This window comes from Notamacropus eugenii, chromosome 2 (assembly GCF_028372415.1).
Source record: "Notamacropus eugenii isolate mMacEug1 chromosome 2, mMacEug1.pri_v2, whole genome shotgun sequence".
Classification (NCBI taxonomy): Eukaryota; Metazoa; Chordata; class Mammalia; order Diprotodontia; family Macropodidae; genus Notamacropus; species Notamacropus eugenii.
The window spans coordinates 175,560,570-175,697,853 of NC_092873.1; the positions used below are offsets into that span (position 1 = coordinate 175,560,570).

The following is a 137,284-nucleotide window of genomic DNA, read 5'->3' on the forward strand; positions in this document are numbered from 1 at the left end:
GAGGAAGGGAGGGAAGAAAGGCAGGGTACTTCTATCACTAACCTGATTCTGTACATGATATATTGAACTTGAAATCCAAATTATTTTTCTATAGGTAAATGACAAATAAAATAATATCCCTGTGAGGTCAGCACAATTTAGAAAAAGCAATACTTCTGAATTAACTAAAAATTTACATTTAGTTTTAAAAATAAGTGCTTCACACCAATTGTGTGACACTGGTAGTACACAAACTGTTATCATTATTTTACAGATGAGGAAACTGAGGCTGAGAAGAAGTGAGGGACTTGCCTAGAGTCACTTAGTTAATAAGAAACAAAAGTAGCATTTGAACACATTTCTTTTTTGATTCCAAATAGTGTTAATTCCATTATAACATGCTTCTTCTAATCCTTGGAACTTAAACATGAAAAAGGTGGGAGGGGGGAGGGGGATGTATTTAATTTGGTTGCTCCAAATAGCGTTCCTTCTTCCAAACCTTTCAGTTTCAGGGAAAAAAATGATTACTGTTGCTATATGAAAAACTCAAACTCAAAAACTGCTTGGGAAAAGACATGTTTTATATATATATATATATATATATATATATATATATATATATATATATATATATATATATATATATATATATATATATATATGTATATGTGTATGTATGTATGTATGGTAAGGGCATAGTTATTTCAGTATAACCAAGTTACAGAAGACTTCATAGATTTAGTGTGAATTATCAGATAGACAGTTGGGTAGAAAAAAGGGGTAGACCATTAAATCTTCTAAGTTTAACTAAAGGACACTACAAGGTAATAATATTTCCCTTGATTCCCGTCATTATTAATGGGAGGGATATATTTTTGTGTATGCACTGTATCTCCCCAATAGAATGTAAGATCTTAAAGTTAAGGGCTCTTTTCTTTTTGCCTTTCATCATTATATCCCAGTACCTTGCACATATTAAAAATTTAATAAATACTTATTGAGCTTAATTTATTGTGGAATGACAAACTGATGTAGATTATTTAGGGCAAATTTCATCTGACTAATTAGTGAGTAGGTGAATTAAATTTTTTAAAGGAACTTCATTGAAAACAAGTGTAGGAAATATGTTCAGGGAAAAATAATCTAAACCATATTTATTTATATTTATATGTTAAAGACCTTTATAACCTGACCCTTTTCTACATTTCCAGTCTTCTAACACTTTTTTCCCTTCATGAACTCAGCAATCCAATGACACTTCCTTCTTTGAAATCAGTTCCTGATTTGGTTAACTATTTTTTTGCCTAGAATTCTCTTCCTCTTCCTCTCTACCTTCTTAATTCTTTGGGTTCTTTTAAATTCCAGACATAATCCCACCTTCTGCAAAAAGCTTTTTCCAATCTTTCTTAATCTTTGCCTTTCCTCTGTGATTGTCTTCATTTTATCCCTTGTATATCTCGTTCATACAAAGTTATTTGCAAGTTGTCTCCTTCATTAGACTGTAAACTCCTTGAGAGCAGGAATTGGTTTCCTGCATCATTTTGTATCTAGCACTTAGAATAGTACCTGGAAAATATTAGGTACTTAATAAGTCCATTGACTGATGACTGACAAACAACAAGCTCCAAGTTACTAATAATGACTGAGGAAGAATATCAGGAATTCATTCAAAATTATTTCCTGAAGACAGAAAACCAATGAGCTAAAAAGTTGTTTTTAGTCCTTCCCTTACCACCATATCACCTCTTTAAAAAAAAAAAAAAGCAAGTAGAAAAAATGGTTTGGGGAACAAAAATAATGAATTTTCTATCCTTCAATAAACCAATGAAGAAGTATTCATTAAGTACATACTATGTGACAGGCACTGAGCTAAGTGCTAAGGACACAAAAACAAAATTTAAATAGTTCCTGTCCTTATAGAGCTTATATGTCATTAAAGGAGGTCATATGTCCAAACACACATATGTATGTAGATATGTATGTATGCGTGTATAGAGGTATATAGATCCTTTGAAGGTGGATCCAATGAAAGCTCATGTTTCTTTCATCAAGGGAATGATGTGAATAACTTTGAAGCAATTACAGGTGTTCCTTCCACACTGTGAGACCAGGTATTCCCGTGATCTGGAAAATCTGAGTAAAATTTTTGGCTCACCTTTCATACCATAGAAGTCTGAATTTTTTTCTTTTTCTTATATGAGGTGTTTATTAGTTTATTGTAAAATTGGGGTTAGGTATTTGGTCATAGGATGTGTGTCATCTGTGGCTTCCACAAAACTCCCCCAAAATTCCCATTTAATTTCTTATCCCAATTCACAATATGTTGAAACCAGAATGGGGAATGTCATAATGCAGAAGGAAAAACTGCAGATCAGCAAACCGATAGCCACCAGATGGGAATTTTTGGCCATAAGAGCACAGAAAATCATCACTTAAAGTATGGAGAAGTGGCTATCTGCTTTGGTGAAAGGATACACATGGATCAAAACAGTTCTTCTGAAGCACTAAAGCATAAGAAGATAGGAAGGCTATGTAGTAAGAGGGAGCAGTGAAAAGTGACCATTTCAGAGGTGAGCAATGCCTTAGGTTTATGAAATCTTGGGCACAGGCAGGAGGTGAATAATGAAGGGATCAAGAAGGAAGAATAAAAAGAAACTCAAGTAATTTGAAAGTTCATCACCGTGGATGCTGACATCACATAGGAAGATAATAGGAAATAGAGTGAATTAGAGGATTAGAAAGCATGACAGAGGAAGGAACAGGCATTCCTCTCCAAGGTTGCCTTCAATCCATTCCATAGATAATTGTCCACATTTATATACATTTTTCACCCATTAGAATGTAACCCTGAACTCCTAATTTGGAAAGTTAATTGATGTCCTCCTAAAGTGACATAAAGAGGGTCAGAGTTGAAACATACCTCCTGACTACTTGTCCAATACTCCTTCCACCAGAACACACTACTATGGAGAAAAAATAATGCAACAGAAATAGACCCTGGTATAATGTTGGGCATGTTAAGATTTCTGCATTATTCAAATGTATATCTCAACCTATGCTACTTTTTCACAACCTGGGAGGAAATTTTAAAGCAAACTGCTATGGCAGATGTTTTTTGTCCCACAGTAAACAATGACAAAAGTAATCCATAATATTTACCCCAGAATTAATTTCTAAACATCCCATAAAACTAAAATATGCCCTAAAATGAATCATGTATAATAAAATTTTAGTCCACATGTGAACAAGAAAATGATTACTGCTGCTCTAAAGCTATTCTAATTGTATATTTGATCAAACTATTCAACTCTGCTTAGAAACTATACACTATTAATTTCTATAATATTTAAAGGAAATTCCTTTGTAAGTTCTACTGCGTAACTTTCCCAGTCTCTTGATTTATGTTTTATGTAAATAAACTTTAGGAAGAATTTATATTATTTATTTTGAATAATAGATAGAAACACTGATATCAAGGAAGACCTACTCTTATCCATATCTGAAAAAGATTTCCCTGTACAGATCATATTCTTGATCATCTGCATGAAGATTTCCATTTAAGGAGAATTTCTGAGCCAGCTTACCCTCACAGATTTGGACTCAAGTTCTTTCACAATTCTAATGATCCCCCTCTGGAAAAGCTTCAGTTTTTCCAAAAATGTTGCACCAAGAATTATCACAATATTCTTGATATAGTCTGACCAGGGTAAAGAATATAAAGACAATCAGTATCTTCATTCCAGACACTATGCCTCTATTAAAGCAACATCTGATCATATTAGCTTTTTTTAGCTGCATTAGTCTCCCATACTTGGAGTACTCTCCTTCACCTTCACATCACAGAACTTGTTACTTTCTTCAGTAATCAAGTCAAGTACCAATCCATACATGAAACCTGATTCCCCACAATTGCTAGGGCCTTCCCTCTCTAATTAGAGCTTATTTTTGTTTCATATTTATTGCATGTATGTATATATAATATGTGTATGTGTATATACGTATATATACATATATATGCATTATGTATGTCTCCTCAAAACACCGTAAGCACGTTCAGATCAGGATTTCTCCATTTTTTGTCTTTGTATCCTCTGTGCTTAATACAGGTTAACAAATGCCTGTTGATTAATTGGACTCATACTGAGGTTGAATTCCACTAGCACCATTTTTTTCACATGAACTCCTGCTTATCCATGCCTATCCATGTTGAATTTGAAAAGCTGATTTTTTGAACCAGACTAGAGAATGTATTCTTATTAGTATTTTTATAATTAGCTCATAGAAGTGGGGTAGGGAAAGTATTATGAGTGGAAAGAAGAGAGCCTGGAGAAAAAAAATGTTCCATTAAAGTAAATTCAACAACACCTGGCTGGTGGATAGTTAATGAATTAATATGGTGAATGAAACACATTTTTTAAACATGGATAATATGACAATTTAGTATGCTTGCCTCTGCATATTTGTTTTAAAAAAAAGTTTTAAGATTTCTTTTATTTCAGAAGATGGTAAGAGGGAGAAAAATATATCATTTGCTATTAAAAAATAAATTTTAATATTCAAAAGTAGGTTAAACAAAAGCTGTTATAGATGAAATACTAATTTGCAAGAGAAAAGGGAAGAAAAATTCTAATTTGGAAAGAAAAATAATATTAGGGACATAAATGAAAGAGAAAATAAACTTAAATGTAAATAAATTAAACAATCAAATGAAACAAAATAAAATGATATATTAGATGAAAAAAACAAAGCTCACAATCTATTGCTTATGAGTGACACATCTAAAAAGCAAAAGCATGCATGGTACTAACAATGAGAGACTAGAAGAAAATTTTCATGTATCATGTGAACCTAAAAAGGATGCTATGAGATAATGCAACTATGACAATTCAGACATAGAGATAAGCAAAGAAATCACATTATGATTAAAAGAAAAATAGATAATAAAGTATTACAATATTAAACTCATATATTTCAAGTAGTATAGTGTCTAAATTCATAAATGAAAAATTGACTTAATTTCAAAAAGACATACTTAATAATACAGTAATAGTGAGACTCTAATGTTTCCCTCTCAGAATTTAACAAATCCAAAATGGAAGTTGGGAATGTAAACAAATTAGGGAAATTATAGCCAAAAAATGTTATGGGACCTCTGAATGGGGCCATTCAAGAATATACATATTTCAAAACACTACTTGGCACATTCACAAAAATTGATCCTAAACTAGGACACAGAGAAATTGCGAGTAAATGTAAAAATCAAATAGTAAATACATCCATACCATAGAACAATGAAAACAGCAATCAATTAGGAACACAAACGAAAGGCACAGACCTAAATGGAGACAAGTAAAATCACTAACAATTGAATCAAAGAACAGATCAAAGGAACAATTAATAATTATGTAAAAGACAAAAATGATGAGAAAATAGTTTACCAAATTTCTGAGATGCAGCTAAAGCAGTACTCAGGGGCACTTTATATCCCTAAAACATACATTAACAAAATAGGAAAAAAGAGAATTAATGAACTGAAAATGCACTTATAAATTAGAAACTCAAGAAATAAACAAGCCCAAAATAATACAAAAAAGAAACCTTGAAAATTAGAAGGGAAATGGATAAATTAGAAGCCAAAAATGCCTATGTAACAATTAACCAAAATAAATATGACCTTTTGGAAAAAATGATGAAATTGATAAATTATCAATCTGATCAAAAATAAGAGGGCAAAAATCAAACGAACAAAATAAAAAATTAACTAAGTGAACTCACAACAAAATCAGAAGACATTCAAAGAATTATCAAAATCTTCTATGTAGCTATATGCTACCTGAAAAAAACAGAGGTTTGCCATCAGAAATATCTATATCTAAAATATCTAGACTAATAGATGACCAAATAGAGATATCAACTAATCTACTCTTAGAAAAGGAAATAGAAATGGTTGTAAGGAATCACCAAATAAAATAATTTCCTGAACCTAATGAATTTATAGAATTCTATCAAACTTTTCAAGAATAATCAATACTTACACTACTCAAATTATTCTCAAAAACAGAGAAAGCATTCTATCAACCTCCATGATAAAAACATAACTTTAATACCAAAATTATGGAAGGTTAAAGCAGAAAACTATAACTAATACCATTAATCAATATTGAGTCAAAGGCTTTAAATGAAGTCCTTTCAAACTGACTAGAGAAATTCATCCAAGAAATCAGTGATTATGATCAAGTTAGATTTATGCCAGTGACATGGGGATAGTCCAATATAAGGAAAACACTCAATATAATGAAAAATTTAAAAAAAAAACTACAATCCAAAACCACATGATCATCTTGATATAGAAAAATCTTTGACAAAACATAATACCCATATATGTTTAAAAACCTACAAAGTAGGGACATTTTTAATATCATAAGTATCTATATAAAACCCAAGATATACATCCCATGGAAAAGGGATTTATCCAAATCTTTCCCAAAAAATAAGTAGTAAAGTAAGTTTCTCTCTCTCCTCATTTTTATTTGATATAGTTTTAGAAGTGCTAAAAGTAAGAAAAAGATGGGCAAAAAGGAGACCAAAACTGTCCTTATCCATGGGGAATTTGATAGTTTACAAAGAAAATCCTAAGGAATCTGCAAAAAAATAAACCTGATTATAACAAGGCTTAGTTGGCTTAGTTTCAGAAATATTATAGGTTACAAAATGCTCCCCATGGACAGTATTTCTATGTAATAACAACCAAATCCAAGAGACAATCATAGACGCATAAAATATATGAAACTCTACCAAAGCATAGTTAATATTTCTATAGATTATAGTGTTCCTTTAAAAATTAAGACCATAAGTAGCTAGACAAATATTCAGGGCTCAGGCTAGTCTATGCCAATATGATAAAAATGATGACCTACAAAAGTCAATTTAGGGATTCAGTACTATATCAATAGAATTGCCAAAGGGATGCTTCACAGAGCTTGATAAAATAATGACAAAAGTCATTTGGAGGAACTAAATACCTAGAATATCAAGGGAAATAATAAAATAAGGAAATAAATGAAAGGAGAAGAATACTTTCAGATCTAAATCTTTTGGTACTGGTTAAAAAATAGAAAAGTAGATCAATGGAACAAACAAGACAAAGTTGAATTTAAAAAATGATGGAACTCAATAGGCTGGTGTTTGATAACCTTCAAAACATAAATTACTTAAGAAAGAAATCCCTGTTTGATAATAGCTGCTGTGAAAACATCAAATCAATCTGGAAGAAATTAGGTTCAACCCAACATTTTATGCCATATTGTGCAACAAATTCAAAATGGATACATGACCTGAATGTTAAAGATCATACTATAAAAATATTTGAAGAGGAGCAGACCATGTACTTTTCATAGATATGTAGAGATCCGAATTCTTAATCAAAAGATAGAGGTAATTACAAAATATAAAGTAGATAATTCTGATTACAAGACATAGGAGAGTTTTTGTACAGAATTAATTCATTTAAGATAAGAAGAGAAGCAGTTGACTAAGGAAAATTCTTTCTAACAAATAACTCTTATGATGGTTTGATACCCTAGATATATAAACAATTAATAGAAATATCTAAGATCAAAAGCCATTCAGCAATAGACAAGTGGTCAAATGATATGAATAAATAATTCTCAAAAGAAATATCAAAAGTTATAATGAAAAAAAATTCTCCAAATTACTAATAACAAAAGAAATGCAAATCAAAATAACCCTGAGGTTTCATATCACATCTAACAAATTGGCAATGATAAAAGATGTGAAGAGTTATGTTGGAGGGACTATGGAAAGACAGGTACTTTAATGCTTTGTTGGTGAACTGTCAAGAACAGCCATTCTTGAAGCCAATTTAGAATTATGCAAATAAACTGGCTAAAGTGTCCATACCCTTTTACCCAGAGATTCCACCTCTGACAAAAAGAAATGCTCCATATACATCAATTTATTTACATTGTTGTTGTTCAGTTATTTCAGTTGTATCCAACTCTTTGTGATCCCATTTGAGGTTTTCTTGGCAAAGATACTGAAGTGGTTTACCATTTCCTACTCTAGTTCATTTTATGTATGAAGAATTTAGGTAAACAGGATTAAGTGACTTGACCAGGGTCACATAACTAGTAAGATTCTGAAGCTGAATTTGAACTCAGGAAGATGAGTCTTCTTGACTTCCATCAGAGTGCCACCTAACTGCCCCAAATTACTTATGGCATCCTTTTTTATGGTACCAAAGAACAGGAAACAACATATGCTCATGGACTGAGGAACGCACTGTTTGTTCAGGCCTAGTAATTTAAACTCATTGAGGGCACTAAGGGATTTTTTTCAACATTTCCTCACATATCTTGAGTTTCAGCTGAGTTAACTACTTCTTGTTTTCCTTTCTTAGTTTGAAGATCATTCTTCATAGAAAAAGAAGTAACATGAATTTGAGAATTTCTGTCTTTTCTCTGCTCCCAATAAATTATTATCACATGATCCATCTCAAGTAGAGATCCTATCCCTTCTTTGTCCTTTGTCTTATTTCCAACACAAGTTAAAAAAGAAAAAAATAGAAAACAATTCTTATGATTATTCTCAGTATTCATTGCAAATTCAGCTCATTCTGAGCTTCAGCATTCCTCACATTTTTTAAAGGACCAAGCCACTATGTTTTATACTTATTCTTAGCTACTTTGTCCTTGTTTCCATCCCCTGTAGAGGTCATTTTAAGAATTTGAGTTTGTCAATGAGAATTTTATGCGTTTACACAGGTCTGTTTAAACCACTCTCTAGCCTAAATAGGAATCAAGATCACTGAAGAAGGAATCAAAGGACCCAGGTTCAAACCCTGTTTCTGTTTCTTACTGCCTACATGACCTTGGACCAATCACTTTCTTTTTCTGGTCCTTACTATCCTCAAGAATGAAATGAAAAGGTTGGATTGCATTGTCTCTAAGGTTATTTCCAGCTCTAAATCTTAAAACATATGATGTCTTTTCTTCAACATGAGAATGATTTATGTTGACAGAATTTCACTTTTTAGAGCATTGTATTCACCCTGGAAAATTTACCACATAGAATCTTAGGCCAAAGAATTCTACACATCGTTTCTCTGATCTCTTTGAAGCTTATTCTCCATAAATCTCAGTTGCACATCAGACTATGTCACAGTTTTTCCTTCATGTCATTCCCAAGAGAGGCATCATGCTGTGGTGATTAGATAACTGGCCTTGCAATCAGAAAGATATTCATTCAGATCCTGTCCCTAGAACTTCCTGGTTATGTGACCCTGGCAAGTCACTCCAACTCTCAATGATCTAGGCAATTCTCTAAGACTATAAAATGCATGATAAGCACTGACATGAATTTGTGAGGCCCCAATGAAATCAGAGCTCAAGTACCTATCCTTATCTATCACGAACAGTAAAATGGAGTGGTCACTTTTTTCCCTTTTCTTGGTAACTGGTAGCACAATGAGTAGAGCACTGGTACTAGAGTCAGGAAGACCTGAGTCCAAATCCAGCCTCAGATACTGACTAGTGGTATGACCCAGTATAAATCACTTAACCTCTGTTTGACTCATTTTACACAACTGTAAAATAAGTATAATAATAAGTCCCTACCTTGAAGGGTTATTATGAGGATCAAATGAGAAAATATTCATAGGAAACACTTATCACAGTGCCTGGAACATAGTAGCCACTATGGAAATATTCATGCCTTGCCCTTCCAAAGGTTTCTACTATTTCTACTTTGGCAGACACCTCTTCCTTAGTCAAAATCACATACAAAATTAAGATTAATCCTCATCACTAGCTTCACCTTTGAGAGAATAGCATCATTAAGGAAAGTCATCAATTTATCAGCTGCTCTGTTTTTGGAAGCATTATCAAGCAAATGTCTGTGAAGTTGAAGCTGAATCCCTCCTTCCCATTAGTACTATATCATGTCTCAGTTTCATATCTGTTATCTTTTTCTTAAAGATTCATATCTCCTTTTTTGTTTGGTGGTTGGTCATATTTTCCCACAACTACCCCATTCTCCTGTCTCTCTCTTCCCTCCCTCCTTCCTTTACTGATCCTCACCTAATTTTTTTCACCCTTTTCTCCCTCAAATTCATGGATTTTCTCACATATTAATGGTGTAATTATGGAATTCCATCCATTTTCCCTTTTATTTAATCTGTCTCTTTTGAATAACATCCTCTCCATAATTATATTTTAGTCATGAGTTATAGCCCATCAGGGCTCAGTGGTTTTTGCAAAGTCAATTTTAACAACTTTGGTTAAGTTGTCTAGCAAGAGGCATAGCTTGGGATTCTTGTGACAGGAACAATCAATACAAATGCAATCAGGACAAGAGGCAGGAAAGGTACTCTGAGGATGGAGAAGAGGGTGGCAGCACTAGGGAGGAATAGCAAGTGTTGTTCAGCTTGCCATTTTAAAGAATTATTCACAGGATTTCCAGTTCCAGGAGCCAAGATGGCAGACTGATTGGTAATTGCTCCCCTTGCTGACCTTGATGAGTCCAGAGAATATCTCTTCAGTAAAAACCCTGGAACAGTGGAAGCAGCAGAAGGGGTAAACAGATTCTTAGCCCATGAGGCTAGAAAGATTGCTAAGGAGGGTTCCTCTTGCTGTGGCCAAAGGGACCAGTGCAGGATCAGAGCTATCCCAGACAGCCCCACCTCAACAAGCTGGGAGAAGATCCTGAGCCCCAGGGGTGTGAGGCCAGCAACTGCTAACACCAGGACCCCAGGCGTGCCTCAGTACCTCAGGGGAATCAGAAAGACACTAGGGCAGATGGGATCACCAACCATTGAGTTTGACTATGCTCCAGCTCAGCAGAGGAGACCTCTGGCATCCAGACCACCCCTCCCCAACACTTAATGAGCCAGCTCTGGGGTAACTGAGGGGAAACTCAAAAAGCCCTCACCCAGCCTCTGTTTTCCAATACCAGGCAGCTCAGCACTGAGGAAGCTACAGCATTTTAGCTTCTAGCTGAAAGAACCAAAGACTACAACTCATAAAGCCTCAAGTTTTAGGCACAACAACTGTAGGATATAGTTCCTTATGCCACAGACACAGACGTGTACTTTAAAAGTCAAGAAAAGGGTTATTATCATGAGTAAGAAGCAAAGCAGAAAAGAAAAACCATAGAATCTTTCTATGGAGACAAGGACCAAAACACAAATACCAAAGAGGTCAACACTGAGACTATATTTCATCTGAAACTTCAGAATGAAATATGAACTGATCTGAAGCACAAAGAACCCTCTTAGAAGAGCTCAGGAAGGATTTTAAAGCCCACATTAGAGAAATAGAAGAAAAACTGACCAACAACTTTAAAAATATGAGAAAAGGAGTAACAGAAGAATTTAAAAGGACAATTGGACAAATGGAAAAGGGAAAAAAAAAACCTAACTGGGAAAATTGGACAAATAGAAAAGGAAGGACAAAAACCAACTGGAGAGAATAACTTCTTAAAAGGAATAATTGGACAGATGGAAGAGGAGATACAAAAGTTAACTGAAGAAGACAATTTGATAAAAAATAGAATTGGGCAAGTAGACGCTAACAAATCTATGAGAAATCAAGAATTAGTGAAACAGAATCTAAAGAATGAAAAGATAGAGGAAAATGCACAATATCTCTTTAGAAAAACAACTGACCTGGAAAAATAGATCCAGGAGAGAACCTGATTATTGTTCTACCAGAAAGCCATGAGATAAAAAAAAAAGAGCCTGCCCAATATCATCCAAGAAATAATCAAAGAAAATTGCCCAGAAGTTCTAGACCCAGAGAGCAAAATAGGCATTGAAAGAATCCATCGTTCACCTCCTGAAAGGGATCCCAAACTAAAAGCACCAAGAATTGATGACAAATTCCAGAACTATCAAGTGAAGGAGAAAATATTGCAAGCAGGCAGAAAGAAACAATTCTAATATTGAGGAGCTCCAGTCAGGATCACACACGACCTTGCAGCTTCTACATTAAAAGATCAAAGGAATTGGAATATGATATTCCATAAGGCAAAGAAGCTGGGACTACAACCAAAGATTAATTACCCAGAAAAATTGAGTATAATATTTCAGTCAAGGAGATGGACATTCAATGAAATAAGGGATTTCCAGGCCATCCTGATGAAAAGGCCAGAACTCAATAGAAAATCTGATCTTCAAACACAGGTCTCAAGAGAGGCATAAAAAGGTAAACAGGGGAAAAAAACTTGTTACACAATATGAGCAAACTGTTTACATCCCTATAAGTGAAGTTGATACCTGTCAATCTTGAGAACTGTATATTTATTATGAAATGTAAAAGGGATATACATAGATAGAGGGAGTGGGTATAAATTAAATGATATGATGATAAAAAATATGATTCAAGGGTGCAAAGGAAACGTAATAGGAGATGTTAAAAGGAAATAGAGAAAAACAAATTCCAACACAGGAAGAGGCACAAAAATATATTACAGTAGAGGGAAAGAGAAGAGGGAGATGAGCATTGTTTGAGAGGTACTCTCATCTGATTGGATCCAAGGAGGGTACAACAAACTCAATTAAGCATAAAAACACAATTAGTTCTGTAGGCAATAGGAGGGGAAGGGAGAAAGAAAAGGGAGAGAAGGGTAAAAGGAGGGAAGAAGTAGTAAGGGAAAAGGAGATTAAAAGGGAGGGGGCTAAATGAAGGGAGGGAAGACTGAGGGAGGTAGTGCTCAAAAATTAAAGGGACAGGGAGAAGGGAGAACTAAAAGCAGAAACAAAGGGAAAAGGGATGGAGAGAAAGACACAGATAGTAATCATAAGTGTGAATGTGAATGGGATGAACTCTCCCGTAAAATGAGGCAGATAGCAGAATGGATTAAAAACCATAATCCAACAATATGTTGTTTACAAGAAACACATTTGAAATGGGGGCATATACACAAAGTAAAGGTAAAAGGTTAGTGCAGAATATTTTGTGCTTCAGCTGATGTAAAAAAAAGCAGGGGCAGTAATCCTAATCTCAAACAAAGCAAAAGCAGAAATAAATCTAATCAAAAGAGATAAGGAAGAAAACTATCCTACTAAAAGGCACCATAGACAACAAAGCAATATCATTACTAAACATATATGCTCCAAGTGGTATAGCATCCGGATTCTTAGAGAAGTTAAGGGAGTTACAGGAAGAAATAGACAGCAAAACTATACTAGTGGGGGACCTCAGCCTCCCCCTCCCTGCACTTGATAAATCTAACCTCAAAATAAACAAGAAAGAAGTTAAGGAGGTGAATAGAACTCTGGATAAGGTAGATATGATAAATCAAATTTCAATTCTGAAAATTGAATGGGGATAGAAAGGAATATACCTTTTTCTCAGAGATATATGACACATATACAAAAATTGACCATGAACTAAGGCATAAAAGCCTCACAATCCAGTGCAGAAAGGCAGAGATAGTCAATGCATCCTTCTCAGATCATAATGCAAGAATTATTCAGTTACCTTTGATAAGCATTTAAATCAGTTGGGTTGGAAGCCAAGAATTATTCTAGATTCCAGACTACCACTCTTAGTACTATGGAGTCCAACTCATCTGTGCCAGGCTAAGATCAAGTGTCCCTTCCCACTATTAGGCCAGCCTAGAGCTGATGCCCCACCAACTGCAACATCTACTTTTCCTAGGGAACCCCAACATGGTGGAGCCAGAGCCTAAGCCATTTCCTTTTCCTGAAACAGGATGCTCTTACTACTCCTACTCTCATAATCTATTACCTTCCCTTGCCACAGCTTCATTCCTTCCTTTTCCTTACAAGTATAGAAATTCTTTTAGCCCTCCCCTCATCCAAATGCTCTGTCTTGGTCAAATTTTCCTCTTATGGAAAATGTATGGTTGCCCTTACCCTAATTCTAGAAGTGTCTTGGTTCCACTGATTTATTACTCATACTTTTCCCATTTGGATATAGAAACCTAAAGCCAGTTTGTTACCGTCCCTGCTCTAAAATATTATTTTCTATAAATTACTATTGTTTTCTGCTGATATTTTTCTTCTGCATAATACTTGCTGAATCATCTCACTTGATAGATACTATATTTGAGCTAGTTTTTTCCCTCCTCCATTTTACATTTCAAATCTCATTCCATGAGACTTCTAAAACTCCATGCACATACATATAGGTGCATGTATAATATATACATGCCTGATATATGTGTACATGTTGTTGCTTGCCCTTTGTTTTCAAAGAAGACCATGACATTGTGGGGTGATGTCTTGACTCATGCATGAATTGGATTTAAGCAAGACAGAGTTACCCAAAGTTGTCAGACTCACTCTCTCTTCCAAAGTCATCAAAATCAAATGGCAAGACAAAAGGCAGGATGACTACAGCTAGATTTAGATGCAATGGATGACCTTGGCATCTTCAATGTCTGACCAACCTCTAAGCACTCCACAGTGCTTATTTTAGCTGCCTTCGTGGCTCATGGAACAGGTTATTTTCATCTACCCATTCTGACAGGAGAAGTCTTAACATGCTTGGGGGCATAGACTCCCCCTCAACTCACCAATGAATTTGAGGCCATACAGTTACCTTAAACTTGGTTTAGCCTGGCTGCAAAGATAGTTTACCAGGGTGTGGCCACTATGAATACTACACCTTCTTGGAGCCATAGGTGAGAGTTGAGTGCCAGATGGACACCAAAGGTGGATGAGCAGCCCTGAGGGTGAGGGTCAGAAAGCCCTCACACCAGAGATGTTGATCTTTCTTGAATACCCCATACACCAATATATGTGTATATGTAGTATATATGTATGTGTACATATATAGACATATGTATGTGTGTGCGTGTGTATAGACACATATGTTTGTATATGCATTTATACATACATAGAGACATATATATTGTCAGCTCTTGTTATATGAACTCCATCCCTACCTTAAGCTATAGCTCTGAAATTCAAATTCCTTTCTCATATCTATACCAGTCATTTTAAAAAATCATTAATTCACAAAATTTCAATTTGTTCTTACATTTATGTTACTCTTATTTGCCCTGTTAGTCTAGTTGCCCACAAGTACTTCTGCTTCTTATGGCCATTTTTTAAAGCCATACACAATCCTCTCTGCAGGATACACTCTAACCACATACACGGTCCCAACATGAATACATCAACTTAAATTCCCAAGGAGATCAAACAAATAGAGATCTGAAATGAAAATCAGAATATACCATATTTCTTTCAGAAGAACCAACCCAGATTTCTTGCAGGCCATGAGCTAGTGGACTAGTGCTTATTTTCATGGCTGATTAATAGTTCTGATTAATCCTTGAAGCAGGAAATCCAATATCCTTTAGGAAAACCCTAAAGATGCAGATGATTTTGAATTCAAGAAGGCCTATTCACAACATGAATCAATGGAGAAAGAAGGCAATGTTACTTGAGACAAAATTCTACCACTTCCTGAAAGTGCTCAGCAGAGATGGGGGTTGGGGAAGAGGATAACAGAGAATGTATTCAGAATACCAAATTGAAGTTTCATCACTCTAAAAGCCAGCTTTAACAACTCACATCCCAATGTGGAAATTTAAGGCTTCCTTTCTGTGAATTTTGACTGGTTTATTGCCATGAAAGGAACCTTCACCTCCCCTAGAGCTCTTACCTCTCGGATTGAATCTGCTTCCTGGAGACAGTGAGTGTTTACATCAGCAGCAAGGCTGCTGAAATTCAATCACAGCCAAATCAATGTGTGAAATGAGGATGATTTCAAAGGGATGAAAGTTCTGAAAAGCTGCAGAAATGTGGAAACTGCACTAATTTCTGCCACATGCATATTATCTAGAGATCAGGTGACTGCGATGGAACAGTTGAGGTCAATAAAAGCAACTTTACATTTTACACAAGGGAATTACTTAGTTTTCCAGTCATCCACAGGAACTGGAGAGAGTATGACTTAGCTTTCTATCTCTCCTGACTTTCTCAACTCCCTTTTTTAAAAAACTTACTAAGGCTTTATAGTCCAGCACTTGACACAGGACTTTGCAAATAATCAGTACTTAATAAATGTTATTTAATTTAATTGTATAGAGTAAGATATGGAATTGAAGGTGTGAAAAAATTGTCATTGCAATCTGGAACACCTTCAATTTAGTAAAATTCAATGTTGTTAATAGTCTACCTGCTTAGCTCTCCTTAGCAGTACCATAACTATCGATGGATATACCCTGTTACTTTAGATCTACTTAGAATTGGTGGGCGTAGTAATGCATTCCTTTTGTTCAACTTCAACCTGTGTAAGAGAACTAGAAAAGGGGGCATCAATGAGCTATATGATTAGATTGAGGAAGTAGCTTAGAGTCGCACAGAGTGGCATAGGCTTAGAGTCGAGAAAATATAATGTTGTCTTTACTTCTCAAAAGAACTGGGAAATAGGACATAAAGACTATAGCTAGAAAGATGGCAATTCCATGAGACTTGGTGAAAGCATAAATAGCTAAGAATGAAAGACTTAAGGATGCCGAGAGCTTGCACTTATAAGCTCATAATCTCTGAGGTTCTCTCTCTATGTCTCTCTCTCTGTGTGTCTCTTTCTGTCTCTCTCTTTCTCTCTGTCTCTCTCTCTCTTTCTCTCTCTCTCCCCCTCCCTCCTTCAAACTCAGCATGTGTGTCTGTGTGTGTCTAGATCAATTATACACACACACACACACACACACACACATACACACACACACACACGGTTGTGAACAGGGAGGTTTATGTGGCCTTGAATGAAGAAGGACCCACCTCAGCCCAGAGAAGAGCCTATAACATTGATATTTTTATAATAAACCAAACAAGAAGACAAAAAGAAGTTGTAGCTAATTAAATGAGTGACATGGGTTCTTCAGTGGGGTGGGGGGTCATTAGTGGAATTTGTTTCATCATGCACTACAAGGCAATAAGGAAGATTTTCTGGGCTATTTGGTCATGATGTCATCTACTGCTCATGATAAGCACAAGCAAAATTACTACCATGAAAATAACTGCTACTTATACACCAACAGCTGTTGCAAAGCATGAAGTTCCATGAATAACATGAAGATTCTTACCGAGCTAGTTGGCATATTATCTGAAACTTGGTAACCTCAATGCATAGAGGAGCTGAGGGAGAATGACCAAAGATTTATTGGAAATATGGCTCATGTCTAAGAAATTAAAAAGGTCAAAGACCTAAAGCCTACTCAGAATATTTCCATCTATAAAATCAAGAGATATGGGTATAGATGTAAATGATATTGACATAAGAAATATTTCTTCCAGAAGAGTAACAAAGTGCCAAACATGACAAGTATTGAATAAATCGCAAAGCAATGAAAATGCTTATATCTAATAGAAGAGAAAGGACTGGTAACTGATTTAAAAAACAAATCTCACATTTCTATTATACTAAAGCTTTGCAGAGTATTTTATATACATCATTTCACTAGCTCTTCACACTAACCCTTTCATGTAAGTACATGAAATATAATATAATCCTCATTTTATAGATCATGAAACTCAGTCTCAGAGAGGTTTATGAACACAGGTCTCCCCTGACTTGCTTCCCAGTTCTCTCTTCATTACACAGTGCTGTCTCTTATGTAATAAGGGAGTCATATATGAATCACCTTTCCATATACAGTCAGTTCACTGGTCACTGAAAAAGTCAAAATCTATTTCAAATGAGAGAAAAAGGTAAAGATCAGAAGGGGAAGATACTGTACAATTACAACAGCACTAAAATCGCCTATTCAGACAAGACAATTCTGGAAATTATAGGAAATGGAATGGATACTAATCTTGTTTATCACCATTTTCTGTAAAAGTTTAACAAGAATAAAAGCAGTTGGCAAAACAAGGAAGCCAAAAGAGCCCATAAACCATCTAAGCCAGGAAATATTTGATCCCTTTGCCAGTAGAGAGATATGGCAGTCAAGGGCAATACCAATTTAGAATACAAATTCGTATGTAAAACATTACAGAGAGAATGGTGAAAGATGGTAAGCAATGTCACCTTTTTAAACAGCAAAAAATATCATTGTAAGCAAAAAAAAAAAAACCTGCAAAAAAATTGGCACGAGACCCTAAAGAAATAGATACATAATATCAAAAGCATTCAATGGTAAAACTGGCAGGAATACAACAAATATATGGGAAATAGATGTGTCATCATTCCTATAAAAATCTATTTCTACCATTAATAACAATGTAATCCCCACATTTGGAGCTGGCCTTAATTACCCAAGGACTATATGAAGAAATTGAAATGGCACTTAAGGAAATGAGGTTGAGAAGAGTAGCTAGACCAGATTAAGTACACACCAAGGAAATTCATGGAGAAAACAATTCAATGCTCAGGTGCTAAGGGATCATTTTACCAGATAGCTTGGGGGGGGAGGGGGTATTGAAGATATTCAAAGAATTGTTGGGAAAACAGATAGTATTAATATACAAAAAATATTGAGAGAACATCAATAACTATTTTTCCATTTATCTAACTTTCTATTTCAACAAAATCTTTATGAGAATGATCTATATACATATTGAAGGTATCCTTGATGAAAATATTAAAAAGGAACAGATAGATTTTTATAAATAATTGTCTACAGTAAATCACATTTTTACATTCACACAATTGACTAAAAAGTACAAAAAAGATTCCACTGTTTTTTAATACTGGTAATATTTTATCCACCAGTATTTTTAAAATTTTGATTAAGTAGAACAAAATGCAATCAACTCCAACAAGAGTCTTTCATGAATAAGTTAAGCTTATGTAAAATTCCTTGATAAAGGAAACCACAGTGAGAACTCTATACAATGAAGATGATAGTACTAACATCAAATAAGTTATAAAATAGAGGAATACTTGCCAAAAGTTTTTATCACTATTATAGAGTATGTAGTACTTAGGGTCTAGATGGATATAGGATTATATACAGGTGGAAAAATCCATCTTCTGCTCAAATTCATGAATAATATTATGCTTACTAAATTAAGCCATAAGATCTTGAAGGACTTCTTCAGTAAGATCAATGACTACACAAATGATATCAGTTTAATAATACAGCAAAAACTAATAATATACACCTGAGTGGCTAGTCCATTAAGTTAGTACCTGGATACTTTCAAGTTATCAATGTTCTTCCTAAAATGTGGCACACAGAACAGAATAAAATGCTGAAGACATGGTCTGACTAAAAAAAAGGACAATAGTATTATTAACACATCCCTGGTCCTGAACATGATGCCTCTTTCAATGCAACTTATAATTGCATGAATTTTTTGGGTGCCATCACACTGATGAGCACCACTATGGGCACAGTCTACCAAGATTCCACCTACATCTTTTTTGTAAAGGAGCTCCAAACTACAATTGGCTTATCTTAGGCTAATTAAGCTACTTTAAGTTATGTATAATGCTTTATAGTTAACCTTATTAAATTTATTATTAGATTCATCCTAAAAGTATAGGCTTTCAAGATCTTTTTTAGGTACTGACTCTGCCATCCAATATGTTAGTTATCTATCCTAATTTTGATAAGCGTTCTATCAGAATCAATAACAATAATATTAAATAAGACTGGACAAATCCTTGGGGGCTTCTTCCAAAGTGGAATCTAATACAATTGAAAAAGCACTTACTAAGCACATACTGTGTACCAGGTTCTAGGGAACTATGAGCTAGGGTTACAAAGATAAAAAAATAGCCCCACTCCTCAAGGAACTTTCATTCTGTTGATCCCAGTAACTTCTCTTTGGATCTATCCATTCAAACTGACTCCAAGGTGTTGAGTGGATTAACAAGCATTTATGAAGTACCAAGTACTCCAAATACAAAGGCAAAAAAAATTGAACAGTCTTAGCCCCACATGGCTTATATTGTAACCATACTATCATCTATTTATCTTCATCACAAAAATAATGAGATTCTGTCAATCATTTTTGCTAAAATCTAGATAAAATACTACCAGTAGCATTCCAAATTACAAGTCTATTATCTTAGTGAAAAAAAAAAGAAGTTAGTCTGTCAGGATATGTTCTTTATGAAGCCAAATCACCTACTCATGATCATTACTTCCTTTTCTAGATGCTCACTAACCCTCCTTTAATAATACATTCCAGAATTTTTCTATGAATTGAAACTGAATTTACTAACTTATAATTTATAGATACTATTCTCTTTCACTTTTTAGTAGCAGAAAAACATGTGTCTTTCTAGTCTCCAGTAGCATCTTTTCCTTTTATCTGAGATCTTTTGAAACTCAATGACAATGGCTCAACAAGTCCATCTAAGTTCTTTCAGTACCCTGGGATATGGTTCTTCTGTAGCAACTAAAATGAACTCATGACTTGGATCTTTTATTCTCATGTTAGGTTTTGATTCTTATGCTAGATTTTAACATCCTATTAAATATGCTTTGTTCCATCCTGTCTAAGCGCAGAAATAACCTTTCCTTGACAGATAAAACTGGAGCAAAATACAAGTGGAACAGCTTCACCTTCATTCTCAATTAAGAATCAAACAGATATTAGCACCTATCATGCAACAGGCACTGTGTTAAGAACTGGGGATAGAAATAAAATTACAAAAAACGTCTACTGTCAGGGAACTTATATTCTATTAAGGGAGATAGCATACATATATAAGTATTTGTGGAATAATTACAAATTAAATAAATACAAGGTAGAAAGGAGGAGGTTCTAACAGTTGTGTGGAATCAGGTAAAGTACCATGTAAAAGGTCATGCTTGAGCTGCACCTTGAAGCAAAGAAAAATTCTAAGAGTCTCAGAGAGGCAAACAGGAAGTCCTTTCCCATAGTAGGGCATGACCTGGGCAAAGCAACAGTTATGGGAAATGGAGTACAGTGTCAAGAACAGAGAGGTCAATTTGGCTGGACCATCAAGCTTGGAAAAGAGAGCAATGTATAGTGATGAGTCTGGAAAGACAGGCTGGGGCTAGATTGTGAAAACTTTAAAAACCAAATAGATAAATTGATATTTCATTCTAGGGACAATACGAAGCTACTGGAATTAGTTGCATAGAGGAGTAATATGGGCAGATTTGTACTTAAGGAATAGCACTTTGGCAGCTGAGTGGAGGATGGACTGGAGAGGCTTCAGGCAGGGAGATGAACATTGCAACAGGAGAACATTGCAATAATCTAAGGGAGAAGTGATGAAATTAAGAAGTACTTCTCTGAATAATTCATTCGAGAGATTTTTTGGAGCTAGAAATGGTAGGATTTGGAAACTGATTGGATACATGAGCTGAGTTAGAGTGAGGAATCTAGGAGAATGCCACGGTTACCAATATAAGAGACGAGAGGTGCCATCAAAAGAAATAGGAAACTTTAGAAGAGGGGTGGACTGGATGGAAAATGCAGCGAATTCTCCTTTAGACATTGCGTTTATGTGTCTTGAGGATATTCAGTCTGATATGTCTAATAGAGCAAGAGTGATGTTGTACTTGAAAGTCAGGGGAGAGATATATAGATTTGTGAATCATCTTCATAGATATGATAATCAAAGCCATGAGAATTAGTGAAATTGTCAACAGAGTATATATATATATATGTGTGTGTGTGTCTGTGTGTGTGTGTATGTGTATATATGTATGTATGTATATTATATATAATATGTATATTATATAATATATATGTAGGTATGTATATGTGTTTGTGCATAGAGGGGGAGAGGAGGAGGGAGGATGGAGAGAGAGAGAGAGAGAGAGAGAGAGAGAGAGAGAGAGAGAGAGAGAGAGAGAGAGAGAGGTTCAGAATAGGAGACCAAGAGGAATAGAAGGCAGGTAAAAGACCCTGGATAGAATAAGCTCATAAAACCTCAGAGAAGAGAGAGTATCAAAAAGGAGAGCTTAGTCAACAATTTCAAAGGCTGCCAGAGAAGTCAGGGAGGAAAATGACTAAGGCTATAAGATTTGGTGATTTAAGAGATCTCTGGCAATTTTGGCGAGAGCAGTTTCAGTTGAGTGATGAGATCAGACAGCAAAGAGCTGACAAGTCAGAGGAGAGGATGTGGAGACAATGAATATAAACAGGTTTTTTTCTAGGAGTTTGAAAAGGTGGGAAGAGATAGAAGACAATAACTTGAAGAGATAGTAGGATCTAGTGAAGAATTTTAAAATATGGAAGAGATTTGAGATTGTTCTAAGGTTATGCAGAAAGAACAGGCATATGAGGAGAAAGGTTGAAAATTATGGGGAAGGGACTATTAAAGGGACAATCTGCTGCATAAAGTATAAGGAGAAGGGATGAAGGCCATATATAGAGGGGTTCAGGCCACCTCATTATATAAAATGAGAGGAAAGGAGAAGAAAACAATGATGTCAAAAAGTTTTAAGACGAAGGGATGATAAGATGCTTCTGTCAAATGGCCACAGTTTTCCAAGGAAAAAGGAAGGTTCTCAGTTGGCAAGAAGGAGAAAGGGAGATGTGGAAGTCTTGAGGAAAGAAAAGATTTGGAATAACTTGGAAGGGTGGATGTAGGGAATCAATTGCTATTGGTTCAATCATTTTTCTTCAGTTGTTTCTGATTCTTCATGAACTCATTTGGGGTTTTTGCAGAGATGCTCAAGTAGTTTGCCATTTCCTTCTCCACTCATTCTACAGATGAGAAAACTGAGGCAAACAGAATTGTGACTTGTCCAAGGTCATACAGCTAGTAAGTGTTTGAGGCCAGATTTGAGCTCAGGAAAATGTATTTTCCTGACTCCAGACCCAGCTCTTTATCCACTATGCCACCTAGCTGCCCCAGGGAATCAATTAGGGAGGAATAAAAACATTGTCTTGCAGTTGTCATGGCCTATGATCTATAAACCCATTCAGGTGAAGCAATGACCTGATTCCACATTTGATTCTCTTATAGCTTTAGAAATTCCTTTGCTGTTTTCCTTGACTTTTGTCACTAATGTCACTTTTTCTGAGTTTTAGAACTTTTACAGAATAAAATACTCCCTTCCAGAGTCCAATTATCTATCCCATCACATCATCTCAATGATACCTATGAGGTCAAATTTACCTTGTGGCTTTAGAATTTCTACTTCATCTTGTTTATTACACACTTTATACACTTAGATATAGGACATCTGAGGCCATGGATTTTATTGCTGCTCCTTTTTTGAACTGTCTATTATGATTACAATTCAAATAAATTACATAAAATAACTATAATAATTAGATTGATATTTGTGATGCTAACTGACCCCCTGAGATCCTAGGATTGGAGGAGGGGGTGCTCTATTTTTGTGCTTTTTTTCTCAGTCACTATGATCATTGATTAAATGCATAAGAAAACTGCCCTAAATGAATATACACCAAGTTTATTTCTCAAAAGAACAGTAATTCACAACCTAGTATGAGGTATAAGCTCAGGAAATGGAAGCCATTCAAGAAGCCTTTTCTGAGCCACAGTATGTACTTTAAGAAAAAATTTTACCATAAAATCTGTTTTATTTTAAAATTTATCTTTGATTAATATTTTAAGTCAGCTCTCAGATCCATGAGATGATGCAACTCCTCTCTAGAGCCAAATGCAATTTGATCAAAATTATATATTGGGTGAGATTTGGGTCAGCTCTAAGAGGTCTGTGTCTTCAATAAAAGGCTATTACATCAAAATCCAAATCAAAATAATTTTACTGTTACATTTAAGGTGGTCACATTTTGCTTGATGCACCTGTTTATTCCACTTATTAAATGTTACCTTCAGTTCAATTAGCTATTGCCATGGTAAGATGGGGGGAAAAACTTAGATAATGTATCAGGGTCTCTTCAAGTCTTTTGATTACACAGATACAGCTAAAAATTATATTCTAACATAGCTACACAAAACTATGTTATTTTCATTCTCTACCATTTTTCGTGCTACTTCTGGGTCTATATTTAAGTTGATCTATATTGACTGCTTTTTAAAATGGTTCCTAAACAGTTTGCTATTTTCAGTAATGACAATGGCCAATTTTACTGAAGGTTATATATGGATTGGATGAACCACGTAGAATATTTAGATTTTTTTCAGTTTCTCTGGATTTTTAGCCATTGTCTGAGGCAGAAGATATAGCCCATCAAATATCCCATCAAAAATTAATTTTATCATGTGTTTCTAACCTTCCCATTCATTTCTATTACTGTTAATAGAATTGCAAAAATTATCACAAAGTTCAAATTAATGTTACAAAGTTTATTGTAATAGATCTCTATATCAGAGTTTTGCAATCATTATTTTTCTCTTTTGAAACATTTTTTAACTACATTCATCACTCATCATCATTTTGAAAAAAAGTATTTCACCAAGGAACATTTATTGAGTTGTACTTTTGCCAATTTGATTTTTTTGGTTTAGAAATTGGCAAACTAAAGTCAACACAAGTATTTATATGCCAACTTTTATTTTTATTCATTACTTCTAAGGGGCCAAAATTTCACTCCCAAAACCTTGATTTATGAAAGAAAGTTCGACTTGACCTTACCAAAGTTCTTACTAATCAGCACTAGAAATTTTCATATGGTTTTCTTTCTTTGTAATGAGTTTTTCAGTAACCCTTGATAAAATACAAAATACCAAATGAAAATAAGCATATTCTTTCTCTTCTCTGTCTCTCTCTCTCTCTGTGTCTGTCTGTCTGTCTGTCTCTCATTAATTTGCCTGGGAATGATTTCAGCATCTTGGGTACATACCTTGTTTGCCCTCTGGCCCTTCTGGGAAAGCAGATTCCAGTTTCCAAGATGCAACCTTCAGCATCTCCTGTGATTACCATGGCAAAGAATTCATTGAAGCTCTCTTTGTGACAAACCTCATCCGTCCCTGACTTCCTACTCCTGTCTGGGAAAAATCCAACAGGCCTTTTGGCCTAGCTATTTCTTATTCTGTTTTCATTTTCCCATTTTAGCTGCTTTCATCTGTTGTTAATAATTCCCTGGGTCCCTTTCCATCTTTTTTGTTGTTCAGTTTGGATGGGGCGAAAGGGGGTTAACACTGTTTGGGTCTGTTTTGTTGCTTCTACCATGTTTATTCAAAAACATTACTAATTGGATGATTCATTGTGGCCCAGTTATTACATTTAGTATGATTTTATTGCAATACCACATTTTCCTTTCCGTCAGTTTCTCACCCATACCCAGCAGCCTCTGCATTCCATTAAAACTCACCATTCCAAAGTTCACTTGTTTCTGTTCTATCTTATTTTATTTTCATTTTCATCCTGATCCCCAACACAATAAGATTGTGATCACTATTTCCCAGATTCCTCTGTACCATTCTGTCCGCAATCAGACCTCATGCATCACACAATACCAAGGCCAGTATTGTTTCTTCTCCTTATTGGCCAGTGCACATATTGAATTAGAAAGCAATCCTGTATCAGAGCCACAAACATGTTGCCTGCCTTATCTATTCTACTTAATACAATCCAGTCTATTCATGGGAAATTCAATTCTGCTGGCCACTACTGGCCTCTTGGATGTTGGCACACTTTTTGTAAAGATTGAAGAGATTTCTTTATCAAGGTGTCCTTTCTAATTGTGCAAATTATACTGAGCAACTTATTCTATGAAATGTCTTCAAGTTGAATATGCGATGACCAAAACTTGTCAGTAAAATAGTCCATAATCTCAAAAGAAAGAAGTAGGATTGTTTTTTTTTATTTTAAACCACAGGCATATTTTTGATGATCTATGACTTGTTTTAGAGATTGATTTTACCCCTTTTTTGTAACCCCAGTACCTGAAACATAGCAAGATCTAAATTAAACCTTGTTGATTGACTAATTAATTCTAAAAGTTTCTGTTATTTAAAAATGAAAGGCAGTTTTCAAAATTTAAACTCTGAATCTCCACCAATCAAAGCCAACTTTTTTGTGTTCATCATGTGTTGAAAAGAACTATAAGACCGTAATTTGCATATATCAAAAGGACTTATTTTTAAAAGAATTTCTTCTAGAAATAAACTCCTCAGAATCTCATAACTACAAGGTCTCAAGATTTTGCAGCATCCCATAGAATTTCTCTAAGACCAAGGTGAGAAAAAAAAAACAAATGGAAAAACAGATCAGGAAAACTTCTACTTAAGTCTTTGTCTCTGTGACTGGTAAGTCACTCTAAAACCATTTCAAGCTTAAAAGTTAGGAGAAGAGACAATCATTACTGATTGCAGACTTTCAGGTCTCTGTTGAGAGAATCAGAAAATAAATGAAACTAAATAATTGGTCTGAAATTTAAGTTTTGGATTTTTTTTTCCAATCCATCCAACCATCAAGTTTATATATTCTGTTTACAAAATAACAAAACTTGGAAAGGAGGGGGAGTTTGGCAGAGAATGATCAATCTATTAAGTGGTGTGGAGAAAGGGATCATAGGATCATAGATTTCAAATTGAAAGAAAGCCTATGGGTCACCTCATCCAACCCATTCATTTTAAAGATCAGAAAAATGAGATTTCAATAGGTTGTCTGTTGTGTTAAACTCAAATTGAAATAAATTCTTGCATTAAGTCAATTTACTTAGAAAACTACAAATTATTGTTATCTATGTCATATTCTATATTAATTTATTTTGTTAGATATTTCTCAATTACATTTTTAAAAAGTTATTGATGTTTTTGTTACATCACATAATTATGCCATGTACTCCTCTCTCCCTTCCAGAGAGCCATTCCTTATGATACATAGTATTTTTTAGAGGGGAAGAAAGCCATCACCACTGAGCAATACAGTGGAAAAAGTCTAAAAATGTGTAATGTTTAATATCTGTGAACCTCTCACTCCCATGAAGTGGCAGGTTAAGAGTATCTTCTTATCTTTCTTCATTTGAATCCTGCTTGTTAAACTTCTAATTTTGGCATGTGTAGTTGGTCTTTCCATTTTCATTGTGGTCACCTTGTATATTGTTTCCTTGGTTCTGCTTACTTCTCTTGCATCAGGTCATATAGATCTTTATATGCTCCTCTGTATTCATCACATACATCATTTCTTATAGCATAGTAATATTCCATTATATTCATGTGCCACAATTTGTTTTTGCCATATACCAATTGATGGGAAAGTACTTAATTTCCAATTCTGAGCTATCACAGAAAATGCTTCTCTAAATATTTGGAGTTTATACTAACTTTTTTTTCAGTGGCTTCACTGTTTTTGTTGTTGTTGCTGCTGTCCAGTCATTCAGTCATGTTCAACTCTTTGTGACCCCATGGACCACAGCAATCCAGGACCTTCTATCCTCCACTATCTCTTGAAATCTATCCAAGTTTGTGTTCATTGTTTCCATAACACCATTATCCCTTTCATTCTCTACTATTCCCTTTTCCTTTTGCCTTCAATCTTTCCCCCAAACAGGGGCTTTTTCCAAAGAGTCCTGTCTTCTCATTATGTTGCCAAAGTATTTAAGCTTCAGCTTTAGTATCTGACTTTAAAGTGAATAGTTTTAATTAATTTATTTAAGCATTAATTGATTTAATCTTCTTGCTATTCATGAGACTCTCAAAAGTCTTCTCCAGCACCACAATTTGAAAGCATTGATTCTACGAGGTTCAGCTTTCCTTATAGTCCAACTCTTACAGCTATACATTGATACTGGAAAAACCCATAGACTTTTTTTGGCAAGGTGATGTCTGCTTTTTTTAGTCCAATTACATTTTTATCTAGTTCTGATCATCCAGGAGTGGCTCCACACATGGACTGCCAGGTCCATGTTTGACAACTCTGGATTAAGAGGTATGTCCAATGCCACATATTTAAATGATAAAACCAAGATTTTAAATCAGAACCTCTAATTCCAAATCTATCATTCTTTTTATTGTATCACAATGAGAGGAAGCACTTAAATCAGGTGCTTGATATCAAGTAAATTGATCAATAGGAAGTCTATTAACTGATTTTTTCTCTTTCAGATACCAGTATAACCACATAACCTAGAAAATTTAAGATTCTGAGTCAAAAAGTGAAAGAGAAATCATTTCAGATAATTCTAAATATTGAGGATACATAAATAATTACTTAAATTTACAAGATGAAACAATACACTCAAATTTTAGTGATTTGAAATGTATGATATTATCAACATTAGTAGAGAGAGGGCTTGTGCAAAGAACTTGAGAGTTGAAGAGATGTTCATCTATTGGGAAATGACTGAACAAATTACAGAATGGAATGGAATATTATTGTTCTATAACAACTAGCGAAAGAGATGGATTCAGAGCAAACAAGGAAGACTTGTATCAACTGATGCTGTGAAATGAGCAGAATCAGAAGTGTAATTTATACGATGGGAACTTTGTAAAGAAAAACAACTTGGAAAGATTTAAAATCTCTGAACAATGCAATGACCACACGCTACTCCAGAAGACTAATGATAAGGCATGTTATCTATCTCCTGAAAGAGAAGCAAGAGACCAGAAATATAGACTGTGAAATACATTTTTATATAAGGGCAATATATAAATTTGGTTTTGTTACTATGCTTGTTAACAAAAGAGTTTTGGGGAGACTGGGGGTAGAGGAGATCTAGTGATAGTGATGCCCCTACCCTCAGAAAAAGGAAACAGTCATTTAAGAATTTTAAAAGCACAACTGAACACAGAAAAGAGTTCAGTAGAAATGAATAGACAGGATAGATTTGAAACTAATGTATAGAAAGCATTATATACTTTTTTTGAATCTAGCTATTCATAATATTCACAATTTTATATATTATTTCTCTGTTATTTATATATGAAAATGTTTTGGGCTTTTTTTTAGTTTTTTGAATTCAAAATAACAAAAATATAAAAACTATTTCTAAAACAAAAAGCAGTGCTGTGCTTAGTCAGAACAACTGAGTTCTATTTCCTGTTCATTGACTGTACTGTGCATAATCATATCTCTAGGAATTTCATATTTCCCCTCTATGAAATGAGAGGGCTAGAATAAAATATCTATAAGATCCATTCTACATTTAAAATTTTTTTCCTGTGTCTACTTCCTGTCATCATTGACACCTGACAAAGTTCTCCATCCTCATCTCTGCTTCCTGGCTTCCTTGTTTTCTTTCAAGCTCCAGCTAAAATCTTACCTGCTGTAAGAAGTCTTTGCCAATTCCACTTAATGCTAGTAAGTTCTCTTTGTTGATTACCTCCAATTTATTCTATATAAACCTTGTTTGTACTTTGCCTCTCCCACTAAACTGTGAGCTCCACAAGAACGGAGATTTTTTTAAACTTTCTTTTTGTGTTTAGTACAATACTTGGCACATAGAAGGTACTTAATAAATGATTTTTGACTTGACTTGACAGTGAATGTAATTTGCTATACTCAATCCCTGATTAAAACATCAGACCACTAAATTTGTCATCAGAGCAGTCAATACTGCCACAATCTACTAATTTGCTTGGCTTCATCAAACTTTATTACGTTGCCTAATAGCTACACATCCCAGCAGCCTTTGAAAGTGAGTCTTTGTTATCAAGCACAGACTGAACAGCTCACAAGTCTACCTTGTGGCTTTCATCTTCTCCCATACAAGAAAAGTAAAGCAAATTTCACAGTGTATATATTTTGTTGAACAAAGTTGTTTTGAAAATGTTTCAGTGATGGCAAGAATATTTTTAAAGTCACCATGCATGCAAAATTAAGTTTTGATAGTTTGAGATTAGTTTTTAAACAAAATTGGCCAGATTTAAGACATACAAAATCTACACGCATCAATAAGGTTGTGGTTGCCTATATGACTAGTGACTCCCATTAGCATGGGGCTGATTGTAATGTCCTTAAACATTTTCTGGAGTCAGTACTGTGAGGTGAGATTCCTCTCCTCATCACTGGTACAAGAAGAGATCCTCAATATGGTCCTGCCCTTTTATAGGGCAAACTGTCAAAGATGGGAAGACCGACAATCCAGGATATCTGAACTGACAACTCCAATCACGTAAGCTTCTGATAAAAATAAGATAACCTATGGAGGCTGTTTACAAGTCAGGTTCCTGGCTGCTGATCCCTTATTTCCCTTGCATACTGAGGGATATTAAAGATAGCAGAATAACAGCAACAATAGTACCCTGCGTTTATACAGCATTTGAAGGTTTATGATGTTTTTTACACATATTATCCCTTTTGATCCCTTCAAGAAAGAACTGGATGCCAACTTATCGGATATGTCATAAAGAGGTTCCTTCATTACAGGTTGGAATAGATGACTGATGAGGCCCCTTCCAACTCTTAAATTCTTTGATCCTGTTATTTTGGAAAACTCTGAAAGGGACGTCGAATTATCATTCCCATTTTATAGATGTGGAAGTTGGGGCCAAAAGAGGCTTAAGTGACTAGTGCAAAGTCATTGAGCTAGTAAGTTTGGGAGGAGAGAAAGACTGAAATTTGGATATTCCTGAAACCCAGATCAGCATTATACCCATTATGTCATACTACCTCTAATAATAGTTGACGTTTATATGGAGCTTCAAGGATTGTAAAACACTCTACTTATATTATTACATTTCAGTCTCACAACAACTCTATGAGGTAGCTTCAGGTATTATTCACCTCATTTTACAGATGAAGCTCAATGAGATTGTCACTTACCCAAGTTTAGGCCTTCAGGTCCAGAAAATTATCTACCAGTGAGCCTGAAGAAGGTAATGGGTGGAAGCAAGATTCCCCTGAACAAAAACATGTCCTTGATACACATGCTATTACAAAAGATTCCTTTAAATTCATAAACTCCTTTTAAAAATGAAAGTATTTTGAGATAGCAAATGGACAAATTGATTTTGAGATACTGACAAATAGTTATTCCCAATTAAGGTGTGGATGTCCTTAATTAATACACTTCTACACTAAAACATAGCTAAAATCATTTCAATGAAGAAATTTTGGGGGTTTAATTGGTGTAAGGTTTAGAACATGAAGCTCATAGGACAAGAGCTGACTTAGTTAAGGTCCCTAAGTAAGTGACTTCAGCTATCCAATTCAATAACCCAACCTAATAAACCTTTGTAAAGGACCTACTCTGTGCCAGGCTGGGGATACAATTAATAAAAAAAATAGTCTTTGCCCTCAAGGAACTTACCATCCAACAGGGGAAGATAACACATAAAAGGAAACAAGAAGGGGTTGGGGGGGAGAAATAAGATACCTAGTAATCGTGCATTTGTTCCACAGAATGGAAATCAGACAGAGCAGCAGATGCAAGATGGGGTGAGTTGAAGAAAAGTCAGATTTTTTATCTCTATTAAGGTAGCTCTTAGGAGGAATATGGTACTCTACCTCTGGTCCTCCAATCAGAGGAGGGAGGAGGGTGCAGGAGGTGGTGTCAGTGAAGGCTTAAAATTATCAGCATGGTGGTAAGATTAGAGGTGATGAGTTTAGCCTGGGACAGACATCTTCCCTGGAATTAAAAGCAAGCAGAGCCATAGGTACAGAATAGAAGTAGAGCCTAGAGAACAAGACCAAGAGGTCAACTAGTGGGACAAAGAAATGGTGAAAAGGTACCCAAAACAAGCTTCATTTAACAAAGAAATTTGTCCTGGTGCCCTGGGGGAGACAACCAGTTACTGTAAGGAAGAAAATCAACTCAAATGCAATAGGCTATTGACTACTCAAGATGATCCTAGAGGAGCATGAGAAATATCTTCCCATATGGATGAATAAATCATCCAACCATCTATGTTGTTACTCAGTCTTTTCAATCATATTTCTGACTCTTCATGACCCCATTTGGGATTTTCTTGGCAAAGATCCGGGAGTGATTTGCCCTTTCCCTCTCCAGTTCATTTTACAGATGAGGAAACTAAGGAAAACAGGGTTAAGTGACTTGCCCAGAGTTACACAGCTAGTAATTATCAAAAGCTACCCAGGTAGCTTGAACTCAGGTCTTCCTGATGCCAGGCCCAGTGCTCTATCCACTTCACCACCTAGCTATGACTATGTCATAGAAACAAGTTCACAGGCTCCTCACAGTACTTCTGGGTAAAAACATCCACCTTAAAAACAGGAATCTCTTACCTTCTCTTCCCTCTATTTTACAAGTTCTTTAATGAAATGATATCCAGAAAGTACATGGTTATTTATGAGCCTTCTCTTAAGAAAATTTTGCATTTGCCTCAAAAATTCTGCGTACAAGGAATGATGTTGATATATTTAAATTAGTGAAAGAGAATTCATTAAAGTCCTCACTTGAACTAAATTCCAATTACTTTTCCCTTCTGTCATCACAATCATATGACAATTTCAGAAGTCTGCACCAAAGTTTGCAAACTTCAGGAATCTCAAATATTTTCAAGAGTGCACTCCTGGAGGAAGGGGTGCCAAATATTTCTTTAAGTCACCTCTCATTTCAAAATAATATGTCAGGCCCAAACTGCGACTACATAATAATAGTCAACTATAAAATTATTATTTTCATAGAATACTAACAAACATTTCACCAAGTAGCATGGCATGGTAGGGATAGAGTGATGGGTAGACCTGAGTTCAAACACTACCTAAAGATATCTACGAGCCTCAGAGCATAGGATTTTGAATCAGAGGACCTATGATCAAATCTCAAATCTGCTACTCTCTAAACGTGTAGCCTTGAAATGCTATTTCATCACTGTTGGCCTCAGTTTCCTCATTAACAAAATAAAATTACGTCTAAAAAACTTCTGTTTCCTCCTTCCAGCTCCCAGTGCTATGGTGCCATGGTATATCACTCCCCTCCCCAACTACCTAAGATGTTTCATAAATACTTGTTGGCTGGCTGACAAATTGTGACATTTATAATGGACATGAGGGACAGGCTAAAGTCACACAGTACACATGTAAAAAGAGCAGGCTTTCACATTGTCAACATATATGGAATTTAACCTCAAGCCTGTGACAGTACCTGGGCAAAGACAACCCTTCGGAGAGGCAACCACGTGTTTTATTATGCAAGGACTGATAAACAAGGTCACTGTCTCTATTGTAGAATATCTGTCCTGTCAGTCTGTTTCTCCACATATCATCTAGAGAGCCAAATCACTTGTGTGTAGGCTCAAAAGCCCTAGTCCCACTACTTGCAAGACACACACAGAACATTTTTGGTCTCAGTTCAATTAGCCCACACTTGTGGAAACCAGCCAGCACTGAAGAAATTCTGATCTGTCAGTGAAGTGTTGACAGTGATTCTCTCTCTCACCAGAAGCAGCCTTCAGGTGTCCATTTTATCTGATGCCCTGTCCGACCTGAGTCTTTAGGTATCCATTTCATGGTCAGGAACAAGAAGATATGGAATTGGAAAGAATTCCATAAATCCCAATAAAGTTGCGAGTAGGGTTCCCTCCCCCCTTTTAATGAAATGCATTCTTTCATTTCAAGACTATTTAATACTTCACAGCTACTTCTGTTCATTACTTTGGATGAAATGGATGATATGTATGACTCAGACTTTGGAGCCTACTCAAAGATGTTGTAACATTTATTTAAAGAAAGTAACTGGACAAAGTGGGAGACGAGATCCAGTTCTTCCTAAGTAAATTCAGACTGAGAAGCAAACTTCTATGCCAATTAGTATTGAAACAAGATGAATCTGACTACTTCTGTAATCAACCTCTCCAGTGAGATTATGCATTAGTGCCCTGAGGTATCTGACAAATACAGCTCCATGTGGAGAGGATATGTGGTCTAATGAATAGAGAGGTCTTGAAGTCAGGAAGGTTTGTTTTCAAGTCCATCTCTGACACATGTGAGTTGCATGATCCTGGATAAGACATTACTTCTCAGGAGTCCAGACACTTCTCTAAGACTATAAGCTAAAGAAAAGTCACTGATCTGCACCAGTGGAAGGAATTTCCATATCAACACTTCCTTATGTAATCACAGTTGCTGAACAACGTTGCTGAATAGTTTCTTCCATACCAATCTTCTATGATTTTTCCTGTGATTGAGAGCAATTTATTCCAGTGGTCATGAAGGCAACTTAAGCAGGCTCTGCTGAGCACTTAAAGTTTGGTTGGATATCAAAGACGCCAAGGTCATCCACTGCATCCTGGGATGTTGCCAGTCATCCTGACTTTTGTCTTGGTATTTTGATGACTCTGGAAGAGAAAATGAGGCTGAGAACTTTCTGCAACTCTGCGTCACTTAAATCCAATTCACACTCGGATCAAGACATCATCTCATAATGGCATTGCTACAGGAGGAACTCCCGCAATGATGAAAATAGTCACAAGATCAATAGGAGATTTAGATCTGGAAGGAACTTCTGAGGTCAGCAAGTCTGGCCTCCTCATTTTATAGATAAGCAAAAACTCAGAAGGGTTGAGTGACTTGCTCAAAGTCATACATCTAAAAAGTGTTTAAACCCTGAAAGTCAGGACTATCTGCCCACTAATGAACACTATTCTTCTTCTAAATCTAGTTCAGATCCTCTGCCCAAACAAGAACCATCATGCAAACTGAGACAACCCTTCATAAACCAAGGGCTTGAAATTATTGCTCTAGAGCATAAAATTCTGCTTTTATATATATACTCATGATGTACAAATACTTCCGGTAAATAGTAAACCTAATAGTAAGAGTAGGGCTACCTAATGATCTCTTTCGGGCATTGGGCAAGTGACTCATTTCCTGGTTCTTCTGTTGACCATTCTGAGCTATGAAATAACTTAGTCCTCTCTTTTTAGCTGCTGTAGCAACCATCCCTCTTGGAAAATATTCAGTAACTTCAACTCTAATGGATTTAAGAGTGTAAAGAAGGCACTGGAGCCAAATGGAAGGGGCAACAGAGAAGCTGGAAAAGGGCACAAAAATTGTTGTGAGCTTAACTAGGCTGGTCCTCGGACTAGTGCAAAATCTATTTATTGCCAGGTTTTTCCCCAAAGCTTTCTCCCTTGGATATACCTAACAGGGTTTGTGCTCAGCTGACATAGCCTTCAAGAACCTAGGATCACCTCCACATCACAGTGAGGCATCCATGTGGGACCTTTGTGAGGGCCTGAGCTTTATATTTCTAATCAAAAGCCTCCTACGTTTCCAGGATTCAGGCCAGCTGGCACAAAAACCCTTCCCTTTCTTTGTCTCTCTAGCGGGAGAAACCTAACTGCCTGCTCACACTTAATCAAAGGGCAAGAATTAGTTTGGCTTCTCTCACCCCTGTTCCCTCCCTGTCTGGATTAACATGAAGAAACTGCTGAGGCAGAAGAGAACAAGAGCTTTTTATCTCAATTTTCTTTTCTTCTGATTATGGCCTTGGGTCCTGTACTTCCCAATAAAATAGTGGATGGGCCACCAGCCATGAAAACAATGATAACAGTGGGCATTTATATGGCTTTAAGGTTAACAAATACATTCTGAATTTATGATGATGAAATGATAGCTCATTCATACTTTATAGATAAGGAAACTGAGGTTTAAGGAAGTTGTCACTTGCCCATGGTCACATACCCCATAAATGGCAGTGCAAAGACTTGAATGTAGGATTCCTTACTCGATTCTCTCCATTGTACCATATTGCCTCTGATGCCCTCCCATGCTAAGCCACTATCATCCTCCTCTCTCTCCTCTTTTCCCACCATTTCTAGAAATTAACAATAATACAGCCCCTGGTGTGGTGATGACCTCTCCAGAATGGATGGAAATCAAAACAATGCCAATAGCAGAAGCATATTTATTTCAAAATGCAGTCCTGTAGCTCCCAGCAAATTCTCTTTTGTTGTTGTTCAGTTGTTTTTCAATGATGTTCACCTCTTTGGGACCCCATTTGGGGTTTTCTTTAGTTTGCCATTTCCTTTTCCAGTTTATTTTATAAATGAGGAAACTGAGGCAAAGTGGGTAAAATGACTTGCCCAGGGTCACGTAGTTAAGTAAGTGTCTGAGGTTGGATTTGGTCTCAAGAGGATGAGTCTTCCTAACTTCAGGTCTGGCATTCTATCCACTGCACCCCCCAGCTGCCACTTTAGGAGATCTAGATACCTCCAAACCTTATAATTACATCTCAGGAACATTTCATTACAGGTGCCCCCATAACACTGCTTAAAGAAAATTCAATATCCATAAAAAAATAGAAGACCAAAACAGTAAGAAAACAATATTTAACCAAATATTTCAAAATCCATCAACTACAAACATTGAAGAAAAATACTAGTAAGGTGTTCAGAGATGGCATTTGAAACCAGGTTTTCCTGAATCCATTCTATTCACTCTACCACACTACCTTTCTCAATGTGCAATACAAACATAAGGAAAAATTAAATATCCATTGTATATTTCATTGTAACATGTTCAGAGCAAACTTATTATTATCATTTTTGTTGTTATGAATAATGAACATAATGGTTATATATGCTATAACATAGAATAATTTACAGTTTTACAGTCTACAATGTACTTTCCTCACAACTCCATGAGATAGTACGTTAGAGGATCATTCTCATTTTATAGGCCAATAAACAAGTTGAGAGGTCAGATAACTTGTCCAAGGTCACACAGTTAAAAAGTGGCAAAACATTTGATAGTTTCTTATGTTATCCTTGTGGGTACATAAAGATGGTCTTGACGTGTAGAAGGTTTCATTCCTCCCTGTACTGCACTCCTTTCCCCTCCCAGACTTTCTCTACAATAATCCCAAAACCTCACCAACAAGTTAGAATGGCAGTCTTAATCTGATAAGAAGAAATTAGATCAAGATCAACGTAATTCTTTGTTATTGTTGTCTAACTCTTCATGACACAATTTGGAGTTTTCTTGGCGAAAGTACAGGAGTGGTTTGCCACTTCCTTCTCCAGCTCATTTTACAGATGAGGAACCTAGGCAAACAGGATTAAGTGACTCGCCCAGGGTCATATAGCCAGTATGTGACTGAAGACAGATTTGAACTCAAGAGGATGAGTCTTTCTGACTCTAGGTCCCAACACTGTACCCACTGCACCACGTAGCTACCCAGTGATGTCCTACAGAAGTTTAAAAAACCAGTGGCACATGCAACCTATCAAGTAAACATGGATAGGCAAGGTTCAAGTGAAAGATATATGTGAGTTTTCATGGACTTCAAGTTCAAAAGGAGTCAATACAATAACATGGTAGGCAAAAAAAAAAAAATGCCAGCGTGATCTTAGCCTACATGAATAAAAGTATGATACCTGGTACCCAGTAGGCACTTAAGATGTGCTTATTGAATTGAAATAAATTATTATCCAAGAATAGGGAGGTAATAGTAGCCCTTCTGTGCTTGGACCTGGTATATCACCCAGGCAGTATTTACAGCCCTGAGAACAGCTGTGAATATGTTGGTGTAGTTTTGAATCACAAAGTATTAAAGATTGTCCATATGGAAGGCAGAAGAAAAACATTTATTCAGGCATCAGAAAACCACATCCATCATAGTAGCCAAGAAGTCAATACACATTAGCATTGATAGGGACAAAGGCATTCCCAAGTCTTTCCCCTTCTCTCCCTCCCCCTACCTCCTGGGGCCTTCGCTTAAGCAAATACTCATGAACCTTACTGTGCCTGTGTCCTCTCTCCTCCACCCCAACTGTTCTCACTAACTTCCTCCTGGTTCTGCTCCACCCATTCAGCAAGCCCCTCCTACCAAATGTGACTTAGACTTCCAGGTGACTTAAGGAGGTCACATGGGCCTATTAATGAATAGGGAAGGTCTTCCCATTTAAATTACCATTACACTTGGTCAGTCCAAGTCTAGAGCAATTTGTCCAGTTCTGATCTACTTGTTTTTGGAGAAATTGGAACATGTCCAGAGAAAGGAGACCAGAATGATAAGAAGAATGGAGAACATGTCCTGTCTATATTACTTAAAAAAACAATGGATGAATAAATTAGCTGGATTAACTTGGAAGAAGAATGAAGAGTTGCCTTCAAATGTTTGAAGGGTTGTGAGTTGAAGGATTAAATTATTCACAAGGGTAGAACCAGGAACAATAAGTTCCTAGACTCCATGGAGTTTCAAGAATAGAGTTTAGCTCATGATAAGCTAGAGCCATAGCAGGCACTAGATGACCTCAAAGGTCATATAGACCAACCCCCTCATTTTACAAATGAGGAAATGGGGCCCTGAGAAGTTAAATGACTTGTCCAAATTTACAAGCCTGTTGCTGTTGCTGTTCAGTCATTTAGTCATGTCTGACTCTTTGTGAACCTATGGACCATAGCATGCCAATACTGTCTATGGAGTTTTCTTAGAAGAGATGCTGGGTTGATTTGCCATTTCCTTTGCCATTAAGGCAGAGGTTAAGTGAGTTGTCCAAAGTCACACAACTAATGAGTGTCTGAGGTCACACTTGAACTCAGGTCTTCTTGACTCTAGGCTGAATGCTCTATCCACTGAATGCTCTATCCACTGAGCCACATGGCTGCGCCCAACTATGTTATAAAGGTGGCTAAAGTGGTATTCAAACCCAAGTTCTCTGACTTCAGATTCAGCACACTTTCCACTATACTACAATGCTTTTCCCACTATCAAAAGCTGTTCAAAATGGAAAAGACTACCTCAGGACGTATCAAGGAAACCTTCAAACAAATATTGAATGACCACTTGCCAGTTATTACCAAAGAATTTCATTGGTAGACTGAACCAAAGGACCTCTAAGCTCCCTTCCCAATGCTGAGATTCTCTGATTATGTGGGAAAGCTGGAACTAAGATATAAAATCTTTCATTGGGCATTCAAAACCCGTTATGACCTAGCCCCATCCTACCTTTTTAATCTTCTTTCACTTTATTCACCCTTATGTACTCTGTATTCCAGTGACACTGGTCTCATGGTTCTTCCTATAAGATACTGATTCGCTCAACACTGAATTTTCACTGGCTTTCCTCCATACTGAAATTCTCTTTCTCTTCATCTCCTCCTTGGCTTCCATCATCTAAAATTCTGCTCTCTTTAAGCAGCCTTTCCTAATCCCCCTTAATACTAGTGTCTTCTCTCTGAATATTTTTAATTTATCCTCTATATATCTTGTTTGTACATACATGGTTGTATATTGTCTCCTTCACTGGAAAGTGAGCTCCTTAAGATCTCAGAGAAATGATTACTAAATAACAAATTTTGGGAGAGATCTCTGACCTTTCCCAAAAATTTACTTCACTTGGACTACCTTATTTAAGTAGAGTTATTTTCCCATCCAACTAGAAAACCTTATCAAAAAAATTAATCTAAGGTGAATTCTAGCCCATTGTGTTTCACTCAGGCAGCTTTGGGGAGGTGAGTAGATCCTTTGTCTAGATAGCCTAAGGATGGGGGTAATTTGGAAGTGAATGACATGATCAAAGTCATGTCGCCCATCCCTCATTAGAATAGGTCCATCTTTCATTCTAATAAATTCTCTCTCACTACTTATTAACTAAGCACTAAATGAGTTCTATGAGGGGTCTTTGGCATTTGAGAGTGCCACCGACCCCTTTATTAATTATATGCTAGCATTATTAATAAAATGATTAATTACCCAAAATTATGTCTCTCAGACTTTTTATACATTACAGATCAAGGCACTGTTTGTTTCCCTTTTTTGAGTCTTCAGGACCTAGTATGGTATCCGGCACATAGTAGAACCATAATAAAAGCCTACTGACTGAATCAAATCCACATCTTGAGACTTCTAGTCTAATCTTTCTGATATGCCATTCTGCTTTCTGAATTGGTCATTTATTAAAATCAAAATTAGTAGTAGGAAAGGAATGCAAGATAGAGACAATTTATTTCAGGTGGTGTGAATGCTTTTACTTAAATTACAACTGAAGTCATGTGATGAAAAACTGGATTATTACCTAATTGAGTATATTCATTACTACTAGATCGTTCATGATTTTGTTACATTGTCACATTAAATGATGTTTGAATAACGATATAAAATTTTTGTTTTTATATGTTAGCAACCATTACAATTACCAAAACTTTACAATTACACTTAAACTTAAGTAAAGCGATTGCTGTAATTATAAATTGCAATTTTTCCTAATTGATCAGCATCTATGTTAATATAAATGTTACTTGCTATTTGACTACTACATTTTTTTTAACTATAAAAGAACATAGAAGAAATTGTACTATGGTATTCATTTAAGAAAATATAGCTTTCTTTAATGACTCAACAAAAAGTTTGGCTGAGAAGAGGAGGCTAGATATAGGAAGATAGTTTGAGGGGACAGTAGCCTCTAGTGAGGATCTTTGAAGTATAGGATACAATTGAGTGTGTTTATACACATCACGGATTTGATAGGGAAAGACAGAAAAATAGTGGGTGATTGGGAGGACATTAGTGCAATGTTTTGGAGATTGCAAAGAAAAAACGATGGGATCAAAAGTACGTGGAGAGGCACTAATGTTGACAAGGAGAAAGACTACTTTATTAGAGAATAGAATAGAAGGGGAGAAAATTGGGAATGACGTCAAGTGGTTGTGAGATGAAGAGGAGAGGAAAACAGGGAATTCAAGGTTCAGCAAAGTATGAAACAAAGTCTTTAGCTGTAAAGAGTAAGGTTAAGTGGAGGAGGACAGGGTGGGAGGTCTCAGAGAAGAGAAGGTTTGGAATAGCCCCAGAATTAAAAGTCACTGTAGTACTTTCTCAAAGACTGTATGTGAAATCAAAGTCATAAAGAGAAAATACCTTAGAAATATGTCCCCAGATGAAGATTATTTATCAAAACATTCATTAATTTAAATAGAAGCTTGATAATCTATCTACCAAGGCATACATAGGAAAGAATAGAACAGAATATTTTATGGGAATAAAGACACACCTAAATAACTGAGAAATAATAACTAATCCTGGAGAGACTGAGCCAATATGATAAAAAATGACTGTATTACCTTTAATTAATTATACTGCCATCTCAATCAAACTACCAAGGGACTATTTTACAGAGTTATTTTTTAAAATATAACAAAATTCATCTGGAAGAACAAAAGGTCAAAATTTCAGAGATGATGGGGGAAAGCAGCAAGTAAGGGAGACTAGCAGTACGGTATCACAAACAATACTAGAAAGAAGAAATCATCGAAAATGATCTAGTGTTGGCTGAGAAATAGAGTGGTAGATAAATGGAACAGACATGGTATACAACATTCAAAAGGAAACAAACACAGTAGCCTAGTGTTTGACAAACCAAAAATTCCAGCCAGTTTTTAACAAAAAATTTCTGGGAAAACCAGGAGAAAAAAGTCTGGCAGAACGTCAGTATAGATCACTATTCATACCATATGCCAGGTTAATATGACTTTGACAAAGAAGGTGATATTATATACAAAACAGAGAAGCAAAAAACAAGTTATCTTCTACTACTAAACAAGCAATAGAGAGGATCACAGAAGACTAAATTTGTGATTTTAATTAGGTAAAATTTTAGAGGTTTTGCACAATGCAAGTAAAATTAGAAGGTAAAAGTACCCAGCAGAAAAAAAAATTTGCACAAGATTATCTGATAAAGGTCTCATATCCAAACTATATAACAACAGTTTCAAATGAAAATAAGAGCCATTTCCCAATTGATAAATGGTCAAAGGATATGAATAAGAAGTTTTCAAAGGAAGAAATCCAAGCTATCAATAGCCATATTAAAAATGCTCCAAATCATTAACAATTAGAAAAATTACAGTAATTCTGAGGTTCCTGACGTGTAAAATTGACAAAGCTGACAAAAATGGAAAATGACAAATGTTGGAGGGACTGCAGGAAAAAAGGACATCAATGCACTATTGGTGAAAGTATGAATTGGCATGACCAGTCTGAAAAGTTATTTAGAATTATGCTCCAAAAGTTACTAAGCTGTGCATGTCTTTTGATCCTTATACCACTATTGGTTTATATCCTAAAGAGATAAAAGAAAGAGGAAAAATACCCATATATACCAACAAATTTTATAGCAATTCTCTTTTTAGCTGCAAAGACTTAGAAACTAAGATGTCCACCAATTAGGGAATAACTTGCCAAATTATGGTTTATGAATTTAATAAAATAATTTTGTGCCCAAATAAAGGATAAAAATAAGTGACCAAAAATCCTGGAAAGAAGTGTATAAATTCATTCACTGAAGTGTGCAGAAATAGAAGAACAAAATTATCACAACATTAAAAAGAGAAATGACTTTGAAAGACTTGACTCTGATAAACACACTGGACAACCATGATTTCAGAGAGATCAGACATATAATCTACTTGAAATGACAGGCTTGAGATGCAGAATGAGACATGTTGTCAGACATAGGCAACTCAAAAAGTTGCTTTGCTTGACTAATTTTGTTATAAGAGGATCTGGAGGAGGTCTTTTTTCAACAGAAGAGGGGGTGGTGAGAGGGAAAGAAAATAATTTTAGTTTAAAAAGTACAATTTATTTTAAAAATAGAAAATCAAAGAAAATCATGCTGAAGCTCATTTGTTCTTCACGTCTCATGGTTTCAAATGGCTAGTCTTTCATAGTTCAGTTGTCTATCTCCCCGAACTCTGGAATCATGCAAATAAATTAATTAGCCTGAAATTATTTAAGGACTGTGACTAAGGGCCATTTCTGTATTAGTTGTAAAAATTTCTGGGTAACTTTCTCCAGATCCCTCTTTTTCAAGGGTTCTTAACAGAGAGAGGGTTGAGATAAGGTAGGATAGATTTCAATGGTTCCATAAACTTGGAGAGAAAAAAAGTAGAACTTTATTTCAACATAATTGGTTTTCTTTGTAATCCTACATATTTTTATGTGGGAAGAATTTATAACTAAATAAGAGATGGAGAACATTACAAATGTAAAACATATAGTTTTGATTATATTAAATTTAGAAAGGTCTTTAAACAAGCAGAATCAATGTGACCACAATTAGAAGGAAAGCAGAAAACTTGGTTGGGGGAGAGAGGAAATTTATAGCCAGTTTCTCTGATAAAGGCCTAATTTCTCAAATATAAAGAGAATTGAGTCAAATTTAAAAGAATGCAAATCACTCATCAATTGGTAAATGGTTAAAAGATATGAACAAAAAATTTTCAGAAAAATCAAAGTTATCTATAGTCATATGAAAAAATGTTCTAGAATACTAGTGATTAGAGAAATACTGATTAAAAACAATTTTGAGTTACCACTCCACACCTACAGATTGACTAATATGACAGAAAAAAATAGCAAATGTTGGATGGGATGTGTGACAATTAGGACACTAGTGCACCATTTTTGGAGTTATGAATTAGTCCAACCATTCTTAAGAACAATTTGGAACTAGGACCAGAAGGCTATAAAACTATGCATACCAGAAATACCATTACTAGGTCTGCATTCCAAAGAGATTTAAAAAGAAAACAGAAAGGAAAAGCACTTCAATTTACAAAAATATTGATAGCAGTTCTTTTCGTAGTAGCAAAGAACTGGAAATTGAGAGGATGCTCATCAGTTGGGGAATGGCTGAAAAAAGTTGTGGTATATGATGTTAATGGAATACTACTGTGCTATAAGAAATGACAAGCAGGATGATTTCAGAAAAACCTAGAAAGACTTGCATGCACTGATGCAAAGTAAAGTGAGAAGAACCAGAATAACACTGTAGACAGTAAGAGCAATATTGTATAATGATCAACTATGAATGACTTAGTTATCCTCAGCAATATTCTGAGATAGTTCCTAAGGACTTAGGATGAAAAATGTTATCCACCTCCAAAAAAAGAACTGATATAGTCTGAATGAAAATTGAAGCATACTTTTAAAATCATCTTTATTTTGGTTTTTCTTTTCTTCTGTATTTTCTTTCACAACATAACTAATGGAAATATGTTTTATATGACCACACCTGTATAACCTATATAACTTATATAAAACCTATATTATAAATAAGGGAGGAGAGGAGGGAAAGAGAAAACTGGAATTCAAAATTTTTTTAAAAACTTAAAAATTTTACATATAATTGGAAAAAATGAATATTTTAAAAATAAAAAAATTATCCTAAGAAAGAGTCCATAATCTTCACCAGACTGACAAAAACATGACAAAAAATATTAAGAACCATGGTCTAGTCATTGGTGCTCTCTTCCTTTTCAAATTAGGTTTCATTGATCTGTGCAAATTTTATACCTCTCTGGCCTCCCCTGGGAGGTTCAAGATAAGAATAGGGGTTGGCCTGTGATTTCAGCTGTGCAGGGAACTTTCTCAGTGAGGAAATTCTCTATGCCAATAGAATAGTGGTTCTCCAAGTATGGTTCAAAGACCCCTGGAGATCTTCAACATCAAAATTACTTTCATGCTAATATTATGATGCTATTTTTCTATTTAAAAACTCCTCCCTTTTCCAAGTGTGTATCTGTGTGAGGCAGATTTTCTTCATATATTCAACCAAAACAACATACCACAACAGATTGAATGCAGAAGCAGATATGAGAATCCAGCTGTCTTCTATTAAGCCACAGATTAAAAAGATTTGCAAAAATATGTAAAAGAATTCCACTTTTCTCACAATTTTTTGTTTCCAAAAATAGTTATTTTCATTAAAATGTTTTATTTATGTGATATAATTGGTTTAATATTATTTTTAAATAAATTAATAAACATTTTCAAACTTTATCAGTTTTAGTTTCTAATTTGGTAAATATTGATAGATAATAATTCACATAAACTAAAACTCTTTGGGGTATTCAATAATTTTAAAAGTGTAAGTGGTGTCCTAAGACCAACCTTGGGAAACATTGCAATAGATGTTGGCACAATCTCTGCAATTTATAGTTTTTGAGAGCTGCCTAGAGTATCAAGAAATTAAGTGACACACTCAAAGAGGTAGGACTAGTACCCAGATCTTCCTGACTTTGAGACCAGATGTCTCTCTATCCATTACTCCACATTGCTTCACTACCAACCTTCTTGGAAAAACATTTCAACATCCAATGTTTCTATTTCCTTATTAGTTAGATAGCACAGTGTATACAATGCTGAGAATGGACAAATCTGATCTTAGAAACATACTAGCTGTGTGACCTGGGCAAGTGAATTAACTTTTGTCTACCTCAGTTTCCTCAACTGTAAAATTTGGACCCTAACACCTACATTTTGAGGTTGTTTTGAGGATTAAATAAGATTTTTGTAAAGTGGTTGGACAGTTTCAGGCATATGCCTGGAATTTAATAAATTCTTGTTGCCTTACTCACTCATTTTCTTTTCAGTCCTCTGCCATCTGACTTCACCTATCTTGTTACTAAAGCTAATCTCTCCAAGGTGATCAATGACCTCTTGATCAACAAATCCAATGACGTTTTTTTCAGTTCTTATCTTCCTTGACTTTATAGCCTTTCACAATGTTGACTTTTGATCCTTGACTTCAAAGTTCTTACACTTTTCTGGTTTTCCCTCTATTTGTCTAATCACTCTTCTTCCTTTGCATTACTGGAAAAGGATGTGAACTGGTATGAAACAAAAGTCAAGGATAACCAATGGAAAATCCACTAATCTATGAGTGCCCACACAGTGCTAAGAGATCTAGAACAAAGTCCCAGGTGTATTGGGTTCACATTCTATAGAAGATTTATGGGAGAAACTAGACAAGATAGGTCATGGATGAGTATCAATCTAAACTATTAGGGGAAGTGCCCACATCAATGACATTTCAGGTCCAACCTTCCATACTGACATATGTGCTTAATCATATTCTAGACTGTATTCTTTTTTAAACTTACACTTGTGCTTACCTCCCCCTTCCCCTTTGCTAGATTTTATGTTCCCTGGGACCAAGTACTGCATTATTTTTCATCTTTGTTTTCCTAGTGACTAACACAGTTCCTTACACATAATAACGTAGAATAAATGTTTGTTGAATTGAATTTGCTGAATTATTTGTGTTACGTACTTTTATCTTTTGCCTAAGGATACAAGCAGTAAAAGGAAAAGGACAAATAGTGGGGGAGTCTTATAAATGTGAAGACCCTTCTCATTCAAATATATATTGCATAATTCAGCAAGTTGTTATTCTCTGACTTTTGTTTTCCTTCCCAGTATTTCAGAACATCCCAACTTATCTTTATCTCTGTAGTTAGAGGGTATATTAATACTGCAATCAGAAGACTTGGGTTAAAGTCTTTCTTCTAATATATATTAATTCTGAAATCTTGAACATAGTTGCAGTGTCCCTTCCCCCTCCAGAAACTCCTTGAGACAATAAGCTGGAGAACACCTGATCTATATTGATAGAATGAATGTCCTTAAGTTGTAGTCCTCTACACAAAAAATAATAATAATTAATTAAAGAATCTGACCAAGTATGTATATGTCTGTACAATGTAATAAACCAAATATGTCCTTTTATAATGAAAACAGCCACAGAGAACATAGCTTGACATAATCCGACAACAACCTGTTCAGGTAATTGTACAAATATATTAGTAGCGTGGGGAAGGAGTGAATTTTCTAGACTGTTATAAAGCTACTTTAAATGGCTTGTTGAAATACAGTATTCATTGTAATATTTTATGTCCTTGAAGGAAAATAGCCATTTTAAAATTAAATAATCTTGTAATTAAGTTTGAAAGACAGGTAAGCTTTCAGAGCAAGTAGCTACTGGAGATTCAAGCAGGGTGGCTTGGTAATCAAAATCAAAAATTCACACTCAGAGAGAAAAAACATAAATTATATAGTGTTTCAGGAATTATCTGGAATACTTTAAGAGTTCCACTGACTTTGTTGGTACCCTGGCAATCCTACTTCTTGGGATGTCCTAACTGTGGTACACCAATAATGCTAGGAAATATGGTTGAGTGATAAGGAATAAAAATTAGATAAAGAAAAATAATTTCTAGAATACCAATAATAAATTTTAAATATGATATATGCCCAACAAAGATACACTGCATAGTTAATGTAGGCTTGTGGAAAGTCCGTGAAGTTACATGCTGATCCATTGATAGACCTGCTCTTTCATAGACAGAGGAGAACAACACTGATATTCTGTGAACAACACTGAGATATTCTGTGAAGAGACTCCTATAGTTTTGAAACAACATACAATCTTCCCATGAAATTAGAAGAAAGTAAAAATTAATCTGAACAAGACTAACTTATTTGGAAACAGAAACAATGCAAAGGCAAGAAAAGGAGTCTGGCCATCTAGAATTCCTAAATTATAACCTTTTATGTTTCATGTGATTAGACATAGGATTGTCCTGTACTTCACATTCCTTTCTTTAAAATCTGGCATTTAAAATGTACTACATATCATTACTATTATATATTACACTTTTCACATCATTTATAACAATAACAATAAATTTCTTAAAGTAGCAAACTTTGTACAGGGATGACTAATAAAACAAGCAAATATTTTAAAATATTCTTTCATGTCACGTTCATCAAGTTTCTGATGGTATCATAATAGATCTCCTTTGCAAAGTACAAATAGGAAAGAGATTCGCTATTAATGGAAAAGTACTAAATACGTTTTTTTTTACAGAAAACAGTGTGCTAATTACAATGAGTCCTAAAATATTACCATCCCTCCTTAAAGAGCTCCATGGTTCCTCAAAAGAAGTAGAACTAACTATCCACACGGGGAAAACCAAGTAGATGAGAAACACATTATCTAGATCATGACATGTAGTGTAGAAGCAATACATCTGACAAGTTTACTCACCTGGCAGACAGGTTAGAGTCAGAAAAAATACTTAGAGATCAAGTTAAACTTCCTCAGTTTACAGATGAGGACACTAAGAGTCAGAGAGTTTGAAAGACTTGCCTAAAGTTATAAAAGTAGAAATTGACAGAATTGGGATTTGATTACATGTCATATGACTTCAAATCCCACATTCACTCTTTCTACTGCATCACATCAACCACGCATCCAGAATCAGTGCTGCAGACAATAAACCAGGTCCTAAGTTGAACATGAAGAGATTTGACTGGCTTACATTTGGGAAAATGCAATATTTCCATTGACTAGCTGCTTGTTGTCACAAAACCCTATCTTGTTAATATCAAAATTCTCCCAATGATACCTTATGATTATAAATCACAAAATGCCAGGATATCAAAGGAACCACAATTTCAGTTGATGAAAAGGTTAATGTCGAGATAAATGACAGGTCTACTAAGTAGACTAAAAATTATTGTCATTGTTGACTTTCATGCAAAAATGGCCTTAAAATATAATCAAGAATATTATTAGACTAGAAAAGGAGGTGGACCATTCCGGTAGTAATAGTGAAGGATAATATTAGGTGGTATAATATCAGTTAAGCTCTGGATATGGAGTCAGAAAGACATGAGTTCAAAGACACTTGCTAACTGTGTGACCCTGGGCAAGTCACTTAACTTCTGTTTGCCTCAGTTTTTTTATCTCTAAAATGAAGATTATAATAGCACCCACCTCCCAGGGTTGTAAGGATCAAATGATATAGCATTTGTAAAACACTTTGCAAATCTTAAAGCACCATGTAAATGCTAACTATTATATTCAGCTAACTTAGAAAAAGATGTACAGTGTAATAAATATACCTCCTATGGAAGATTTATGAAAAGACATGGATAAAAATTCATATAATGAGGAGAAATAGAAGGGTTGCAATCTGCCCTGGTGGATGTAGTACTCACACTGAAGATATAAATCCACTTGATTATTGAAATATTCATATAAATAAATTTATGAAGATGTTAAGATTCTCTTCACAGCTAATTGATAAAATAGTATTACTGTTATATGATAGCTTCAAGAAACTGGGAATGAAGTGACTTCAAACTAAAACCTAATTAAGAGAAGGCTGTGGAAGGACATGATCACTGCTTCTAAATATTTGAAGGTTAAAAGATTAACTTAAAATATTGGAAATGTTCAACTTGACCCCAGAAAGCAATAGTTCCTCTGCATTACTTCTATCATGAATGCAGAAATTGGCATTTTTCTTGGAATTGCAAAGTATCCACAACCACATGAAAGAATGTTCCAAAAAAATACACATCAAAACAACCCTGACATTTCATCTTGCACCATGCAAATTGGCAGAGATGACAAAAGATGGCAACAGTCAGTATCAGAGGGGTTGAGTAATAAATTGTTGGTAGAGCTGTGGAATGGTACAACTATTTTGGAAAGCAATTTGAAATTCTTCAAATGAACCTGAAACTCCATTACTGAGCTTATACTGCAAGGAAGTCATTGATAAGAAGAAAGTCCCCATGTATGTTAAAATATTTATAGCTGCATTTTTTGTGATAACAAAAAATTGGAAATAAAGTAGATGCCCATTGATTGAACAATAGCTAAACAAACATCGGTACATGAATGTCATGGGATATTACTCTGCTGTAAGAAATGATGGATGTAATAAGAACAAAGAAGCATGGAAACATCTACATGAACTGATGCAGAGTGAAGTGAGGAGAGCCAGAAAAACAACATGCATAATGGCTACAACGATGAATTACACACATAAAAATAGAGTAAATTAACAAAAATTATAAAGAAGAAGCATGATTCAAATGAAGATGAGATATATATGAAGATGAGAAGATATATGAGACATTACCCCCAACCTTCCCTTTCATGATGATGGGAGTTCCACATGTATAGCACATTACATATATTTTGTGTTTTCTCAATAAATTGATCAACTGATATGTTTATTTTTTTCTTTTGTCTTGAAAAAATATTTTTCAAATGAGATTATTCTCAGGGAAGAGGAGGAAGAGATAATATTAAAAACTACGATGATATAAAAACAGAAGACATCAATCAAATATTTTTTTAAATATTATGATAATATGTTACCAAAATCTACATAAATCACATTTACAGAATAACCATAATTTACTTATTTAGCAATCATCTTAAAAAAAAGAAATTAGGTCAGTTTAGCATGATCTGTCCTTGACAAAACTTTTTGTAATTGCCACTTTCCTTGATAGATGATTCCCCAACTATCTCTTTCATGATTCATTTTACAGTTTTCCCAGGAATTTGAAGTTACATTCACTATAACCTATAGTTTGCAGACTTCATTGTGTCCCCTTTTGATGAAAATTAGGACATTTTCCTTTGTCCAATCTAGTCATTCCTCTGTTTTTCATATTCAAATATTCAGACAGTGGCTCAGCAATCACAACTTCCAAATTTTTCAGTACCAAAGGATGCAGTTCATCTGATCGAGGCTATTTTAATTCAAGGGCAGAGAGGTACTCGCCTTGCTCTTTACTTATCTTGGGCATCAAGTCCCTCTTAGCCATCTTTCTTAACATTTTCAGTGTAAAGGTCATTCACCTTTGAAGAGAAAACAGAAATAAAATAAAATGTGAGAATCATTTCTTTCTCTCTGTAATCAGTCGTAATCATCCCATTCACCCAAAGCAAAGTGACATCCTTATTCTGAATCCCCTTCTTTCCTCTAAAGAATGTCTCCTTTTTTAAGCCCTTTCCATTTTTCTTAGCTTACTTCTCCAATCTTAGCTTATTCTGAATTTTAGCATTCCTTACATTACTTTTACAGTACCATGCTTATATTTGTTTTCTGTTACCTAGCCTTACTTCTACTTTTTATACATTTCTTTTAAAAATCTATATTTATTAGTGAATTCTAGGTATATCCACTTTAGTCTCTGAATAGATATAATTATTCTTCCTTGTTGTAATTGCTTCCTTTTGGGTTTTCAGAATTTTGTTCTTCACAATGCCCACCCCCTCCTGAGCTAACATCCTTTAGTACATTTTAGTCTATGGAATCTCACCTATGTTTTCTCCCATCTATTTTCCAGAAATCTTGGGTATATATTAACCTATGGTCAGATTTTGTCTCCTCCATCAAACACCATAGGATGGAGTGATCACTTCCCTCTCAGTTTCCCAGTGGTATCATCCAAGCAACTAACTCCTCTGTGTTCTCAGAATAAGATTTCTCCCTGTAGTTTCCTCCCTCTTTTTAAGGATAAAATTATCACTATAATAAGTCAAGGTACTATGATATTGAGAGAGAGAGAAAGAGAGAGGGGGGAGGGAGAGAAAGAGGGAGAGAGGGAGAGGGAGAGGAGAGAGAGAGAGAGAGAGAGAGAGAGAGAGAGAGAGAGAGAGAGAGAGAGAGAGAGAGAGAGAGAAGAGAACAATCCTGCAGATATCTGGAGTTGACAGAATTGTTTTGTCATGCATACAAAGTGACTAAGAAACATTATTGCATGGGATACTTGGTCCTCTCATAATGTAGTGAGAGTAATAACACTTGCAAAGAGACCACCATGAATACAATTGCAAATTATGTGCCAACTTCTGCTGCAAAGAATAATGAGGCAGAGAAAGTCAATAGAGAACTCAAAAAAATCCCTCAAAATTAAATTGAGAGTCAGAGGGTTCAATGCAAAGGAGATCATAGGAGAAGATAGCCAGAAATGTTGGCAAATATGTTGAGGAATAAATGAGATACCAAAAGTTTATAGACAGTACAGAAGCTCATGCCTATAAATCATAAATATTTTATTCAAGAAGAGAACTGGGAAGCACTGGACATAGTGACTACCCAATAGTATTGCTAAAAAGTTGAAACGGATTTCATTTTTAGTGGACAGAAACAACTTATTGTGGATGCAGAAGCTATTTCCAAATCACCTGTCTTTATATAGCCTTACTGAAGTAAATATTAATATTAACACTACATTAGAAGATTAAGGCATATGACATACAATTAAAACAACTCAAAGTTGACCCATTTGTTTAAATAAGTTCTTCGTACTGAAAAATGGGAAATGGAAAATGACTGAAAGAATGGACATTTACATAGAAAAAACACATCTAGAAGGCAGAACTCATGCTTAGCTTTGAAAAACATTGGCGAGTCTAAGAAGCAAAGGGAAGAAGAACGTACCCACATCAATGAAAACAAAGGTATCTAAGAAAACATCAAAGTTAGTCAAATTATGCTTCAATCCTATATCTTCAATAATGTAAACACTACTGCTTTAAAGTAGAAATATATGTTAGGTAATTTGCCAAGATGTAAAACTGTCAATGTTAAGATTCCAAATTCATAGAAGTCTCAGGAATCTAGCCCAGAAGCCATTAGTGGGGTCTTGAAATAAGTATGTGATTTGCCTTGGCAGAGATGGCAAGAGATATAAATAAAGGTGTGGGTGCAGGTATGGAAAAATGCAAGGTATATTTATGAGACAGAGGACTGAATAAAACTGAAGATTCAAGTAAAGAATTTGTAGGTAGTAAAACTGAAAAGGTAAACTGGGGCTAGATTATGGAAGGCATTCAGTGCCAGTATCAAGAATTTGGAATTTATTATATAGCAGTGAAAAACCACATAAGGTTTTTTTTTGGTTTTTTTTTTTTACTTTTGAGAAGTTAAGTAATATGGAAGAAGTATTTTGAAAAGATTAATCTGGTACCTATGTATAAGATATTAAAGGGGGGAAAGCCTGGAAGCAGTTAGTAGATTGCTGCAGAAGCTCATTAACAAGTTGATAAAAGCATAAACTAGGATGGTGGCAGAAGAGATGAAAAGGAAGGAATCACTGAAAGAATAATTTCAAGCGAAGAATTAAAAGGGCTTGGCCACTGATTTATGTGACAGTGAAGAAAAAGAAGGATCCAAAGATGATTCCAAAAAATCTGTGAAAGACATAAAATGTGAAAAAAAGGTAGAGCACTGAATCTTATAGAATGGCCATGGCTCATGTTATGGGAAGAGAGAAAGACAAGTATGCAAATGAGACAAGAGACAGAAAGATATAAAGAATCCAGATAATGTCCTGTTACAGAAGCCAAAAGAGAAGTTAATTTCAAGGGCAGATTCAACTACAATGTCAAATTCCACAGAGAAGTCAAGGAGTAGGACACCTAGGAATAGAGCAATTGACTTCTTCGCAAGGAAGCCAATGATGTCTCTGCAGAATTAAATTATAATGTAACTTATAATGTAAGGACATAAAAATACTGTAGGCATTTAAGGAAAGAACTAGGGAGAAGGAAGAAAGAAAGAAAAGAGAAAGTAGCGACAACAAGGGTAGATTTCTCATTCTGGAAATTTAGCAGGGGAAGGAAGAAGAAGAATGATGGCCACAGAGGGAAATAGAATCAAGCAAGTGATATCAAACTTCATCTGGAAAAACAAGAGGTCCAGAATATCAAGGGGAATAATGAAAAGAAATGCAAGGGAAGGTGGCCTAGCACTACCAGATCTCAAACTGTGTTATAAAGCAGCAATTATCAAAACCACTTCTTTTGGCTAAGAAACAGAAGGGTAGACAAGTAGAATATTCCAAATGCTCAAGACACAGTAGGCAATGAATAAAGCAATCTACTACTGTTTGATAAACCCAAGGAACCCAGCTTCTGAGATAAGAACTCACTGTTCGACAAAAATTGCTGGGATAATTGGATAACAGTGTGGCGGAAACTAGGAATAGACACCGTACATAAGAATAAAGTCCAAATGGGCACACAATCTAGGTATAAAGATTGATACTACGGACAAATTGGTGGAGCAAGGAATAGTGTATTTATCAGTTTTATGGAGAAGGGAAGAATTTTTGACTAAAGAAGGGATAGAAAGCATTATGAAGTGCAAGATGGATAATTTTGATTACATTAAACTGAAAAGATTTGCACAACCAAATCCAATACAACCAAGATTCATAGGGATACAGAAAACGGAATTTTTGCAGCTAGTGTCTTGATAAAGGCCTCATTTCTAGTATATAGAGAGAAATGAGTCAAATGTACAAAACTACAAGTCATTTCCCAATTGAAATATGGTCAAAGGATATGAACAGGAAGTTTTCAGAGGAAGAAATTAAAGATATCTATAGTCACATGAAAAAATCTCTAAATCACTTTTGATTAGAGAGATGCAAATCAAAACAACTCTGAGGTCCCACATTATACCTATCAGATTGGCTAACATGACAGAACAGGAAGATGATAAATGTTAGAGAGGATGTGGGAGAGTTAGAATGCTAATTCATTGTTGGTGGAGCTGTGAACTTATCCAATCATTCTACAGGGCAGTTTGTAACTATGTCCAAAGGCCAAAAAAATATACATACCCTTTGACCCAGTAATACCACTTCTAGGACTGTATCTCCAAAAGATCATAAAAATGGGAAAGGGTCCCACATGTACAAAAATATTTATAGCAGCACTCTTTGTGGTGGCCAAAAACTAGAAATCAAGGGGATGCCTATCAATTGGGGAATGGCTGAATAAATTATGGTATATGGATGTAATGGAATACTATTGTGCTATAAGGAATGATGAACAGGAAGAGTTCAGAGAGGCCTGGAAAGACTTATATGAACTGATGCTGAGTGAAAGGAGCAGAACCAGGAGAATTTTGTGCACAGCAATGACCACAGTGTGTGAGAGTTTTTTCTGACAGACTTGGAACTTCATTGCAATGCAAAGACTTAAGAAAATTCCCAATGGTCTTTTAAGGCAAAATGCTTTCCACATCCAGAGAAAGAACTATGGAATTCAATCTCAAAATGTAGCAGATCATTTTCTTTTGTATTATGTTTTGGTTTGTCATATGACTTCTCCCATTCATTTTAATTTTTCTATACAGCACAACTATGGTGAAAATGTATTTAATAGGAAGGTATGTGTAGAACCTATATAAAATTTTATGCTATCTTGGGGAGGAAGAAGGGAAAGTAGGGGGGAAGGAGGGGAAAAAATCTAAGTTATGTGGTAGTGATTGTAGAACACTGAAAATAAATTAAATTTATATAAAAAAAGAATCAAGCAAGTGTTTTGTTTTCCAGCATGGACTAGATTTGTGCGTGTGAAGGAGGAATCAATGATGCTGGCTGAAGAGGGATCAAAGTCTCAGAAGTCACAGGAGAGATTGACTCTGAGGACACAGGTGGAGACACTGCAAATAATCCATCTGTATCAGGACAACTTAAAGTGAAGGATACACTCCCAACACAACTGAACATATCATTCTGATTTCTATTATCTATGCTAATGTTATAACTTTATCTTCAGGTAGAACTCATCTTCTGACTCCAGACATTTTTACTGACTGTCCCTCATGCATGGAATGCTCTCCCTCCTCATCTCTGCCTCACAACATCCCTGACATCCTCAGGAAAAATATCATCTTCTACAAGAAGCCTTGCCCAGTCCTCCTTAATTCCTTCCCTCTGAGTCTGTTTATCTATCTGTATATGTATGTGTATATATGTGTGCATGCACATATTTCTGTGTACATATATACATGTATGTGTGTATATATATACATGTATATATGTATATACATATATATATGTCCATGTTGTCTCTCCCTGCCTTCCCCCACATTGAACTGTGAGATCTCTGAGAGCAGGGACTGTGATTTGCCTTTCTTCTCCCCATCGCTTTCCACAATACCTGGAACACAGTAGATACTTAGGGGGCTGACTAACTGTACAAATAAATATTAGTCCCCAAAATGAGTACCACTAAGTTATCATCATTCCCTCTCACATATTAGACAATGAAACCTATATGGCTACAACTCACAAAATCAACATTTTCAAGAAGAATGTCACCTCAGATAGCAAGAACAGAAGAGAAATAAATAGCATGTGTGCTCCATTGGTATAACACAATGTCAAGAGAATGTAAAGAAGTTCCCCAGCACATTGGGCAGACCCTCTGTTTCAAGTTTATTGAAAGACAGGGACAAGAGCTATAAAAGATGGACAGACAGGAATCGATTACAATCTGTATGGGGTTGGAGGGAATACCACATCATGAGATTACAGATCCACTAGAATAAACTCACTCTGCTGATAAAATCAAAAGACCAGGATACATATGTGTATGTATGTATGTCTTTGGAATGTATATATATATATATGTAATTTGTGTGTATGGAATATGTATATGGGTATCCCCAAAGTCTTAGTGCATTTTAAGCTTTAGTAGTTTACATTAACATCACTTAATATAGTGATGTAATAATACACCTAAGTCCTGATTTGTACAAATAATGAATGCCCTAAATTAGTGACGTATTCAGATTCACACTATTCAAAGTTATAATTATTTAAGATATGGTAATTGATTCCAACCCAATGGAAATAGGAAATGCAAATTCAAATAATGGAACCACTTTCAGGGGATTCATTGTTTATACTAATTCTGACCTAGCTGTACGTAGATAGCTGGATGTGGTCATGTGAACTGAAGAGAAAGTCTAACAATTAAAACACAACTCTGGAAATCTAGAATTCTATTCTTACATTTGTCATTAACTGCCACATGACTCTGGGTATGTTGCTGAGCATTTGGAAGCTTTTTCATAGAAGAATAATGATTTCCTTCTTCTTGAAAAGAGGCTGTTATTGTCTTGGATGCCAGTTACTTTACACAGGCAAAAACATGCAAACAGTAGCTAAAATTCAGACAAATTCTAATTCAAATACTCATCAAGCCCAATTATGTCCAGATTGGGGGCTGGGGGGCAGGGGTCTAGTGGGAGGAATGATAACCTCTCCTGATAATCAATTGTACTATCTGTAACTACTGGGAAGATGAAAATAAAAGTGACTTATTTCGAATAGAAAGGAAGAAAAAGAACAAAGAAAACTTGTTCTCCCCTCCATGCCCAGAAGAGGCACTGCTTAGGTTTCTCTGACCACTAAGGGGAGAATCAATATTTACATTCATATTACTCAGCTAAGAAAAGAATTCACATACCTGAATAATAGATTCATTTCTTTTTTATGGGCATTGTCCATTAAGATACATAAAGATACATTCATTTTCAGTTGGAGATGAATGGCAATGGTGTTATAAATCCATTCCCAGTATCCATCTTTTCAAATGAATGTATCAAAAACATCATTGCAATGGTTTTATAATGAGAACTGAAGTCAAGTCTACACAAATAATGCCAACCAGAGTGCTGAAAAAATTTCAAATTAATTTAGGATGAGACAGAAGGCAACTTTATTATGTCTAATTTGAACAGAGAATGACTGAGCTATTTATTGGTCCCCTCCATGTCCACCAGATAAGACAGGCGTCTAGGAAGGAATCTTCCAAATTCTGATAGAGTGGCAGAGAAATAACAGCACTAGTAACAGTGTGTTCCAATGAATAACAAGGTGGGAACTGGACTAGAACAAGGTGTACATTAGACTCTATGCAGTCATAAGAATTGCTAGCATGTATACAGCTCTCTGAAGTTTGCAAAGCGTCCTCCATATGTTACTTAGGCAGCTAGGTCAGGAAGAACTGAATTCAAACCTAACCTCATATACTTATTAACTGGATGACCCTGGGAAAAATCATTTAAATTGTCTGCCAAAGTTTTCTCAACTGTAACCTGGGGGTAATAATTTATCTTACACGACTATTAAATGATATTGAAAAGTATTTGTAAAGCATTTAGCACAGTGCCTGGCATATAGTAGGTAGACACTTAATAAATGTTCATTCCCTTCTCTTTATTTCATTTAGTCCCCATAAGAATCCCATGAGGTAGCTATATCCCCATTCTTACAGATGTGGAAACTGAGACTAAGAGCCTTGCCCATGGATGCATAGCTAGAAAGTGTCCGAAGGCGTATTCAGATTCAGATCTTCCTGATTCAAGTCCAATATTCTATCTACTGTAGGTGATATAATGTAGATACATCACTGATCATGTAGGCAACTGATAAAGGGTGTTCCAAAAGTCTTATTGCACACTTAAGTTTTAATTGCTAGGCCTGCCCTGAGCACTTCACATTCCCTACTTCCAGCTTATCACACCCATCACTGCAACATGGCACCCTCATTATCACCACAGCATACTGAATCAATGCCCAGACCCCAATTTTGTAAATTTTATCACCACCACCCCCATAAGCCTCCAGAGATTAATATGATATTTGGGGACTCAAGGAAAATGCTGTATTAGCATTAGGGTCCAAACTGCTCTGATACCATATCATTAAATTTAAGCTTTAGTGACTTAAAACTGTACTAAGACTACTAAAAATCCCTGTATAATGTAGACACAGAGACAGAAAGCCAGAATGTACATTTCCACTTCTACATAATGATATAGGGGAGGTTTCCCTCTAAAGGTTTATTCAGGGTCAAATTTCAACCTACCAGTTGAAAAATCAAAATCATTCTATTCTCTAAATAGATATTGCTTGAAAATATAATTGGAGAAGTACTTGGTCAGATCAACTTCTGTTTTTCTTAAAGTACTTGCAAATTATCTCAGTTTATAAAGTTCTTCTCTGCCTCAAAAACCTTCAAGAAAAAAATGCAAATTGGACATCTCAAATATGCAAAATAGTTGTCACATAGAGGAACAATTTTGCTTTTACTTTTCTAAATGTTCAAGACTTTTATGAGTCATAAAAACAAATACATTAAGCACATGAAGACATCACAATACTATATAAATAACCCAAATAACTCACTCTTTTAAACAAATAAGTTTTAGTTTATGTCACATGAAAAACAGAAAAACTAAGGATAGAGGCTTAAGCACATACTTTGCTCTGACCCCCATATTAAATATTCAGCTCAAAGATGCCAGGTCTCCAGTACTCCAAAGCTACCTTCTCCACATAAGAAATGAAAACAGATTTCTGCAACGTTTTCCTAACTTGCTCCTCACCAAAACTGAAAATGTAATTAATATATTTTATTAAACAGGATTGTAATTTCTACATGCCATTTGGATTAGATTTTATTTAAATAACTTTATAAATGTACCAATTTCATATTAATCTAGGAGGATGGAAAATCATGCACATCTCCCCTCTCTCTGTAAAGAGATGGGGTGTTACAGGTGAAGAATGTTACTATCAGAGTCACTGGGTCACTGATTTAGTTTAACTTTTTCTTCATCACAAAAGGGCTTATCAGAAAATGTGGTCTAAAAACAAAATCAGCAGAACCAGGAGAACGTTGTACACAGTAACAGCTACAAGCTACAATGTGCGGTGACTAATTTGGATAGACTTATCTCTTTTTAGCAAGGCAAGGATAGAAGACAATTTCAGAGGACTCATGATGGAAAATACTGTCCACACTCAGAAAAAAAACTATGGAGTCTGAATGCAGGTTGAAGCATATTATTTGCTCTCTCTTTTTGTTTGTTTGTTTGTTTGTTTCATTTTTCTCATGGTTTCTTCCATTGGTTCTAATTGTTCTTTACAACATGGCTAATATGAAGTAGGTTCAATAGGCGGAGCCATGATGGCGGAGTAGAAAGACACACATATGCTGGCTCTCCCCACACAGCCCACAAAATACCTGTAGAGAAGGACTCTCAACAAATTTTGGAGCAGCAGAAGTGAAGAATAGAGTGGAGGAGCTTTCCAGCCCAGGGTGACCTGAAAGGCCAATGGGAAATGTCTATTGCATGGGATGTGGAGCAGAGACCAGCTCAGCCTTGGCCATGGGGCATGTGGCTCGAGAACAGTCCTCGAGGGGGAATCTCCAGTCGTAGTAGCAACAGTTTGCAGATCCTTCAACCCACAGGCTCCACAGGTCAGTGACAGGGTTTTTTCAGCTGGCCAAAAAGAGAGAAGGGTCTTCCCATAGCTCTGGCCTTAGGCAGCGGCCACAGAGGCCACATTGGGCAGGCAGCAGCAGTTCCCACAGCAGCCCCTACAGCAGCCTACATCCATTGCTGGATCAGAAAACCCCTGGGGGTACTGAGGAGCTGATTATTACCTCAGCCCTGTGTAGAGGCCATGAGGGAGCTGATCTTTATCTCACACTGAATGGCAGCCCTGCCCATGCAGCTTATCTGAATCTCAGCCCCCAGTGCTGGCTTGGCAGAACTGGAGGCCAGGTGACTGTGGAGAGGAAACTCTGCAAAGATTCTAGGCACAACAATCTCTCCCTGCTTCCAGACCAGTGTACATGCTTGATTGTGCCACCTTAGAGGAACTGAGATCTTACAGATCCCAGAGCATACCCTACACTTGACAAAGGACCCAAAATTCAAGTAACTGGTTGGGAAAATGCCCAAAAAAGGGAAAAAAAAATAAGACTATATAAGGTTACTTTCTTGCTAAACAGATAACTTCTCCCATCCCTTCGGATGAGGAAGAACAATGCTTACCATCAGGGAAAGACATAAAAGGCAAAGCTTCTGTATCCCAAACATCCAAAATAAATATTCAGTGGGCTCAGGCCATGGAAGAGCTCAAAAAAGGATTTTGAAAATCAAGTAAGAGAGGTGGAGGAAAAACTGGGAAGAGAAATGAGAGAGATGCAAGAGAAGCATGAAAAGTGGATCAACACCTTGCTAAAGGAGACCCAAAAAAATGCTGAAGAAAATAATACCTTTAAAAAAAGGCTAACTCAATTGGCAAAAGAGGTTCAAAAAGCCAATGAGGAGAAGAATGCTTTCAAAAGCAGAATTAGCCAAATGGAAAAGGAGGTTCAAAAGCTCACTGAAGAAAATAGTTCTTTCAAAATTAGAATGGACAATGGAGGCTAATGACTTTATGAGAAACCAAGAAATCACAAAACAAAACCAAAGTAATGAAAAAACAGAAGATAATGTGAAATATCTCATTGGAAAAACAATTGACTTGGAAAATAGATCCATTTAAAAATTATGGGACTAACTGAAAGCCATGATCAAAAAAAGAGCTTAGACATCATCTTTCATGAATTTATCAAGGAAAACTGCCCTGAGATTCTAGAACCAGAGGGCAAAATAAATATTGGAAGAATCCACCAATCACCTCCTGAAAGAGATCCAAAAAAAGAAACTCCTAGGAACATTGTGGCCAAATTCCAGAGTTCTCTGGTCAAGGAGAAAATATTGCAAGCAGCTAGAAAGAAACAATTCGAGTATTTTGGAAATACAATCAGGATAACACAAGATCTAGCAGCTTCTACATTAAGGGATCGAAGGGTGTGGAATAGGATATTCCAGTAGTCAAAGGAACTAGGACCAAAACCAAGAATCACCTACCCAGCAAAACTGAGTATAATACTTCAGGGGGAAAAAAAATGGTCTTTCAATGAAATAGAGGACTTTCAAGCATTCTTGATGAAAAGACCAGAGCAGAAAACAATATTTGACTTTCAAACACAAAAATCAAGAGAAATATGAAAAGGTAAACAGTAAAGAGAAATCATAAGGGACTTACTAAAGTTGAACTGTTTACATTCCTACATGGAAAGACAATATTTGTAACTCTTGAAACATTTTTTAGTATCTGGGTAGTTGGTGAGATTACATACACACACACACACACACACACACACAACACACAGAGAGACAGAGAGCACAGGGTGAATTGAATAGAATGGGATCATATCTTTAAAAAATGAAATTAAGGGGTGAGAGAGAAATATATTGGGAGGAGAAAGAGAGAAATGGAATGGGGCAAATTATCTCTCATAAAAGAGGCAAGTAAAAGACTTCAGTAGAGGGAAAAGGGGGGGAGGTGAGAGAAAAACATGAAGCTTACTCTCATCACATTTCACTAAAGGAAGGAATAAAATGCACACTCATTTTGCTATGAAAACCTATCTTACAATACAGGAAAGTAGGGGAGAAGGCAATAAGCAGGGTGGGTGGGGGGATGATGGAAAGAATGGCAGTGGGAGGAGGGAGTAATTAGAAGTCAACACTCTTGGGGAGGGACAGGACCAAAGGAGAGAATAGAAGAAATGGGGGGCAGGATAGGAAGGAGGGAAATATAGTTAGTCTTACACAATGCTACTATTATGGAAGTCATTTGCAAAACTACATAGATATGGCCTATATTGAATTGCTTGCCTTCCCAATGGGGATGGGTGGGGAGGGAGGGAAGAAGAGAAGCTGGAACTCAAGGTTTTAGGAACAACTCTTGAGTATTGTTCTTGCATACAACTAGGAAATAAGAAATACAGGTAATGGGGTATAGAAAGTTATCTTGCCCTACAGGAAAAAAGAGAAGATAGGGATAAGGAAAGGGAAGGATGTTAGAAGGGAGGGCAGATTGGTGATAGTTAGTGATTGGTAGAATTGGTGATAATTAGAATGCTTGGCGTTTTGGGGTGGGGGGAGGGGAGAAATGGGGAGAAAATTTGGAACTCAAAATTCTGTGGAAATGAATGTTGAAAACTTAAATAAATAAATTTATATACAAAAAAAAAGAAAATAGGTTCAATATGAATATATATGTAAAGCCTATATCAAATTACATGCCACCTTGGGGTGGGGAGGAGACGTATGAGGAGAAAATTTGGAACTCAAAATCTTATGGAAGTGAATGTTGAAAACTAAAAATAAATAAATAAATTTTAAACAATAAAAATTAAATCATATTTTTTTAAAAAAACTATAGGTCTTCTGATGGCAGAGCTGAGATGGTGGGAGTAGAGAAAGCACTCAGTTGAGCCTTCCCAGCATTCCCTTTCAAAGCAAGTTTAAAATAATACTTCAAATTGAATTCTGGAGTAGCAGAGCCAACAAAAGGTCAAAGTGACACATTCTTTCAGCCCAAGGCAGCTTAGGAGGTCAGAAGGAGAGATCTGTGACACAGGAGTGGAGGCTATCCCAGAGACTACATGGATGAAACATCAGTGCTGGGACTAGCTTGTGGTGATAGAAGAAACAGCAGTTTCAGGAGCTCCCAAGCCAAAAATGGTAAGGGGATCTGATAACTGGTCAGAAAGAGACTACAAGGGACACTAGTGCTAGCAGTGGATATACGACTAGAAGCTGTCTATTTGACAATTCCATTAACTATACCCTCTTCTGGGTCACAGTTCAAAGACAAAGAGGAACATTTTCAGTCAAATGGGAATGTAAGCCATTGAGGGGCAATTTTTTGACAACTCCATTGTTTATAATCACTTCTGGGTCATAGTGTAATGACAGGGAGGAGTATTTTCAGTTGAAAGTGAAAAAAAAAACCCAAGGGGCAGTAACACAGTTCCAAGGGATCAGAGGTTCTGAGGATCAATATTGATCATTCCCAAGGGAACAAGGACACTTCATGGGTAAGGATCAGGGTGCTGATCAGGAAAGCAGTAACCACACATCTCCCCAGATCACATCACCCTGGAAGCTCCAAAAACTTCCAAACCCCCAGAATTAGCTCTGAAAATAGTGCAAAAAAAGCCTGAAGTTTGAGACAGTGCCCCTCACACCCCCATACCAGGATCAGAACCCAATATCAACATAAAGTTCAAAATCAAGAAATAGGGTGGGAAATGGGAAGAAGAAGAAGAAGGAAGAAGAAGAAGAAGAAGAAGAAGAAGAAGAAAGAAGAGAAGAAAAACAAGGAGGAGAAGGAGGAGAACCACCTGCCCATAAAAAGTTACAAGAGTTACAAGGAAAATCAAGACAAACTCAAAAGAGGACAATTAAGTTAAAAAGTTACAAGCAAAGCCTCATAGAAAACACAAAAACTGGACACAAGCCCATCAAGAATTCCTGGAAGAGCTAAAAGAAATTTTCAAAATTAGATAGGAATGTAGAGGAAAAATTAGGAAAAGAAATGAAAGCAAAAGTAGGAAATCATGAAAAGACACCACTTGGTAAAAGAGACACACAAAACATTTTGAAAAAAATACCACCTTAAAAAATGGCCAAATGGAAAAAGAGATACAAAAGCTTACTGAAAAAAATTACTCAAAAATTAGAATTGGGAAAGTGGAAACTAATGATTCCATGAGACATCAAGACAAATTAAAAATATTTAAACCTTTCAGCTGTGTCTTTCTATAGAGTACAAAGAATTTTAAAAGAAAACACTATACAGGAAAAAACAGGCTACAGAGTCTTTTATGGTTAACCTAGTATAGTGTATAACTTTTAAGGTAAAACTGCAGTGAAGATAGTCTCTTATCTGGATTCAATGTAATGTATTCTTTTTTTTGCCTGTCAACTTATCATCCTATTTATCAATATTTCAAACTTCACATCAAACATATTATTCTAGCTCAGGTCAGCTTCATGCTAGCTATCTAAAATTTTGCCTGAGTGCTACTGAATAACACATCCAATGTCTTCTGTCTGGGTAGCAGAAACATAAAGCAAAGGAGTCTTTTGTACAAATAACAGAGATCTTTTAAATGACCACAAGTTAGCACTGTGACTGTGTCTGTCACATCTATAATCTTCAATCTGTAGGTGGTTTGGGGTTGACTTGAGTCTGAGCACTTCTTAGTTCTCCCCTACAGCCCATGTCACTGTCTGCACATGCCACTGCCCCATAAGTGAAAATGTGAATGTGGATGTTCTGGGTCAGTAAACATTCCCTTTGCCATGGTGCTTTTGAGATCAAGTGCCATGATTAACACACTGTCCTTAATGATGGGCAAAAGGACTGAGCCTTCCAAAATTGGCCTGGATTTTTGCCAGAAGGGAAAGAAAGGGGTCTTTGTTTATAGACATTTGAAGGGCGGGCATCAGCATGTTAACTGACACTTAACACCCCAAACCAGTGCCAAAACTGTTGGCGGCCCTCAACAACCCACCCTGAATTCAACTGTCCACTGCCTCAGAATAGACACCTCTGATTATAAAATTCATTCTTTCAACTTCCTCCGAGGAATTCCCAAAATAGCAGCTCTTAGAAGCAAACAGATTCTAATTCATTGACATATGCAGACCTTTTAATGTTTTTTTCTGAAGACGGTTCCATTTTTTTGTACCTACAAGATGATCTATGCATTTTTAATAATTACCTTGTATGTTACGTGATGCAATTCCTTCAGGCACTAAAAAAGAGAGGCCACAGAATTCATATTCAGATGCAATTGTTAGTTTTGCTGCAAAAGGCCCAAGCTAATTTATGTGGTGAATTTTTTATATAGCTTCCCCCCCTCCCCGGTTTTCCTTCCCTGCTGTCCTCACCCCCTTTCTTCTCCAGTACATTAAGAGATTCTGATATGCCTGCAGCAACATCCGCTGGAGGTAGCTGTCTGTAGTGATGCCAATGCAGGCTTCCCTACCGTGGAACTCAGCCATGTGTGCTGTCTCAGCAGTGCTCACTCACTTAGAATACCCTCTGGGATCTCTCTTCCATGAGGGCTAGATCTCATTGCATGCCTTCAATAACTTTTGTGGGCTCATTTTTGTTCCTTGTAGACAACCACCTATGTTATATAAATTCTACATGGAAAGTAAGCAATCTCTTATCTCTAGAGAACCTTTGGTTGAGCAGGTTACTGCCACAGCAATTGCAGAAACTTCATATTAGAAGTGTCCATGTGATGACTGCTTCAAGAACAAGATAAAACACTTTTCCATGACATAAAGCTCCTTTTGCTTCATTGCTAGTTACATTAGTTCACTAAGGATTCATGATTTCATCAGTACATCTGCAACTAAGGCAAATCTTTTTAAGCTACTATAGTCAGAACAATTCTTTACCTTTCTAGTAATGAACACTTCCAAACTTAGTGATTCCAGTTCTCAGATACCAGCTGTCCATCAGTTTGTTGTTCAGTTGGGTTCAACTCTTCGTGACCCTATTTGGGGTTTTCTTGGCAAAGATACTGGAGTGGTTGGCCATTTCCTTCTCCAGCTCACTTTACAGATGAGGAAACTGAGGCAAACAGGGTTGAATGATTTGCCCAGAGTCAAAAATTAGTAAGTGTGAAAAGTCAAATTTTAACTCAGGTCTTCCTGACACTAGGCCCAGTGCTCTATCCACTGTACCACCCAGCTGCCCCTACCTCAAACTTCAAGTAGGTTTTATAGAGTTATTATAAATTTTGAAAGTAGCATTGTATTTAATAAAGTTTTGTTTTTAATTTTAGATAAATGTTGAGGAGCAACCAAAATCATTGCATTAGTATCATTAGCCATTATTTGTAAAGACAAAAAAACAAATATTTCAGGTTCAATGAGTTTTTTAAAAAACTACTGTGTTAGAATATATTAATGAGGGTATCCATTTCTAGATTTTTGCTCCATTGGAAAGGTCACTCCAATCTCTGGCTGAAAAGCTGAAGCACAGAGGTAAAGTGTTAGCCAAGAAGACACTAAAGTCTTTTCTCAAGCTAAACTACCAAACACTCAAGCTCTACTACAGGGAGCACAATTCCAATGGGCTGGCCATGTTCTAATGCCAAGTGTATGTTTACCTACAAGACTGTTTTATGGAGAACTCACACAAGGCAGGTGCTCACATGGTGGTCAGAAGAAGTGATACAAAAGAACTGAAGAACTCTGGAATCGATTGTGAAACATGGGAGACACTGGCTCTGGACCACCCAACATAATATGCCCACATTAAAGAAGACACAGCACTCTATAAGTGAATCAGAATTGCAGTAGATCAAAAGAAATGTGAGATGCACGAATTTAGAGACATCTTCACTCCACATGTTTATATGAACTATTTGTGCCTGACCTGTGGTACAGTGTTCTGAGCTCACATTAGTCTGATCAGTCATAGTTGGACACACTCTTCCTTGACTCCAAAATAGTGATGTCATTTTGGTTTTCTTCAAGAATGAAGGACAACAACCACCACAGATTGAATTTGCTTTGGGTCCTTAATATTAGCACCATTATTAGTCGTGGAGTCTAAGAAGGGAGTAATTTGTAATCAGCTTGGAAAGATAGGTTGGAAACAGATTTTTTTATATAATAATAATAGAATCATAGGCTTTGGGTTATTATTATTATTTGGGTTATTATTATTATTGAGATTATTTGGCTCAAATAATCTTACAGGCCATAAGCTTCAACCTTTTCATTTCTAAGATTAGAGAAGCAAAGGCCAAGTGTCTTTTTTAAGTTCAAATCCAAGTTTCACCACTTGCTATCTGTGTGACCTTGGGCAAGTGACCTGGGGGTCAGTTTGCTCAAAAGTAAAACTAAGTGACTGAAGCAGATGACCTTTGAGACTCCTAGCTCTGGATTTATATCCTATGTTCTAATTTTAACTGAACAGTTCTAGTCTCAAAGCAGGAAAAAAAAATAAGAAGAGATGCTTGAAATATCCAAGTACAGTATTCTCTTTGCCACAGATAGTCTAGCCATCACAACTGTGAATGAAGTCCACATCATTTCTAAAAAACCTAAAAATGTTGTAGTGAAAACTGCTGGGTCATGGGGAGAGTTTCTACTTAAATCCAAGCATCTTCATAGTTAAATAACAAATTTCTGCAAAATATGACTGTGCCATAACATTTTAAGTGTTTTTCTGAGAAAAAATCCTTTTAATCCAGCAGATACTACTCTAACATAAATACAATAGATCACTGAGAACAATATACCTGTATCCTTAAGCACACACATAAACCTTAAAGCCTTTCAAGAGATACCAAAAGATTAAAGTTACTATGTATATAATGGTAAGCTGATATATGAAGTAAATTAGGGCATAACTTCAAAATAGTTTATTTCAGAAACATGAACAAAAATGTTGTCAAATTTATACTTAAGAAACTGAGTATTAGATATGTAGCACCAATGTGATATTCACAGCACTGATGGTGGCCATGAACATCCAGGCATAATTCTGAATTGCAAAATGCCACAGACTCTCCACACAGAAGACAGAACCAAAACATTTATTCAGACACCAGAAAGCCAAATCCCTCATAGTAACAAAAATCTATACACAGTAACAACGCAGGGAACAACACCATCCCCAAGTCTTCCCCCTGCTAGGCTTCCCACAAACCAGCTCCATTAGACAAATCACAAGCAGGCTCCCTTACACAAAATCACAAACAAGCCCTTTCACTCACACTAGCCAGCTTCCTGCTCACCTCTATCCTTCCCAGCTCTGACTGTTGTGTGAACAATTTCCTCTCAGTTCTGTTCTAGCTCTGCCTCCTTCTGCTCCACCCATTCAGCAAACTCCTCCCACCATAGGCTCCATGTAACTCAGACTTCATGGGACCCAGGCAGGTCACATGGGCCTGTTAATGAATGGGAAAGATCTTCCCACTTATATTACCATTACAACATATTAATCTTTTTGAACATAATAATGATCTGTAGTAATTGTGGGCAGCTAGGTGGTGCAATGGACAGAACACCAGCCCCAAGGAGACCTGAGTTCAAATCCAGCTTCAGACACTAGCTGTGTGACCCAGGGCAAATCACTTAATCCTGTTTGCCTCAGTTCCCTCATCTGTAAAATGAGCTGGAGAAGGAAATGACAAACTCTTCCAGTATCTTTCCAAAAAAAAACCCAAATGGGGTCACAAAGAGTTGGGCATGACTGAAGTTACTCAGCAACATAATAATCTTTGCTATATGAGACACAATCTCTCTGGACCTCTTGTTTCTCTAATCTTAAAAATTAAAGGATTGGCCTATAAGCTACCTTAAGTCTCTAAAAGTCTATGATTCTCTTATTCTCATAAAAAAAAAATCTGCCTTGAACCTGTCTTTCTGAGATGATTATAAATTACTCCCTTCTTGCATGGGGTGTTTCTACCAAACTGACCTATTTGCTCTTTTCCATGTGTGACATCCCATTTCCTACCTGCATGTCTTTGCACATTCCCTTCTCACCTCTGCCTCTTGGAAACCCTAATTCCTTTCTAGGCTCAACTAAAGCACCACCTCCTACCAGAACCCTTTCTTGATTTCATCAGTTACCATTGTTCCTCATCCCTCCAAAATTTACTTTGTATTTCTTTTACAAATATATTGTATTTATATACATGTATGTGTATGCATATATATGTGTGCATGTATTTATGTATATATACATATGTATATGTTTATATATACATATATATACACACATGTGTGTGTATCCCTTGCAAGAAAAAGTAAGTTCTTTGAGAGCATATGCTGTTTTGTTTTTGTTTTTGTCTCCCTGGCATAGTGCCTGGCACATGGTAAGTGTTTAATAAAAACTTCTTCTTGCTGTTATCTATTTTTAAAAATTCATTTTATTGCTGACTGTAATTTCCTAATGACAGGAAAAGCACACAACTTAAGTTTAATACATAAGAGGATAAGTACTACCTAAAACATCAGAAAAGCACCTGGATTTTTTAAACTATTTGTTATGAGCTTTCAAAAGTTGACCCTAAGCAATCTATCCCATTCACCTGAGAATTTGATTCAAAACCAGTTCAAAAGCAATTGCTGGAAAGAAGGCTAAAATAAATAAAATTATAAAGAAATTTGGAAATGAAAAATATCACATATGTATGTTATCTAGGTCAAACCATTTCTTCTTTCTGGGTCTCAACTTTTCCCCCAATTATCTCCATTTTGTAGAGGGGCCAGGATGGTCTTCATTCCTTTCCCAGTCTTCTTGCTGATTTCTAGACTTCAAAACCATGCCTCTGCTGCCATCTCTGAATGAAACTTCTCTTAGCATTTAAGGTCTCCTCATTCTGGAACATCTGATCATCCCTGCATTCCTATCAACCTGAAATAACCCTCTATAAGGCCCATTTTTTCTCCTAGTGGAGAATTTTTCCTGGGACCTTTATTTTGTGGAGAGACTCAAGCTTGCTCTCATTCTCCTCCCAGCCCTATTCCTGGCTCCTAGACTTGAGAAGCCCCACAATAATTAGCTCCTTGGGTTTTTTTCTCTTTAGTTTTGTTTTTTGTACTGGTTTTCTTCATTAGAACATAAGCTCCTTGAGGGCAGGGGCTGTTTTTCTTTTTGCTCATATTTATATCCCCAACACTAACCACAGTGTCTGGTATATAGCATTTACTTACTAAATGTTTGTTTCCCTCTTTCCTCTGTAAAATAAGTGAATAAGTAAAATAAGTACCAAACAGCTGCTAACATACCTCTCAGCTATTATTTGGCTTTTTATTCTTTTTAAACAAAATGTATAAATGTCCTCTCAAATGGCAAGAATTATAAACTCAATCCTATAAGAGTTCATTAATGATTCATATTCTTATATTTATGGGACTAAACCTTAGTTGACATCTTTCCACAAAACTATTGGCAGAAACAAGAATCATAGCTGGTCCACATTTTACCAAGAAGGTAATGGCAAATTTTTTAAGAGAAAAGTTCAAATTGCTTTGTACCTTTTCTCTAAAAAGCTATTGCTTCATGTTCTTTGTGCTCACAGCATCTCCTAGAAGTAATTGGACTGTAGGAATTATTATTCCTGTTTTACAATTATGGTAGAACATAGCCAAGTGTGCTGCAGCTTTGAAATGGTTATATTTTATACATACTCTCCCACTATGTTGCTTTTTTCCCCACTAAGTTCTCATCATTTAATCTTACCTCTCCTACATTCACCAAAACAAACTCATCACTAAACATGTCAGCTGTCTACATTTTGAACGCACATAGTTAAACTAAGGGGCTGAAGTACAATCTTCTTATTCAAGTGAACTCAAATAGGAAGGAGGTATCAGACATGATCTCAGTCAAGGCAGCAGGAAAAACAGATCTGACTAAAAGACATAAATACTGAAACATATATTCATCAAATGGCATTATATTCAAATGCTTAAAAGAAAATTTAAATGAGTTACAGGGAAAAATAGAAAGTAAAATTATAAAAGTACAGGACATATCCTTTTCAGAATTAAACAAATCTAACGAAAAAAAGAATGAGAAATAAAATGAGAACTTGTATAAAATTTTAGGAAAAAAATAGCTACCTTTGGTAATTACTAAATGAGAACAGAAAATAATACACATTTTACCCAACAGCATATGCACTTTCGGGGGAGCTAGGTAGCATAGTGGATAGAGTGTCTATCCTAGATCAGGAATACTCATCTTCCTGACTTCAAATCTGCCAGCTATGTAACCCTGGGAAAATCACTTAACCAGTTTGCCTCATTTTCCTCATCTGTAAAATGAGTTGGAGAAGAAAAAAAGGGCAAACCATTCCAGTACCTTAAACAAGAAAACTTCAAATGGGGTTACAAAGAATCGGGCACAACTGAAAACAGCAACAACAATATTTGAACTTTACAAAACCATTTTTATGTTGCAAAAATCTGACAAACAAAAGCAGAAATATTAAACATACACTTTATGGGTCACAGTGGAAAAAAATCAATAGAAGACTGCTAAATGAGCAAAAATTAATTGGAGGCTAAATGATTGTAAAGAGTGATTGAGGATGCCCATCAACTGGGGAAAGGCTAAATAAATTGTGGTATATGGTTGTGATAGAATACTACTGTACTGTAAGAAATGATAAGCTGATTGATTTTAGAAAAACATAGAAAGACTTGCATCACGAAAAGTGAAATGAGCAACACCAAGAGAACATTGCACAGAGCAACAATAGAGTTTGAAGAGTAATTGTGAACAGCAAAGTTGTTTTGAGGATTACAAATATTCAAATTAGTTACAAGGACCTAGGAAGGAAAATACTGCCCACCTCTAGAAAAAGAACTGATAAATAGAAGCATGTATAGTATGGTTCTCCATATATGTATAAATCTGTGTCAAACAGTGGCCTTTTCAAGGGATACAGTTCACAACCTAAAATGTAACAAAATAAATTAATTAATAAAAAGAAAGAAATAGTGAGTCAAAGGACAAATCACAGAAATAGCAGATGATTTCATTAAAGACAATGACAATAATAAGAAAACAGATCAACATTTTGGGCATCCAGCCTTTGCAGGTCTCAGGAAATTTTATTTCTCTGAATATGTTCATCAACAAAGAAGATGAAAAACAGATTTTTTTATGAACATACACCTAAAAAAATAATCCTAGAAAACAAACAAAAATATTAAATTCCAAGTGAACACTAAAGTAAAAAATTTGAAAATTAAAGAATAAATTAACAAAATTGAAAAAAGCTGTGAATTAATCAATAAAACTAGAATATAGGTTTTTTTAATGAAATAGATAAACCACTCATTTTATTTTTTACAATTATTGAATTTCTTAGAGGAAGCGATGGCATCAATCCTATTCACTCCTAACTCACCTTTAATCCTGGTGCCTTTTCAAGCTGGACATGACTCCAACCTGATACCCCCTTCCTGCAACTGCCAAGTTCATATCCAGAACTTCCATCTGAAGAAGAAGTCATGCCTGCCATGATCACTTAACCCAACTCTGCTCATGATTCTATGGACTTTTACACTTTGACTTATGGAAATAGCTTCCTCCATCACTGCTCTTAAGCTATGCTGTGTTCTTCTCCATTAGAATATAAGCTCTTTGAAGGTAAGGACATTTCTTTTCTTTTGCTTATATATGCATTCCCAGGGCCTATCACAGTCCCTGGCACATAATAAGACCATAATAAATACTTTAATCAAATATTTTCTTAAAAAATGAGAAAACCAAATTTTCGACACCAAAAGTGAGAATGGTAAATTCAGAAAGAATATATAAATAATGATACGTAAAGAATAAAGAAAATTAGTAGAAACTGCTTTGTCCAATTATATGCCAATAAAACCAACAATGTAAATTAAGTGGATTAATATTTACAAAAACATAAACTCCTCCTACTAACAGAACAAGAAATACAAAACTTATATAAACCAATCTCAGGTGAAAAGAAATTGAACATGCCATAAATAAATTCCCCCCCAAAAAAGACTCTAGGACAAGATGGATGTTTAAGTGTAGCTATCAGCCATTTAAAAAACAATCCAATATTATATAAGCTATTATTATAAAAGAAAAAGAAGAGGTCCTACTCATTTCCTTCTATGATACAAGTATGATCTCAATATTTAAACAAGGGAGAGTCAGATCAGACAAAGAAAAAAACATCTGTGATGAATATTAATACAAAAATTTTCAGCAAAATATTAGAGAAGAGATTATAGAAATGCATCACAAGGATTATACACTATGAATAGGAGACTGTATTTATAGGATATGTTTTAAAGGTTTGGTTTAAAATATTATTATATCTACCAACATAATAGAACATATTAATAAAAAGAATAACAAAAATCATTTCTACAGAAGAGGTTTCTATCAAGGTGCATTACCCATTCCTGTTCTTAAAAAAAAATAGGAATATATTGATCTTTTGCAATAAAAGTATTAAATTTAAGACCAAAAGCCAACTTTATATTTAACAGATGTCAGAGGACTTTCCAATAAGATCAGAGGAAAAGCAAGGCTATTCATAATCATCGTTAATATTTGCAAAGTTGGAAAAATGCTACCTTTAGTAATAAGAAAAAGGAAAACTAAAAAAAAAAACTGAAACAACAACTTAGCAAAATTTCAAAATATAAAATGAATCCACATAAATCATCAACATTTCTATGTATTACCAACAAAATGCAGCAGGAAAAGACAGAAAAAATGCCATTTAAAATAACTATAGAAGATACAAAATACTTGAGAGTCGATCTGCCACAGTCCACATAGGAATTAGATGAATATACTTACAAAGCACACAAATAAAGACAGATCTAAATAACTGAAGACATAGTCATTGATCATGAGAAGGCCAAACCAATTTACTAAAAATGGAAAATACTACCCAAACGAAGGCCAAAAATCTCATTGACAAGAATGAGAAAATTGGCAAAGAAGGGGTTCTAGCAGTACCAGATATACAACTTCACCACAAAATAGTAATCAGTACAACATTTTATAAAGGTTAAGAAAGAGAGATCAATCACTGAAAAAAAGATTGCATTGTAGAACATGCAAAAGTCAACATGGTAGTCTACTATTTCATAATCCCAAAGACCCCAGATACTAGGGTAGGAAATCACTTTTTCACAGAAACTACCAGGAAAGGTGAAAAGCAGTCTGGCAGAAATTAGATATAGAGCAAGGTCAGTTTTAAATGGATATGTGAACAGACAAACAAATTAGAGAAACAAGGAAGAAAATGTCTTTCTGATCTATAAATGGAGAAGAGTTTATGATCCAGTAAGGGACTGAGGATCTCAGAAGACATGGAAATGGACAGCTTTAATTATACAAAATTTACATTTTTTTCACACAAATAAAATTAATCATGCAACTAAAATTAGAAGGAAACAAGGTAAGTGGGCGGTGGGGGGGTGGGGGGAGTCTCTGTGACAAAGTTCTCTAATAAAAGATTCATTTCCAAGATACAGAGTGAGCTGGTTCAATTTTTTTTAAGAATGACAGCTGTTCCCCAATTGGTAAACAGTCAAAGGATATAAACAGGCAGTTAAAGGAATAAACTGAAGCTATGAATAATCACATGAAAAAATCCCCTAAATCACTAATAATTAAAGAAATGTACATTTTAAAAATTCTAAGGTTCTACTACCTTCATTCATCAGACTGGCAAAATTGACCAAAAGGAAATGACATTATTATTATTATTATTATTATTATTATTATTATTATTATTATTATTATTATTATCATCATTATTTTGAGAAAACAAGTACATTAAGGTACTATAGTTGGAAAGTATTTGGGAATTATGTCAAAAAAATAGTTTAGCACTATGCATACCTTTTGACCTAGCAATATCATTACTAGGACTATATCCAAAAGAGATCAAAGAAAGACAAAAAGGACCCATATGTACAAAAAGGTTTCAATATCTTTTTCTGTAGCAAAAAACAGCTGCAAAATAGATGTATCCATCCATTTGTGAACTTGCTAAAATAATTATGCTATATGAATGAAATGAAATACCAATGGATAAGAAATAACAAAGGGGAAAGTTTCAGAGAAACACAAAAAGACTTGTATGAATTGATTCAAAGTGAAGTGAGCAGAACAAGGAGAACAGTGCACACAATTATAACAATGTACATAGAAACTCTGAAAGACTTAAGCTGTATCAATGTAATGACCAACTACAATTCCAGAGGATCAGGGGAGAAACAGACTACCTACTTCCCAACACAGAAATGCTGGATTCAGGGTGCAGAATGATACATACATGTTTGGATGTGTTAAATGCAGAACTTTATTTTCCTTAATTATTCATATTTGTTGCAAAAAGTTTTTCTTTTTTTTAATGGGGAAACAAGAAAAAGGAAAAGATAAAACTTTGTTAATTGGAAAAAGTAAATTTTAAAAAATAAATCTTGTTAAATAAATATTCTTGTGGGATAGATAAATATGTAAATATTTAGATGTATGCAAAATTTATACAGAGTAGCTAGAAGGTAATCTCAGAAGGGAAGACGCAAGTAGATGATGGGACCAGAAAAAAATTTCCTGAAGAAGGTATATTTTCAGAGCTTAACATAATGCCTGGCACATAGTAGTCAGTTAATAAATGGTTATTGACCAAAGATAAAAATGAAAAGATTTGGCAGTAGACTAGATATTTGGGGTGAGAAAGAGGAGTTAAAAATATTGTGGGCTTTGGGTGACTGAGACACTGGTAGTGCCCTTGACACAAATAAGGAAATTCAATAGATGTTGGTGGGGGAAAGATGAATTCTGTTTTGGACATGATGAGTTTCTGGTGCCATGGGCTTCCAATTAGAAATACCCAAAAGACAGTTGGTGCTATGTGATTCTTCAGGAGACTAGGGGTATAAATAAGATCTGAGAATTGTCTGCACAGAAATCATAATTGGAACTATGGGAGCTGACCACATCACAAAGTAAGATACTACAGAGGAAAAAGAGAACAGGGTCCAGAACAGAGCGGGCCTAACATGAAGGAAGATTAATCAATGAAAAATGAAAAAGAGAAATCAGACACATAGGAGAACAAGAAGAGAATAGTCATAAAAATCTAAGGAAGGCAGAGTATCTAATAGGAGAGGGTGATCAACACTGTTAAACAGTGGTTAAAATATTGTTGAACACTGGAGAGAGGTCAAGGACAATGAGAATTGAAAATAAGTTTCATAATATTTTATAATTATGAGATCACTGGTAACTTTGGAGACAGCAGTGTCAGTTAAAAGATGAGGCCAGAAAATAGATTGCAAGAGGTTTAGAAGAAAGTGAGAGGAGAGAAAGGGGAGGTACCAGTTATAGATGGTTTTCTCAGAGTTTAGCCTAGATGTAGAATAATAACTTAGACAAGAGAATCAAGTGAAAGGTTCTTGAGGATTAGGAAGGCATGGGTGTGTTAATAAAATGGTAAGAAAGGAGCCAGTAGATAGGAAGAGACTGAAGAAAAAAGAGGAAATGGGGATGAACCTTGAAGTAATCCACAAGAGTGCAAAGAATGAGATCAATTGTGCATATAGTGCATGTTGACTTTAGCAAGAAGTTACATTACTCAATGTTTTATTACTTCTCATTTATATCAGCAGTACTCAACTGATAATAGCAATTACCTTCTAGATTTACTGGGCAGAAAAATGTTGCTTTTGGCCATTTAAATAAAGTCACTATAGTAGCATATTGCTGGCCTCAGCTTTCTTGGGAAAAAAAAGTTATTATAAAAAAGTTATTTAAAAAAGCAAGTTATTGCTTCCTAGAAATAGATGCTTGAGTTCTGTTTCCAATTGCTGACCGCCAATAGATAAAAGCTAAAGTGAACTGCAGCCATGTCATGTAAGCCTAGATTTGTCCCACCCTGAAAGTGCCCATTTACCCCACCCTAAGCCAGTTGGGATGGACCACCATGACTTGTGAAGCTAGCACTAGGCCTGAGCCCAGAAGCAAAAGAGAATGATTTCTGAGGTCCTAGGAACAAACTTGTATCCAGGAATTTGCCTCACCTGTATAGTATTCAACTACTGTTAGTACATGTGGAATTGTATTGTCATCAAATGACTTTTGAAACAATTTATGCCCTTGATCTTCCTATCTATATATCTCTTTCTGTATGTCTCTTTCTTTTGTCTACTTCTCTCTCTCTCTCTCTCTCTCTCTCTCTCTCTCTCTCTCTCTCTCTCTCACACACACACACACACACACACACACACACACACACACACACACACACACAAATTCTTCTATTTACCAGGAAAGTCTAAAAAATGTTGGGACATTCTCAGATCCAGGGGACACACTGCCCCATAGGATTATACTAATAATAGCATAATAAGAAAATTGCACAGCCATTTTAATACAAGAGAGACAAATTTCCAAAGTGATAAAGGAGACTCATAAGTTTTCATCTTTCTCTTTCTAATGAAGATGAAAATCATGTTAAACACCAAATACACTTGTCTAATTACATCAGGAAACATTGTTCTGTATTTGCTAATGAAATGTGATGGCATTGTATTCACTGGAAGCTAAACCAAAGTGAAGATATAAGATTCTAATAACAAAAATGCAGCTGGTGAAATGGTCATATGCTTTGAACTGCAGTAAAAATTAATAAAATTATGTAAATACAAAAAATAGTCACACAAAACATACAACTCTCATTTCAGACAAGCTACAGAATATAACTACCTCTTAAAGAAATTTCAAAAGAGAAGTTCAGTGTTAATTTCTGGCTCTTCTCAGGGAGAAGACTAATGCCAGAATATTTGCCTAAACAGCTAATGAATTTGTGAATGAGAGAAATTTAATGGTTCTTATTTGACCACACAAAAGCATAGAATACACCCACAAATCTTGTTGTGAGTTAGCAGGAAAGAAATCCTAAATGAATAAATAAAGGTATAATAAGTATGGCTTTTCCTACCCATATATTTTCAAAGTCTCAATTAAAGCACAATTGATATAGTCAAGATAAAAATCTCAATATCCTGGCTACGTAGCATCCTGTTATAATGCAGAAGTCAGGCCGCTAACAGCACAATAGGCACCATAACCTCTCCAAATTATAATGACAGAGATGTGTTGCACATCACTACGTACACAGAGAACAAGTTTGGACCTCCACGACTAAATCCATGATCTATCCAGGTGCTTAATAATGGCTTTTGACAGTATATGGTATTTAATCATTGCTTTCAATAAGCCTGGGACTGTAGTCATTTTTATTTTCTTACTTTAATCTCTTCATAGAATTTATATTTACTCAAGAAATGCAATACCTTCAAAATTAACCTCCAGAATATATGTTCTATCAAATTTCCTTATAATTTAAACACAAGGCTCATTATTAAAATTCATGTATAGCCTACTTCTACATTTTAATTATCACAATACATATTTTTATTCTATTTGACAGGAAGCAGGGCAGTGATAGGCTTTCTAACTTTTAACACTTAACAAAATCTTGGTCCAAAAGTGTATATGGCTGCAAAGCAAACAAGCAATTGTAAAACTCTGATTGCTGCATCTTTGAACTGTCTGAACAAATACCGTATTCTTCACTAATAGTAGTCAATGATGAATGTGCTTATTTGCAATGCACTTGCACAAGGAGTTATAAAGGGACGGGAGATAATGTAAAAGATCCCTTACTTGCTTTAGTATGCAGGAAAAAAATTACTGCTTTAGGTCTGAGAATATATAATGGACAGTATATCTTCCATTTGGTTCTGATTACTTTTTGTAATCTACTGGAAAGTTAATATAAGAGCAGAATCATATCCTTGGTACTTCCATGGGTGAATTCTCCCCTAAGGAAGGAAGAAAGAATTGTATCAGTTGCATAAGGCATGATTCTCCCCCGTTACCATTGGTACTAACACAGTGTCACGACACACATATATACCAAAAACTTTTCATTTTCAACCACTTTCAGGTTTCAATTGGTTTCAATGCTGAAGGACTTATTTAAACTATAAGAGTACATCTTTTCATTGGCTTTTTGAGATTTTATTTCGGAACCATGAAAAAATACTCCAACCACATAAGAGATGCACTGTAGCAAAATGGGGACAGTGCCGCAAATGCCCAAATTAAGTATCTAATAATAAATATTTCATACTCCTGTACATCTGTTCTATGTTTAGCACAGCATAGTACAGGATTTCAGCAAACCAGTGCAAACATAAGAACCACTATGTAGCAAAAGCTCTTGTCATTGTTTGTGATTGTCTAATGGTATAGGGTTCAATAATAAAGGGCAACTGACAGGCTGGGATAAGAAATGAATTTTCTTCTTCAAACTGACACATCAGGGCAGGGCTCCCTGCTGTAATGCAGAAAATCTTTTATGCAAAGAGAATATAGCAACTTCAAACACATGATTACTATTCAAAAGATTCTGATTGTGGGGGAGGGGTTGGTGCAATTTTTATTTTTTAATATTGATTCAAAATCTGAAAAAAAAGTCCAAACAAGGCTACAGTGATCATTCTATCTCTTCCACTTAGCAACTGTGGGACCTTAAGGAAATTATTTTTCTCTTCAATGCCTCCATTTCCCTGTCTTTGAAATGGGGATAAAAATAATAAATCATGATTTCATGCCTAGGATGGAATGACTGCACTGAGAATAAATAGTATTTTATTTGTAAAGAGCTTTCATCTCTTCAAAAGAAAGGTATTACCAAACTACAGGGTATTTTGTTGATATGGTTATTACCTTTCAAATACTTAGGAAAAAATGCTAAATATCCAAACTAAAATGAAGTCTTGCACAATGTCTTTAAGATTCAGTTAATGCTGGAAAGCTAGATGAATTCTAGCTATTGAAAGTATTTTCTCTTTGAAAGCAAAATTCAATGATAAAAAAAACTATAGGGTCAGATAGCACAAAACTTTTTGGAATTCATTCATTCCAAGAAAAGAAAAATTCTTCTTATGTTCAAGATGCCATTGTAGGTGCCAAAGGATATAGAGGTATGAAATACAGCTCCTGTCTCCAAGGAGCTTATCATTTAATTGGGGACAAAGAATACACACATGAAAAGTTAAATAACCATGCATTTCAGCACATAATTGATAAATTGTAACATCCCAAAAGTTATTATGTAAGTAGGCAAGGAAATGCTATGTGCATCCCCAGTGTATTATAAATTTCTCATAAAAGTTCCCTGTATAAATTCTCCTTGCTTAATATGTTTATTGAATTGAACATGAGTTAAACATTTTTCTCTCATTTTATTTTTTCTCAATTATATGTGAAAAAAATTTTTTGAATACTTTTCTAAAAGTTGAGTTCCAAATTCTCTTCCTCCCTTCCTCCCCTCTCCCACCTTGGGAAGGCAAGTAATTTGATATAGCTCATACATGCGCAGTCATGCAAAACATGTTTCCATGTTAGTCATATCACAAAAGAAAACACAGACCCAAAACACACACATACACATACACACACATACACACACACATACACACTCCATACAAAGGATAAAAGTATGCTTTGATCTGCATTCAGACTCCATCAGTTCTTCCCCTGGAGGTGTGTAGCATTTAATCAGCACATTGCTGAGAACAGATAATTCATTCACATGAACTGATCATTATGCAATATTGCTGTTATCATGTGCAAAGTTCCTTTCACTTCCTATCAGTTCATATAAGTCTTCCCAGGTTTTTCTGAAAGCATCATGCTCGTCATTTTTTTATAGCATAATAGTATTTCATCACAATCATATACCACAATATTGAACATAAGTTAATTCAGTTCAGTCAGTGCAGTCATTTTTTCAGTTGTGTCCAACTCTTTGTGAACCCATTTGGGATTTTCTTGGCAAATAAACAGACTATATAACTTATACTTCACATGTAGTACCACATTGAAAGTCCACTAGGTGGGGTAGTGACTATTAGCTTGCCACTACTGAAATGAGAAAGACTTGAGTTCAAATTTATCCTCAGAAACTTAACTAGTTATGTGATCCTGGACAAGTCACTTAGCCTTTCTTCAGTTTCAATTTCTTCATAAGTAAAACTGGGTTAATAATAGCGCCTACCTCCCAGGGTTTTTGTGACGATAAAATGAGTTATTTGTAAGGTTCCTGCAAATCTTAAAGTACATGTAAATGCTAACTATAGTCCTATAGAATCTAAATACAACATGTAAATGTGCTTCTATGGGAAAATTCCACCTTGGGACAACCAAAACACATGACCTCTCAAGCAGACTGGGAATGGGATGGCTTTTTGGCCTGGGGCAAGAATTCTAGCAAGGCTATTGTTCAAATAGAGGTGAAAGGTGAAGAAAGGGTCTATATAATTAGAAGACATGAAATGGAAGAGAAAACATAGATTTCATGGGATCATTGAGGTAGTTTCCTAGTCCCTTTGGGGGTTCCCAGAGATTAACATGCTCCAGTATCATAGCCCCTTATTCTTATTTGGGAATTCAGGTCTTGATGGAAAACAATCCAGTTTATGGAATTCTTAACAAAGTTCTGTGTGAGTTCCAAGAAACATAAAATTTCATAAATCCCATTAAAAACCATGAGAGTAGATACAAGAAATTTGCAATTAATGACATAATGGACCTGATTCTTCACCCCTTCCTCTTCTTACTCCTTTGCCTTCTTTTATTCTTGTTCCTTTGCTCTCCTAATGCTCAATAATCTTAAGACACAGCAACAGATAACACCTCTCTACAGTACTGGAGAGTGGAAGTCAAGAGACTTTGAGCCAGGTTTTAGAAGTGTCTGGTACCGAGAGCTGAGAGGTGAGGCACAGAAGGCTGTGGGGCTGCCACCTGAGCCCCATGGACAATAGCCTACAGAGCCAGAATGGGACAATAGTCACTGACTTTTCATTTGTGGGAACTGACTGAGAGGTACAGTCTCCCCTTCCGTCTCTCCTCCCCTACCCAAGTAAAGATGAAGTAGACTCCACAGTTTATTCTGTTCTGTAAAGTTACTTTTGCATTTGAGTAACTTTTCTCATCTAGAAAAATCTGAACAGTTTAGCTGCTGTTGATCTGTGCTCTGCCTTATTTATGAAGGGAAGAGGAGGAAGAATATACAGGAAGGAAGAATATTGGAGTACCGGTAATGCAGAAACACAGAATAGTCTAGGGTTCAAGCCCCTAACCCCTAAAAGTGCCAGGCTTTCTCCTGGCTAGGAGCTAAGGCAATTTGAGATATTTTAGATTAACTATTTTATTTTCTTATTGTTTTCTTATCTAATTATTTAAATAACTTCTAATCTTTAAAAATTTATTAATTTAAACACCAAATAAAATGAGCATTTCTATATACAAAGTAGAAGAATGTACATTAAATTGCTTCTCCTTTCATGTACATAATAAATTCAACATGCAACTGTCATGCTTTGTTTTTTATGGTCTTATGATAAACTTTTCAAAAAGCAAAATGAAATGAGCTGGGGAGTTTCCTTTTGTTGCTCTAAAAATAAGTGAGACCATTATCTTGCTGTCTGGGACAGGCCCATCCCTTAAAGACCTTGCATTCTACTGGAGAGGAATACAAGTAAGCACAAAAGTGTTTGTGTGTGTGTGTGTGTGTGTGTGTGTGTGTGTGTGTGTGTGTAACTTTAGTAGAAAGAGTGCTAACAACTTAGAAGGATCAGGAAAGGCTCTGTGGTAGGAAGTAGCAAGTGCATTGAGCCTCAAAGAAAATTAAGTATTGTAAGAAGCAGAAGTGAGGAAGGAGTGAATTGGAGCCCCAAAAGACAGCTTTGATTGGTGAGTGGGGAGAATACATTCAATTAGTCCACTCTAGTCAGCTCCTGACCACCAGAGTAGAACATGCTTCTCATCCCAGCCAGCCATCCAAACATACATGAATCATTCCATCACCACCTTCTTCACTTCCATTTCTTTCTCTGGACTCAGTATCAGGACTGTCAGAGTAAGGCATGTCAAGTGACTACTCTATGGATCAAATCACCTTCACTGTGTTTCCCCAAACACCCCTTTCCTTCATCCCGCTGTCCATATATGTGATTACTCCATGATGATGATGATAGCACTTTAAGGTCGGCAAATCACTTTACAAATATTATCTCACTTATCTCTCACAGTACCTTGGGAGTGGATCACTATTATTATCCTCATTTTACATGTGAAGAAACAGGCTAAGGGAGTTTAAGTTAAGCCCAGAGCCACATAACAAGCATGTGACTTAGAATTTTTTTGGACCATATGAAAGGCAGTATGGCCTCTATTTGTTTAAGAGATCTTTGAAAGGCAAAGCCATTGAAAAGGTTCACAAAAGGGTCTTCCTGATTTCAGGCCCAGCATTCTATTCACTATGTCACCTAACTGCTTTATATATAAGGCCATGGCAATGCAAGCTCCATGAGGAAAGGAGTTATCACTTCTGTATTTGTATCCCTAGTGCTTAGAACAATAACTGCCCCATAAAAAACATTTAACAAGTGTTTTTTTAAAAAATTCATTCATCCCAAAAGCATGGAGGTGGGAAATGTAGTGTCAAGGTTAGAGTTTCATTGGAACATAGAAGGCATTAAAGAGAATAACATCAAATAAATCTGGAAAAGGAAGGCTGAACCAGGTTGTAGAGGATTTTAAATACCAATGTGAGAAACTTATGTTTTATTTGAGAGGTAAAAGAAAGTGTCTGAAGATTTTTGAGCAGAAGAATAAGCAGATGTGTTCTAGGATGATTATTTTGACAGTAGGGCAAATGATGGATTGGAAAAAAAAAAGAAATTGAGCATTAAGAATCTACTTTGGAAGCTATTCCATAATCTCAGTGAGATTTTATAAAGGCCTAACCTAGGGTGGTAGCTGGATCAGTGCAGAGAAGAAGATAGCTGGACCCTTCTCTTGATAATTAATTAGATATGGTATACAAGTAAGAAGGAAGGGTTGATGATAAAATGGAAGATGAGAACCTACGTGATTCTTTGTGAATCCAAGACCTCCCCAAAAAAGAAAAAGGAAGTCGGGGAAAGAGGTTTATTTTAGGGGGACAAAAGTAAAGGGAGGAGGCTAATTAGTTCTGAACTGGGACATCCAACTAGCAGTTGTTGGACTTCCTGACAAGATGGCTCCCTGGAAAGGTAAGCTTCTCAGATTTCTACATACCTACTCCAGCAGAACCCTGAATTTTTCATCATGTGGAATAATGATCTATAAATCCAATGAAAAATAAATTAAATTACTTCTTCCACTCCAGAACAGTACAAAAAAAGTCAACTGAGTCCTTAAACCAACAAGAAATGGGCCATCCCTGGTTAGCGTTTCCAGCAAAAGTAAGGATGGTCTGGGACACTTGTAAACTGCAAGTCTTTGTGTCTAGAAGAAGCAAGAGTGAAGGGATTATCTAGAAAAGCTTCACTGTGGTCATACACACCAGAGTGAGGACCTTGAAAACCTTAGGAAGCAGAAGCAGGCAGTAACAAGCAGCAGTGCCAACCAGCAAGGTTACACAGCATTCAGACTTAAACAGTGCATATCTTGGATCTCTGAGATCCCTAAGACTATCCCTAGACATGAGGGGAGGCCCTGAACATCCAGCACCTTGTATTTCAAAGACACAGGGAAGTAACCCCAGAAGGTGGAGATCAGTGCAAGAACAGAACAGAACAGGAACAAGGGAAAGCAGGGTTGACTGATAGGGAAAAAAATGTGGGGAGAGGCATCAATCAGTATCAAAAATTATTGAAAATCTAAATCTATAACAACTTCAAGCAAAGACTCAAGGGAAAAATGCATTTTCTACAATATCTATATAAGTATCTAAAAGAAATTGAGCAAGTTTGCTTTCCAAATAAAAGAAAAGTTCTTGAGAAAAGAATTGGAAAGAGAATTAATAGCTTAGAAGAAAAAGTGGTGAACCTTACCAAGTAAGGGACTCCCTGAAAACTAAAACAGGACAAACAAAGATCAATTACTCCTTGAGAAAGAAAGAAATATTAGAACAAAATCAAAAGACTACAAACAAGAAGAAAATATAAGATATCTGATATAAAAAAATAATGTGTCTCTCAAGACTTACCTCAGGGTCTTTTGTATGACTGAGGAGATGAAATGACTCATTTTATCAGCAATTGCTAACCTTACCAATAAATTGAACATGCTTGGAACTTTGTGTCTCAGTTTGCCTTCATTTCAATCATGACATAACCTACAGATCAAGGAGACATCACTAAAGAACTGTTGGGCTCCCTGGAAAACATGATTTTAAAAAACTTTCAGTCTATTTCAAGAAATCAGTTCAATAAGCATTTATTAAGCATCTATGTGCCAGATACTACGTTAAGCCCTAGGGATACACATAAGAAAACTAAGACAACTGCTGCCCTCAAAGATCTTACAGTCTAATGGGGAAAGACAATAGACAGATTGATCTATTAGAGTTGGAGGCAAAGTAAAGATGGAGAGAATCCACCAATCACCTCCTAAAAGGAAAGGCCAGGTTGTGAAGGATCTTAAAGACCAAACAGAGACATTCATATTTTATCCTTGAAGTAATAGAAGTCACTGGGGTTTAATAAGGAGTAGACTACCATGGTCAGACGTGAACTTATGGAAAATCCTGGTGCTTTGACCCAGAAATACCAGTATTGGCCTGTACTCAAAAGAGGTCAAAGAAATAAAAAAAACGTCCTTTATGCACAAAAATATTCACAGTCACTCTTTTTTGTGGGGGTAAAAAACTGGAAACTGAGAATGTGACAGAATATTATGGTGCTGAAATTAGGAAGTAGATGATTTCAAAAAGACATGGAAAGACATATGAATGGATACAGAGTGAAATAAGCATAAACTGAAGTACATTTTACACTATAACATCGATATTATAAAAATGAATAATTTTGAGGATTGTTCTAAGCTAATGAAGAATGAAATTAACAGAACCACGAGAACAGTTTATACAACAGTGTTGTAGAAACAAACAACTTTAAAAGCTGAAAAAACCACCAACAATGGAAGGACCATTCATGATCCTGGAGGAATGATAATGAACACACCACCCATTATGGAGAAGTGACAAACATAGGCTGCAGAATGTGAAGTACATATTTTTATGTACAGTCATGAGGGAACCTTGTTTTGCTTGACTGAAAATTTTTAAGAGGTTTGTGAAGAGTTTTCTTTTTTCCCATTGGGGTGGGAAATGAGAAGACGAGAAAATATGTTTCTGTTAATTTCCTTTAAAAAGGTGAGGGGTGACCTCAGATGTGAATTATTGCACAAACTTTCAGATGAAGTCACTGTATTGTTTATTAGTTTTACTTAGCTGGCTTACTTTGTGACAAGAGACTGCTCATGAACCAGGAGTAATCCGTAATATAAAACCAAAATACATCAATAAAACTGGAAACTGTAGAAATGGGAAAAAATCACTCTAGCAGAATTTTTGCCTATATCATCAGTTCCTACTGAGGAGGATTAGAGGGAAGAGACTTGCAGCAGAGAAATCAATTAGGAGGCTACTGTAATAGCTGCTTGTTAAAGTTCAGTAAACAAAGGCACTTGACTTGTACCAAGGTGTTTGTAGTTCTATCAAATGTTCCTAATTCCAGAACAATTACATAATTTATGCCATTGTTTCAATCAAGAGTTTTTGTTGTTAAGACATTTCAATCATGTCTGACTCTTCTTGACCCCATCTAGGGTTTTCTTGGCAGATACCATAGCAGTTTTCCATTTCCTTCTTCAGCTCATCTTACAGATGAGTAAAATGAAGTAACCAAGCTTAAAAGACTTGCCCAGAGCCACACAATTAGATTTGAGGCCAGATTTGAATTCAGGAAGATGTCTTCCTCACTCCAGACCTGGTGCTCTATCCACTGTGCCCCTAGATTCCAATCAAATGTTCTACTTCTATAGAACTGGAAAATTTAGATTGTATGCTCAATGCTTCTGGACTCAACTACCAATATCAGAGACCCTAAAACAGTCATGAAGTGTGACATATTTCTTTTAAGCAATTGTACGTAACAGAAGTTCAATTTCTTATTCAATTTTATTTCTTGTTCTTTCTTGTGCCTTAAAATGTTTGTTTGTGACTGAAAAGTTAACAATTATATATACATATATATGTAATAGAAGTCCCAAAGCCAACTGGCATGTGACTCTCTCCTCACCCGTTGAGAGCAATGCTCTGAGCAGAGTCGATGGAAGTGGGAAAGATTTTGATTTGCTTGAGTCTCTGAGTTACATCAAGCATTTCTGGCTTCCAACTTCAAGAGAAAAGATGGAAGAAGTCAACCCCACTTTAGGCTGCTGAAGTAAAAGCCTCTGGGAACAAGCTGACATGAGGGGAACTGTCAGTCTCCATCATATTCCCCAGCTTGCTATACCAGAGACTTTGGGAACGTCCCCTTGGGTGAGACCTAGGACTCTCTTATTTGAGCTGCTACCTCTCTCTCAACAGGAGAATGCCTTCACTCTGTATTGTCTGGTAAATATCCTCATATGTATACTTACTTTGATTTTTGTTTTGCTATAAACTGGATAGCTTATTAGCTAATTCTTGTGTCTGTTTATTGTAGAACTGGTAATTGGTGAGAAAGAGAATCAAACTTTACACATAGACTTTGGGGTCCTGCTCTCTCCTCAATTTCTGAAACAATGAAAAGAAATTAGATTGAACTGGAAAAATCACATCCCCAAGCTCAATAGTATTTAAGTGATCAGACAGATATAATTCTAGTCTAGTACCCCTCCTCTCTGAGGAGAGCACAGTGGCCTCCACCCTTACCTCCTATTAGCCTACTAGCAAGAATTAAAGACTCCCTTGGAAAAAGGTTAAGGAAGGAGATGTGAGGGATGTCTATTCTCCCTCCATTTGAGCCATACAATAACACCATATGATACATGCTGAGGACAGCCCCTTGCTATGACAAATACATATAACTCCATAATTATGTAAATATGTATACACCCACATATATATAAACACACAAGTGTATTTATATATTTTTAAAAGCAAGATACCACTGTTCCCTTGGTATAAAGTATCCAAATTTCCTGTGCTTAAGAAAACATTCAACCCTTGTAAGGCTGATCTTCAAAAAGCAATCATTGTAAGGGCAACTGGAACTGTAAGCAACAATCTAGTTATATTACTAAAAAAATTCTAATTATTGCAATAGATGCAGAAATATTAGGACTTTACAAATCTTTCAACATTCAACTCTGCCTTTTGAGACATAAAAATTTTAAGTTTATGGATGTAAACAAATCAGTTCAGTCCTAAAACATTTGGTTTTTCTAGTTTCCTAGGTGCTATCTTCTTAGTGCACCTATGATACAGTTGGTATTTTGGAGTCCTTTGTGCTAAATAATGTATAGCCCCCTGTGAACTAGACAGGGAAAATCTGATTCAGTTGTTGGTAGAAAGTCTATGTCTTCATGTACCTGTATTTAGTTTTTACTTGTTTAATCTGTATCACATACTATACTGTTCCTGGGAGCTAAGTCCTTGGGGCCTGATTGTGAATTGATTCTGAATGCAAAATTCCAATTAAAGCTAAGCAACTGTACAACTCATTACAGTGAATACAATATTTGTTTATTTCTTAGGTAAAGCTTCCAAGGTTTTTGTTCCCCTTCTGCCTCTACCTTAGTTGATTTCACGATGTCCTGTAAGGCATCTCAGATTTCTATTTCATTTGCATTTGTCCCACCAACTCTAGACAGCAGGGCAATGATTTTCTGGGGCATTAAAAATAAGAAAAGATGGAAAATAATTTTTATAGGAGACTAAAAGGTATACAGAATAAGCTCTGGACTTGGAATCAAAAGATCTGGATTCAACACCCTGATTTACCATTTACTAGCCAGGCTTCATTTTTCTCATCTGCACAGTAAGAGATCTGAACTAGATATCTGAAATTCTGTGATTATATGTCATAAATGTATTAAGCCAAGAAATTAAACTCTCAAATATTTCTGGAGAATTGGTATTTTCAAAAGTTGTATTATACTATATTATATACTAGACATCCTTTATTAAGCCCCATTTTGATGCATTATTAAGGTAGGAAGATGACCCTGGGTTCTCCAAGGATATGCCAGCAAAACACAAGGCCTAAAAGGTCCTACTAAGGTAGAGAGGCTTCTGGAATGAGCTCAACAAAAGACTGCATGATTATTCATCCTCTGAGAACAACCTAGCTAAATCTATCACTGACTAGAAATAAAGATGGTCAATCAATCACCAATCAAAACACCAGAATATTACTAAACACCTATTACAGAACTTCACTGTACTCAATTCAATGTATGCTCCAAGAAAACAAAATGGCACCTCCCACTACCAGTTAACAAATGTCATTGAAAGATAAGGTTCATCAAAAAGAAACAGTGAAAATTATAAAGTGTATAATTGAGCACCAAACAGCATAAAGTTTAAGTGCTGAAAAGGGAAGACAGCGATCACTGTACAATGTGGTACTTGGGAAAAGAATTTAGAGGAGGTCATTCTTGGGTTGAGGTGTGAAAGACAGGTCTCATTTTAGTAATCAAAGAGGAAAGAGGATGAATAACGTAAAGAAGGCCAAGAGAAGGGGTCACAAGCTCCTCGAGCAACACTAAATATGAGTAATTAATTTTCTGTCTCCCTGGGAATCCCCATCTCCCTCCAGTATAGCACTTGTTATTTCTGTTCAATCATTTCAGTCATGTTCAACTCTTCATGACCCCATTTGGGGTTTTCTTAGCAAAGACACTAGACTGGCTGACATATTGTTCTCCAGCCCATTTTACAGATGAACCAAGTAAGGCAAACAGGGTTAAATGATTTGCCCAAGGTTACACAGTCAGTAAGTATCTGAAGCCAGATCTGAACTCAGGAGGATGAGTCTTCTTGACTCAAGCCCAGCATTCTATCCACTGCACCACCTAGCTGCCATTCCAATATAGCACAGTGTTTTGTATATTCTACGCATTTAATGATTGTCTATTGAATTAGGGTAAACCATTGGTCTGATGACTGGGGAAGAGGGTTTGTTTTGGGGAGTAGTGGGATATAAACTTATAGGTAGAGGGACTTGAAAATAAGTAGAATAATTTTCAATCATATTGGATCACAAATTTAGAACCAGAAGAGACCTAAAAAGACTTCTAGTTCAATTCTTTCATTTTATAGAGGAAAACATTGAGATCCACACAATCATATGATTTGCCCAAAATCTCACTTTTAGTAAATTAAAGAATTAGGATTTGAAACTAGATTCTGACTCCAAATCCAAGACTCTTTTCACTGTACCACATTGCCTCCCTACTTAGGCAGGGGAAGTAAGCCATACACATCTTCCATTGCTACTGAAACTCGGTGTGAAAAGATAGGAAAGACATTTCTGAGAGCTGAATATAAAAACACCAGTATCATCATGGTATAGTGAACAGTAGGCTAGTATTGGAATCTAAACCTAATATGTGCAAGTCAATTGACCTTTTAATGAACATAATTCTCTAAAACTATAAGGTACACATGAGTTATGGATCTGTTATGATAAAAGGGCTTCTCCACACTGAGGCAACCAAGGATCCAGACAAGAAAAAAATGCATGCAGAAATCTAATTCTTTGGGAATGTACCAAGTTTCTGACTATACTAAATCCAAGAAATCTAATGCAACTACAGAAAGTCACTTCCTTCACTCCAGCACTGCATAAAAAGTCAGACAGGAATGTGTGGGGAAAGTCACTTAATGTCCAAACAAACAAGTTCACCTTTCAAGTTCAACCATTGAAGGGCTAGAGGAGGATGTAGCTCTGTGTCTGGAAGCAGCAAGAGTGAAGGGTCCTCAGAGAAAGGTCCAGGCTTGGAATTTCAGAACCACTAGCGTGACACTGACCAGCACAGTGAGGGCAGAATAGCCCAGACCTATGATATCTGAGGTCCCTGACATTCAGTCCTCAGATGACATAAAGAGCCCTGAAGTGCCACTGCTCTGAACCTCTAATGATCAAACTATTCCACTAAGAATCTCATCAGGAGAAAATGTCTGACCCTGACACAAAGCTACAATGAAGAAGCTAAAGTTAGAGTAAATCAAAGAAATATCAAACAATATCAAAAATTATTTCAGAGGACTCACAGACCAGAGGTTTCTGGACATACTATGCCTGATACATTCATGCCTGAACAGAAGGCAGACCACCCAGCTCCATATTCCAGTAAAATCACAAATTTTGAATCAGATTATATAATATTCAAAAAATCCAACAAGAAACTACTGTAAATGACCTCTCCCAACTCAAATCTGTATAAGAAGTCATCCAGAAACCCATGTACAATACAAAAAATTATCCAGCACCAGTCTAAGGTGGCCACACAGTACAATCAGACTTTAGCAGAGACAACTATAAGGTTCTATGTCTGGAGACAGGTAGCACGAGCAGAAAGACTCTGAAGTCCCTAGACACTTGTCCTGAGGTACCAGAGACAATCCTGAAGATGCAATATTTTGAATATTAAAGGATCTAGTAGTGAGAATAAGGGGAGAAATACAGAGAGCAAGACCAGTAAAATCACCCACCCTGCCCAAAAAGCACAGCAGAAGATGAAATATGGCCCTGGCACAAAGGGCCAATTCAGAAACTTAGATTGGACAGAAAAATAAAACAAAGGAAATACCAGTATCACAAAAATTTTAATTAAGAGAACTCCAAAATAGATCAAGATAACTCCATAACAACTGCAAGCAGAAACTTGAAGAAAAAATGGACTTTCCACAACAATTGTATAAATACATAGAAAAATGAAGCAAGAATTTTTTTCAAATTAAATAAAAGTACTTGAGGAAAGAGTTGGAAAGAGAATAGCTTAGAAGAGAAAGTGGTAAGCCTTATCAAAGTAAAGGACTCCCTGAAAATTAGAGAAAGAGAAAAAGCAGACAATCAGTGACTCCATGAGAGGAAAATAATATTAAAACAAAAGCACAAGGATTAAAAGGAAAGAAGAAAATATAAAATACCTGATATTAAGAACAATTGACATGGAAAACACCTCAAGGAGAGATCATTTAAGAATCATTTGGTTCCCTGAAAACTCTGCTAAAAGAAAAAAACCTGGGCACTACATTTCAAGAAATCACAAATTTAAACTGCTCAGATTTACTAAGAGCCAGAGGGAAAAGATAGAAATAGAAAGAATTCTTGAATCACTTTCTAAAAAGGAACCTCAAAAGGAAAAGTCACAGGAATGTCATAGCCAAAATCCAGAGTTCTCACATCAAAGGAAAATACTACAAGCATTCAGAAAGAAGCAGATCCAGTACCAAGGGTCCAACCAAGTATCACACAAGACTTGGGAGCTTCTTCTGTAAATCAGAGATCTTGGAATACAATGTTCCAAAAGGGAAAAGAGAAAGGCTTACAACCAAAAATAACTTACCCTGCAAAGCCAAGTATAATCTTACAAGGAAAATGGATCTTTGACAAAACAGAGGACTTCACAAAGTTGACAGAAATCTAAAAAGGTAAATATAATCAAAGAATTAGAAGAAGCTGCATGATGATATGGTACAAATATTCTACTGGAGAGAGGAAAGGGGAACTTCAGAATCTCAATGTGTTTAAAGGATACTAAGAGAGTAAAATGAGAAAAGCACAGGAACTGAGAATAGATTGGTGTTATTCTGAGGGTTTGAAGAAGAGGAAAAAATAGGAAGGGAAAAAAGAAAAACTAGTGAAGAGGGGGCAGCTAGGTGGTGAGTGGATAGAGTGCTAGGAGAAAGCCAAGAAGTTTCATCTCAAATCTGGCCCCGGACATTTACTAGCTGTGTGACCCTGGGCAAGTCATTTAAGCCTGTTTTCCCCATTTCCTCATTTGTAAAATGAGCTGGAGAAGGAAATAGCAAATCACTCCAGTATCTTTGCCAAGAAAACCCCAAATAGGGTCACAAAGAATCAAATATGACTGAGGACAAATATACAACAACAGCGAAGAAGGAAGAATAGAATGAAGCTTGCTATTTCTCATAAATGAAGTATAAGAAAAGAATATGGAGGAAGGGACAGAAAAATAGGCATCAGATGAACTTCACTCATGTAAAATAGATATATATATATATAAACATATATAAACTATTGGAAAAATACAACACATTAAACAGGAAACAAAAAAGGAATGGACAAGGAGAAGAGAGAAAGTGGTTAAGAGAAAAGGTCATATATGAGTAAAAAAATAATAATAATAATCTTCCTGATCCTGAAGAGGGCAGTAGCAGGAGGAAAAAAGAAAAGAAAATGAAAATCTAAAGTAATGCCTTAGATTACCTCGTAGACAATTGGAGAGTGGCTAAAGAAGAAGGGATTTTAAAGAAAGAGCTAGAATCTAAGAGGGTGCCTATCAGTGAGGAGTGACTGAGCAAATGGTGGTATGTAAAAAGGGTAGATTTTTGTTACATCATTAGAAACTACAAAAGAGAAAATGTTAAAGAATCTTGGGTAGTATAAACTTATGCAGGGTGAAGTCAGTAGAATCAGGAAGAAATAGCATTCAAGGATTTAAGAACAAAGCAATGCAGTGACCAACTATGTCTCCAGAGGAACTAGTATGAAGGATGGTAACCTACCTCCTGGCAGAGAAGTGAGAGTCCAGATTCAGACAATTTTTTGGTCAAGGCCAGGATGTGGATTTGTTTTGTTTGACTATCCTCATTTATTACAAGTTCTTTTTTATTTCTTTCTCAGTTTTTAGTGAAGGAGGAGGGAAAACAAGAGTTAGCAATAATGATTATTCAGTCATGTCCAACCATACTGTCCATGGGGTTTTCTTGGCAAAAATACTGAAGTGGCTTGCATTCCTTCTTCAGTGGATTAAGGCAAGCAGAGGTTAAGTGACTTGCTCAGGGTCATAGAGCTAGTAAGTGTCTAGGATATTTAAACTTTGATCTTCCTGACTCTAGGCCTAGCACTCTATCCACTGAGCCACCTAGCTGCCTCAACAATGGTGAAGCCTTCCCAACCCCGCCCCCTACCTCCACCCTCAAAAGAGGACTGAAATATTGTAAGGGCCTTGAAATAAACAGAACATATGGAATTTAGTGTGTATATGTGGGCTTTTGTGTACACTTGATTGAAATATATATAGTGTATATACATGCAATCCATCCATATATATATATATATTTAAAGCAAGTACTATAAAATAGAACTTCATAGTTTCATAATGCCATTTTTTGTGTTTATGTTCAAAATAAGAGTATTAAAACACAAAAATAGACTAGAATGTTGGTTCTCAGAGTGTAGACAGAAACCAGAATCCACAAGACTATTTCAGGGAGTCTGTGAGGTCAAAACTATTTTTATAATAATACTAAGATGTTTTGATATCTAATGTAGTACATATAGCTAATGTAACATGTAGAAACAAGAGATCTTTGGGCTCCTGAATGATTTTCAAAAGCGTGAAGGGGTCTGGAAACCAAAAGGTTTAAGAAAGAGAACCAGATGATCATCTGACTAATACCTCCAATTCCAACAGTCTAGGAAGGAAAAGGGACTTTGGTGACAAAAAAGGAAACCAGGCCTTTAGTATAAGTCATCATTCCACAAATTTTGTGTTATTTTACTCACTTCTCCCCATTACAGACATCTTCCATTGATGGACCTTTCTCAGCATACCAGCTTGCTTTTCCTCGATAGGATGAAAGTCTGCCTAAATTTGGTTTTGTTGAGTTTTGTTTTGTTGTGAGAGGAATTATGGGGAGATCTAACAGTGTTAATAATAGAAGTACATGGGAATATTGCTTTAAAAACTTCAAGAACTGGTTTAGTTTATCCTAGTTCCAATCTAAATTATGTGAAGATTCACTTTAGCTATGACATAGCAGCCTGCCACTTTGGGCTTGTTACCACTACAATCTATCATAATGGAGCAAATCATAGTACTACAGAAAATCAGTCATTAGGAGAAAAAATGTACAGTTATCTCAAATTCGATTCGGAAGGCAAGGATCACTTTTCTTTTTAGAATGTGTGCTCTAATCACACTTCTACTGTCTTTGAAACGACAATTCATACGTTTGTCTCTCCTGAAATGGGAAGTAGGAAGGAGTGAGACTGGGGGCTGGGTGGAGAGAGAGGTGTGTCTAGATGACTAGGCTTGTTTCCCAACGCTTTGTAAAATGTGATTAGAAATTATGCTTCTAGACTTTAGAAATAGACAATTAATGGAATACTGCTTTGGAAAAACCAAAGCAGAGAAGGTTTGGTTTTTTGTTTTGTTTTGTTTTTGCTGCAGTTCATACAAAATTTAGGGTATCTGAAGAAGGTTTTCCACCAGTTGCGGTGTCTCTGCCTACAGCTCCTTGCTCCTTTTCTATTCATCTCTGTACCACCACCATACCACCACCCCGGCACTTTGTTCCTGAGATCCCTGGATGCATACTGCATCTGCACTGACCTACACCAACAATATCTTTACCTCCTGCTGCAACATGCTCAACCGCTGAATTGTGCCAACTGTCCAGAACGCGTGAATTATGCATCTCTTTGGAGAGATTTCTACAAAAGAAAAGCCAAGAAACTAGCCGGAGAAAGCGACTTTCTTCAGTTGCGTCTCTCGCCTAACACAAAAGCCGGACCATGTGCAGTGTGCCAGCTGGTATCGGGGAGAGGGAGAGATGAGAAAGGATGACGTTACGCGCTGCAGCAGGCCCCTCCGACAAAGCCCCGGGAGAAAGGAGCTCTGCCAGCCACCCACCCCTGTCGCTGCCACCACCGGCGCTCGGAGGCTTCCTGGGAGCCTGAGACAGTGCTCTGTCCCACCCAAAGCCACCCAGGTGTCTGTCTCCAGAAAATCCAGCCCACCCTGTCCTAAGACTTGGACGTGCTTCCCAGAGCCGTGCTCCTCTCTGCGCTGCCCAAGAGCCCCGGGCAGGCACGGGGAGGGACGCTCGTACCCCGCAGACCTGCCCGCGCTCTGCCACCAGACCTTACTGAAAAGCCTCCTCAGGTTCCAAAGCAACCCGGGAATGGGGATGAGGCAGGGAGAAGGCGGGCAGGCGCACACGCACAGACGCACTAGGTCGCTAGTTCTGGATGCTGGTGAAGATGCTCTCCCTGAAGCAAACTCTGGTCACAGGGGAGGAAAGAGAGGAAAAGGAAAGGAGAAAGGCACTGACACAAATGATTTTGGCCAGTAACCTGAAAAGAAAAGCGCATAGCTCTGGTCTCAATTTACTCATGTTACTCACTGGAACAAGGGTGCACCCAGTTCTCCGCGCGTAAAATTTCTATTAGTACAAAGTAATTTTCCAGCCCAATATAAAAGTTATTTCTTAAAAGACATATAGACAGTGGTACCTTGCTCAGATTCTCCCTCATTAAATTCCTTACATCTCCCCTTTATATTTATCACTTACTCCTTAGAATCATAACTATTTGTGTTATTTCCCCTCATTAGATTGTAAATTCCTCTATGAATAAGGACAACAAACAAAAAGCGTTTATACAGCGCTTTAAGCTTTGCAAAACGCTGAACGAGCATCTCATTTTATCTTCACGACATCCCAGGGTGGTAGGTGCTAGTACTCTGTCCATTTTGCAAATGAAGAAACTCAGCTGAGAAAGCTTTAGTGATTTGCCCAGAATAACCAACTAGTAAGTGTCTGAGACCGCATTTGAACTCAGGTCTTTCTTGACACCAGGGACAGCATTCTATGCATCATCTAGCTACCCCTAGAAATTGCCCCAACAATTCTGGAAAGCAATTTGGAATTATATTTGAAAAGTCCACAAGCACTTATAAAAGCTGATCATTTGCCAGAAGCTGTGCTAAGTCCTGGGAGTACAAACAGAAACAGTCCTTATGCTTAAGGAATTTACAATTTGTCATCCTATTTTTTGCGATCCCATTTGGAGTACTCTTGGCAAAGATACTTGAATGGTTTGCCATTTCCTTCTCCAACTCATTTTACACATGAGGAACAGGGTGAAGTGACTTGTCCAGAGTCACACAGCTAGTGTCTGAGACCATACTTGAACTCGGGTCTTCCTGATTCCAGGCCCAACTCTATCTACTTTGACACCAAGCTGCTTTTTTTCTCTAATAGAGAAAAACAATATATAAAAGGGAAAGAAGGAAAGTGACTAAAATATCTACATTCTTTGATCCAGAAATTCTACTCCTAGACACATTCAATTAAATGAACATTTATTAAGTGTCTACTGTGTTCCAGACACTGTGCTAAGTACTGGGGATAAAAGTGAGAAAAAGTCCCTGCTCTCCAGGAACTTACAATCTTGGGAAGAAAATACACAAAAGAAAACTAAAACAGGGGTGGAGAACGGGCCACCAATGTGTATGTTGCTCCTGGAGTTGAAATCAATATAGCTGCTGATGGAAAATGGACTTATCAGAAGTGTTGTGAGCTCTCCATAAAAAAAAAGCTTTGGGAGGAGTTTGATGCCCCACTCTCCAGTCCTCCAATTAGAGGAGAAAGTCAACTGGGTTTGAGTTCAGGTGTAGAATGTGACCTAAGTCATGCTTCATATACACCAAGGAGGTTAACGTTAGAAAGAAAAGTTCATTATATTACAACATATTTAGTGTTTTTTTATATAGTAGGAAAAAAATTGAAAACAAAGTAAAAGGTTATTAATTGGAGAATAGCTAAACAAATTGTAGTATGTAACAACAAGCACTCTGGCATAGCCAGGATGACCTGCTAGCACAAGTTCTTAGATCTGCTTTTCTAAAAGGAAAACAACTTTTGAGGGGTCAAGAATCTTCTTTAATCACATATACCAACAGAGAAATAAAGACCAACCAGGGCCTCTAACTATATGGCCATAAGCAATACATACATCACAGATCAGCAGACAGATCCAATTGTCTGACCATTACATAGATACATAGTTACCAGAGAGAGAAGCTCCAACATCTGGGTTTCTGAAGCTGGAGGGGGGGGTGCTCTTTAATGGCTATTCAAAGTCTCATCTGGCACACAAACCTTCTTCCAAAGAGTAAGCCCCCAAAGCAAAACCTCACCTCAGAGTACATATATTCCTCTCAGAGCCCAAGGGTACCATGAACCCCATGACCCAGTGCCTCCTTAACAATTAACAAAAGGAATGGCCCTTCCTACAAACAAGCCTCCCCTACTCAAACTTCCTCCAACGGGCTCCACCTGAGGTCCATCACAGGGCAAGGAAGACTTTTACATTACATATGTTAATAAAATTGCATATCACTGTACTGTTGAATAACTATGACGAATACAGAGACACATGAGAAGATTTATATGAACTGATTAAAAGTGAAATAAGCAGAAACAAGACTATTATACCCAAGGATTACAGAAGAACATGTTTGCTTTAAAGATACAATGATAGAGCTCAAGTTCAAAGAAGAGATGTAAGATAGACTACTGTAAGAGTGGAGCACTGTAATATAACTACAGACTTTTTCAGGAAGTTGATTAGTTTCCCTTTGTATGGTTAACTAAGTGTTAGATGTTTTAGAAAGGTTTCTTGCTTCAAGTATTGGTTGGTGTTAGGTCTCAGCATCCATACATGAGGAAACTGAGGCTTAGAAAGTTTGTCATTTGTCAAGGATACTCACCTACTAAGTGTCTCAGTCTGCATTTAAATCAGTCTTCCTGATTCCAGGGTCAGTATTCTATCCACTGTGCCATCTAGCTGCCACTAGAAATTGACCCATGCATTGTGGAAAGCAATTTGGAATTATGTTTTAAAATTCAATAAACATTTGTATAAGCTTATTGGGTGGCAGGAACTGTTTCTTTAAAAAGCTGTAAAGCTGAAAGGTACCTCAGAATTTGCCTAGTCCAAGTGTCGCATTTTATATATGATGAAACTGGAATCCAGGGAATTGAGATAAGTTGTCAAAGTCCACATAGGTAGTAAGCATCAGAGTCAAGAGCCAAACCCAAGTACTCAGACTCTGGGCAAGTCATTTAATCTCTCTGGGTCTCAGTTTCCTCACCTGTAAAATTAGTTCTGACTAGGTGATTTCTACTGGAAGATCCATTCAATCCTTAAAATTCTGCAATTCTGTAATTCTATGACCTTCGGTCAATATTTAATTGTCTAATTTTATAGTTGTCCACTATTCTTTTAGAAAGCAGAGACTTAGTTATGTGGGTTGTATAGTTATAAAATATCCTTTTAATGAGTTTTCATGACAATTTTTCATTAAACACATTTGTCATATATATGGTTGTATTGCTAATGTGTTGTTGCCTAATGGGAAGATCTTTCCCATCTATTAATAGGCCCATGTGACTTGTTTGAGTCACATGGAAGCCTGAGTCACATGAGTCTGTGGTGGGAGGAGCTTGCCAAATAGGTGGAGCAGGAAGGGTGAAGCAGGAGGAAGCTGAACACAGCAGTTAGAGCTGAGGGAGAGAGAGGAAGCAGACAGTGAGCTGTGAGTGTTTGTTTGTGAGAAGACCCTAGCAGGAGGAAGGCTTGGGGATTGTGGTGCCCCTTGCATTCTTGTTGTGTATAGATTTCTTTGTTGCTATGATGAATTTGGCTTCCTCCTGTGGGGATTTAGGTTTCTGGTATTTAAAAAAAATGTTTTGGTTCTGTGTTTCATATGGAGAGTCTGTTATATTTTGCTATTCAAAATTATGCTGGCATATTCATAGCCACCATAGGTGCTCCAATGGTTTGTATCTCTCTCCTTCATTCTTTTAGCCTCATAGTTTGTCATGAATCTAAAATTATCTTCATTGATAAGAGTTCTAAAACTTGCCAATGTTCTCTTTCTCTATAATACTCTTTTTGTTATATAAATTGTTTTAGCTCTCTTCACTTTGCATCAGTTCATCAACATCTTCCAGGTTTTCTCCAAATCTGTCAAAATTTCATCATTTCTTATGACTCAGATTTCATTATATTTGTATTCCACAATTTGTTTAGACATTCAAAAACAGAAAAACCCTTTAATTTTCAGTTGTCGACCATTAGAAAAAGAGCTGTTATTAATATTTTATACTTATAGATTTTTTTCCTGTTTCTTGAATTTCTTTGGAGAATAGGCCTACTAGTGGTATGAGTAAATCAAAAGGCATACTCAGTTTTTACATAGTTCCAAATCTCTTACTAGAATGACTAGAGCAAGGCACAGGTTCACCAACAAAATATAAGTTTATCTATTTTCCCACAGTCTCTCAAATATTTGTCATTTTCCACTTTTGCTATCTATCTCAGCCTTATAATTAGAGAGTGAAACATCAAAATTAGTTTAATTTGTCCTTCACTAATTATTAGTTATTTATAGTATTTTTTCACATTTATTTATTGGTAGTTTGGATTTCTTCCTTTGAAAACAACCTGTTTGCATCCCCTGATCATTTAACTATTGGGGAATGGCTCTTAGTCTTATAAATTTGAATCACTTCATTACTTATCTTGAATATGAAACATTTATCAGAGAAACTTGTTGCAAAGATTTATTTACCAGTTATCTGGTTGTTTTCTAATTTTATACATTAGATTTGTTTTGCAACAGCTTTTTAAATTTTATATAATAAAGATGTCTGTTGCATCTTTTTTGATTCTCTCTGTAATTTCTTCAGTCATGAACTTTCTACCTCTTCATAAATCTGAGAAGTAATTTCTTCCTTGCTCTTCTAGTTTATTTGTGATATAACATATATCTAGGTCATGTATCCATTTAGAATTCATTTTAAGTTGAGATGTTAGTGTAAGTCTAATTTCAGTGAGTCACCCTTTTGTCATAGTAAGTCTTTCCTTCCAGTTTACCAACCATGAGGCTTATATGCTTGCTTCTGTACATTGTATACCTAGCCAGTTGTACTTATTGATCTCTCTTATTAACCAGGACCAAAAAACTTTAATGATTACTGAAACCCCTTTTCTTCTCACTTTTTTTTACTATTATTCCTGCAGTTTTTTTTTATACCTTTAGTTTCTGTAGATGAATTTCATTATCATTTTTACAAGTCTACAAAATATTCTTTCAGGAATTTGATTGGTTTAGCACTAAATAAGTAAATTAATTTAGATAATATTGTGATTATTTGTTATATTACCTAAACCTTCTCATGAGAAATCAATATTTCACCAATTATTAAGATCTATATTTCTGCAAAGCATTTTACAGTTAGATTCATATAGTATCTGGGGGCAGATCTTGGTAGTTGAAATGTTAAATATTTTCTAGATTCTGTAGTTATTTTGAATGAAATTTCTCTTCCTCACTCTTCCAGTTGGGTTTTGTTGGTTATATGTAGGAATGTTGATTATTTATGTGAATTTATCATATCCTGAAACTCTGCTGAAGATATTATTTCAATTAACTTTTAGTTGACTCTCTAGGGTTCTCTAAGGAAATTGTCAAACCATTTGTAAAAACTAATCATTTTCCCCCTCTTTGCCTGTACTTTTTTCTTCTAGTTCTTTGTTTTGCCATTACTAAAGCTAGTAAGGTCATTTTTTGTAAAGGTGCTAAATACAGTTTAAAGGTGTATAAATTCCTTTATATTTCTATTCAGCAATTGCCAGAGATCTATCATCTTTTACTTGTTTCAAGTTCCATTTAACATTTTCACTTCTTTTAGTTTATCTTTTGATTAAACTTAATCTAGTCAAAAAAATACTACATTGAGGTCTTCTGCTATTATAGTTTTACCATCCAATTCAATTAAATTTTCTTTCCCTTTCCTTTTAGATGTGATGTTAAATGAAGTATTGATATTGCTTCATTCATTATCTATACTTTTAAATGTAATGTATTTCTCTCTTCGTCTTTTTTTCTTATTGATACTTACTTTAACCTTATCTGAAATCATGATTTCTACATCAATATTTTTAGTTCAACTGAAAAATAATAGATTTTTCTCTAGCCCCTTATTTTATCTCTTACAAATCTTTGTATTTCAAGTGTGTTTTTTATAAGCAACGTATTGTCAGATTCTACTTTCTAAGTCATTCTATCCTCTTCTGTTTAATGAATGAGTCCATCCTATTCTCATTCATAATTTTCTTTGTCAATTATGTATTTCCCTGGTCTTGTACTTTCGTTTCCTCTCTTTACTCCCATCTCCCTTTTAACAAACAACAAAGTAGTAAGATAAAAGTTTGCCTGATGATTGTCTTATAAATGAAACAACCTGTTTCTTCTCTTTTGCAGCCCTTCTTTTCTCTTTATGCTGCCCTTGATCCAGGATTTTATTCTCCTTTCTTTTCCTTTTAATCTTCCCTTCATGTCCTTCCTTCCAGCATCCAAGATTGTTATGTATGAATAAGTTTTTACTTGTCTTAGTCTTTCACTTAGACCTCCCTCTATACCCTTCCTTTGTTATTTTCCCCTCCTACTTACCTATTTCTAGACTGAAATTTCTCTATTTCTGGAGGGAGTGGTTAGCAATGAGTTGGAACCTTTTCAAGGCTACTCATGACAGGTGATAGATAAATTTTCAATGTGAGCATTTACACCTAAGAAACTGACAAATACTAAACATCAGAGTTTGATATATTGTCTTGTTAATTGTTTAGATTTAAGAAATTTATGGAAAAATATTAATGAAGTAAATTAAACTTAAATATGTATTGTGTGTATTTTTTCCAGAGAGCTTATTGTTAACATTTAACAGCACATCACTAGAAGTAGTAATTGTGTCCAATATTTCTATATCCAATTCAGATGAAAATATCGTCCATGGGATGCCTGTTTCTTCCCGAACCTTGCTCCATGACTATATACTCTTCCTCTTATGCACCTCTATTGTGCAATAATGATTTCTCCTTTTCCCTCCAGGATAGTCCCCTATCTCTCCCATTTTTGTTTTCTTCTAAAACCTATTCTCCTAAGACCTATTAAAACATAAAAAACTATCCACAGACTCTTTGTAATCTTAATACTTCTCAGTAGCCCTTAATAATATTAGAGTTCTGAGAGGATTTTTTTATCCCCCTATTCACATGCAAATAATTTATCCTCATACATTCCTCTTTAAATACACATATATGTGTGCTTCTCTATTTCTCTTGGCACATACCTTTCCATTTCAAAAGGTCTTCTCAACTTTGGCCTTTTCATTTAGAATATTTATAAATCCTGTATGTCATTAAAGATCTATTTTTTGCCTGTAGGATTACATTTAGTTTTTCCAGATAGGTTATATTTGCTTGTAAACCTTTATCTCTTGCCTTTTAGAATCATGTTCCAAGCTTTTCTCTCATTTTGAATAGTAGTAACTAAGTCTTCTTTTGTGTCTCTGTAGTACTTTGACATTCATTTTAGGTGTCTGTGGTCATTTTTCTTTAACTTGACATCTCTGATTTGACTATGATGTTCTTGAGTATTTTCATTTGGGGGGATTTCTTTCTGGAGGTAACTCATGAATTCTTTCTACTTTCACTTTGAGCTCTAGTTCCAAGATTCCTGGGCAATTTTCATCTAAAATTTCTTGAAATATGTTACCAGATTTCTATCTGATCAAAGTTTCCTGGTAGTCAGATTAGCCTTAGATTGTTTCTTCTTGACCTATTTCCCAAATCATTTATTTTTGACATTATATTTCTTAGAATTTCTTGCTTTTTTCAGTATTTTCAATTCTTATATTGTTATTGTCTTATAAAGTCATTGATTTTTGTTAGACTCTTCTAATTTTCAGGGCACTCAATTTTTGAGTGAAGCCTTCCACCACATGTTCTAAACTGTCAATTTTCCTTTTTATCCCATCTTCCCTTAGTTTTCTTTTCAGTATCTTTTGTTTTATTTTTCCTCTGGGTACTCTTTTAGTTCCTGTAGCCAAGGAATTTTTTTTCTTGAAGGCTTTAATTTCATTGGTTGTGAAATTGCTAGACACTTTGAGGTTTACTTCTTTAACATCTCTCCAAAGATGGAATACCTTGTGGGGAAAGTGTCTTGGAGAAGCCAAGCTATTTCCTCTTGATATCTGAAGTTTTCTTCCATTTGCTCATGGTGGGGCCTATGCATGGGTCCAGCCCCACAACTGAATGGTGTAGACAAGACCTTCCTATTCCTGTGTATACTGTACCAGACTTGGCCCTACTTCAAGGGACTCTGGAGGTGCTTAGGTGCGGGGCTATGCCTAGGACTTTCTTGTCAAAGGACTTCCAGACCCCCTTGCTTCAGGCTATATTTGGGGTCCTTTCCCCTACTACTGGACTCAGATGACACTCCTGTGCTGGCCTCTCATCACAGACTTCATGGAAATCAAAACTAGCTTTGGCCTAGGATCTTTCTTTCACAAGTAACCCCTGGACATGAGTGCCACCTGGACTTAACTGAAACTTCTTGAGGTTACTCTCTCTGTGTGGCTAGGACTGGGTTGAAGAGCTGTTGGCCAAAGCAGTGAGTGCCATGTTAAACACTTCCAGAATGCTTACTTGCATTGGTTACAACTCCCTTACTACTGGGGTGAGGGATGGGTACTCTCAAGATAAATCCGGGAGTTTGGGCATTGCCCTTAAGTCTCTTCATCCTGGACTGGCCTTGGCTTATTAATTAAAGAATCTCTGTAGAACTTTAGGATTTCCTCAACAGATTCCTGGTTGGGTGGGGGAATCTCTAAATGTTATTCTTTCTATGTCTTAATAGAGTATTTCATCTCTAAGACCTGATAAAGTGTTTTAGTGGGCTCTGTGATATTCATCATCTTAGCGCAATGCTAGATTGTCTAGCATCATTCTTTCTATAAATTCTCCCTCCATCATATTTTACTTCCATTCCCTTATCTCAACTTATGTGGTTACCACCTACTTCATATTCTCATTACCTATTGCTTAGACTATTACAATAGCCTCCCTTTTTGATCTCTTTGTCTCAAGTCTCTCCTATCACCAATTCATCCTCCTCACATTAGCCAAAATAATATTCCTAAAGCACAGGCCTGATAGACTTGTGCTTAAGATCCTACTCAAGAAATTCCAGTGTTTCCTTGTTATCTGTAGAGTCAAATACAAACTCTTTAACTTTGACTTTTAAAGCCCTTCAAAATCTGTCTCCAACCTACCTTTACAGACTTATTATATAGCACATATTATTCACATGTACATCCAAATTATTATTAAATATTACATATCATATTTTTCACACAATATATAGACCCAACAAACGATCCTCCTTTACACGTGACATTCCCTCTCATTAAACAATATTCCAATGGCTGGCTAACCAAAATGTTAAATGTTTTAGACAGAGTTCCTGCTTCAAGTATAAGCTGTACTTAGGATTACAAATTTGGAGTTAGAAGGAACATCAGAAGTCATCTCGTCTAATCTCTTCATTTAACAGATGAGAAAACTGAGCCCCAGAAAGGCCCAAGTCCACACAGAGTAAACACAAGATGCACAATTCTACCAAGGTTCTCTAATTATAGAAGCAATGATTTCTGACCTCTAAAATTCTGTGATTATCATGTTCTATTATTTTCCTTCCTTTATGCCTTAGCCATTCCAGGGAATGTACTCCATCCTTATCTTCACCTTTTAGCATCCCTAGTTTCCTTCAAAGCTTAGTTCAAGCACTATCTCCTACAAAAAGCCTATCCCAAGCTCCTTAACATCTGGAGTCCTGTATTTATTCTGTATATGTTTTCTACATTCTTTTATGTGTACATGTTTTCCATCCAAATTCCATCCTTGAGGGCATCATTTTTGTCTTCCTATTCCCACGGCCTACCACAATGCCTGTATCATAATTTATTCTTAATAAAAGCTTGCTGATCGATTGTTATCTGTAAAATCCACCTCCTTTTGTACTGTCTTTGATTAGGAAGTGTAAGAACTCATACTATCTTTCCTTCAAATCTTTCATGTGCTCAAAGACCATTTTGGTGCAACCAAAAGTTTCTCTATATTAAATATTATAAATCAATCTCTATATTAAATATTACAAATCAATATTTTTTCATGAATTAGCACTGCCAATTATACATGTGTTGAAGACAAACACAATAAGTCTGAAATGTTTCTTTTATTTTTCATGAAAAGTCACATAGTTCCCTGTACCAGTATTTTCATTAGTTATCAGAAATTTTCTTCCCTACGCTTCCATGTTTTAGTCCATACTTCCCAGGATATCAAACAACCTTGCTTTACAAAAAGAAAAAAGATATAAACATTTAGTAAGCATGTTTCTAGAAACATTATGTTAAAGGAAAAGTCACATCACAAAAGGAAATTCACTGGACTGGTTCCAAAAAAAACCTAAAGTAGATTTCAGGGTGCAGGAACATACCGTCTTTCAATAGCTGAGATATTTCAGAACACCTAACCATACAATATGCTACTGCAACTCACTGAAATATTGTTCAGCAAAGACTACAATATGCTATCTTTCAAAAATAACAAATAATATGGGTATTCTTTTAGCTGACATGGAAAATTAAAACTAACACCAAAATGCACACTCTCATGAATGATTAAGTTCATAGCACCTTTACAGCACAATATGATTAAAATGCCACTCTACTGAGAAAAGAGCTTGGTTCAGTCCCATCCAACTCTCCTATTAATAAGCTGTAGGATCTTGGGTGAGTCGCTATACCTCTCTGGGCCTGAGCGTACTCATCCAGAGTAAGGGGACCTATGATTGGTAAAATTGCCCTATCACAATTCTAAGAATATCATATCCATATTTTATTCCATAGCCTCCAATCTCTGACCCATATTTCCCTCATCTCTTTTACTGGTGTTGTCATCTCTGGAAAAACATCCCTGCCTCTCAAGTTGCCAGTTTCTAGGGAAATGAAGCCTGGACTCAATTTCATATAGCTTAACCCAAAATTTTCCAAGTCTGCTAGCCAATATCAATGTACTACCCTAACATCATTTCTACACCTGATTTCTAGTCATATTTTGGCTATTCATTGGCTTCCATGTAATCCTCATGAGGTAGAATAAACTCTCTCATGCTCAGTTTCCTCATCAATAAAATGGGGTTAGGATTAGGCAATCTTTAATTCAAACTTTAGAAGAAATTCCATTGTTAATTGTAAAATCAACTGGGGCATTCCAAACATGACATATTTCTTTTCTTTCTGGAACTGGAGAAAAGCAATATAGACATTTTCCCTAAGGATTGCATTGAGAATGGAGCCAGACATCTAGGATAATAACTAGAGGGGATTAGTAGGGTAAAATAAAGGTTTTTAAGAAAGGGAAATGACTTGGATATGTTTGTAGACAGCAGGGAAGGAACCAGTAAAAAGACTGAGATTGAAGATGAGTGGGAGAATGCCAATAGTAGGGCAAATATTGTGGAGATGTCCAGAAGGGATGGGATTGATGGTACATGTAAAGGAGTTGGTCTTGACAAGAAAAGGTACTTCATGATCAGAGACTTCATGATCAGAGCAAAGAACTAAAGGATGGTGGATGGTGACAAAAGGTTATGAGATACAGAAAATTGGAGAATAGGGAGTGTATGATGAACGACCTCAATTTTCTCAATAAAATCTGAGATACATTAATTGAAAAGATGAAGGAAAGTAATACTTACTCTATGGAAGGCTTGAGGAGAGAAGAGAATCTTGGGAAAAGACACTATGGGGATAAAGAATCCATTAGGGAGGAGTAAAAGAAATGTCTGACTGTAGGGAAGACCCAATTGAGATTAGATAGCACTAATTCATAGTGCACCCAATCAGCATTGTTATGTAACTTTCTCCACCTCTGATCACAGCATTTGTGTAGGAACAGAACAGGCAGATGATCGGAGTAATCCTGGGTTGGGTTTAGCAAGGCATGAGCAGGAGGAGGTAATGAAACTGGCCCAAAATATGGCAAACATCACCCATCCTGAATGCACAGCTTTTCTGTAATCCAATGTGGTTTTACATAGATGTCAAATAGAGTTTATTTTAATTCTTTGTTAACAGTCTGGAAGAAGAAGGTTTTAATTAAAGTCTGTGGAAGATTGTAAAGAGGAGTGTGAAAGCAAAAAGGAGAAATTAATTTTAAGAAAAAAATGGAATATGAGGGGCTTTCTCTCTCAACCCCATCTTTTTAAAGCTAATCCAAGTACAAAATGACAATTCAATTAGGTTAACCAATTTTGACAAATACTTATCAAGCAGCTACTGTGCAGAATACTCTGGGGAAGATTCAAAGTTTAGATGCTGCAAAGTCTTTACCCTCATGAAGTTCACATTCTAGTAAGGGGGACTGTCACATCACAAATAACTATAATATAACCTAAGTGTATTTAAAAGTATTTTACCCCCTTTAAGCTGAGAGGGTGTTCTGAAGCTCGTCTCTTCTTCGTATGTACATAAAAATCTAGTGTTCAGAGTAAACAAATCAGAATATCTTGTCTGGCTCCAAAAATGAATTAAAACAATCACCTGAGGAATCAAACATCATTACAACAAATATTACTACAATAAAAATCTGCGTGGCAAAAATTTCCCCTCCCACAACTCTAATTAATACTTATTTTAAGAAAACTCTGATAAAGTACATTTCAGGAAAGCAGGCATGAAGGAAGTTTGTTGAGTTCAGTCCCCTGGAGATTGAAACTATAGTCCTGGTAGGAGTCGGGGTAGGTGGGTGGGAAGGAAAACTGAGAGGGTAAGATAGGCAATAAATTAAATACTACTGAAATTTTTGTCTTAATGCAAGGAGGAACTGTAACTCCCAAGGGAAAGATGACTAAAATATAAATAGGTCCATGAAAGGTTTAGATAATTTCATGGATGATAGCTCCATAATTGGCTCTCAAAAGGAATCTAGGAATGTTTGAGACACATCCCTAATCTTTGAAGTACAACAACATGAAGGGCATTAGTCGGATTCCCTAGGGCCATTTGAAGAGACAAATTTGTGAACTCAGAGCTAGTTTGGGAGGAGACACTGGGAGGGAAAGGAAAATTCTTATGTGCCCCCAAAGATGTCAGAAGTGGGGAATGGGGGAAGAGCAAGAACAAGAATCTTTAAAAAGACTAATTAGAAGAGTGAATAGTAATGTCTTATGAGCAATATGTATGAGCATGTGTCTACAATGATACTGGAGTCCAGAAACCCACCCCATCACTACCCTGACACTGACCTAAGCTCCCTGAGATTGTCTGGGCCAGGCATTAGAAACAAATTTAGATCAAGCTCAAACCTTAAGTCTAGGCTAGAACAATGAAAACCCCAGAACTGGGTTGGCAGAAAGCAATGTTAATTAAGCTATGTTGACCCATACCATAGGATAAAAAATCTGGCAACTACAGTACTTCATGGAATTCCTTCTTTTTAAATTATCCTTCATTTTCTAAATAATCTTGAGCAACCTTGTTTAATTCTGAGTTAAACAGACACATATTTCTTATGCTGATACCTTAATATCAGGGCAAGACTCCTTAGTCTTATACCTTAGTTTAACTATTGTAACAGAGAATGAATATAAAAGTGTGGCAGGTCTTATGTATGTAATAGACTAGAGTGCCTCTGCTTTGGGAGTAGACTATTGAGTGGGTACATCTCCCAAAAAGCTTTAGAATACAGCATGAAAATGTTTCTGGAAAAGCTGGAAGGAATACGAGAGAAATGAGAAAGAGGGAAAAGAAGAGAACAGAAAAAATATGAGAATCTCTATTATGTCTAACACCTTAGAGACTTCTGCTCTCTTCTCGACAAGATTAGACACTGTATACTGATATATTTATACTGATGCAATGAGAGGGGTTGAAAAATTATCTAGGAAATTTAATGTACTCCAAGCTCAGTAAGACTCAGTGTTGTATGACTGAAGAAGGCACAGTGCTATCCAAGATACAATCATATCACATGTGGAATAATGTGTTTAGTTCTGAGTGTCAAATTTTAGGAAGAACATTGATAAGCAGGAACACATTCAGAGAACAACCAAAGATGGGGAAGGGTCTTCATATCATGACATAGGAGAACCAGCTAAGGAAGGCAGATTTTCAACCTGAAAAATAAAAGATTTATGAGAAGGCATAATTGTTGTCTTCAAGTATTTCAATGGCTTTCTGCTTAGCTCCAACAAGCAGAATTAATCAGGAATAATTAATTGGTAGAAGTTGTAAAGATAGGCATATCTAAGCTTGAGATACCAAAAAATGGGATGGACTTCTCCAATTGGAAGTTTGCAATCAAAGCTCGTACATGGTCCTTTTGAGTACATTGTAGAGAGGATTTTCATTCAGTACTGAATTGGGTCATGTGGTGTCTAAGGTACCTTACAGCTCAGAGATACCAGTTTCTCTGGTACTGTCCTTGGAGCATGTTTAGTCCACCAAGCTTTGGAACACTAATGAGTCAATAAGTAAAAGAATTATAGGTAGGACTGAGTAACAGCATCTGATATTTTGGGTGTTTTCTATTTATAATCGTGCATTCATCCTTCATTTGGAGATTTTATCAGATATTTAAATTTTTTCATCATTTTGGAATCAGAAGGTTAGCTGTGTCCCCAAGTATTTCATTTTTAATTGATAATTCTAATTTGGCTGACAGGTATCATAAGAAAACTCTCCAGTGACTACCTACATGTGGCAGCAAAGATCAAAACTTATCAAGGTTAATTTCAGCATAATTAGGGTACCAACAGAGTGGGTTAGGTTCAGGATATACTCTAGGAAAAGCTATTAAGTCAACACAATTTGTCTAATATACAGTGATTCTTCCCCATTCTGTAACCTTTTTCTCCTTTTAATGGTATCCACACCCCCAATTCAGAGATAGGGCAGGGTAACCAGACCTTTGTCCTAAATATTATAATGTAATGGTCATTAGCAACACTTACGGTACTTTAGCAACATACAAACAAATAACTTATGTTAGTTAGCAAGAATAATTAGTTAAAATAGAAAAGAAATAGTATGCCCCTATTTGTTCTTTCTCACCCCTTGGCATTGTGAGCCTCTTTCTGGCTCAGAACCTCTCTGCTCATTGCCTTCCTCTCCTCTAAGAAACAATCTTCCTAGCATAGTAAGAATATCAGCTACAAAACTTTCTCCCCACAAACATGTGGCACACCCAAAATAATCACAGAATACCTGAGAAGAGTTGGCAAAAAATGTAGAGTACAAAGGTAATGAGGTACACATGTAGGGGAACACACATGGCCAAGGTAACTCAGGCTTCTAATACTGCATGATCTCTATATCCTTTCTCTCCTTGAGGTATCTTCACGCAGCTTCCTCATGCATACAACATCTCTTCCAGTGACCAGCTAGACTCCCAGGATTGTCTCTTCTCTATAAATTGTCTGTAATCCTTGAATTCATGATAGACTCTCTTCTCTGCTGCCAGGGATTCTGCTCCTAGAAAATGGATTCTCCCTGAAAACAATGCCTCTCTGTGACTGACTAGACAATGTTAAGGGTAGGCCTTATACTAGCACCCTGTTAGTCTGTTAGTTCAAGGATAAGTTCACTGTACAGTTAACAAAAAGAGGTTTACTTAGACCTCTCCCCAAAAAATGGTAAAGATATATAACAAAGATACAGTGCCACTTAACTTCCATAAATCTGGCCCCCTTCATTTCCATAGGGAAATGGTCTATTCAACTGAGAAGGGTATGCTGACTTCTAGTGGTCAGATATCCACCTGACTCCATGACTCCAATATGCAAGACCTTTTATGCCATGAATTGATCAGGAAGCTGTGTCATAGTAGGTAGGGACCAATTATATCTCAGGGCCAGTTTGGTTGCCTTTTAGGAAAACTAATCCCAGTTGCTGGAAACATGGGAATGGGGTGGGGAGTTCTGTGACAAGAGAAACCCAATCACAACATCTCTTTTTTTGTTAACTATGCCTTGAACTCTCTCAACTGATTCTAGAACTGTTGGATGGATATCTTCTACTGGGTAAATAGCTCCATTGCTAGACAACAAGAATAATCATAGTGGAAGAGGGACATTCCCTTTCCCTAGAAATGCTGCATTCCTTTCCAGGCTACACTCCTACCTCTCCAAGGGTCTTTGTCATACCATAGAAACTTCTTCACCCTGGAAGCTCAATCTATCCCTAGACTTCTCCCGTTGAAAGTATATGCTATGGCTTCTCCTTCTGATTAACTAGTTCCTCCTAGGATCTCCATTTTAAGGAGGAAGCCCAAGCCAATCATGTCTTCATTCCTCTCTAGTCTATACTCCTGACTCTCTTGACTCTATGTACTGGGTACCTCTCTCTCCTTCCCAACACTTTTTTGGGATTTCTTTTAGGTTTTCTTCCCCAACAGACCACCTTTTTTTCTATTTATATTCCCAGTACTTAACTCAGAGCCTGACAGATAGTAAGAATTTAACAAATGCTTGTTCACTTGACTAGATTTGACCCACTGGTTGTTGTCCTTCATCTTCGAAAAAGACCAAAATGGCATCACCGTTGTAAAGTGAAATTTTAGTGTGTCCAGTTGTGGCTGATCAGACCAATACAAGCTCGGAATGCTCTACCACAGGTTGGGCACAGATAGTCTGTATGAATATTTGGGGTGGATATCCCAGATTTACACATCCTGCATTTACTTTGTGCTGTCTCAATTATGCTTTGCTCATAGAGCACAGCACCTTTTCTTATGTGGTCACGCCATGCAGAGCAGTCCTGTGCCAGTGTCTCCCATGTTGCACACTCAAATCCAAAGTTCTTGAAAGAGACCTTAAGAGTGTCCTTGTATCATTTCTTCTGGCAACCATGTGATCACCTGCCCCATGAGAGTTCTCCATAAAATAGTCTTTTTGGCAAGCATACCTTCTGAATTTGAACAACGTGGCCATCTCTTCGGAGTTGTGCTCTGTGAAGCATAGTTTGAATACTTAGCAGTTCAGCTCAAGCAAAGACTTCAGTGTCTGGTACTTTATCCTGCCAGGTGATCCTCAGAATCTTCCCAAGACAGTTCAAATGGAAGTAATTCAGTTTCCTGGCATGGTGCTGGTAGTCTGTCCATGTTTCACAAACATATAACAATGAGGTCAGCACAATGTCTCTGTAGACCTTCAATTAGGTAGTCAGTCTAATACCTCTTCTCTCCCAAACCTTTCTTTGGAGCCTTTCAAATACTGAGCTAGCTCTGACAATGCATGCATCAACCTCCTTGTCAATGTGCACATCCCTGGAAGGTACCAAGGTAAGTGAACTTATCCACAGCACTCAAAACTTCTCCATTTGTTGTTACCGATTGTTCCACGTATGGATGGTGTGGTGGTGGCTGATGGAGCACCTGTGTTGTTTTGTTTTGTTTTGTTTTGTTTTTGATGTTAATTGTTAGGCCAAAATTAGCACAGGCAGCAGAGAATTGATCCATACTCAGTTACATCTCAGCTTCAGAGGCTGCATTGAGTGCACAATCATCTGCAAACAGAAAATCATGCACCAATACCCCCTCCACTTTGGTCTTGGCTTGTAACCTTTTCAAATTGAAGAACTCACCATCAGTATGGTAGTTGACCTTGATGCCATGCTCATCCTCATTGAAAGCATTTGTCAACATGACTGAAAACATCATGCTAAAAAGCATGGGACCAAGCACACAGTCCTGTTTCACTCCATTGGTGACTGGGAAGGCATGAGAGCTTTGTCCATTATCCAGAACCTGGGCAAACATGCCATCATGAAATTGACACAAAATATTGATGAACTTCTCCAGGCAACCAAATCTTGACATAATTTTCCATTAGCCCTCACAACTAACAGCATCAAAGGCCTTGGTCAGATCTACAAATGTCATGTACAGACCTCTGTTCTGCTCCTGGCATTTCTCCTGGAGTTGTCAGACAGCAAACACCATATTGACTGTTCCTTGGTCCTTTCTGAAGTCACACTGGTTCTCAGGTAGATGACCATCTTCCAAGTGAAGGATCAGCCTATTAAGGAGGACTCTAGCAAGAATTTTGCCAGCAATATCTAAGAGAGAGAGATCCCCCTGTGATTGCTACAGGACAATCTATTCCCTTTACCCTTATAGAGATGGACAATGGAGGCATACTTGAACTCCTGGGGGACAACCTCCTCTTGCCATATAACCTGGAAAATTTCAGGCAGTTTTTATATGAGCAATGGTCCCCCTAACTTTCAAATCTCAGCTGGAATAGAATCAGCACTAGGTGCTTTGCCACCTGGAAGGAGCCTAATAACCCTCAAGAACCTCTTCTTCAGTTGGAAGTTCAGGTAAAGAGGGATTGACTTCAACCTGAGGTAAACGGTCAATAGCCTCAGCATTGATTGACTCCTTTTCTGCTCCATTGTTGCCAGCTGTGTGTTGGCTCAACTTTCCCTCCAAGCCAGCAGCAAATTGTTGATGCTCAGAGAAGAGCTTTAATTTGTTGATATTAATTCTTCTGGTAGTCATTTTGCCTTGGGGGTGGCACTTTTGATGAATGCGAACATTTAGCTTGGAAAGGATAAGCCTATGATCAGCCCAGCACTTTGCATCACACATTGCCTTTGTCACTCTCACTTCTTGTCTGTCTCTTCTCCTTACCATCACATAATCTATTAGATGCCAGTGTTTGCTGTGAGGGTGCATCCATGAAGTTTTATTGCATTTAGGTAAATGGAGAACAGTGTTGGTGATGAGAAAGTCATGCGATGCACAAGTCTTCAGCAGGAAATGACCATTGCTGTTGCTATTTCCAACTCCATCCCTCCCTAGGACTCCCTGCCAAGTCTGATAGTCTGAGCCTACTCTAGCATTAAAGTCACCCAGAATTATAAGCTTGTCCTCTTTTGGCACATTGACGACAAAGGTCTTTAGGTCTTCATAAAATTTTTCTTTGATTTCATCAGGGTTTGTCATGGTGGGAGCATAGGTACTGATTATGATGGCATGGCATTTTCTTGCAAGTGGCAATTGCATTGTCATAAGCCTCTCATTCACTCCTTTTGGCAGGCATACCAGCTTGCTAATTAGATTAGTTTTGATTGCAAAACCCATACCAGCTTCACAGCATTCCCCTTTACTGCACCCACTCCAGAAAAAGGTGTATCCAGTTTAGTAAGCTGGCCTTCATTTGTCAACTTTGTTTCACTCAGGGCTGATATTTGGATGTGATACCTGTTGAGTTCTCTTACAACAAGAGTAGTTCTTCTTTCAGGTCTATTGGATTTTGTATTGTCTATAAGTGTGCTCACACTCCACGTGCCAATGGTGAGTGGAATCATCTTTGCAGGTGTTTTCATACATTTGTTGTGTTTCTACAGCATAGTGGGATTCCTTGCCTGCCACAGTAATCAGACCAGGGTTGGGTAAGCAGGCAATGTTTAGGGCACCTTTTCTAGCCCCCTTGCTCACACCAGAAGGTGAGCAGTGTGATCCTTAAAAGGCTGCCGAGTCCCACTGCAGCTTCCAGTGAGAAATGACCCTATGGCCTGAGCCGCCTATGTGCAGGGTCTTGACTACAGCTCCCAGTACATCTATACCTGATGCTTCATCAATTGCTTGTTGCCACATGACTTTGAGGCATGATCATGAAATGGTATGAGTGATATCTTTTGATTCATGTGTAAATTGGATTTAAATGAGGCAGAGTTGCACGAAGTCATCAGCCTTACTCTCTTCTCCAGCCATCATAGTCCAAACAGGACAGAGTCAAGATGGCTGGTGATGACTCAGGATACAGTGGATGACCTTGGCATCTTCAGTGTCTAACCAAGCTCTAAGTGCTCCACATCTCCTGCTTCATCTGCCTTCATGGCCATTGGAATAAATTGTTCTCATCTGCCCATTCCACCAGATGAAGTCTTCATATGCTTAGGGTAGACAACTCCTAACTAACCAATGGGTTTGAGAACCCTTGGTTACCCTCAACCTGGTTTGGCCCATCTGAGGAATTGGTTTCCCAGGGTGTGACCACTACGTATGCTGCAGCTTCTTGGAGCCACAAGTGAGAGTTAGGAGGAACAGGTGGACATCAAAGGTGGAAAGAGCCCCTGAAAAGTGCTCAGCAGCCATCACACCAAAGGTCCTGGTCCTCCCTGAATACACCCTACACCCCAAAAGTTGAGAAGGAAATGAAGGAAATGGTAACCTCCTCCAGTATCTCTGCCAAGAAAACTCCCAATGGGGTCACAAAGATGGGATATGACTCAAGAACAAAATGGGCTCAAAACCTACATTAAACAAGACTTCTGACCTAAAATAACTAAAACTGACCAATTCAATACTGGTTCAATAGTTTTAAGAGCCACTCAGTGGCATAGCTAATATTTTCCCAAGACAATCCTCAGGGTCCCCTTCAAATTCAATCAAGAAAGAACTTGTTTATGCTTTCTAAAGAGTTCACTAACATGATAGCATATTTATAATTAATTTAATACTCTTGTTACTTGTTCTTTTTGTGATTACATTGAGGGATTTTTGTGCTACACACACAACATAGATCCCAAGTAAATTCATGATGATTTTAAGGGTGATAACAACTGAAGGATCAGAAAAAGGTTTCCTGTAGGAGATAATTGATCAAGCTGAGCTTTGAAAGAAGCAAGAGACTCTAAGAAGCATACATAAGGATGGAATGTGTCTCAAGAATGGGGGACAAAGGCACAATGGCAGAGAGTGGAATAGTATGTCAGAGGAAGAGCAAAAAGGTTGGTCTGGTTGGACTTTGAACAGCATGAAGCAGGGTTATGTATCATAAATGTGGAAAGGCAAATTGTTAGTTCTAGGTTGCTAACAGCTTTAAACGTCAAACAGAAGAGTTGGTATTTGATCCCTACTGGAATTTTGTAAGCAAGGGAGTGACATGGTCAGACCAGTGCTTTAGGAGTATAGTTTTGGCAGATATCAGAAGCACTGATTAGAGAGGGTTGACACAAGTCAAAAAAGCCAGTTATTAGTCTGTGACAATAGTCTATGCAAGAAGAAAAAGTTAGCAACGGAAAGAGATATAGAACTAGAAATGGTAACTGAACTAGGCAGCCTGCAGTGGTCAGTCAAAAAACTGCAGAAATATGGCAGCTATGTGGTCAACTGGGAGAGGATCACTGGCTATGTGGAAAAGATGACTATCTAGAGATCTAACCTGAAAACAGCTATGTCCATGATTACAAGACAGAAGACAATCCCAGGAGCCAAACAGCAGCAGGAACAAAGAACTGACAAAAGTCACAAAAGCAATGGAGAATCTGGAAACAATAATGACCAAGACAGAGATTTCATAAGGAGTAAGAGAACATAGCCCAAGGGAACACATAGACAATGCTACAAAGATTCCATTAGAATGAAAGTTCATTGTCAGTAAATTATATTATTCTTTGTACTTGTACTTATATCCCTAGCATCTAGCACAGTACCTGGTACATGTGTTTTCATATTTAAATGATTCACTTTCAGATTAGTTACCCTCCATGACTGGTTTCCAGACTATATGGCCTTTGAGATCCCTTCCATCAATCTATAATGCTATGGACTATTATGAGTTCCTTTTAGGGTATCTTCATTTCAGTACTGAAGGAGAGAAATCAGGAAAGAAAACAGTATCTGAACCTGGGTCAAATCTTGAGTTTCTGCTTTCTTCTTCCCATTTAAATCCTAAAATTTTTATCTTTGTTTCATGTAGCTTATGCTCCCAAAAATTTGGAGCACATTTTAGGATATCTGTTTAGGAACTTTAAAAGATAGAATCAAGCAAGATGTCATGGATGTATAAAAGGATTATATAGCAGTAAATTTGGGGGTGATTTTTAAGTGTTGAGAAATCAAGTGAACTAGTTAATCTAAGTTACACACTGTACCATTTTCATAGTGTTTGGCAGCTCCCACTCAGACTAGATTTTCATACTCATCTGTTCCCCAATTTTAATTTTTTTCCTTCAACTATAAACTTAAAATATTTCCCAAACCTTATTAACAAATTCCCTGGAAAACTAAAAAGTTTTCTCCACCCAGATTGAAGCTGGAAATGAAAGGTGGTACTCATCTCTCGACATGATCAGAAGATACCATCACATATAATCACATTTCTTAATGTATAATAAAACAATACTGAAACATTTAGGTAGTAGAATAAAGCCAATCTATTAAATGTGTCTTTTAGTGAAGCTACATTTTCTTGAGAAATGTGAGATTTAATAACAGGCTACTCACAGTACAAAGCATATGATTCTGAATTAGGGGTACAAAACTGAATTTATGAAATAACCTTGGCAGTAAATAATAATGTTCCTCAAATGGAGATTCATCATGCACCTGTGTTGTGCAGAAAGGACATCAACTCCATAACACAGAGTGTATCAATCATCAGGAAATGCAAATTTTTAGAGATACAGAAAGATTGCATTACATAACCTATGGGAAGTAGTAGATCAAAGCAATGCTATGACAATTACCACACAGGCAGGATTGTGCAATCTACAAAGATTCTTAAAGAACACTTGTCTAATGCACATCATTTTATTTTCAGAATGGTAGCACTAATGCGCATACTAGAAAATATGAACATGCACTATTTAGAACTACTAAATTTCAGAATTTATAAAAAGATTCCAATTCCTTTCCTTTAAGCTGTTATTTATATGGGAAAAAGTAAATAGAAAATTGAGGCAATTATTGATATAATTTAAACCAAAACATGCTTTTGTCTCAGTTATCTGGGCATTTTAGAAAAATGCCAATTAATTCCTTTACTTCTCATTTTACTTGTCATGCCCAAACTTAGACTCTGTCATACACACACATACACACATGTGTGTATGTATATAATATGCATATAGCATATATATGGTATGTATTTAGGGGAATACAAATATGTGTGTATATATGCATCCATATATAGCATATGTGTATATAGTATATGTGTATAATATGTATATGGGAGTATATATATAATATGTGGGTATATGAACATATATGTATGTGTGTATATGTATTATATATCCATTTGCTTCCTTTATACCACTAGCAATTTTCAAAAACATTAACTGTGGGATTAAATGACTTAAGAGATAAATCATCAGCTTTGAGAAACTCGACTGGCTTGGTTATTCTCTCCAAAATTAGTAGTATTGCTTGAGGATGTCTTTTCAACTTCAGTGAAAAAAGGTAGCAGTTTGAATCCAGCTATTTATAGTCTCTGTTTCATCTCACAAATAGAATACTAATTTCTAACCTAATGTAATCCAATGATTTCTATCTATGCTTCACTGGACTCCATTTTCCCCATTATATCTAAACTAACACCAGCAGCTTGCCATCCTCTCAGATTCTTTGATCCTTTCAGGTTTCCCAAAAGTAAACAGCCACTACACTTCTCTGCCCAGGATCTATAGTGTTGTTCTTATGGCATGACAGTAGGAAAGGAGGGAGAGAAAATCACACATTCACACAAATACACAGATGTGTGTGTGTGTGTGTGTGTGTGTGTGTGTGTGAATACAGAGACAGAGAAACTCTATGGTTGGATCAAAAAAGAAGGCATAGGATAGTGCATGGACTGGCCTTCACACCAGATTGAACTCATTCATGTCTTTCCTCTGGCAATACTGTTTGTATTATCAATGTAGAAGTCACTTAACCTTCCAATGCCCTATGCAATTCTCTGACAGTATGAGTTAAAGTAGATCCCTGGTGGGGGGAATTTCCACATCAGGAATTTGCTCTTTAGATGAAAATATAGGTCTGGATCCTGGTCCACCTCCCTAAAGAAAAGTCATGTTATGTCATAACAACACAAATCAGCAGAAAACTTTTCAATTCAACCAACCAATGATTTTGCCTATACAACAGCAAGCAGCTAATCTGACCAATTTTTCCCTTCAATCAATTCACTGAATTGTCTTTTTGTCTTTATTTTTATTAAATTTTAAATAAAATTATTTTGATAACACATAAAAACTGTCGGACTGTATTTAAGCACGGCTTTCAGGAGGAGATCAAAGCCAGAGTATACTTAAAGAAACTGTCTCCATCCTATCTCCAGAATACATGCTGTCTTTCTTAATAACAGTTTTTGAGGTTTCAGTGACTATGTATGATAGGGAGAATGAGACAATCAGATATTTGCTGCAGACCATTCCTCTCTACATTTTGGGATAAAGAATGAATCAGTTTTCTTATTTTGACTTGATCAATGACACTGTGCCTCAATATCCTCATCTGCAAAATGGAGAGAATATTATTAGCCAAGTTCACAGCATGGTTGTCAGGAATAACTAATAAAGATAACTGCAAAGCATTTTACAGTAGATATGCCAGACAAATGTGCCAGACAATACTGGACCAAATCCAAATCCAACGGGAGAGCTGAATGAAAGAAAATTCCTGTCAGGGAAATAAATATGCACTGTGGAGCTCTAATATTTTACAAAATTAGAAATTTCTGGTTTATGGGAAGAAAATAATTCTAATCATTTCTGTTATACTTACATGTACATGCAACGAAGGTTTGCAGGTAGGAGCTTGGATCTGATCCAAACTGGCATCAGTAACCAAGATAGGAAGCACTGATATCAATTCATCTATCAGCTCAACACGACTTAGTCTTCATTCTAGAGCCAATAAGTTCCTGGCTAGAAAAACAATACAAAAAAATAATCAACAGTAACCTTCCGTAAAAATTGCAAAGTATTTAAGAATCTCATATACTAGAATAACTCTTCTCAAATTCTCCAAACAAACCCTCCAAATAGCTCCCTGGACATCTTATCTAAATCCTTTATTTTGCTAATGAGGAAACTGAGGCCCAGAGAGTCTAAGTTATTTGTCCACTTAGATTGAGGTTTTCTTTTTAAACACTAAGCTCTTTTTGAGGACAAGGAACACAGTCTGGACTTGTGAGTTCATCACTGTCGAAAATTCTATCGATGTAGATCAGCATATAAAATTGACTAGGACACTGAATGGTTAAGTGATTTGCTGGTGTATGGAAGAGACTGGATTTGAATCCACATCTTCCTGCAATAGAGACTGGTTCACTCTCCTCTTTGTGATGCTGATTATTACCCAGGACCTAATTCTATAAGACTTGTGTTCGTCCTTCTTTGCTGAAGAAGACCATGTCATCAGAGAAATGATGACAAGACTTGCACTTGACTTTGCTTTGAGTGAGGGAGGGTTGTGCAGGTTACCAGCCTCACTTCTCCTCCAGAGTCATCTGAATCCAGTGACTAGATAGTCATCAGGATGACCGGAAATGACCCAGGATGAGGCATTTGGGATTAAGTGACTTGCCCAAGGTCACACAACTAGTGAGTGTCAAGTGTCAGATTCTATAAGACACCAAAAGACTAAAACACCTTGCTGTTCAAGTTTTTGAAGGACAGCAGTATTTAGAACAGGAAGGTATTTTCTAGATCATCTCCAGACATTTTTACAGGAGAAGAATCTGAGATCTAAATACATGAAATGACTTACCAGAAGTCACATGAGTAATGACAAGTAGAAGAGTCAGGAATAGGTCTTCAAAAATTTCTTCCATTGTGATGTGCTTCTAATGTGGCCCTATAAAAAAGTAAACCCCCTTTTTATAGACAACGACCTGAAGCAATGACCATTCAGAGAATAGTTCATTGCTCCTTACACAACTTTGGAATCTGTGAGAAAAAAAGAATTGACCTTCCTAGATCCTTACAGTTTTAGAAAAGCAAATCATGAAGTCAACTCAATAATATCTCATTAACAACAATAAAAATGCCAAAGGCTCCAGGAATATAAAAAAATCAGCATACATGCATTATATATTCAATTCAATTAAGCAAACATGTACTTACAATATGTAGAACATTGTGAGACATGCTGGAAAAGATGCGAAGACAGACTAAATCTCCAACTCTGCTCTCACATGCCTCATGATCTAGAAGTGATACTTCTAAAATTTCCAGAGTGGAGGTTTGTAAAGAATTCTGGGATCTTTAAAGCAAACACATTGCATGTAGAAGTTATTTTTACAATTATCATGTATATTTTGAAAAAAATATTATTTTTTGACACTGGATCTCTCTGTCTCTTCCAGATTGGAAGTGCAACAGCAATTCACAGGCCCAAATCCAAAACTGATTGGCATTGAAGTTTTGACCTGATCTATTATTCTGACTTGGGCTGGTTCACCCCTCCTTAGGCAACATGGTGGTCCTCTCTTCCTGGGGGCTCACCATATTGGTCCAAGACTTAGTTCCAACATCCAACTGGCTTTAGCTCCAGAATAGCAAAGAACTCCCAAACTCAACCAGTCTTAGCTCCCGCCCCCCCAGCATCAACAACTTATTGTGTATTCTTTAAGCAAATATTTAAAGGGTAGTTGTTTTCTTGTGAAATTTTTGTCCATGTCCTTTCGTGTTCTTCAAAAAATTGAATTTCTTTCTGGAACTTTTCATTTCTGTTATTTTTTAATTGAAGACTATAGTCCAGCAAAGATATAAAATGCTTCTTTATTCCATGAGCATTTGTGTCAGTTCCAATTGTCAGGCATACAGTTGGTCACTTGCCTTTTTTGGCACAGGTTGAGTGTTCATACTGGAGTTTGGCTTATAATCCTTATTTGCAAAAACTCCAGATGGACCCTCTCAGCAATGCACCTCCAAATTTCCCTTTTTGATTTAGACATATACTATATACACACATTTGCTAATGTATAAAACATCAGTATAAAATATAGAAAACATATTTTGCCTAAGTACACCCTTTTTTATGATGAGCTGAGGTTTTCTTTTCCAGAGGCAAAAGTTTTCCTAAAGAAAAACTATAGAAAACAGAAACCTAAAATAGCATAATTTAAAGAGATATTTTCTATTTAGATTTTTACAGGTTCCTGCATAAGAAATAAGAGCATGCTGTGAAGTTACTGGAGAAGTCATACAAGTCTGATTAAGATGGCATTCCTGCAAAGGCCTGGGGGAGCTCCAAATTGCATAGAGTGTTATATATTTCAAGGTCTGACCACGGATGGGCCAAATTATAAAAGAGGCCTCAACCTGGACTCCAAAATTACATGCGCTATTACTATGTTTCCATGCAAATGATATTGAAGTGAATAGTGCCCCATCCTAATATGTGGATGGCTGAGCACAGAACCATACACAAGGCCTTTGTATAATAGGAAGTCTTTTCAGAATAGCCCATGATATGGGCATTTGCCTTTAGCAAAGTTTGAAGACAGAGTCAAATGAAAAATAATTTTTTTCTAAACATTTTTCTTCCAGGCATTTTAAAGTTTTCTGTTTTCTAGCACTTTGGAAAGTATATTAATTTATTCTTTGCTCCCATTACAACATCCATAAAACTCCTATGATTTGTGGAATCATTTATAAATGATTTGTAGGTTTTTTGACCCTCTTCTAAATAATACAAATAAAATATAGTAAAACGCACAGTGGTCTTGGAGTCTGAAGATTTGGGTTTTAGTGTGGGTATAAACTAAACTACACTAGTTAACTATTTAACTTTGGACAAATAACTTGACTGTGTTGCTTTTTTTCTAAGCAACCAGCATTTTAAAATTAATCTCTCCCTCTAACGTCACCTTTTCCACCGAGCAATTTTTTTTCCTTAAATACAACAATATATACTTATATAATCTGGTAAAATAAACAGTATGTCCAAAATATATTTCCAACACATTATTTTGTTTTCCTCTTGGAAATTTAGTATCCTCATTTATAAAGCAAAGGCACTAGATTCAAATCAGCAAGCATTTATGAAGCAATTATTATGCACAGGGCTCTTTTTGAGGCATCAAATATACAAAGAAAAGCAAAACTGTCCCTGCCTTAAGGAGATCACATTTCACTCATGGTAATACAAACAGGTAAACAAACAAATATAAGTTATGCTGAGGAGAGTGTGTACCAACACCTAAGCAAATTAGGGAAGGCTTCATGGAGAATGTGACACTCAGATGATCTTTGAAGGAAATAAAAGAATACAAACACTAAAGATGAAAGAATTCATTTCAAAAATCACTGAGGATGGGAATTGAGGCCAGAGAAATAGGAATTATCCAAACTAGAAGGAGACTGAGATGATCATCCTATAGATGATGATCCTCTAGAGAAATGGGAATCCAAGGAGAAGGAACAAAAAGTGAGCAATAGAAGAATATAAAGAAAAATGCTGAAATTGCCAGAAGATCTCAGAAGGAAGAAAACAACGATCTCTAGCATCTTTCGATGCTAATAACAGAAGGGAAGATGGACTCTGGATCAGCTAGATGAGTTCAGATATCTCTGAATAAATATTTCAAGTCAGGGGAACCTGTAGATTCCCAAGAGATCATGAAACCACAATAGGATGTTGCCAAATGGTTTACAAGAGAAACAAGAATTTTGAAAATAGAATTTATGGCCTGAACAGCATAAATAATTGGCAGAATAGAAAAATTTGAATCCACAATAGTAAAAGCCAACAAATAAAAGTGAGATACAAATATATAAAAGAAAAACAGTCCTTGCCCTCAAGGAGCAAAAACAACACACAGAAAAGACTAAAGAGTGGGTGATGGGGAGAAGGTGGAAGGTATACAGATGTGGAAGAATGGTGGTCAAATAAATTCAAAATGAGAACAACTTCAGAAGTAAAAAACAATCCAAAAGAAGTGCAGCTGGAGAAGTTAGAGTCCAAAATGAGGTCAGTTGGGTGGAAGATGGGAAAATGTCTGGGAAGTCGTCTTTCCCTGCCAAGCCTAGAGGCCTGTATTGGGCTACCCGAGTCTTTCTTACCTGTCCAGGTCTTCGGCTGGTCACGCCGGATGCACGTATGAGAGAAAGGACGTTCCAGAGTCAAACAGGGGTTGAGCTTTATTACAGGGTTTCGGTTACAAGTGCAGGGGGTCTTCTTTCTTAGGACGAAGAGGGGGAGATTTCCTAAGAAGGCTAAGCTTAAGGGAATGGAAGTAGAAGTACAAGCGGGGAGAGAGGGGGAGGGGAGAGAGGAAAGAAAAGAAGCGGAGCCCTACTTTTCTCTTTGGCTCCACACGTGCTAAGAGCTTTTAGGCTTCCTCAATCCTACTCAATCTTCAGCCACACAGTTTGCATCTCAATACCGTGCTGTTAGGTAACTAGGTGTGCTCCAATCCGGGACGACCTCGAGGGCAGGGAGACTCCACCCATCAGGTATCTCCGGGGGAGAGGCGGAAATACCCGAGCTAGCCGAGCTAGCTCGGTCTGACCTTCTCGAACCCCCGCTGTTCATGGAGGGCCTCGTAAGACTCTAAAATTTAGAAGTCCCACTTTTACCTGCCCGAGACTGTCCACACGGAATTGAGCTTCCAGTCCCAACATTTCCCAGCAATTTTCTTAAATGGAGGTTACAGAGTTCATGTTTCCACTCAAAGAGGCAGAGGGTACTGATGAAGTGTGAGCACCAAGGCTGACTGGATCTTGCAAGATTTCCCAGTGGAGAGTTTACTGAGACTATGATAGAAAAATCAAAGAAATCCATAATGAATGTGGCTTGAGAAATCAATGAAATCTGACTGGGAAATCAGATGTCAGAGGAGAACAACAGATTATGAAGACAAATACATAGAAGTGAAGAATAGGAGTGGAGCCAAGATGGCAGACTAGAAAGACACACTTACGCAGGGTCCACCCCACAGCCATAAAATACTTGTAGAGAGGGACTCTCAACAAATTTTGGAGCAGCAGAAGCGGAGAACAACAGAGTGGAGGAGATTTCCAGCCCACAGTGACCTGAAAGTCGGTTGCGCAGGACACGGAGCTGAGCATGGAGCCCAGCCCAGCCTTGGCTGAGTGGCACAGCGAAATGAGATTCTGGGAGGAGGACATCTCAGGGGCAGAATCTCTAGTCACAGTAGTAGGTCCTCAGATCCCTCAGCCCACAGGCGCCAAAGGTCAGTGATGGGGTTTTATCAGCTGGCAAGGAAGGGAGAAGGGTCTTCCCATAGCTTGGGGAGCAGGCAGTGGCCACAGAGCCTGCGCAGCAGCCCATAGGGAAGCTCCATTGTTGGATCATAAAAACCCCTGGGGGCATTGAAGAGCTGAGTCTTACCTCAGCCCCAGGTGGAGGCCCTGGCCAAACTGGTCTTTGTCTCAAACTGAATGGTGGCCCTGCCCATTTAGCTTATCTGAATATGAGTTCCCAGTGCTGACTTGGGAACCAGAGGCCAGGTGGCTGTGGAGAGGTAACTGCTAAAATTCTGGGCATAAAATCCCTCTCTGAGTCCAGACCAGTACATGCTTGATTGAGCCACCTTGGAGAAACTGAGATCTCACAGATTCCCAGAATATACCCTACTCTTGACAAAGGACCCAAAAGTCAAGTAACTGGTTGGGAAAATGCCCAAAAAAGGGAAAAAAATAAGACCATAGAAGGTTACTTTCTTGGTGAACAGATATCTCCTCCCATACTTTTGGATGAGGAAGAACAATGCTTACCATCAGGGAAAGACATAGAAGTCAAGGCTTCTGTATCCCAAACATCCAAAATAAATATTCAATGGGCTCAGGCCATGGAAGAGCTCAAAAAGGATTTTGAAAATCAAGTTAGAGAGGTGGAGGAAAAACTGGGAAGACAAATGAGATGCAAGAAAAAGCATGAAAAGCAGGTCAACACATTGCTAAAGGAGACCCAAAAAAATGCTGAAGAAAATAACATCTTGAAAAATAGGCTAACTCAATTGGCAAAAGAGGTTCAAAAAGCCAATGAGGAGAAGAATGCTTTCAAAAGCAGAATTAGCCAAATGGAAAAGGAGGTTCAAAAGCTCAATGAAGAAAATAGTTCTTTAAAAATTAGAGTGGAACACATGGAGGCTAATGACTTTGTGAAAAACCAAGAACTCACAAAACAAAACCAAAAGAATGAAAAAATGGAAGATAATGTGAAATATCTCATTGGAAAAACAACTGACCTGGAAAATAGTTCCAGGAGAGACAATTTAAAAATTATGGGACTACCTGAAAGCCATGATCGAAAAAAGAACTTAGACATCATCTTTCATGAAATTATCAAGGAAAACTGCCCTGAGATTCTAGAACCAGAGGGCAAAATAAATATTGGAAGAATCCACTGATCGCCACCTTAAAGAGATCCAAAAAGAGAAACTCCCAGGAACATTGTGGCCAATTTCCAGAGTTCCCTGGTCAAGGAAAAAATATTGCAAGTAGCTAGAAAGAAACAATTCAAGTATTGTGGAAATACAATCAGGATAACACAAGATCTAGCAGCTTCTATATTAAAGGATCTAAGGGTGTGGAATATGATATTCCAGAAGTCAAAGGAACTAGAACTAAAATCAAGAATCACCTACCCAGAAAAACTGAATATAATACTTCAGGGGAAAAAATGGTCTTTCAATGAAATTGAGGACTTTCAAGCATTCTTGATGAAAAGACCAGAGCTAAAAAGAAAATTTGACCTTCAAACACAAGAATGAAGAGAAGCATGAAAAGGTAAACAGCAAAGAGAAGTCATACGGGGCTTACTAAAGTTGAACTGTTTATATTCCTACATGGAAAGACAATATTTGTAACTCTTCAAACTTTTCAGTATCTGGGTAGTTGGTGGGATTACACACACACACAGAGAGAGAGAGAGAGAGAGAGAGAGAGAGAGAGAGAGAGAGCGCACAGAGTGATTTGAATAGGATGGGATCATATCTTTAAAACAAATGAAATTAAGCCGTGAGAAGTGAAGAACCATCTGGAAAACAATCAAAAAGTAATAATGTTAAATAGAAGTTATGATCTCCATACAAGCAAAACACATTGATCATAAAGACAGGATTCATAGAGACAACTTGAGGATTATGGGTCTCCCACAATATTATGCCAAAAAATCTGAACACCATCATGCAAGAAATAATACAGGAAAACTTCCCAGAACTCATGAGCACAAAAAAAAAACAAAATTAAAAGTATCTATAGTTTGCCTCCAGTAAAAAAAAAAATCCTGTGCTGCAAACTTCAAGGCACATAATGGTTAAATTTTATTCCACTGACAACAAATTCTGCAAGCAATCAAGAGAAAGACCATGAAATATAAAAAGGAAATTTAAATAATACAAGACTATTCTGAACCTACCATAAACTACAGAAGGGAGTGGAATAATGTGTTCTGGAAGAGAAAATGATCTAAAGATGTAATTCAAGATAACCTGCCCTGAAAACCTAAGCCTAACCATAAATAAAAAAAGATAATTATTTAATAATAAAGAGGCATTTGAAACAATACTCTTACAAAAAAACTCAGACCTAAACATAGTATTTGCTCTTCAGACACCCCAGACAACAGAAATATTAGAAAGATAAACAATTCAGGATCAAGAAAACAACAAAATAGCACTAGAGAGACCATTGAAAGATTTCTTTCATAATATACACAAGGAGACAAAGGAAAAAGTAGAAAGCAAATAGAAGAAGTGATGGTGAGAATACAAACCTGAAGTATCATGGACTAAACCTGCAACCTGCTACCCATAAGTAGATGATATTTTTGTGGGATTAAATTACAGAATTGGAGAATGCATAAAAAGAGGACAGGAGAAAAGAAAGACAGGAATAGTGATGTATCTAAATCAAGGGTTAACAATGAACTGAAAATAGCTCCCATACTCTCTCTGGAAGAAAGCCTATAGGAGAATAGATAAGACGGAGTGACTAAAATGGGGAGAAAGTGATAAATCTTCTTTTAGTGATGAGAGGAGATCCCACTGAAGAATGTTTCCAGAAAAGAGATCCTTTATGAGCGGAGATGTGAACCTTACAATGTACATAATGTGCAGGAATTTGGTGCTTAGAGAGCATCTTGCCTCAGGAGAAAAGGAATCAGAGGTCCTAGGGGCAAGTGGCATCCAGAAGACTGAGTGGGCATTGAACCAGGGGAAAGATTGCAGGGCAAAATGACTACAGAGAAGGAAAAAGGTTAATAATAAACTATACAATTAGAGAAACAGAAAAATTTCTACAATGGAATGGTATTCTCTCTATCACCTTCAAGAATTGGTATTTCCAACATTGAGACATACGTAGAAGAGAGGCCTGGGACCTTTTCTGCAAAAGCAGAAAAAGTATCTTTAGAACAAATTCACCTAGTTGAATGTCTCTGTGCTAATTGTTATTTAAGGACAGTGACCATGATCCTAAGATCAAGAAAGGTCAGTTCTTTCCCACTCCTCAGTAAAAGTCTCCAAGCCATGTGATGCTATCTGGAAAGTTCAAGGAAAATAATACCATACAGAAAGCCATCTCTTCTTCTAACAATTAAAATCATATTGCAAAAGACCTCACACACCCATATCACAGGGTGGAAAGACCCATGGAACCCCTTAGGGTTCGTGAATTCAGGCATAATAAAATGACAAATCTTTTCAGCACTAAATAACCATGTGGCTGGAAGCAGTCCCCAAAACTCCTACATGGTCATGTGGAACCAGAAAGGTATCTATAAACATATTCCTTAAAATAATCCTCATTCAACCTAGAAAAAATTCATGTTTTTATAATATCTCAGTCATCTAGTCAACTCGTTAAAACTATAACTTCCAGATAAGGTGCCAACCTGCATTGGTAGAAGGAGGATCTTCACCCAGTTCCCTATGCCAATTAATTAATATGCCACAGGATTAGTACTCATTTATACCACTATTCCCTTAGTGTTGTTATGGGAGTTGGGGAGGAAAGAAGATGCTGGGGGTGGGGTGGGGGGAGGAATTAGATAACACCCAGAAGATGGTTTCTTTCCTTTAAATGAAAAGCTATAGCATAATTAATTCATTTGATGAAGCATCTTTTAAGCAAAGAATAAACTCAGCTTCTCCAGGGAAAAGAAAGTGTTCAGAAGGGAAAAAAAAGAGATTTTTTGCCTACATCCTTTCTATTGTGCCACAGAACAAAGGCTTTCGTGTTTTATCCTAACTGTGATGGCTCCTTCACACCAAGGGCTCCGTTTACTCAGGGCCATGTACTGAGCGGTCAGTGTACAATAGACAATTGGGCTTGGGCTGAGCTCAAAACAGAAATGATTAGGCAAGTGAGAAGAGATCTTCCCTTTGGCATTGATCTGAACTTACTTAAGTTTATTTTGGACAAACTAGGAGCATCTCCTAGGGAGGCTGGCTAGCTCCAGAGTTTGAGAATACTAATGTAAACAATACATTATTTACTGGATGGTCATTTCTCATACATTGCTCTGGAGTGGCCCATAATGATTGTTTCTAGTTTCAAGGAAAACTTGCTCTTAAAACTCCCCCTGCAATATTAACTTGATTAAGCATACTTTCTTTTGGAGCCAAAACAAGGTGGTAATTCTCTTGAACAGTACAACTGCCAGACTACCTAAAAGCAAGCCACATTTTATGAGTGAGGTAATTACTATGTTGATTTTGCAAAACACTCTGAGTCTCCAGGATATGAGATACTCTGAAAAATATACTATATATGTGACCCAATGTATTTGTAAGCACATTAAAAGCCTGAGGACAGGAGCAGCAAAGCATCATAAATGGAAGGCTTGGGTCACAGCAGACTTTGGAGTATCAATTCATAGAACAGAAGAAGGGGGAAAGACCAACCTAAATAAATGAATCGTATCCTGAATAAACTCAGTTAAAGAACTGTACTCGTTCATTCACTGGAGAGCCAAATCTGAGAATTCTGACACCGCTGTTGTCACCTAGCAAACCTACAATTAGCTAAGTCAGAGTTTTCAAGCTAGTGATCAGACACTGGCTTCACTGGCAGTGCTATAGGACTGAACTGTGCCAAGACCTTATTGATGAATCAGTAAGCATTTATGGGGTGACTTCTGTGTGGCCAGCATTGTGATGAATAAACATTTAGAAGAGAGGGTAGCAATTCCCTATTAAGATGGGTGCATGGACCTAAAGAAAAGTCCTATCTCTCACACACATACTACAGCAAAGATCTAAAAAGATTTCCAGATGGATAAAAAATTCAAAAAGAAACTATAGTAAGCACCTTCATCCAACCCAGGATTACACAAGAAGATATCCAGACACCTTCAGGCACTGGAAAAGGGATCCTTCCAGAAAACCCAAAGAGAACATAGCTAAATAAACCAGGAGCTTGCCACTGCAGATGAAAAATGGGGTATATGAAGACCACAGGGCTTTGTATTGAGGAACACAAAAATTAGAGTACGGTATTTTGAAAAGGAAGCTCCTAGGTCATTAGGAACCAGGGCTGAAAATTAGAATAGACCAAATGGAAAATCAGTGACTCTTGGAAAGAAGAAATGTTAGAACAAAAGCTGAAGATTAAAAAATAGAAGAAAATGTAAGATGTCTATGACCATAAACAACCAATAAGACAACTTCAGAATCATCAGACTTTCCTGAAAATCATGACCTATTTTTTAAAAAAATCCTGAATACTGCATTTCAAGAAATCATAGATGAAAACATCCCAAATCTATTATAACCAGAGGACAAAGTGAACATTGAATTTGAAAGTCAACCCCCCCAAAAGGACCCCCAAAAGGAAATTTCCAGACAAAATGCAGAGCTTCTAGATCAAAGGAAACAAATGCCATAAACAAAGAGGAAGAAAAAGTTCAAGAACCAAGGAACCACAATCACTTGACCATTATAAAGGAGAGGAAATTATAAGATGCGAGAATCCAAAGGCAAAAGAAAAAATCTTGTAACCCAGAATAATTTAGCCTACATAACTGAAGTGTGAGTCCACACCCTAGCCCTGGATTAGCCAATGAAATCTCCGTCCTTAGGAAAATAAACAGTGGACTCTGTCTGATACAATCATCATGAGGATTTTAAGGTACATATCCATGAAGGTTTTGATAACTATTCAAATTCCACTAACCATATGTTGAAGAAATTCAATTTTGATTCGCTGCTGAACCAGTCAATGAGTGCGTACTATGTGTGCATTATCTCATGAATAAGGAACTCTCATTGTGGCAACTCAGTCTTTTTTTTTCTTTCTTTGGTATCTGTGAAGACAATAGGCTACTACAGGCTTCCAGGTTGGGGAGAGCCCTAAGCCTTCTCTTACCCGGAGCTGGCAGGAAGCTGGCCTGGCTAAGAGAGATAACACCAATGCCTGTAGCTTATTATCCCTTCACCTTGCTGATGTGAAACCCATTAATACAGGGTACTTCTGAGATCTTTGCAATTGTTCTTTTCTACTTTGAAGTAAAAAAGTATTAGCAATGACTCTGACCTTGTAAGTTTTGAAAGGTCAGGGGAGCTGAAGTTCAGTGATAGGAGTCCATGAAAAAGATTTCAGTCCACCAGCATATATCACCAAGGAGTGACCTGGACTCTATCCAGAAATAGAATGATTCAGTGGCCAAGATATTGAATCTTACAGGAGAGGTTCTCTTGTTTATTGACCAAACTGCACTCAGAAGTAAGCTTAGGTCAAGTTCTTAGTATTTAAGTCTAAGCCCTTCCCATATAGGCAACAAGCTGGTAAAGAGGACAGTTTGCACACAGTTTGGGGTAATGGTTTGTGCATCTATTATTGCTAGATAAATATGCTTTTGTTAAATCAAACTGGGTCATTAATCCAGTGATTCTGAATCATCAGTTTTCATTGTCTCCCTTATTTCTATTTCCATCAACCAACCCCATACCTATGTCTCACTCTAATGCTGCCCACCCTTACACTGTGCTCTCTTTCCTTTCATCTTCCGATTCTCACTGAGACCTGGCTCCCTCCTGATGACTCAGTCTCCACAGCCACCCTTTTCAGCACTGGGTAACTTTCACTCATTCCCTCTGACTTACTGATCTCTATAAGAAAAACTCCTTGCTTCCCATTGTTACTTCCAAGTTCACCCTCTACCACCAACATTCAGTAACATTTTCTCCTTTGAGGTTCACTCAATCCGTATTTGTCACCTGATCAAAATTGTGGTAGCTGTTGCCCATTGACTTCTGGGACATTTCACTTATTTCCTCAATGAGTTAAATGACTGACTCAATCTTTCTCTCCTCCCCGACTCCTGGCCTCATACTAGAAGTCTTCAACATATTTATAGATACCCCTTCCTTATTTCTTGGTTCCTCAACCTATTCATTTCTCATTTCTCCTCCACATTATTCCTACAGAGATGATCATACCCTTGATTGTGTCATCACACACCAATGCACCACTACATGTTCATGAACTCTGAAATTCCATTATCTATTCAAAATCTGTCATCATTTCACCTCTCCCTCTGCCTTGTAGCATCAAATCCTGGGTTTTTTAATCTTTTTTATAATTTCCAATCCCTTTGTCCCTTAGTTCTTTCCCATAACATTACCTTTTTTTTTCTGGCTACACTCTTGAACAAGTTCAGCTATGTACCTGAATATGTTATATACTTGAATCTTTTGTAACCTTATTTTTCTGAAGATCTTGCCCTTGGAATCCTCAGTCTTGGATTATTCCCACCATTTACTGCCTTTGCCCCTCCTTGTATAATGCTAAATGGAGCTGCGGAAAAATCATGAAACTATGCTGATTTGATCCACTACACATTTATGTTATATAACATCAACTGGGCTCTCACTTAAGCAAAAAAAAATAATCCTTTTATATATCCCTAATTGACTCACTATCTCACTCATCACAGTAGATTTTCCAAATCTTTTCATCTCTCCTCAATATAGCTCCCCTCCTCCCAACCCTCTCTGCTGAGAATATTGCCTTATTTCACTAAAAAAAGAATAAGATTATTTGCTGAGTTCCTTCTTATCTTCTCATCTCACATATTTCAGATATCCTTTGCAATTATGCCTACATTCATCCAATGTCACATGAAGTGATGTTGCTTCTCCTTGTCGAAGCAAACCCCTCTACATGCAGAAGTGATCCCATTCCATCTCATCTTCACCAGCAGATTACCCTTCTCTAACATTCCTGTTCCATTCCTGTTCTGTTATTTTCAATGTCTCCCTCTCCGTTGACTGTGCCCTTATTGCCTACATATATACCCATGTCTCCCTCATCCTTAAAAAACCATCAGTTGATCCATCTAAACCTACTAGCTATCACTGCATATCTCTCCTTCTCGTAGTGAAGTTCTTTAAGAGGGTTATCTATTTCTAATAGGTTTCTCCATGTAATTTCCTCTCACTCTTTTCTTAATTCTGCAGTCTAGCTGCCAACATCATCATTCAACCAAGACCACTTTCTCCAAAGTTATCATTGTTATCCTAATTGCCAAATTTAATGGTCTTTTCTCAATCCTCATCCATCTTGACCTCTCTCCGCAGCCTTTGACACTGCAGATCACCCTCCTCTCTTTAATACTTCTTTCCTCTCTAGGTTTTCATGACCCACTACCTTCTCCTGGTTCTCTTATTTGTCAGACCACTCCTCAGTCTATTTTGCTGAATCTTTGCCCAAGACACACACAACAACAAAAGTGCTCTCTTCCCTCCCCCCAAACTTTCCCATCACCCACCTAAGTTGTTCCCCCTTAAAGGTAGGTCTCAGGTTGCTTAAATCCCTATCTTAGTTTCTGAACTAGCTCCTACTACCTCCATGGTTTGGGAGCACTCTTCTTGTACAATACCACTCCAGTTGCAAATGTAATGTTTTTCAGACTAAAATCTATGATTGATTGATAAACTGAGATATATGTGCATCTGCTTATGGTATCAGGGTTTGGCATTTTATCAATTACTTTAGGAGAGGCTGGACAACTTAATTGATTGATTTGTCTTAAATCTCTGGGAGTAAGTTTTGCAAAATTCATAGTTTCAGTTCCTGGATGACTCTTTAATGACTTGGACTTCTACATTATCCCTTCTAAATTTCTTCTCATTTCTTATACTAAAGAATCCCAGGAAGAGTCAAAATGGCATGTTTCATAATCAAATCTAAATTAACATTATTTCATATTTTTATGTACATGGTAATGTAATTTAACAAACCAATATAATTTTACAAAGTTCTAACAGCTTAATATCTTTTTTGTTACTTGTAAAAGGGCCCTCTTAATTTTTTTAAAACCTCTAAGTAAAAGAAACTGGAAAGAAAATCAAACCTCTCTTTTTAGAAGGAATGTCTATTTCCTTAGAGATTTTCCTGAGCACATGGGGGGCCTCTCTATAGGGATTTAAGACCTGGGATTGAGTGGAAGTCACCTCCTGACTTTGGAGATGAGAAACTAATTTGATTTGGTACTTACCTAGCAATACTGGTCCATTTGCTAAAAGGGGGCTTCCAGCACTTGCCCTCATCCTTTCCCTTTCAGGGGCCCCTTTATTTTGGGTCCAGTCAGGTATCAAGTTCTACAACCAAACTAGCACCAGGTCCATAGAAGATTGAAGTACTTCACCCATTCCTCTACTCAGGTCCCATACATAGTCATTATTAATTAATGTAAAAAAAGGAAAAGAAAACAAGCTTCTTTCTAAAAGGAAAACTTAGTTTTGATGGAGATCCCAGAGCACATGGAATTCTCCCCAAAGGAATTTAGGATGTGGAGGTGGACTGGAAGTCACCGCCTCATTTTTTACAACAACAATTTAAAGACAAATAATTTTGAAAGACTTAAGAACACTGATCAATGCAATTAACAATCATGATTCCAAAGGATCAATAATAATCCATACCACCTACTTTTGAACAGAGAAGTAAGAGACTCAAGATGCAGAATGAGGCACATATTTTTGAACATTGCCAATGTAAGGATTTATTTTACTTGATTGTGCATAGTTTTATAAGGGTATTGGTTTTTTTTCTATTCTACGGGGAGGGCAGAGTTGTGGGGATAGAAAGCAAATAATTTTTAACTGGAAAAAAGTAAAAGAAAATAAAAGCTACATTAAAAAGAAAGCATATTCAAAATAATCCCTCAAAGACATATGGGACTCTCAAAAAGGTACTAAGAATTTAGGAATAATTATTTAAGAGATTCTAGACCAGTAGGTTCACTACTTCTATGAAGAGATAGCCCTCATGGGTCTCTGACAAGTTATCTAAACTAATGTCACAAATAAGTTAAATATTCTAGATCTATTTAAAGTAAAAAGAAAAAGAGCATGAATTTTTATGAGCTACCGTTGAGTGCTTTAGGTGAAATGGCAGCACTAATATATTAGGAAGGCAATATTCATACCAGGAACGATAACACAAAAGATATTAGTACACAGCATTCAAACAAGCAAAGACTGTCTCAAAAGAACTCGTCTGACTTTTAACACACCAGATTATGCACTATTCAATTACAATCTAAAGCAAAAGAGAAAAAAATGCCCATTTTTCTCTAGAGCATCCCAAAACTAGGGAATTCAATTACCAAAGTCTTGGGTAGAAAAATCTCTCCAGGGGTCCCTGCAAATGAGAAGAGTTCAACATTTATTTCAGACAAGGGACAACAAGTAATTCTATTACAATAATTAGCTTGTTTTAAGCCTGGGGCCGGTATAATGGCCCCTTAAAGTCCACACAGTTCCTTTTTCTACTGCTCTATAGATTTTATATTAAATGAAAAGTTAGGAGTACAGACATAATCACTCTGAGCTTCCAATTAGGAATATTCCTAACATTTGGGTAGATTTGGCTCTCCAACGTAGTTTACATCTGTATTTATGTCTAGCTAATTCCTTGCCCCTCTGTGATTGAGGCAAAATTCAGGTTACCGGAAATATTTTGGTAAAGAAGCAGAAAAGAATATTACAGTGTTAATAGACATGGACTAGGAGGGAAAGACAAGAAAGAAAAGACCTTTTCTGGTATTTCCCTTAGACTGTGAGGAGGTAAATGCAACAGGCAGGGTCAGCCCAAATCTTTTGCTCTGAGACAACTTTTCGGCCAGTGGCCCTACTCTATCCCTCCGTTTTCTGATACAGATTAATTCTTCTTCCTTTTTCTCCATTTTCTGATTGGTCCATGTTGACAATTCTTTCCCCCTCAGCCCTTGACATCCCCACTCATTCCTCCAGGCTTCCAAACCCTCAAAATCTCTCCAGTTCTGAGACAGCTACTAATTTTATACAAGTTCCTCAGGGTAGTAGGGCCAAGTCTTTCATTCAGTCAAAACAGACTTTCTATGACACCTAATGCAAAACTCTGATTACTTTAAGAGATATATAATTATGTTCACATCTGGTTCTGACTGATTGATTCAATTAAGAAATGTCCTTGTTTGTAAGTTGGGTGGAATAATCAGTGGACCCTTTCTTTTATGATAGCATTGGAGTTGTACCTCTAAAACTCCAACAACTGGGGTAAGGATTCATTTAACAACAAAAACTACTGGCAGTGAAATATGTTAGGTTCATGATATACAGAAGCAATGAGGACAGTAGCCAATAGCTTAATAAGTCCAAATTTCCCAACTATTTGGGGTACAAAAACTGCTGAGAAAACTTGAAAGCAGTCTGGCAGAAAGTAGGTATAAATCAGCATCTCACATATATACAAGCTAAATTCCAAACAGGTACCTGACTCAGACATAAAAGTGACATCATAAGCAAATTAGGAGAGCAAGAAAGAAATAGTCTGTTAGTTCTACTGATGGGGAAGAGTTCATGATCAAAGAAAGGATAGGGAGGATCATAGAAGGTAAAATCCAGTTTTGATTATGTAAAATTTGAAATATTTTACACAAACAAAACCAAATGCAGCTAAAATTAGAAGAGAATTGGGTAAGTAGGAAAACATCTTTATAGCAAATTTCTCCAAAAAGGAGCTTATTTCTAAGCTCTATATGTTCCTGATTCAAATTCATAAGGAAAAGAGCCATTCTGCAATCACTAAATGGTCCAAAGATGTGAACAGATAGTTCTCAGAAAATGAAATACAAACTTCAATGGCCATGTAAGACTATCCCAAATCATTAATAGTGGGGAAAATGTAAATTAAAATAACACTGAGGCTTCACCTTGTAAACATTAGGTTGTCAAATTTAACCACAAAAAGGGGGGGAATACTAAATATTAGAGGGGTTTTAAGAAAGTTTACGTAGTGACGGGGAAGGGATCTTGGCCACTGCAGGCATTTGTTTAGCTTGATCATACATATTGGTTATAAGAGTTTGGTTTTTCTTTCTTTGTCCGTGGGTATAGAGAAATGAGAGAGAGGGAATAGATTTTTTGATGATTTAAAACATAAAATTAAATTTAAAAAAC

General features: G+C 36.5%; 1 long non-coding RNA gene across 1 annotated transcript; it reads right to left on the reverse strand.

The window, feature by feature from the left end:
* Positions 1-49,663: 49,663 nt before the first annotated feature.
* Positions 49,664-121,127, reverse strand: LOC140523752 (uncharacterized). The gene is made up of 4 exons (XR_011973459.1): positions 120,990-121,127; positions 120,634-120,720; positions 119,647-119,789; positions 49,664-50,147 (listed from the first exon to the last, which is right to left on the reverse strand). It is a non-coding gene; the product is annotated as an uncharacterized lncRNA (long non-coding RNA).
* Positions 121,128-137,284: the final 16,157 nt, after the last annotated feature.